General features: G+C 44.4%; 2 protein-coding genes across 4 annotated transcripts in view; one reads left to right on the top strand and one right to left on the bottom strand.

Moving 5' to 3' along the window:
• The first annotated feature begins 13,834 nt into the window (after positions 1-13,834).
• Positions 13,835-63,505, top strand: pdgfd (platelet derived growth factor d). Its single transcript, XM_056611551.1, has 7 exons — positions 13,835-14,416; positions 41,627-41,816; positions 42,831-43,008; positions 48,148-48,207; positions 50,960-51,167; positions 55,499-55,716; positions 61,599-63,505. The coding sequence occupies exons 1-7, from the start codon at positions 14,296-14,298 to the stop codon at positions 61,731-61,733; spliced, it is 1,110 nt and encodes a 369-aa protein (XP_056467526.1). The 5' UTR covers positions 13,835-14,295; the 3' UTR covers positions 61,734-63,505.
• A 23,251-nt stretch (positions 63,506-86,756) lies between these two features.
• Positions 86,757-127,500, bottom strand: part of LOC130406305 (cytoplasmic dynein 2 heavy chain 1) — a 136,089-nt gene continuing 95,345 nt past the window's right edge. For all 3 annotated transcript variants that reach the window (XM_056611802.1, XM_056611801.1, XM_056611803.1), the window contains 16 exons: positions 127,267-127,427; positions 125,745-125,870; positions 121,495-121,605; positions 118,597-118,666; positions 117,883-117,968; positions 115,806-115,881; positions 115,276-115,499; positions 111,898-112,002; positions 104,023-104,139; positions 100,944-101,051; positions 100,161-100,262; positions 97,307-97,396; positions 93,089-93,198; positions 90,724-90,805; positions 88,784-88,900; positions 86,757-87,550 (listed from right to left, as the gene is read on the bottom strand). In XM_056611802.1, the coding sequence (XP_056467777.1) occupies positions 87,389-87,550; positions 88,784-88,900; positions 90,724-90,805; positions 93,089-93,198; positions 97,307-97,396; positions 100,161-100,262; positions 100,944-101,051; positions 104,023-104,139; positions 111,898-112,002; positions 115,276-115,499; positions 115,806-115,881; positions 117,883-117,968; positions 118,597-118,666; positions 121,495-121,605; positions 125,745-125,870; positions 127,267-127,427 (1,847 nt within the window). In that variant the 3' untranslated portion in view covers positions 86,757-87,388. The remainder of the gene's footprint in view (positions 87,551-88,783; positions 88,901-90,723; positions 90,806-93,088; positions 93,199-97,306; positions 97,397-100,160; positions 100,263-100,943; positions 101,052-104,022; positions 104,140-111,897; positions 112,003-115,275; positions 115,500-115,805; positions 115,882-117,882; positions 117,969-118,596; positions 118,667-121,494; positions 121,606-125,744; positions 125,871-127,266; positions 127,428-127,500) is intronic.

Raw genomic sequence — 127,500 nt, 5'->3', positions numbered from 1 at the left:
AGGTAGCTGGGCCTACCCTCCTAGGATAAGGAGTTCACTGATCTGGGAGGTCCTCAAAGTCCAACCTCTGCTCCCTTGCACCGAAAGGAGTGTTCTGAGAGGGTCTGTGCATCTGTTAATCATGCCCCCTGAGTACCTCCCTTTCAGAGTGTACAATGCATGGCAAACTGGAGAAGACACCTGGCCAGAGCCAAGATGTGCTGGAGGGATTGTAGCTCCCAGTGGGCCTAGGAAAGCCATGGGACCCCAGAGGGAACATCTGAAAGTGGACATCTGGACAACTCCCATTACCCTGTTGCCACCAAGACCATGATAGGCCAACCGGAAAAGAAGACGGATGGATGGATGGATACTGTAGCTGAAAATGTTTACCTTAGGAAATGGTACACAGCATGCCTCCTCAGGCAAATCAGAGGCAAAGTGGGTCTGCATGCCTGAATTCAAGAAGCAATCATATTATGAGCTGATTGTGTTTTAGTTCTTCAACACCTGTGTAATTATGAGCATATGTGTGCATTCATACACCTATTCAGATTTAAAAAAAACGGAAAAAAAGATGCATGCTTCTGCATCGACGTGTATGTGGACGCATGTGTGTTTGCGTGTGCGTGAACACCATAAGAAGACTAGAGAGTGGCCTTTCTAATCTGCTTTCTCTTAATTAAAAGGCTGCAACTAAATGGACCAGCACCGAAACTGTCTGCCGGGCAAATTAAAAGAGAGAGAGAAAGAGCGAGAGATCAATGGAGGACAAAAGGAAGATGGGTTTGAGGTAGACTGTTATGTGTGAAGGTAATGAAAAGAATGAGCAACTTGCCATGATGAAGAGCAAGATAGGTGAGGTATAGAGAAATATGAGGGATGAGAAAGGAAGTTATGGACAGAGATGGATAAAGGGACGGTGAGAGGGCACATCAGAGGGGAGGAGTTAAATGTATTACTTGCAGTCATGCAGGAGAAGGCCTTGACATGCAGTCATGTTATAGAGACATATCTCAGAGTCTATATGGCTTTTATCCTTAACTGCAGGTCTGTGTGGAATGGATAGATATTATATGGATAGATAAGGGGATAATGAAAGACAGAACTGACTGAACAATAGGGAAGAGCTGCAGTCAATAAAAGCGGTGCATGGCGAAGGATGGGGAATGGCAAGTGAACACAACTGTTTAATCATCTCTCCTGAGTCAGCAGTACTCTCTGAAAATATACTTTCGATACCCCCCACACACCCCCACACCCACAGACACACACACACCCACAGACACACACACACACACACACACACACACACACACACACACACACACACACACACACACACACACACACACACACACACACACACACACACACACACACACACACACACACACACAAAAACACAAAAAAAAAAATCATTATTCATTTATATAGATCTGTCTCCCTCCTTCTCTCTCTCCCTCTCCCCCACTCTTTCTCCCTCCCTCTCTCTTTCTCTTGAAGACACATCCAATAACAAACTCATGACTACTCCATCATTCATTTTAAGCATGCCAAACCTCTGCATTTCACTTTCAGATAATGAGTCCTAACCACGACAAATATTAAATTACCTCATGCCTGGAAGTGGGAAGAACTGCCAACTGCTTTTTTGTAGTAGTACTGTAAGACTGTGAAAGTGGGTCATTTCAATCCCAATGCCTCTGGGCATGGTAAAGGTGAAATAGCTATGGCACTATGAGTACAGATTTGGGATTAAATAGGGTATGCTTATTTCATATCTTGGCACCACAAGGAGGAGGTAGAGTAGGGAGGAGTGTTTGGTGGGTGAGTGGTTGGGTGGAGATAAAGGCTGGTGAGCATGTGAGGGGGCTCTCCAGTAGAATATTATTTGAGCATTATATAAGCTCTCCGCTGCCCCAGAGGGAAAATTATCATTTGGCTGAGCCCACTCCGACATCTTCAAGTACATTTCTAACCTATACATCACCATATAAGGGCTCCCGGTTTAAAGAGTCGTTTTGATGAATAGAGACTGCTGATAGTTGTTTTTACACTTTTATTCTGTTTAGGCAGTACCTTGCAGTGTTCCAATTAGTAGTAAAGTTACACAACCTTGTTTTATCATGTTTTCTCCAGGCTCAGTTAGCTTGCAGGGACTTTGTATTTTCTTCCACCAAAATGGTAATGTGGTTGTTAGATCGGAAGTTTTGAACTGACTCACTAGAATTTGAAATGCATCTTATCAGAATTCTCGAGACATCCTGTTTCCTGTTTGGATGGTTTCAAAGTAAACATTATGCTGTATCTATATTTGATTAAATGTAATGCATTTTTTCATATTTAATATTCAAGAATGACTTAAAATAGCATATTGTGCCTTCATATTTATGCACATTGGTGTCTCCACCACCAGAGAAATACATTTTGACGGGCTTATTGAAGAAGCAGCTAATGGATGCTTGCTCAAATCCTCGTGAACTTATTTAGATCCTTATAACCAAATAAATATAAAACAATTATTTACCTCGGGCTTCATAGTGGGGAATAGCCCCCTGAACCTTCGTTCTCGGGGGCTATCCCCCACTATTCACTTCGCCTTCAGCGAATAATTGTTAATTATATTAAAGGGTATAATAGGTAATATATGCCACTAGGGGTACTCTATCAAAACAATAACAAAAGACGTTGTCCCTTAACAATATTCTATCTCAATTGTAAAATCAACCTGTATTTTGATTGCAAAAATAATACTTTTCAGCTAGGTGTGAAATACCAACTTGCCAATGAGCTGTTTAAGAACGGTAAAACTTAAACTTTTTTTTTGTAGGCTACAGCTGTCAGAAATCCACCATGTTGCATTTCAAATTAATTCCCCTTTTCCCAGTGTAGGTGTACAGTCGCATTGAGCGTGATGATTTTTTAATATTTTATTGATGTGGGTAACATGAATCACATTCCATGTAAAAGGATCTTTACTTGTTAACTATGATCTATGGTTTTACAGAGGAAATATCATATTTTTGCATTGTTATCATTATTACCATTTTGGCGTACCAACTGGCCCCTTACACATCATTCAGGGAGGGGGGGTTAAGTTGATCGCAATCTGCAACCTCACCACTAGATGCCATTAAATTCTACACAGTAGTCCTTTAAGTAATTTCATGTCATAAAGTGTTGATGTTCTGTTTTAGCCCTGTACATTACTTTGAGATTTTGAAATAAAGAGCACTTTATAAATAACACTTAGTATTAATATTATTCTACACAAGACAAACATACAATACTCACTCAACCAGTGGCAATCTGTTGTATCTCTTCTAACGATGTCCTCCACCACCCCATGAGATGTGAAGGAGTTGGCCGGAAACTTTGAACAACAAAAACACATAAAACTGCAGCCGATGAAAAAACACCAGGAAGTTCCAAGTTACCAGTGCGACACTGCGTCAACCAAAGGTTGGAAACTCACATTCGTTCCTCTTGCCACTATCACAAAAATTGTTGTCATGGTTGAACAATTCTTGACATTTTCTGAGTTTTTCTGAGTGTGTGTGTGTGTGTGTGTGTGTGTGTGTGTGTGTGTGTGTGTGTGTGTGTGTGTGTGTGTGTGTGTGTGTGTGTGTGTGTGCGCGCGCACGCGCGCGCGCGTGCGTGCGTGCGTGCGTGCGTGCGTGTGTGTGTGTGTGTGTGTGTGTGTGTGTGTGTGTGTGTGTGTGTGTGTGTGTGTGTGTTTGAGTAGAGATTTGTGTACGTATGAATGTGCAAGTTATGTTTGAGCCTGTAATGTCAGCATGTGGCTCCAGGCACTATTTGCACATGGTGTGCGTGTGTGTGTGTATGTGTATGTATGTGTGTGTGTGTGTGTGTGTGTGTGTGTGTGTGTGTGTGTGTGTGTGTGTGTGTGTGTGTGTGTGTGTGTGTGTGTGCAGGTGTGCGTGTGTGTGTGTGTGTGTGTGAGTCTGTGTGTGTTTGTGTGTGTGCATGTGTGTGTCTGTGTGTGTGTGTGTGTGTGTGTGTGTGTGTGTGTGTGTGTGTGTGTGTGTGTGTGTGTCTGTGTGTGTGTGTGTGTGTGTGTGTGTGTGTGTGTGTGTGTGTGTGTGTGTGTGTGTGTTTGTGTGTATGTTCTATCAGGCTATCCAGTCACGTAGCACAGTGAATATCTCTGCAGACCAACGTGGTCAAAGGGGATTAATGAGGCTTTTGAGGCTCCTTGACATTTATTGTGCTTTTCTGACAAGGAATGAGAGATGTTGCCTTGTATGCCAACACACAAGATTGTTGGCGCGCATACATACACTCCTATGGCAGCATTCAAAAAAACATTACAAACATAATAAAATATGCCATAAAAATACACGGACATAAAGACATAAATAGATAGATAATTAATTGACGTTTATTGAGCCACTTGCTTAAAATACAGACACACACACACACACACACGCACAACAAACGCGTACATACATTTAAGGTATGATGAATTAGCAATACCAACTTTTTTCAATGAGTAAATCTCCAACTGAAGTGCTGTGTGCACCTTATTATTTATGATATAAACACAGTGCGAGCATGTCAAAATATTTACTCCTATTAGAGTACCTTTGACAGTTACGTCATTACATTGCTTCCATTTTGTATGGCAAACAAGATAGCATTGAGAATTTTTTGTAAATCTGAGCACCAAATGAGCACAAAATCATAGTACGGTCCAAGCCAACATGTAACCTTCAAATGTACTTTCCTTTTTTAAAGACTTTGGTGGTAAGCGAAGCCTATCTATAGTTGAAGAGGATGGCAGTTCCATTAATCGTCAAGTGTTGCTGTGGATTTCCAGGCCCTCTGAGGGAACATTTTGAGTTATTCGGTTGTGATGACTTGGCACAAATGGAAAAATTATGTCTGAAAAGCTCCACTTTGTCATGTTCAACATCAGTTCAAAGAAACAAAAGCGGCTTGTGTCTTTTCCCCACTACGTTGAAATCCATTGCAATAATCCTGACAAATATTTTGTCTCAAGATCTAAATATCCTCAGCTATGTGCCATTACTCACATACCGCTAGATGCTATTTTCAGACAAACATTTCATAAAATGAATTTATCAAAATGCATGGATTCATAAACTTGCATTTCATTATATAGCCCACTGAAAAACCACTATGTGCCATTACTCACATAGATGCTATTTTCAGACAAACATTTCATAAAATTAATTTATCAAAATTAATTTATTTAAGCGTCTTTGAGCATTTAGAAAAGCGCTATAAAAAACGGATCAATTATTATTATTATTACAATGCATGGATTCATAAACTTGCATTTCATTATATAGCGCAATGAAAGCATGTTCTAGAATGGTTTGAAATTCGAGGATTTTTGAGGGATTTCGATGTGTTTGCTTCACACCTCCTGTAATCATTTGCCAATACACCGTCTGTTTTACATATTTGTGGAGTGACTGTTGACGATTTAATTTCATGTTTTATGATTGCTGTTTGCTTGATAATAAGGAGCCAAGGTGATTAACTCTCAGCAATGTCGGGGAGCATGTCATTCACATTCTGTCGTTGTGTGTGCATGTTTGTGTGCATTTTGACTTCAAGAAATAAACTGCTTCAAGGACTGCTTGGATCAAGCTATCAAGGATATTTACTTTCTTCAATGGAAATTCTCAGCATGACGGTAGTCTGTCTGCTGATGAGGTTAAAAACATATTTGCCTAATTGGGTACTGCTTTAGTGATGTTAGATATGTTTGATGTGCAACATTTCTGCATTAAAATACCTGAAAAATAACCTGTTATACATATATTGATTTGTGCACTAACACTATGCCACATGTTTCCAAAAAAGTTAAAACCCAGAGAAATACTCATCTTTATTCAAGGTAACGGTCTGTTAAATTTGGTGTGGTCACATATGGTGTCATATCCCCTTCACCCCTAGATTCCGTTGGAAAGTAAATCTATGGGAAATCCCATAGAGACCGAATTTATTAATATGATATTACAATATCGTTCTATCTTACTACGATGTGCTACTATGACAAGAGGCTCATACCACCCACCGATCAAATGCAGTGTTTCCCATACATAGACTTAACTTGGCGTATCATTATTTATTGACGTCCATGAGAACACCATCCGGAATAGATAGTGTTTCCAATATATTGACAATTGTTTTTACTATTAAAAATGAATGTTCTTATTCAATTGAACTGTGCACCACATGTTGATTTGCTCTAGCTCTCTCTCGAACCAACACACTGACGGACCTGAATCGCCCCTCTTTTCCGTGCACACTTAGGATCATGCGGGAGGGAATGTGCTTTTCCCCGCAAAGAAGATTGCTAGCCAAAATAAAATCAATCTGGATTTCACTAATTAGTATTAGGGATGAAAGAAATACCAAAAGACTAAAATCAAATGCAACGTTTGAAAATCAACGAGTACAGGTGTACACATGCAAAAAGTGCCTACAGGTGTAGGCACTTTTTACAGGTTGATTTTACAATTGAGATAGAATATTGTTAAGGGACAACGTCTTTTGTTATTGTTTTGATAGAGTACCCCTATAGTGGCATATATTACCTATTATACCCTTTAATATAATTAACAATTATTCGCTGAAGGCGAAGTGAATAGTGGGGGATAGCCCCCGAGAACAAAGGTTCAGGGGGCTATTCCCCACTATGAATGGAGCCCGAGGTAAATAATTGTTTTATAGACTGTTGTATAGACTACACGTGACTCTGTGATTTCACCGTCCAGACAGGGAAGTGTTAACGTCCCAGCTTTCCTCCATCTTCACTAGATCATCCCACTCAAAAAGCTGGTAAACAACTCCACCTTACATTCGTGAACTGCTCTACCACCGACCTTTGTGTATTTCCTCTTCATGTCTCAGACCACTTCTTATCTTACTCTAGCAAAATGTCACACCTTCCTCTTCTACACACACACAGTCCCCATCCGCCGCACCCTTCGCTCTCAGTCTGCCTCCCCATCTGTGCTATCAGCCTATCGGCAGGCTGGTCCGACCCCTCCAGGTCCGTGGTTGTCTGACTGCGTGCTGACAGAACCACCCTCGGGGCAGCTGAAAGAGCATGGTTCAAATCCAGGCGCCCTGAAGACCATCTTGCCTAACATGCTCTTCTCTTCTGCCTTATCTGCAGTTAAAAGCTCTTTCTTTCAATCTATAATTCCATTTACCTTATCCAACCACCACCAAATGTTTTATCTTCTCTACCTCCCTCTATCCCCCCACGCCCCCACCTCCTGAGCAATTTTGTTTACTACTTTGTGAAAAAACATCAATGACATTGGCTCTTCATTTCCCAGACCCCCTGCTGTCACCACCTGTCCTATAGCCACCTCTTCATCACCTACTTATTTTCTCAAATGTCTTCATGAGATACTATCCCTTGTCACTACTATCGCTGGCCACATCCAACCACCTGCACTCTTGACCATATCCTTTTCCACAAATCTTCAGTCCATTGCTCTCTGCCTCCTTCCTTTCCTCACCCATCTCAACCTCACATCTTGGACAACTGGTTGTTTTCCAAACACTTAAAGTAGAGAGTGAACCCTCTTTTTCTTTTAAACACACTGCCCATCTGATGTAAAGAAATACCGACCTGTCTCTTTTCTACCATTTATTTCCAAACGCTTCAGCGTGCAGTCTTTTCCCAACTCTCTACAACAACCTTCAAACCCTCAGCACTTCTCACCACTTCTAGCACCACATCACTGCTAGAACCTCTCCACCCTCCGAGAACTAGGAATCTCAGGCTCTGCAAAGGCATTTAGAATGATCGCACTTACAGGGTAACCTGAAGATAATCAGCGGCTGAACCTTGTGGTCTCACTACTAGGGTCGCTCAATGTTCTGTTCTGGGTCCCATCCTAAGACACTGTGTTCCGCTTTAGCTCAATTAATTTCCTACCACAGCTATGAAGAAGACACAGAACTAATTCTGTATTTTTCCTGAGCTGAAACCCAGGTGGAAGCACAAGTCTCTGCGTGCCTCACCCACATCTCTCAGCAAACACAGTCGACAAGACTGAGTTGCTCTTCCTTTCAAAGAAGGTATCTATCATCCATGACCTCTCCATCAATACTAAATAACTCTGTGGGGCCTGCAACTCAGATGGCAAGGAACCTGGGTTTGAGACTGGTTTCTTCACTGACAACCCATTCCTGCAAATTTCTCTTTACAACATCAGGAGGACACGTCCGTTCCTTGGGTCTTGCTCTAGAGTATTGCAACTCCCTTCTGGCTGGTCTAAACGCATGTGTCGTTTGTCCTCTCCAGGTCATCCGGAATGCAGCAGCCCATCTGGTCTTCAACCTACTCATCAAGTTCTCCCACACTAAACCATATAAATATATATATACTGTATATATATATACATACCACGGTCTGGGGGAATACTCGATTCTGATTGGTTGCAGGGCGTGCATTAACTCCTGATATATGGACACCTGCTAAGTAGTTCCAGTCAAATTGTCTGTTCAGCCTTCAAAACGAGAGCTGGTAAATTGTGATAAATGCATTAAACTGAAATCAGACAATGTGGTTATATGCTATAGACCCTAGACTAGTATCTGTGGTATAAAGGCTGGGACGTATTTTGAATTATAAATATTTACAATGCATAACGTTAGCTCTCTGGCTCATAGCTGAAGTCGTAGCTGAGGTCCGTCCTAATTACTGGAGGAGTGAACAACGTTTGCGTTGCATAAGAACCTTACGGGAGGGTAATGGTTGTTCCAGGTATTAGTCAAACTCTCAGGCGTTACCAGGGAAGGAAAGTTATGGCTTGTGAAAAACTTTATATTTGGATTGTAAAACGCTTGAAAATATAAATAAATGGTCTTCATTTATTTTCTTTGGCAAGAGACGGTGGTATAAGCTGGATAATATCCTTCGAGGTGTCCATTATGTAAGGGATAATGTATAGAACGCTGGTCATTATCTGGAAAATTAGCCCAGACAGGGCGAACAGGAAACCGACGCGCAGCGGAGTTGTCTTGCTTCGCCCTGAAGGGGCTTATTTTCGATAATGACCGGCAACGTTCTTTACATTATCCCGCTTATTACACGGCTACGTGCCAAAACGAAAAAATAACTTCACATGGTGTGGCTTGTTACAATTTATTTGTTACCAGCATTCGTAGTGCTGATCAGCAGAGAAATAGTCTGCCAAAGATGTTGACGTCGCTTAGCAACCGAAGACGCTGGGGTTGACAAGTTACCGGACTACTTTCGGAGTGATACCAAAGACGTCATAAGAGGCAAAAAGTCCTTTGTTTTCCTTGACAGCGGTCAATTATACTTAGCAACGGTTAATTATCAAATATAATTCACCGCCGGAAGTTGTGAGAGCCCATGCAAGTGAACGGAGCGTTCCACGGCATTGAGAAGACCCGTGTAAAACCCGTGTTCTAAGGCCTCCGCGTCGTCCATTAATTCCGGATAATGGGCACCTCGTCGGGCATTATCCCTTACATATACTGTATATATATCTCATAAACAGCATATACATTTATATGATGGTGGATAATACATTGAAAATCTGTGTTTCACATCACCTTAACAATGGAAAATCATCACTAAACAGCAGATACGCATGCACGCAAGCAAACCTATAATGCATGTAGTGTACGTGCAGTGTATGCAATGTGGTTGCAGAGGTTTTCTCCAATTACTAAAAACCAAGAGTGGAACAAAGAGTAATAGAGCGTGTCAGACCGTGTACAAACACAGGCTCGTGTTGAATACCTACACATACTAGTACTTACTCATTCATATAGGCATGGACCATGCAACCATGAAAGCCTGAGCAAGCACAGCATGCCTGGGTGCACATACTAGCAGACACATGCACCTTCGGGTAGGCCGGCTCTCTCTCTCTCCATCTCTAGCTCCCTCTATCTCTCTGAAAGCGCCGTGGAGCTCATTAAGAGATTCCCAGAGGGGTTCCTAGGAGGGCCTGCTGATAAGGATCTGACACTCTGAACATGTTGAACATATCTGAAGAATAAAGAGAAAGAGAAATGCTACAAATGTATTTTGTAGCTCGTATTACAAGTCAAAGGGAACAATTACTGTTAATATCATACTCACAACTATTGCTTACGTTTTTAAGGTAAAAAGTAAATGTCCCTGGATATTTTATTCATATTATTTCAAGAGCAAAGCACGCGCAAGGAGATTATTGCTTGTACATTAAAGTAGGTACATACAATTTAATAATGAGCATATAGCTCTTTGTGAATTGTTAACAGAAGTGGCGCACAGTTATCAAAGGTTGAAACATCAGCATGAATTGAGCAACTAATTAGGTTTTTAAACGATTAGCCTCCTTTGCTCTCTACGGGAGGGGAGAAGGAGTTTTGAGAAAGTTCTGAAAGATGACTAAATAAACCACTGTTACCAACAGGGAAACATTCAATAATATTGACTCTGTGAGCTTCAAAAATGGTTTTGTGTATCCTCTAGTGCATTCCAAAAGCTTGCACAAACATATAGAAACTCACACAAAAACCAGAGAAGGAGACAGAGCAGGTATGAATGGAGAAGCCGAGAAGAGAGAGAAATCATGCAGCACCTGTTTGGCTCCACTATTTCCATTATTTTCAGCCAGTAACGAGATCATCCTGATCAGAATGGAAGTTTTTTTTTACCTGTTTTACCTCTCTCTCTCTCTCTCTCTCTCTCTCTCTCTCTCTCTCTCTCTCTCTCTCTCTCTCTCTCTCTCTCTCTCTCTCTCTCTCTCTCTCTCTCTCTCTCCCTCTCCATCTCCCTTCCCTCTCTCTCATTATCTGTCTCTATCCAGCTCTCATCATCATTCTCTCTCTCTCCCTCTCGTTTTATTCTGTTTACCCAGAATGCATTGTCTCTCTCCCTCTGATGTCAAGGTTTTTAGCTCCAGCACATGGGGACAGATTTGACAAATGGATGGGCCCCATTTTCCAAAATCACCCATTAATGCACTCTCGCCTGGATATTCATCCATCCTTTTCTCCTTCTGACCCTCCTGAATCGTATTCCCCATGGAAATACACATGGGGATGCACACAAGTGTGCACAAACACACGTGCACACACACATGCATGTGCACACACACACACACACACACACACACACACACACACACACTCACACACACACACACACACACACACACACACACACACACACACACACACACACACACACACACACACACACACACACACACACACACACACACACACACACACACACACACATACGTTCTATCATGGCTAATCCACATCTGACATGATGTCTGATGAATATGGGAGGAAGAGGAGGGGAGAGGGAGGGGAGAAAGGAAGATAAAACCCTCCTTTTTCCTTCTGACGTTTATTCTATGCAGACTCTGGGTTCAGAGGATAACGGGACTGCAACGGCCAACTGAAAGGACGATAAAAAGGTCCAGAATATTTTATTCTGTTGCATTTTGTGCAGTATCAGGAAGAAGGTCAAATAACCACACAAGCAAGCATACATGGACAGAGCATAAAACATCTAGAAAAAACTTCCGGAGGTATAATGGATATCTTAAATACATTGTTAGATTTAGGAGTTCCTATATACATGAGAAATGTTCATTAAAATATAGATATTAAATACAGAAAAACAGTCAGATTGGAATGCAAATGATAGCCATTCCTGACAGAGATTGAATTCATCAAGCGAAATAAAATCGACATGCTAAAGAGTTACAAGTTATCCCAGGAGCACAATTTATGCAAATATACTCACAATTGATGTAGGCAGTAGGCAGTGACATGCGCTGTCTTTTTTCCCTTCATATTTCCGCTCAAGGGGGCTGGGGGCCTGGGCCTACTGAGTAATGTGTAAGAAACTCAGTCTCTTTGTCTGAGTCCTCAGTGCTTCCTCAATAAGACAAAGATTTGGTTTTCAAGTCCCAATACACAATGTTAGCAATTTATAAAGTTCATGGTTAGTGAAATAGTGATAAAAGTACATAAACCGAGGGAGATTGACATAGGAAAAACACGCAAGAAGCGTTTGATAGTCACAACTTTTCTCGGTTTTGGGACCTCAGTGGTGGAACGAGCTCCCTGCCGCTCTCAGGACTGCAGAGTCGCTCACTATCTTCCGAAAAAGACTCAAGACTCACCTGTTCAGAGTCCACCTCGAAACTGCATAGCCATCCTCCCCCTTCTTGCCACCATTGAACACTGTATTGTATTGTATTGTATTGTATTGTATTGTATTGTATTGTATTGTATTATAGTAGCCTACATAACTGTGTAGTAACTGCAGTAGCTGCTATCATGGCTGTAACACGGGGAATTGGTTAGCCTAGCGATTGTTGTACTTGCACTTGGTTCTATGAACATCCTTTCTGTACCGACAGCGATATATTGATGCACTTCTTATGACAAATGTACTAATTGTAAGTCACTTTGGATAAAAGCATCTGCTAAATGCCCTAAATGTCAATGTAAATGTCATGATAGTAGAATCCTGAAGTAGAATCGTTAGAAAGAACATATAAGTGTGTTTGTGTGTATGTGTGTGTTTGTGCGTGCGTGTGCGCGTGTTTTAGGATACTTTCCCCATGTCTAATGCATCAGTGCATTCCCAAGAGCACTTGCCATAGAGTTCTTATATTCAGAAGGCTGTACTTGTAGCTCCATGCCCTGCATGCACATGCCTTTGAAGTTGAGCACGGGCAACTAATAGCTTTTAATTTTAATCAACAGTCTATTAATAACGTATCTTCCCCTAAGTAAAGTTTAATAAGCAGCAATGCTCACGGAGCTCAGGGAGAATGCCTTTCACACCAAGCCCAAAGAGACGAGCTCATCCCTTCTGCAGAAGTCTGAATAATTATCCTCCAACTAGATGTGACGGCATGCATGGACAAGAACCAAGCCCAGGGAGGGGGGGGGGGGGGACCTGGGAATAACACAGGGCAGGGGTGGAGATAGGGCTTTTGGAGCTGACAGAGTGAGAGTGGAACGGACTATCAAGAATAAGACTTAACCCAAAGGGGGAAATGTGGACGACAAATATTTGACACCTTGGGGATTTACTGCCGGACTGTTGCACATTAACTGGTCTCTGACCGTGCCTGGGGAAAATACTCTCTTCATTCAGTTGCCCTGGTCAGCCTGGTATTCTGAATCTAGGTTTCAAGGCCGTACATTATAATTGAGACAGTCCACCATATGGTCAGGAACTAAATAATCGACGCAACACATATTTTTATATGACCACTTGAAGCGGACTACAAATTGAGTTAAATACAACCTATTGATAAATTATTATAAAAAAAAGTAGTACGAAATTAGGATGAAATTCTACTTTAGTCCTTTGCTATTACGATCTAGTCTAGTGGAATCCATACAAACGTCATCATGTTGCAGAGCTGTCATGGTGCTTAATGCCTTAATTGAGCCTTTATCTGAGCTTTAGTTAGACTTTGGTCGTGTCTCCTTTATTGTGTCTCGCTGCTGCCTTCCTCCTGAATGTGCCTGTGTATGATTTCCTAGACAAATGTCCCCTCTGGCGCATTTCCTCGTACCATTTCTAAGGAAGTGGGTGAAGTGTTTCCACCCCTCCTCTCACACATTTACACACACACACACACACACACACACACACACACACACACACACACACACACACACACACACACACACACACACACACACACACACACACGTGTACACGCACACACACATGCACACGCGCGTGCGTACACACAAACACACACACACGCACATAAATACACACACGCCTACTTCGGCATCCGCGTGCGCGCTGCAGCGGTCTGTGTCTATTGCTCAAAGTTTTGAGACCGCGAACCGAACTCCATGGAAGTGTCAGATAGAATGTGCGAAGCATGCGGATTATTTCAGACTGATTGACGAGACAGACGGAATGACGAGACAGAATGCGTTTGCTTCTAGAAGTTAAGAAGGTCGGCGCCCAATAAGCTCATGTCTGGCCGTGAACGTAGCTATATTACCAACCACCTGCGTTTTGTTTCCTACTTGAGTTCGCCAGTGCTCAAGTTCAGCGGCAGCCAAACATCTCGGGGAGTCGGCGTGAGGGTGGTTTGTTAAGACAGACGAGTTTCTTCCGTCAAGTCGAGCCAGAGGATGTGAGAACTACACGGAATACTTTATACTAAAGTTCATCGCTCGGGCAAAACTTTTCAGCCTGTGACTTACTAACAAGCACAAGTTCAAAGGAAACGGATTTTTAAGACGCACCACTTCAAACGCTCGACGGTTAGGATGGAGACCCAGGTGCGCGTGGCGCTCTTGTTGTTCGTCGTTACGTTGGGGGGATCCGCCGGGCTCGCACGAGCCCAAGGGGGAACCACCAGAGCGATGAGAGGGAACGTCAGACGAGACGGTGAGTAGGCCCCCCGTTACTTTTCTTTCAATCTTCAAGATATTCATAAAAAAAAAAAGTTTCCAATAGCCTATCGTGATCACTGATGCTCATCCGCTCGAATTCGAGATTCGCAAAAAAAATACGATAAAATAATATAGGCTAAGCAACTAAAGAAATACCTAGTAGGCTAACGTCTGGGATATTGTGTAATGTGGAAATGAGAAGTACATTAAGTATGGAATCAAACACAATGGTAATGGTCTATATATACCGCATGCAGAACATAATGTCTCATCGAAATAAGCCAATCCACGTTCATTACACCACCAGCCATCTTGGACCCCTATACATCCAAAACCCCATTAACACATTCCTTACCCACTAGCTATTGCAAGTTGCCAAACTGCTTGACTTACTATCACATTGTAATACTTAGTAGCCCACAGGCCTGTCTACAACTTTGAAGGCTCTTGAAGCCCTGGTAGCCTGTCCATGCAGCAGAGAGAGAGCAGTCTGTCAACCCTACATTCCTGGCTAGAGTCTTCGGATCCTCTCAGCCTCTGGCCTATCTAACTTCCTGCAGGTGTGCCATGGTGACTTTAGTTAGCCCTGGGGCTACGGCCACGCTAATGCTTTGGATCTCTCACTCTCACACCCACCAACACAAACACACACGCACGCACGCAAACACACGCACACACACACGCACGCACGCAAACACACGTAGGAGATTGGTTGTCCGGGGTAGAATCTAATACAGCGGTATTTTCATGTTTCCCTGCCAAAAGCAACCCCACAGCTTTGTGTGTGTGTGTGTGTGTGTGTGTGTGGTTGTGAGTTTTTTAATAGAGTAAAGTCAAGGTCAACACTTTGTAGTGTAGGACTGACTGGTACAAGTAAACAGGCCCCACATCCAGAGAAACACACAAGCCATGTATATAAATCTCAGTGCTGTTTGACATTTGGAAAGAAAAATTTCATTTGGTCTTAGTCAGCACATTTGTTTCTTGCCATACACACGAGAGCAGTGGAATTAATTGTTATGTCTAGCCATCTACCTCTCTTAAAGTACTGAAAAGTATCATTTGGAGAATTCCCCCCTAAATTCTTAATTGTTTGTTTTGTTTATTGTAATCCAAACAGAACATTGGAGAAAATGTATGTGTTTGTGTGTGTGTGTGTTTGATGTTCGTTAGCATCTAGTTAAGGGCTAGTTAACAGTTAGTTAATGTTATTAATGAAATATATCCCCTAGATCGGTTTCTGAGTCATGCTTTATTTACTTTGAAAATATAATCTGGAGAGTTCAACCCTAAATCATTTGGGTTTTGTTTTGTTTAGCGATGTATGTGTCGATGTGTTTAATTATTGGCAAGCAGCTATTTAACTCAAATTACTTCTTTCACCTAGATTGGTATCTGAGACCATGATCTGTCAAATAACACTGATACATTAAGGTGCCATTAAGATATACTGACAGCTAAGGTCTACACTGTTAGGGTTATCGATATAAAGCTGGAACGCTGGTAAGCTGGAGGATTCACAATTGGTAACAGCCGGGGACATATAAAAGTCACAGGCGTTAAGAGTAGTACACTTTGATCACATGGTCATAGAGTACAACTAGCGGATTGCATGTTATCATCAATTAAACGAGCTTGAGGAGGCAGTCTAGCAGGATTTAATTGACATGTTTACAAAATCAAGGCTGTCAAATCTCTGTCAATTGGACGTCTCCTTCTCATCAAGCCATTTGTACCCAGACATCAAGGACCGGTGTAGTAATCAAAACTCCCTCAAACTGCATGCTTTTTAACCATCACTACATCATAGCCGCACTTGAAATCTGTCATGAAATGCTTTATCTTCAGCCTCCATTGGAGTCGTTTGGGGTCAAGGACTCAGACAGAGGTCTCTAGTGAAGTAGTTTTTTTAGATCATTCTATCAGACTAGAATGGATTGATCTCAGCCGGTTTAATCAAATATAAATCAGGCTCTTCTACAGCGACGGCTTGGCAGAAACTAAAGATACAACAGTGGCAGTTGGTACAAGCGTAGGTCCTCATGTGCAGCATGTTCAAGGACTGGCCACATAGCCCCTCTTTTTGTGATTACACGAGCATGCGCACTGGCAGACACATGCATTGAAAGCCTCCCAGAGACATGCAAACAGAAGACATAGCCTAGTTAGATAAGTAAACTGTTTAACCTGGCACACAACCACACAGTTTAGTGTGTGTCTGAGTGAGAAGGTTGGCCGTCAGACACCAACACACCCACACACGGGTCGACTGAGGTTGTTGCACAACTGTATTGGTGCAAAATGTTTTGAATACTTTGGTGATTTTAATGCATTCTTATCTCTTTACTGTGTTGACATAAGATTAAGTTTAGGTATGCATCAGATACACATGCACACATGCACACACACACACACGCACACGCACACACACACACACACACACACACACACACACACACACACACACACACACACACACACACACACACGCACACGCAAACGCACACACACACAGAGCCTGTTTCATGCTTGTGCACTCACATAATGGCACTGAGTCCAACATAAACGACCTGGAAGACACAGTGGTTAGTTTGTTAAACAGTTCACACAGACTAGTGTGACCTTAAATATGGATGCCATTGTTTTGTTTCTATAAATAATTGTGGCAGTATTTGATAATAATCTGCAGCATAAATGTATGCTGCTTATTTTAGAAGGAAAGCTAAAAGCAGAAAGTCATGTAGCAAGCTTGGGTAAAACAATATAGGAAAAAATACCAAAAACATGTATAGAGCATTGATGACTTTCAGTTTGACTTTTGACTTTGAGTAATTGCCAGGACTAGTTAAACTGAGACAATTTCCACATGCTATAATTCTAAATCATGAAATACATATCCCCCATTGGGATTAATAAAAGTATAAAAAGAGAACAACAATAAAAACATATCCGTCAATGTAATATTGCCTGATATAAACTATAAAGATTGACACAAAGCCGTTAGGCAAAGTATTTACCCTAATAAATCCCACTCCTCCTTTCATACCTCCTTCCAAAGGTATTCCCCCATAAGACATGACTAGCTCTCAAGCACAACATAAAGAGGAAATGATGAGAAGTAATTGGTATCTTTCTTCTAGGACCGCAGAGATCGCTGCACTGGCCAACTAATTTGCTCTTAAGAAACCCTGGCATCCTTTCACAAAGGTTATATCGGGTTGCAGATGCAGCATCTTCCAGAAAGGAGGCTTAACCCTGGAGATCATACAGAACTGCGATGAAGGTCCCTGTGTTTACCTATTTCCAGACTTTTCATTCATAGCCTCTCTCTGTCTGTTTTAATCAAAACCTATTTAGCCTTGCCCTCTGAGCAAATATTATGTAGCGGTGTGCTGCAGGGACACCAAGGCGGGCAACACACAGACATCCAATGGGATGGCGGTTTGGACTTTGTGTCACAGAAAGAAAGATGTCAAAGTGTTGAGTGTGTCAGGGACTTCGGGCTGGCCCTGCGTCTTACAATGCACATACATGCATACATGCATACACTTATAGTGCACGTTTACATTTACAAAATCATACATCTTGTGTCAATGGAGAAAAATGCTTGAATTGTGCTGCAGGTAACGTTAGAGAGTTGTAAAGAGGGAGCATTTCCCTCCCTGTTCCATTTCACATACCTCAGATTGACCGGCAAATGGCTTCCCCAAGCCAGTCAAACAAAAGATTACAAGGTACATTATTATTATATTATTATCCCGAAAGTGGTATATCATCTTAATTGGTTCATACAGAGGCAGGTGCATGCTTGAAACAGAATTTCTCACAGAGCATTTCACTCACTAAGAGCTAATGGATGGCTATGCCATTTACACTCAAACAACAGCTTTTAAATCTCACCTTCAGCCGAATCTGGCTGATCCAGAATCTCGTTCTGTTGGATTCTAACAGGGACAGCATTTAAATGGGTTACATATGTTTCCTTGTCATGAAATAACACATAGAGGAAAGGGAGGGAAGGACGATGATTAATGTGTCTCAAACACAGAGAGAACTCCCTGCAATTACCACCTCAACCGCCCACTATTAACCATGCATTCACACCGAAACAACAGCCTGGGAAATACTGGCCTTCCTTCGGTGGGAAGAGGTCAACATTCTGTGTTTACCGAACCATGCTGATGAGCCGCCCCCTGTCTTCACCCTACCTGCCGGGTATTAATATGTAGGAGACGTAGATCTTTGAGCAGATTGGGCTCAAACCTTAGGCTGCAGAGGCGCAGTAAAGATGAGTAATGTAATAAAAGCAGGCATTGCCACATACAAAACAATATATTCCAGACTGCTGCTAAGACCAGTACACCCACCCATGCAGACACAAACACTCACACACACATTATAACAGGATCTCCCCTCCCAGGGAATTCCCAAATACACATGTTCCAGATTCACTTTCTTCCCCTTGTCCACCCCTTCCACATGCACACACGCACACACCACACACTCCCACTCGTAGACATTTGGCAGCCAGTCCTTTCCTCCCTTCAGAGAAACAATAGGGTGGGGACCACTCAGACAGCCTCACACTAAGGAAGCATGTGTGCATGTGTTTGTGTGTAGCCATGTGTGTGTATGGGCATGTGCGTGCCTGCATGTGTGCGTGTTTGCAACTTTGCATGCATTGTGTGTGTGTGTGTGTGTGTGTGTATGTGGGCATGTGTGTTTTATCGTGCATGTGTGTATGTGTGTGTGTGTGCATGTGTGTGTGTTTCATGCCTGTATGTGTTGGCATGAAGGATTGAGTGCATGTGTGTGTGCACACGTGCGTGTCTGTGCATATTTGTGTGTGCATGTGTGTGCCTACCTGTTTGTGGGCATGAATGTATGTGTGTGTGCATGCGTGCATGTGTGTTTGTGTGTAGCCATGTGTGTGTGTGTGTGTGTCTGTGCACGTGCGTGCGTGCGTGTGGCTGTGTGCATGCATGGCCTCTGTAATGTCGAGTCATGGAGCAGTGGAAGGAGAGCACTTATGAAATGATGGCCCATTTGAGGCTAATGGAGAGGAGGTGATGGGAGGACGGTGGGGCGAAGCGGAGAAGATGTCAAGAGAGTTTAAGCTGCTCTCAGGACTTAAGGGGGAAGAGGCAGGGCCTCCGAGGGGAGAGGTGTTTAAGTCGGGAGATATGGGAGGTTAAAAGAGCAGTCCCCCCCGGCCCGTTTTCCGCCCTGTCAGCCCAGACTAAAGAGAAGAGAGAGGACGGACAGACGGACTGGGAAGACAGGACAGGATGGAAAGATATGAGCAGACTGAGGGCCAGGCGGACCGAGAATAGAGCTAGGAATTGTTGGTTGAGCTTGGGGGGAATGTGTTGACGGGCAGGAGAGCGAGGGCACAGGAAAGAGGGGTGAGTGAGATGGCAAAAAAAGGGAAAAGTAGCGCAAAGAGAGAGGAGGCAGCAGAGAGAGGGAGAACATGATAGAGACAAGTCCTTTAAAGAGCTGAGACAGCTGGACATGGTGGGAGCAGATAACGCAGGGAAAAAACAGGAGGAATGGGGGATGAAAGAGACTGGTTTAACAGAATAAGGGTTGGGCGGAGAAATAAAAACTGCAGGGCGATGGGGATCTTCGAGTTGAGGTTGAGATGGGACAGTGAATGCAATGAGCTATAAGCTCAGACGAAGGGACTGGTTCAAAGATGAGAAAAACAGACGGACAAACAGTTGAGCAGTTGGGAAAAAAAGAGAGAGACAAGAGGTGAGAGGGGGTGAAAGGTCATGAAGATGAGGAGAACATAGTGTGAGGAAATGGGAAACTTAGGTCTCCATTTAAGTGATTGACAGTTTCAGGGTTCGAGAATGTTTTTCAGTCACATTAATACAACCAGCAGTGTTCACGTGGATCATAGCTGCTTGTGCTAATGAGCAAAATCCCATTGAATAAAGATGCATTTTTCTTTCCATAGCTTGCAAGTCCCTCGCCCGAATGTTAAAGTATGCAGATATACTGCTGACTAACCGCTTCTGCCAGAATGAGAGAGAGCGTGTGTGAGGGAGAGACCTAGAGAGTCAGTCAGAGACAGTCAACAGAGCAGATATGTTTAACTACAAAGGCTGGAACCAAAATACTGGAAACAGTTGAAGTGGTGAAAAGCCGACGCCAGAAGATACAGAAACAAGAGAGAAAATGAGGCCGGGCGTTAAAAAAAAAAAAGCATGACACGAGAAGTATAGCAAGAAGCATGCTAATGTGAGGTTCGGGGGAGGGGTTGCTGAATTGGCATTAATAGACAGAAAAAGAAGACCAAAGTAGGAGGTTGTATGATCTGGAGATACAAGTTTGGACAGGGTATACTGGAAGCAAAGGGAAACAGAGAGAAATCCAGCAAAAGACGAGAGACACTTTGATGAATGGGATGGGGTAAGAGCGTAGGGAGCAGAGGACTGTCAAGGAGGGTAGGCGGGAGAGCGTGAATTGTTGGTGAGCCCGTTGGTGATGCTCCCCTCTGTCCTGGCGCTCCCTCTTTGACTCGACGCTTGACACAAATAAGGCTGACGTGTCTTGGCACTCACTGCAGCAGGGAAAATGCTGATCAGTGTGGGCAAGAATCAGAGTAAGAGAGAGAAGACACAGAAAGGGAGGGACTCTTAAGTGATTTGGTGACTGTGGTACAAAAGTTAATAGTTGTCCTTCTTGTCTGTTTGTGTGTGTTTCTGTGTTAGCCTTTGTGTGTGTGTGTGTGTGTGTGTGTGTGTGTGTGTGTGTGTGTGTGTGTGTGTGTGTGTGTGTGTGTGTGTGTGTGTGTGTGTGTGTGTGTGTGTGTGTGTGTGTGTGTGTGAGATTAGCCTCTGTGTGTATAGGTGTGTGTGTTCCTAGCCTGTGTGTGTGTGTGCGTTGTTAGCCTCTGTGTGGTTCTGGGTCTGTGAGTGTGTGTCAAAGTACTGGCAAGGTACTTTTCTGTATCTGCAGTTATTGGCACTGTCCACTATATCTGCAGGAAGCACTGCTTTCGGTACACTTAAAGGGCGAACAGGTACATGGTAATATGTCTTCTTGATCGTAAACATAATCGTAAACACAGACGTTCACATAAGTCAGGTATGTGAATGTTCCTCTCTACTCCAAGCATAGCAGGCCTGTTTTCCGTGACTTCAAAGCGCCTTTTCCGAGGTGGTCTACTCTACGACCAATCTTTTGGATGATGAGGGGGGAGGGAGGGAAATACAATTAAAACATGCGCGTTAACTCTAGATTCGGCCTCAGTGCACTCTACTCTAGCTGCTAGCCTGAAAATCAAATCACCTAAGTGCTGTTTGGAGAAGGCAGTGGGCTTCAGATCCACTCTGGGTTCGAGTCCAGCTCTGTTGAAGCAGAGCTTCAATCATGTAAAGCGATGACGAGCCATTGAGCGCCACGGTGGGCAGCATCGCAAGGTAGATAGACAACACAGAACGGACAATTTTAAGTTTTGTGTTTAATCTAAAGTTTTGACCTCCTATTTTTTTAATTCTTAAAGTCTATTGAGCCATACGATTATTAAAGCAGAAATTACGGAGCCATGAATATTATATTATAAATGTGGCGAATTTCATTCGAATTTCATTTCGGTACTAACAGCCATTCACAACTAAGGTGTTGATTGAAGCCATGGGGATAACATGCCTCCTAACACGCCCTCCCCAAAACACCCAGCCTGAAACCCTTTTCCTTTTTTTCCCTTAGTATTCGAATTCGAGCTTAAAAAGGGGGCTCACCTGAACATGACAGAACACAGTAGCCTACTGAGTTTGGCATCTTGTTGTGGTTCAGGAATGATGGTGGGTGTGTCTGAAACTTTCTCTGTTGAAAGTTACTGATTCCAGTAAGAAACATTTGTGGAAGTTGCTGACCCAGATTAATAACTCAAAAACGACAGAAGTAATTAAGAGCCCGGGAATCCAAGAGGAATTTTGTTTATTTTTAAATAAGGCGATGAACCAGTAAGGTAATAAGCATAGTGAAGACTAAAATGTAAATGCTCAGCTTTTCTCTGCATATTTAAATCTCTGCCGTCATTTCTTGCTGCTGCTTTTTTGTGCTATCTTCATGGATATCTCTACTCCTTTCTTCTTTCATCCCAGAGCCTTTGAGTTGTGACTGGGGAATAGTCAAAGGAAGATGGGTGTGGTCAGAGAGATTCAGAGATCATAGTCGGAGATGGAGAGAGGCAGTGAGGGGAGCTGAGGATGGGAGCCGAACACAGAAAGTCATTGTGAGAGAGAGAGAGAGAGAGAGAGAGAGAGAGAGAGAGAGAGAGAGAGAGAGAGAGAGAGAGAGAGAGAGAGAGAGAGAGAGAGAGAGAGAGAGACGTACAGGCAGCATATAGGGAAAGAGAGCAGAAGTAATAAAAGCGAAGCCATAGAAATAATAAGGAAAGCTTAAATAGAGAAAGTTCCTGGGCAGAGGTAACAGAAAAAAAGAGTGAGAGAAGAAAAAGATAGTGGTGGGGTGGCTCTTTGGAGGCTGCAGGGAGATAAGTGATCCGTTTGGTGAGATGAGGTCAGAACCACCCTGCTAGTATGACCCCAGTCTAACTCTGACGACCACACACACACACACACACACACACACACACACACACACACACACACACACACACACACACACACACACACACACACACACACAAACACACACAAGTGAACAGACTCAAGCCAGCAATACTCTTCTATATGCATGAACGTATGCAAACAAATACACAGTCACACACACACACACACACACACACACACACTCTGAGCTCCAGATTGCTGTCATAACATCAGAGTATGCTCAACATCACACATCACGAAGAGGAAACACACACACACACACCCACACACACACACACACACTAACATCTACACATCAACTTGGAGCTGCCGTCCAACAACTCCCCAAAGGATCAAGGCTAATATTCAATCAACTCAGGCTGCCACAGCTGGGGTTTGACTGGCAGACATGCAGACACACACACACACACACACACACACACACACACACACACACACACACACACACACACACACACACACACACACACACACACACACACACACACACACACACACACACACACACACACACACACACACACACACACAAAGAAGGAAGTAAAAGAATCAATGAGCAAAGATTCAGCTGCAGCTGTTGGCTCTCTTCTCAGATTAATGTTAATGTATTTTTATCCGGGCACCTATCAACAATGTGACTTTCAATACACTATCAAGTGTTTTAATTTGTAGACGATTGAATATCTCCAGCAAATATCTCAACATGCGTCTCCAAATAGGCCAAAATTTGATTTTGTTTTGGTTTCTGGATTCTTCTCGTATAAATGGATGCGTGTGTCAATATTTGACAATCAATTCTCTGGTTGTTTTATAGGCTGGGTTTGAAATGTCATAGAATACCAATAGATGTACCACTGGATGTCAATACGAATGAGCGTAGAGTTAGATGTCAATACAAATAGATTGGACGTTTAATTGGAAATGATCGTTGGGAGAAATAGGTAGAGGCTTCAATACAATCCCCCTGATAGAAAAAATAAGTTGTGGATCGCACAGACAAAATGGCGGGCTATCAATACAAACTCAGTGGCACGTGACCTACGATCTGCATCGTGCACCCTGGTGTTGGCTGACTAGGTGTGTTGGGCGGGTGGCCCCTGCCCTCCCGATTCACTGCATGCGTTCTGCTCTTGGTGCTCTAGCTCGTCACACGCTTTTGTGTTTTACATCTACTTTAGGCCTGCATGCTTTTTGCTACTTCAGCATGGTCAGTTGTGGTCAGAAAATGATTGAATCATGTTCAATAATATGATTGATTAAATAATATGATCGGATATTAGATTATACGTGAATCCATCACTGATAGCTTATCAGACCCTGACTGCTAACCACTTTCTATCATTGGAGAATGAAAGAAAAAGGGAAACAGATCCATCTAATTTGTTTATAGAAAGTGAACATACCCTGCATACAGAAAGGCAAGCATCCAGTTAACTTCAGATACCGCCTTTAGTTGTGTGTGCCTGTTTTGAATATCTGATGATTCATATGCCGTGTCCCATGCATATATTGTTCAAGAATTATGGAGTTATAAGTCAGAACTGGAAAAAAACTGAAAAAATGGTGATCCTATTCTTCACTTTTCTAGTGATTTTTTTAGTATCAGAAGGCATGTTTTTTGTACCTTTTTGTTCCTAGTTTTATACAGTCCTGTGTATTAAATATATTATAAACTCTCAAGAAGTACAATTAATTGTGTCACTACTAGGGGTGGGAAAAATAATAGATTCTTCGATGCATCGCGATTCTCTCTAGAACGATTCCATCTCGATGAGTTAAATTAATAATCGGAATTTGTTTGCCTGCTGCAACATTCTGTTCACCAGAGAGAGATGATTTTTGTGATTTTAGAATTATTTAATTTATCTTCAGTGTGTATTGGCCAATCGGATTTGTCTTGACACGATTGCGATGATCATAGAAAATAAAGATTAGAAAGAAAAGAAAACTGAACACTATTTATTCCACACTTCCATATTGTTTTGTAATGCAAGCTGCATTGATTATTGCATTGTTGATAGAAAGTTATATACAAAAGCTTTTTCTCTAATAAAATATTAGATAAGTTAATTTATCTGTTGATGTCTTTAATGATCATCACAAAAGTAGGAAGTGATTAGCAAACTCTTGAGTAGCAAACTCAGATGTATATATATTTTTTTGGAAAAGACGCATATACTTTTTTTTGTTGCATCGAGATGCATCGATAATCGTTTTAGAATCGAATCGCTGACCTCGTAAATAGGGATGCACCGAAAATACGGCCACCGAAAATGTTTGGCCAAAATTGGCCCAAAACATAACTTTCGGTTTCGGCCGAAGGAGTAAAAGAGCAGAAAAAAATAGCCCGAACATTTTTATTTTTGTAAAAAGCAACCAGCGTGGAATGAGCCGGGTGCACTTCTAAAAAAGAGGGATTAAAAAAGAGCTGCACGTAAATTTGTTTACAACTAATTGAAAAAACTACCGCAGGAAGGATTTTACTTAGCGCTCTCGAAAACAGGTTCGGGGGATAACATTTGAACGGTGGGGCGTCATTGATTTATTTCATTAAATGGAGACAAAAGAGTTTATAAAGGACATTAAATTGTTTGATTTATGCATTGGTGAAAAAATAAAGCAAAATGAATGAGAAACAACAAAAGCCACATTCGGTATTCGCTTTCGGCTTTCGGCCAACTGTTTCAGTATATTCGGTTTCGGTTTTGGCCAAGAATTTTCATTTCGGTGCATCCCTACTCATAATCGGAAAACAAATCGAATCATGAGGTGCCAAGAGATTCCCACCCCTAGTCACTACAGTATTGGCTGGGATGATTACGGGAGGGAAACATACACACTCAAATCAAATCGAGTATGCTCTCTGATCTTTGAAAGTCATGTAATCTCTCCTTAACAGAGGTACTTAATTAGGTGAGTGCTGCATGCAGTGCTCAACTATTGTTCTTCTTAGGTTTTATTCTTTATTTCTTTATATTCTCTACAAACTTTGGGACCATATACCTTCCACAATTTTTCACCTAAAGAATCCATTCCAATTTTTAAATGTTCAGATTAGCTTTGAATTGTGCACTTCCATTCAGATTTCAGATGTCATCTTATTGAATGTCAGTGATCTTTAGGTGGTTTGTGTGTGTGAGATAAATGAGAGGTTCCTTGTATATAGGGCTGGGCGATATGGACAAAATCTTATATCAGGATATGAGTAATTTTGTATCACGATATGGATATATAACACAATATGGTATTTTTGAAGTAAATTAAAATAATAAATGGCTTAAAATTGCAGAAGTATATGATTAATTCGTTTTCTGGCAATGTACGTTTTGGGTGGGTTTTTGGTTGATTTGGCGGTTTTAAGTCGATAGTTGGCCTGGAAATTGCCAATCCGATCTGGCATAACATGCTATCTACGTAATGTGCCATATGAAAGCTGAGACTCAAAGGAGTCCAAATCTAGTAAGATCAATAACATTCCTTTCCAAGTAACTACCACCACTTCCACCCACACCCACACCCACACCCACACCCACACCCACACCCACACACACACACACACACACACAAACAAACAACTGCTCAGCTATTCTATATTTGATATCAAATGCATTCAAACTCGATAACATTAGCTCTTTGTTTAACTTTTACATTTATTTGTTTCCCATAATTTTACATATTTTAAACGGTATGCGTGTTTACATTATTTACTCCATTTCGCTCTGTTCAAATCCCTTCACTTTATTTAAGCCATTTAACATTTCTTTACGTCTTAAGCCATGTGGCTTTTCTAGAAAGTATTTTCAACCTCACTACAGCACTCTGCACTACATGCATTTTGTAGTTTACATTTGATATCCAAAACATAAATAATGTCTCAATGATTTTTCATGAAACTATATTGTTTGTGTTCTATGTATCAGCCATCAGTTTTTATATTCACAAAATATAACACAAATCGAACGCTGAATTTCCGTAAGCGAATCTCGCCCTTCTCTCCGTGGCCTACCCTCATGTGAAAACAAAATGCTTTTCTCACGTCACGCCTGATGAAGTTTTCATGCTCGTTTACATCATCAACAACTATTTACATCATCAGCCAGACTACTATCGAGATTAATGATCAATCAGCGATAATTATAGGTCTATGATTGTAGTTTACCACTGTGAATGCAGTAAGAGAACACGTTGACTGGAGAAAGGTAAATAGACTTTCACCTCCGCCATGTCCTTACACTTGTTCGGTGTCCATGGGGACAATTACAACGAAACACGAATGTGATTGGTTAAAAGGATTTGCTGCTATAGCCGTGGAAAAAATACGACATTGGTGCGAATTAATTAATGTTGCATTCTCGCAAAACGACAATTCCGTGTATGTGCAGGTACAGGCCCATTCATCTCAATAATTTGTGATTATTTATTGTCGTGTGAAAAAATCATATTGTACATTTGTGATCAATGTATAAAGATCTTACAATGTGAATCATGAGTCAGTGCTGTCCATCACCAAGGAAAACGCGGCTAATTATATTTACGCCGTCAAGAGGCGGCACACAATGAAGGTTGGGGTTGATTGTGTATTTGTTCAATTAATTTTCCCATGTGAGAATCACTATTCGGATTTGAACGGCCATCCTTCAAGTTCACAAATCAGAAGTACAACCACAAATACAATTTATCAGTTGAAAAAATTCAGGTTACACTTACTTTACACAATACTTTAGAGTGAAATAATATCCATAAAGCATTACAGTAACTTATTATTCGCACTGTGTGCCAGTGTGTGTGTGTATGCCCGTGTGTATGTGTTAGCCAGTGTGTGAACGTGTGCGTTTGTGGGTTTGCCTGTGTGTGTGTGTGTGTGCGTTTGTGGGTTTGCCTGTGCGTTTGTGGGTTTGCCTGTGTGTGTGTGTGTGCGTGTGCGCGTGCACGTGTGTGTGTGCTAATGTGCCTGCATGTGTGTCTTTGGTGCAGGGCTAATTGATTGTCCTTGTCAGGCTTGCTGTGCGGGCTGCAGTTGCTGTCAGCAGGAGCCAAGTGCTACTCTAACAAGCCTTAAACACAGTGCTTGGAAAAACACATACACACACACACACAGTTCAGTGCTATAACATAAAAGACAGAAAGGCATTAATAGTAGCAGTAGAATCTAACTATCACAGCATTTCCCTCTTTATGTTGTGTATGATTTATGACCCAAACGTTTTTGTTTGCGTACATACAAAAGTTTGTACTTTGATTTTGTTTAAAGATGTGTTTGATAATTTTAGTAGCAGCCAGTACTGAAATAAAACCATGAATACGTCTCTATGGTTATGCAGCTCATGGAGAAAGGCAGAAAACCGATTTGAGTAGATTGTTGTGATAAATAACATTTTCCTACATCCAAAGGAAACTGAACCATTACAGTTACGAGTGATTTCAGTGAAACTTTAGGATTCCAAAGTTATCCAAATTAACCCATTGTCATTTTGCATTAAACCCGTTTTAAAGAGGACTCAAATTCTGAATTCCCCAGTAAGTGTGTCGCAGTCCACTTTTGTAACAAGTTCCATCTTTATATGGCCCTACTTCATGGGGTATGAAGCATTAATGGGAATCGATTATGTAGTCTGTTCTCATCTTTGTCTTGGAGCTTGATGTCATCTCTGTGCAACGCTGGCTTCTAATGAGTCCCATAGCCTCGAACCAGCTCCATATTCATGGAAGACTGTGTGTGTGTGTGTGTGTGTGTGTGTGTGTGTGTGACGCGTTGGTAGTTATTTGTGTGTGTGCTTGTTTTTTGTGTCGCGTGTAATTTACTTGCATTTCTGAATATAAATACGGTGGTTTGTATGCATGGTGCCTTTAATTCTTTGTTTGTGCGTGCGTCTGCGTGTGTCTTGCCCGCAAGAGCCAGTCAAGCAGCGAGTGTATAATACACACTGACCTGTCCGCTGTGCTGACTCAGCCAAGGTTAGGTGCCTCTGCATTATTCAGTAAACCCAGCCAGGGTGCTAAATGCAAGGAGGTCACACAGAGGAGGTTAGCATGCTAAGTAGACAACCAGGAGGCTTAAGGAATGAGAATAATGGACAGTAACCATGCAAAAAAAAAAAGGTTGTTACGAAGTCTGCAGGTCAAAACACTAAAGTGATTAGCTCTTTTAAGTTAACGATACAATGACACTCGAGGAATGGAGGTCATTGAACTGCAATTGAACTGCAATGGAACTGCAATGATGCATGTCATAACGACAATTATTATTTTATATGCCAAATATCGCTAAATGTCTCGGAGCCTGATGGTGCTTAATTCAGACGGGTAAAACCGTTGTTGGCAGTTGGAGAGAGAGATTCAACTCTTTGAGATATTATTCTAACTAACAGACAGAGTGGTGGTGGGCAATGCATAGTCAGCTGATAGAGAGAGACTAGAGAGACACACCTGGCCAATATAATTCCTCTGTATTGATTTAAATCCTCACAAATATTACATTTTCCAAAAAAATAAAGTGTTTCAACCATGATGTAAGCATTTTGTTGCCGACCAAAATGAAAAGAAAATAGAAGATAAGGTGTTTCTTAGCAGTCGGCCGCGATACACCATTCCAATATCGTCCTTCATGAACATTCACAATCTATGCATTAATCAAGCGGCGCCTGCCAAACCCCAAATATCAACTGTCAATCATCCAGCTCTGTTGATTGGTGTGCAACGGGCCATCGTGCATCCAAATACCCCAAACTCTGCATCCAAACTGAGCAAATACTAGTCAACTGGTAAAGGTTGAATAACGAAAAATGTTCAGCCTTAAGCAGAGCTGTTTCATTCCACTATGCCTAATCTGATTGTCCTTAGTCTAACCGTTCAGCAGAGTGCGGTTCATCATTCACTTCTTTGCAGCCATTAGGGTAATTTATCTCCATCAATAGGCGTGGAATCATCCATACCTGAGAGGTACTCATGAAAGCTAAGTGGATGCTAAGGCTAATCAAAGACCTGAGAGGGCCATGGAGACATGCTCTAGGAGATGTTTTGGAACAGCTAAAAAGGCTTGCCTACACCAGACAGAAATTGGACAGTGTGAGAAGTCTGAGCAATTTGAAGATGTCTGCAAAGTTTTCCCTTTGAAATATATGATAAACAGCAGATAATGATCCAATCGAACATTTGGATATATTTCACGGACTGGCGAAAGCGAAACTGCCTCTTTGTATGCAGACTCCACCGCTCTCTCGCCCTCTCTCCAACGCAAATTTAAATCTTGTTTATTTATGAATCTTAATCAGGCATGCTCTTTGGTGGATGCTGTGTTTGATGTATTGAGCTCACAGATGTTAGAATATATATTGTTGACTGTTCTTTTTACACTCTTACAGCCTTGGCTTCTCTTCACTCTTTCTCTCCAGTATCTCTCCCATTCTTCCTCTTTTTTGTCATTTCTCCCGCTCCCTCCTTCTCTCATTTGGGTCTCCTGTACGTGGGTGACCAGCTGGGTCTCTGTATGAGAGACTTTGAGGACAGAGAATAAGCCCTCTGAACACGTTGACCCAGGCTGTCTATCTAACCTCTCTCTCTGTCAGGTAGACTCAAGATAATGCGATGAGGAATATCAAAATTGTGTGTTTTTGTATGTTCTGTAAAATGTACGCATTGCACCCAACTGATCGCCCAAAATGCTTTAATTCGAATTATTGTCACCTCATTACACAGCAGTTGGGTAAGGACATTGCATCGCAGCCTCACAAACACACAATCATGCACACACACACATGCTCTGTTATGGAGCCCATGCATGCAATAATAAATCCCTAATTTAAATAGCGTCCAATGACTTTTTTTGCTGTCCTCTCTCCCGCACACACAGACGTATTAATAGACAGCAAACACAATGTCCTAAGCCCCGAGGAGCCAGGATTAGAGAAATGAGCCGGCCACACACACTCACACACACACACACGCAGACAACCACTCAAACACACACACACTCAAACACACACACACACACACACACACATAGACAAACACAAACACACACACACACACACACACACATAGACAAACACAAACACACACACACACGCAGGCAACCATTCAAACACACACACACTCAAACACACACACACACACACACACACACACATAGACCAACACGCACGCACACTCACACACGTAGAAAAACACACACAAACCAACAAGCTGACAAACACACACACCTCCTGCCTGGTACTCACCTGACCACCAGGCAGGAGGTCCCAGGGGCCCAGTCATGACTTTGGCTCATCAGCCCGCTAATTAGCTTGTGGAGGTGCGTGAGCACGTGTTCCTGCGCTTGTTTTCCTCCCGTGTTCACGTGGGTGCCCTGGTTTACTCCCACACCACGCAAACATGCAAGGTTAACATGCCTGGTTGCCCATAAGCAAGGCAAGGTCCCTGCACCTGGAGTTAGTTCCTGGGCGCCCCCCCGCTCCTAGCTCGCATAGGATGGGTTAAAGGCAGAGGATGAATTTCCCCATTGGGGATTAATAGCAAGCAATGTTTCAGTGTGAAACTAAATTGTGTGTGTGTGACGTGTGTGTGTGTGTGTGTGTGTGTGTGTGTGTGTGTGTGTGTGTGTGTGTGTGTGTGTGTGTGTGTGTGTGTGTGTGTGTGTGTGTGTGTGTGTGTGTGTGTGTGTGTGTGTGTGTGAGAGCCTTGGCTGATAGAACAAGGCATAGTTGATGGCAGGCTGATATAAGGCTCAGACTGGGTTTTTCAGAGAGATATTGTGATTCAATTGCTTCCATGGGGTCTTTTACAAATTAGTTACAGTGCAGTTATTCTGTTTTCTTATCATCCTATTGATCTCTAGCACAGTTAACGATTATTCCATCTAAGTGGCTGTTATTACTTAGCATGTGTCATCCCTGCAATTGTAAAGATATTTTCTCAAAACAAAAAATAAAAGTAGTGTCATGTTATGTATGCAACGGGGTTGGCTGAAAATAGTGGTATTGGATTTTATTTCTCTTTAGTATTGACTTCCTTCCACCAGAGCAGAAGCAGATTTTTAAATTGCCTTATTTTTGAATTTCAGTAAAGCAACACATTTGAACTGCAACGCTTTGAGACTTTTTAGACACTATGCTCATCTCAATTCATATTCACATCACCCCCGCAAAGTTTGCTCAATCGTGTCGAGCTACATGGCCGTAATGCATGAACTGTGCTTTTTTCTATAATTACATATAGGCTAGCTGTCTTCTATAATTCATGCGACATGTGCGCCCAAGCAGCCATAGCGACTGTATGGGAATATATGTAGCGCTCACATGAGTGCCTCTATGGACAGACTAATGCACTGGACTCTGTTCTTTTTATTCCTACCACTCCTTTTTCAACGTGATCACCAACCGCAATGACAGAATAGGTTGTTTTCTCAATGCCACCAAAAAAGACCCTGTGCCAGTGTTCGCTGGTACAGGGCCCCCTATTGACTGGACCAAGAAACAGCATGTCATCACGTATACATGGGCTGGGGGCGATAGTCTCTTTTGCTTAGGAAGGCTCCTTACTGAGTGACATGACCCGGAAGTATCTAAGTGGCATCCATGAGATGAGCTGTTCCAGCTCTCTAAATGCTAAGGAGAGGTTCTTCAATGCTTCCTTCTGTGTGTGTCTCCTTTAGAACAGGGTAAACTGGAGCATCCTATCTGAAAGGAAAGGAGATAATGTGTCTGTCTGTCTGTCTGTCTGTCTGTCTGTCTGTCTGTCTGTCTGTCTGTCTGTCTGTCTGTCTGTCTGTCTGTCTGTCTGTCTGTCTGTCTGTCTGTCTGTCTGTCTGTCTGTCTGTCTGTCCGTCTGTCCGTCTGTCTGTCCGTCTGTCCGTCTGTCTGTCTGTCTGTCTGTCTGTCTGTCTGTCTGTCTGTCTGTCTCTCTCTCTCATCATTTTATTAGGTAAAAGTGAAATGCGTGAGCGAGACATTTAAAAAGGAAACAATTAATGAAATGTATCTTAGGCCTACATCCAGCATTTGGATGCCAACCTGCAAAGTAATGCAAGTATATTTAGTTTACCTCCTACCTCCTACTCACTGATAAGGTGAGCACTCGCCAATCTTGTCGACAAGTTAAAGATCATGAAGCAGCTGGATATCCTCATCTAGGATCTAACCAATACAAATGTATGGATTAATTAAACACTTCCTCACAAAACCAGGTCGTTAAGAGTGCTCCCGTTGATTGGCAGAGGATAGGCTAACAAAAAACAAATCAAAACTTATTCTACACATTTCCAAGGAGACTTGGCAAACAGCTACAGCTCCCAGGATCACAGATGAAAACAGGGCCTTCGTTTTTATTCTTGGTTTTAAAGTGTGCGCTCATCGGGAGTAAAGGACACACGGTTTCTGGTCATGCGTACGCACAGCAAGCAGAAGTGTAAATATGGGAAATTACAAAGTACAAAACCAAAACTGGCTTTTGACAAGCCTACCTCCATTGTGGAGACATTTGCATGATCAACCCCTCTTACTTAATCAGCCTCAGTCTTTCTTTGCTCTCCCTCTTTCTCTCTCTCTATCTTCTCAAATACATCGTCCCCCCAGGGAGTAAGGTGATTTTTAATGTCACCTTCCTTTTAATTGATTAGGTCATATGCCTAAAGTATGCCTATACGATAATTGAATGAAGCAGCCTAAGATTTATAATTGCCCATTAAACTGATAATTTGACAATGCTGTGTATGTCTAAATTAAGCCATGTCCTGACATTTGTAAATGGACTGCAGCTGTAGTTGGTGCGTGCGTTGAAGATCCAATGTTTCTTGAGGATGTGGTCGGGGTATAACGGTTTTCATTTCCTGCCTTAAAAATAGGATATGATATCCAACATGATTCCAATGAATCCAGTACTCACTGAATTACGATTGTCCAATCCCATGGCAGAACGTGCGCTGAACCCCTCGCTCATTTGCATGAAGTTAACCGACAGTCAACTTCAGCCGTGATATCGTTTCCAATGCAAAGTGTACGGGAGTGGTTGCCAATCACCAGACTGTGCGTCTGGTGGGGCTGCGTCGTGTTTACCGGCTGCAGTCCTTGACATGCCTTCCGGCCCTATCAAACCATGGCACAAACAGTACATTCATTTATTTTCCCGTACACCGCTGCACAATGATAAGCGTCCCCTATCGACTTTGTCAGGCTCACTCCTTCCCCCGACAGATCGGCCAGTGTCACATTAATAAGCGAACACTCTTCTGAAGCGATTGTCCAAATCCTTTTGACCTGTGATAGGCTCCTATGAGGGGCAGAGTGACACTGTTCACCGCAAAGGGAGTTCACTCCCATGCACAATTCTTTGAAGGGGAGCACGGCGGACACTGTATCTAGAGTGGCCTCTATCTTCTTCTCTATCACTTCCTGAAAAAACTTGCATTTTACCGTTCCACTCTTCCATTCCATCAACATTTAATCGTGTATTTCCATTTTGTCCTAAACATTCACATATTTCTCCTCAGCTAAAGGTGAGGAGAAACCCTAACCGTAACCCATAGATATAGATATAGATAAAGGTATAGTAAAAGATATAGATATAGATATACAATATACATTGGGATGTATGGTAATAAACCTAAGCCGGTGCGTCAGACAAGAATAAGAAAGCTTGATCATCCCAGTTTTCCGGCCTTACAACATTATAAATGTCATGCTTACCAACAGGATTAAGTGCTTTTTATACAAGCTCTTGATAAATTAGTGCCATGGTTACAGTTCACTGTTAAAACAAATAGCCAAACTAACATCCAGCAGACGGTTGTCACATTTGCTAATACAGAAGAATTTAATGTTTCGTATATCGGCCCATAAACAAACACCTATAGCGCAAGGAAAGGCAGCAGCTAGCCATTAAATTAGATGGTGCAGGATGGAGAGAATAGAGGGAGGGAGTAGATAGAGTAGGAGGGGAAGAAGGAGCAGGAGTGGGGGGCGAGAGCCAATGCTGACCAAAGCTGACACCCCACGGCATGTAGCATTCTCCTTCAGGCGTGTGCGTTACTGTGTGTCTGTGTTTGTGTGTGTGTGTGTTTACGACGTGAGTTTTCTTTTCTTTTCCAGCCTCCTTGCAGGCAGGAGCGTGACTGAGAATCAGCAGAGGATATTTAAAGTTGATATGACATGAGATGGCAGAATCGCGGTCCCAGCACAGACTTCCACAAGCGAGACAAATATGCACATAATGTATAATCAATAGTGGAGATACTCGGAGGGAGAGACACCCAACACATGGGCATTGTGATAACAAGTCGTCGCAAGGGTGCTGTGGTTGTTATCCCTTGGTGGGGGCTGGAAGAAAATAGGTATAGCAGTCTAACCATGCTTCACATACATAGAAACAACCTATGTACACATAATGAATGCCCCCCACACACACGAACACGGAATCCCACATGCACAAACAGTGCTCAGCAGCAGTTGCCCGACTAATGGGTAGTGTTCTACATTCGGTCTCCAAACACAGATGAGTAAACAGCTCGGCCGGCCAGTGGAAACCATGGAGGCATGGCTCTGCATCTGTTGCAGATAGAGATGTATGATTACACGAACACACACACACTGACAGAGCTTACAATCTCCTACATCTTTACAATGGAAAAGAGGCAAATTATTTCCAAATTAGCCCTTGGAAGACTCCTCACTTGATCGATGCCCACGGATTTAAATAGTTCACTTCCTCAGTGAATCATACTAACGTATGAGCGGATTTATCAAACCAGCACACTGTTGTGACGCTAATTGAGAATTACCCCGTTTCCTGCGTGAAAAGGCTGAAAAAAATGTGTGTGTCACCATGAAGGAGACAAGCAAACACAGGGGTGATTGTTTTTGCTCTGGTAAGCACTTTGGAAGTGAAAGCATCTCCTGTGCCACACTGATTGGCCGAGACGAAAGCCAGTTGGGAACGACGTTGTCAGAAGTGGAAAACACAATGGTTGAAAGGGAAATCAGGTTCCTCTTGTTGCCAGTAAACTCCCGTGGGATCGTGACTGTACCGCTGATGATTAAGGGATGGTTTGCTTTTGCAAGATTCTTTGTCAATGCGCAGAATGGAGAGATGGATTTGTGACTTACCGCTGTTCACCTTCTCCAAAGCGATGTTTGCAGAGTTCTGTACAGCAGGGGGTTTGGTTAACAAGGCATAATGAGGGAACATGATTTAAAGAAACACCAGCACACACACAGATGCTAGTGTCTTTACTTCCTCCATCTTATTGGGTTATTTTGTGTATGTGTGTGCGTGTGCGTGTGCGTGTGTGTGTGTGTGAGTGCACTGCTGATGTGGTGTGAGGGCGCGATCGGAGCTGGGATCAGAAATAGAACAGAGCCGTTAAGAACACAACACCCCCTGTACAAAAGGTGGAAGAGAGAGAAGAGAGGTTTAATTAAATTGTAAATCTGGTGATCACTTAATTTAGATGTGACATGCAAGTGCACTGCACACACATACACACAAACGCACACTTAGATTGTGAGACTACATTTTGTTCAACACAGAGCTGCTCGTGTCAGACTAAGCGTTGGCATTAAGGTGTGTGTGGTTGTTTGTGTATAGCTGTCTCTGCATGAGTCAGCCTGCGATTGAGGTTGACAACATCACACCATCAAGGCAGCAAAAGTTTCTATGTGTAAGGTTAACATTTTGACAGTCTGCTGCGGGAGTCTTTTCTTTGTGCTTTCCATAGTCAGAGTTTAATGGTGCCTTGGCTCCTGAAGGTTCCAGGCGGTCATGTTTCAAAAGTCGTGCTATTAAAGGTCAAATGTTTTGTTTGTACTCTCAACTTTCACCGCTATCCATATTTGTTTTACCTCAAAAAGATTCAACAGATCATTCGCTCCAAACAGAAATTGGTATCAAAATGTTAACCCTCCCACACACTCCGACATTCAAATTCTGCATGCTCAATCTTTCTTCGGACTGTATTTAACTCCTTATGAAAAACACATGGCTCAATGCAGAATGGTTTGTGTTCATCTGCAGCAGAGCCTCGATGTCACTGCATGATTTATGGCAGGTCGGAGCTACGGCCGGGGACTCAACCCTGGGAATCTGAGGTGGGGGAGGTCACTGCGGAGACATCTGCATAATCACCCCCTCTCTCTTTATCAGACTCTTTCTTGCTCTTCTCTGTCTTGATGTCTCTCTCTCTCACAAATGCACACACACACACATAAAAGCCACATAATTATGATTACATTTTTCTCTTGGTTGATTTTAAACTCCTTCTTCTGACATCCATCATTCTAATCACCAACAGTTTTCATCACCAACAAAAATATATAGTCTCAAAGTTTTAAATAACCAAACTTCATTTCACTTGCTGTTCTTCACTGCAGAAGAATGGACCTGATGGATTCACCATAATTGATAGAAGAATGCATTTGAATCTATGATTATCTAATTGATTTACACTCTTGGTGCGCAACAGTGACTTAGCCATTATAAAAATGAAAATAACAACAACGCTATCAGCACTGTGTCGGGATAAGTTAACATCGGGTTTACAGAAATCACTTTGTTTCTATACTTAATGTAAAAACGTCAAAGGCTTTCATGTTTTTAACGCTGTTAGTGAGTTTAGTTGATTTACAGTTTAAATTTGTTTTTCTGTTCATAGAAATACTTCATATAGTTATGGAATTGAACCAACACATTAATGTGTTTTCGATGCAGCGTAACACACATTCAGTCTCATTATGTTTATAACTCTTGTTTTCTGCCTATTATGACCGCATGCACACGTAAACAAACACACTGCCATTGTGTAGAGCGGTCCATCTCCCCCTAGTGATCTTAGTTGGGGAGCGTTTCTGGGCCATAAGAACTTTTACAACCCAGTAGATCCACAATGTCAGGCTTAAGAATTTAAGACAGACACACAGAGATACACACACACAGACACACACACACACACACACAGACAGACACACACACAGACAGACACACACACTCGCACCAGTTGGCAAATGTTACTGCCTGAAATGTAGTCCTTTATCATAATTATTTCTGAATGCTAATGCTGAGTGCTGGTGGTGCTCCTCTGTGGCTGCCGTTTGCTGAGGAATTGATTCAATAGATTCATCTTCTCACACCGGGAGCGGCCTCGGGGCTCAGGCGTTGTCAGCAAAAACACATTCTTTATAGATGGGGGTGGACTGTGGACATAGATTAAAATACCTGCCCAGCATAAAGAGACAGTGTACATGACAGTATATGTATGTATATGTATATTTAATGATCATACGTATATAAATATATATAGAGATATACATATATCTCTACATATATATTCAATAATAATTATAACAATTTATGCTAGATTTGTGTACTTGATATTTTTTTCTTTGGCCCATGTCACACTACTCTTCTGAGTCTTCTGAGACCCATCTACATCAACATGGCAACAGAAGCCATGTGAATACGCAGGACTCTGGTTTTCTGCGCATGATTTCCTCCATAAAGGCATGCTGCAGGCTACAGGGCTGTACGCAATGTCCTTGTTGTTTGTCTCGTAAGCACTTGCTGCGAGGCTGTTTCACTGTCACCAACGACCTGGGGGGGAGGGGGGGATTAGTATTGGTGGGATGAGGCTTGCAACGCCGGGCCATAGGAGATATCGCCGCCAACTAGCCTGGCTATTGACGGACGAAGCTCAATCGTAGATTGCACGTTGTTCTGGGGAGGCTGCTGTCATTTTCTCTAGACCCGTGATCGACGGGCCTAGTTCAAATTACTCTGCCTGCCGCTGCTTCCCTGTCGTCATTGTGTTAAAACAGCCAATAGCGTGCCAGGGGGAAAAGCCAGCCTGGTGATTGGCTCCCGCAAAAGCGAATCGGAAGCAGAAAAAGGAAAACAGAGGATCCGAGAAATGTTACCTTACATGATTCCTTCAATGCAAACGTCAACCAATGTTTTTAGGAGTGTTATTCGGCTGAGCCATCCTATGATGCGTGTGTCGCTGGCATGAAAGTTTAACAAGCACATACGACATCTGAAGGCGACGCCCCAACATGAAGGGCCGCACTGCACACTTTCGATTGGTTCTGCAAGGCAGGTTTTCCTTTTACTGTAATTGATTCAACCCAGTTTTTGCAATGTTACCTGGGAGGTTTTCCTCAGTATCTAGTTGCGCCAAGCATTTAGAGAGCCGAAAGTGTCGGCTCTCTAAGAGCTGAGCCGTAAAGTGTCATTAATTAACACTTAGTATAAAGTATTTTATTTAACAACTGAATATTAGTGTCTGAATAGTCACTGAAGAGCCTTATCCAATGGGCTTCTAGGAGGGGGGGCATCATTAATAATCAATCAAGCCTCAAATGCTCAAATGTGATTATCTGTAGACAATAAACCTGGCCATCCATGAAGCGTCTTTATGAGCTCATCTCTCTTCACGAGGCTGTGCAGGCGTGTGCCACTGTCAGGGGACACCGCTTGTCGTCCATTTGTGTCTGATCATTTTCCATTGTTCTACCTTTTCATTTGTTTGGGGTAAAAAAATACACGCTATCTCTTTCTTTCTTCTTTTATTATGACCTCCCGCCTACTGCCAATACTGCCTCTTACCCCAGTGCTCAATATAGCACGCTCAGGGGCCAGACACCCAGCATTAGCAGTGTTTACAGCCGCTAACGTTACTCCTGGTAATATATGGCTGGTGTCACAGCCTAGCTGCACATCACTACTCCAAAGGGCCTGGAGGAGATGGAGTAGGAGGAGGAGGAGGAGGAGGAGGAGGAGGAGGAGGAGGAGGAGGAGATGGAGGAGGAGGAGGTGGAGGAGGAGATGGAGGAGGAGGAGGAGACAGAGGTCTGAGGGAGTGAGAGAGAGAGAGAGATAGGGGAGATGAAGTGATAAAGTGGGAGGAGGGGGGGAAGCTTAATCATTTTTTGTTTTCAGGGTATCATGGTGCTATAACTTTAATATGCATGTAGCTCTCTCGCCCCAAAAACACACACACTTCAGAAAATACAGCCCTGTACCGCAAGATGAAAAGGGGCTGTGTGTGTGTGTGTGTGTGTGTGTGTGTGTGTGTGTGTGTGTGTGTGTGTGTGTGTGTGTGTGTGTGTGTGTGTGTGTGTGTGTGTGTGTGTGTGTGTGTGTGTGTGTGTGTGTGTGTGTGTAGGTGTGTGTGTGTGTGTGAGTAACTGTTTTTAGTTGCAATTTGCAGTGTTTCCAAAAGTATATAAGGGTTAGAATCTAATAAGGACAATATGTGTGTTTTTCCTCATAAAAAGGTGATCTTGAGTTAGCATCATAAAAATGGGATATGTACAAGGATGATGGCAATAATACACACAAACCCGTAGCTATCTTCCTGTGTCCTCTGCTCCCATTCTGTTCTTCAGTTCATTCAGCAACCCTATTCTATCCTTTCTATAACTCCAATTATTTCCGGTAATTACTAAAAAAGCAATTACTGAAGCACTCTTATCTCCTATAATACCACATCTTACACTAAGCAAATAGTAATGGCTTTAACCGTTGCATTTCCTATTTACGGAATCAAACAGCCCTTAACTGACATCAGTATTGTTTCTGTTGACCTCACTCTTGGTTGTCTGATATAATCTTAACATTGACCTTCTGCTGGGCATAAATGGCTGACCTATAAACACCAAAGCGTAGAAAACAAAGGATCCAGCTTTGCAATATCCTTTCTGAGCAATCCAAGTATTTGTTGGCCAGCAGCATAATGACGCTTGTAAAGTATATCTCTACCATCTGAAAGCATTTTTAATGAATAACTTAATTAGTTTTATCCATGGTTCTAAAGTCTGTTATCATGGCCATTAAAGGCTGTTCATTCGCTTTAGATCACATTCGTCACAGGTGGGGAGTCAAAGTTTCAGCATGTTGACGCTTGTGAGGATGGGATGTGGTTTGGACTTTTCTCCACCATCTTCCATTTGACATTTTATGTTTGTAACATGGTTGCATTATTTATTATTGGATGCCAGAAGAGTCTCAAAAGCCTCATAAAATATCAAGACACTTAAGACCAGAAATATTATCAATAGTGTTTATGTGTGTGCAGCATGGTAGAGAATTACAAACAAGACACAATCAACATCCATTCTTTGAATCAATTATGTAATTTGTCATGATTAGCATACATTATTGTCGCTAGAGAAGTGAGATTTGAGCACAATTTGCAGGTGAGTGGAGAAAGTTCCAACCCTTATTAAAATTAACCTCAGGAGATTAGGTTTTAATAATTACAGATGACAATATTTGCCTTTCTCCATCACAGAAACATCAGCCTTGACTATAAGATTTTAAACTCAACGGTGAAATATTATATATTGTATACCATAGAACAAAAAATGAATTAACAGAAATCTGTCCATGCATCAGTTACTAGGGATCTCAGGTTTTATCTCCAACAAAACCTTAACCGTCAGATGATGTTTCCAAAGATATGATTGCGATTGAACCAATACTTTTAATCCTGTACAGACAAAAGCCCTGCCGTTGCATTAGGAAACTCCTGCAACTGTCTCCTCCTCTCATCCAGTTTAAACACATTAGCATTTTCGGTCCACGTTACAGTATATGATCTCCGTATCCGACCTAACAGACATCCATCCCAACAGACATATACCGCAAGGAGGAGGTGGTGGAGGTCACCGCCGAAGGGGGCTCCGTCTCAAGCCCCCGCTACCCCAACTCATACCCCCGCAACCTGCTGTTGTCATGGAAACTGGTGGCGCCGCCCGGCTGCCGCTTGCACCTGGAGTTTGACACTCGCTTTGGCCTGGAGGAGTCCGAGAACGGAGTGTGTAGGTGAGAAAGACCGGAGGGTGGTGGATTAGCATGTATATCTACCTTGGCCGATGGCGGTTGAGATGGGTCAGCTCTATAACGGTGCACACAGTTGTTAGGCCTGTGTGACACAATGGCCGACATAAACTAAAGGTGGCGCTGCATGCACTTTATATTTTTAAATGCAAAAAGAACTGCTATTGAACGGAAACAATAAATATTCATATCGGTATCAACCTAAAATAGCGCTTAAATATCCAGTATCATCCTTGGAGCGCTATTGCAAATGGTTGCTCCGTCTCCTTTGTTTCCGCGCCAGATTGGGAGGTGGCAGCTTTGGGGAACCAGAGAAAGAGAGGAATTAGAACAGGAGTGAAACTAATGGAGATAATGAAGGGAGGGGTTAATAAAGTGCAGGCTCCGACAACGCATCGCTATCAAGAGATGTGGAAGGAGACAAGAGGCTTAGCCATGTGATGTAAAGCCTTGTTAAATGACAGATGGAGAAAGTTTTCTTTTTGTTCGGCGAGTGGTGCTCGGAGTTCGTCCTTGAGGTTTAGGAATGAGGCGGGGGTGAGAGATTTTAAAATCTCTGTTTGCGATTCAGCTGTCTTTGTAAGCACTTTGCCGTGAAGTCAGAGAGAGGAGGAGGGGGGTGCAGGGGGGAGGGAGGGTGAGAACAGAGCGAGAAAAAGAGGTGTGAGACAAGAAGGTAAGGTGAGTTAGGAATGTGTTTTGTGTATTTGCGGGTATGTACATGTGCGTACGCGACGTGTGTGTGTGTCTAAGTGTTTGTGTGTGCTTGTGTGCAGGTGAATACCCGTGCGTGTGTGTGTGTGTTTGTGTGTAGGCCTCATCAGGTTCACTGAGCAGGTCTGCCATAGCAGGCTGCTGTTAAAAGCAGCATTTTAAAACAGGAGACCATCTTTTAATGTCTCGCTCATCTCTATCGCACGGCCGTCCCCCGCTGCTTCCTCCCCGGCCCCCCTCTGATCCGCCACCGCCTTCTCCCCGGCGGTCCCCCTCTTTCCCCAGGTATGACTTTGTGGAAGCGGAGGACCAATCGGAGACCAGCACCATAAGTTGGGGTCGGTGGTGTGGCCAGAGGGCTCCGCCCAGTCTTAACTCCAAAACCAACACGCTGAGGGTCACCTTGAAGTCTGACGACTACTTTGTGGCCAAGCCGGGCTTCCGAGCGTACTACAGCTTGCTGGTGAGAGAACCGCCGCGCACTGAACACACGCTGAGTCCCGTGACCACACGCAGACAGAGAATACCTCATGCTTGCGTACGCAGGTGTATTGACGCAGTATACACACATGCTAAAGCACAGGATATGTCGTCGTCTCTGTGTGTGGTCCAACAGTGAATGTTTACGAGAGAGAAAAAAAAAAGGGACTCACCCGGCCTCACAGATGCAAAATAGTTTGTGTGTTTGTGTGTGTTTGTGTGTGTGCGTGTGCGTGCGTGTGCGTGTGCGTGTGCGTGTGCGTGTGCGTGTGCAGTGTTTCCCATACATAGACCAATGTGTGGCGCAGCGCCACAGAATCAACACCGAGCGCCACAAATTGTTTTTTTTTTTTGAGATTTTGAAATATAAATATCGTTCAGTTCATTCATCTCCGCATAGCACTCTTTCTCCCTGTCATTCTCATTCACACACGCACACACACAGAGACAAGCGCGCATACATGGCAATGGTGCGCGGGTACACTACCACTTATTGGATAAACCCGTGGCGTATCACTGATACATGCACACGCACTGACAGTGGAGTCGCCCGCTCTCCTCTCAATGCGCCTACAAAGACAAACCCAAGCGGGATATCTGCGATTAATGTGAAATGCGGTTATAGTTTATATATATTATGGTGTTAGACCCCCAGGCCGTTCTGCCGGCGATTTTAATTCGCTCTGCAGCAGAGGCTGGAGATCGGGAAGCTCGGGAGGTCTCCCGGTGGGCCGGTCCACTTTGAAATGTTTTTTGTGCGAGATTGCTCGATTACGCGAATGAGCAATCGCGAAATGCCCCCTCCCTGGCTGGACTCCGAGAATGGAGGAACTCAGGAGAAAAACCCTGAGTCCTAGATTGGCAGAGGACACACTCTCGGTTGGGATCAGTTTCAAACGACTCCCAGAGATGGAAAGTGTGCCTTTTGCCTCCAGAGTATCCGTGGGGCTCCGGGTGGAGGTTGATGAATGGTGATGGATCGGAGCTGGTGATGAGGGGGGCCGCATAGCAGATGAAGAGGTTGGCCTACCTTGTTCTCCTCTCACTCTCCCACCTGACAAAAGGGGTCGAGATGGGTGGACAGGCTACAGAAGGAAGGGAGGGAGGGAGAGAAAGTGTTCTTTAAAAGGCTGTCAAGTAGGGGGATAAGGAGATTATCTTTGTCATGCTGTCAGTTGGAGGGAGGAGGAAGACAGACCTGTTGGACGTTGAAGGTGATATTTTGCAGCTTTATAATCATGGAGGGAGGGTAGGTTAGAAAATGGATGTGCAGAAGAGGGTGTGTGTGTGTGTGTGTTTAAAGAAAAAGTGCGATAAAACCGTGAGATGTTTCGGTAACTTCCACTGGGAGGACGGCTGCTGGTTAGTGCAGATCAAGGACACAGGAAGCCCAGAGAGAGAGAGATGGAATAATCGGTGCTTCCCATTAGCAACACTCTGTTACTGAGGAAATGGAGAGAGAACATAGAGAGAGCCGGAGAGCGAGAGACCGCCACACAGACAGACTGACATAGATATGGTTGGGATAAAAACCTAAGGTACTGTAAACAGTGCAACATTGTGAGACGTTGAGATATTCAGTCGATCTGGCCATCTCGACTAGCGTCGCATGCCGTTCACACTGCCCGGGGCCGGTTCTCATTTCCCACCGGGCCCCAATGCTCAGAATGTGTGCGCAAAAAACGGTATACATTCATTCATGTCTCTGTAAAATAAATCGACCACTCGCTTTCAGCCAGAGATTATGAGAGCTCATTACACTGACGAATACTGTGTGTGTCATTATTCAAATTTGCGCTCCCTATCTCTCTTCATATTTGTCCCTTTCTATCTTTTCCTCTTTGCCTTCCCAATCGGGCATTCCTTCTCATGTGCCTCTAACCAGTTCAGGACAGGCATGAGTGTACAGAGGGAGAGAGCTAGAATCAGAGAGAGAGAGAGAGAGAGAGAGAGAGAGAGAGAGAGAGAGAGAGAGAGAGAGAGAGAGAGAGAGAGAGAGAGAGAGAGAGAGAGAGAGAGAGAGAGAGAGAGAGAGAGAGAGAGAGAGAGAGAGAGAGAGAGAGAGAGAGAGAGAGAGAGAGAGAGAGAGAGAGAGAGACAGAGCGAGAGAGACGTACTGCCTATACAGGCAGTAGCACCATTAGCAAGATGTCCACCTCTCTCCACATTATTCTTCTCATCAAATCTTCTGCACCTGCTCTTTTTCGCTCTCCCAATTCCTTTAACACACACACGCTTTCCCCCCTGCTGCACTGAAGCGGTGTATGTGGTCCATTTACACTGTTTAATTTGTTCTCTCCAGAGCCGTCGAGCCAATAGACGAAACGAGATGTAGGGGAAGAGCGAGACACAGAGAGAGACACAGAGAGAGAGAGAGAGAGAGAGAGAGAGAGAGAGAGAGAGAGAGAGAGAGAGAGAGAGAGAGAGAGAGAGAGAGAGAGAGAGAGCCACACAGAGTGAGAGACACAGAGTGAGAGACACAGAGTGAGAGACACACAGAGAGAGAGAGAGAGAGAGAGAGAGAGAGAGAGAGAGAGAGAGAGAGAGCCACACACGCAGAGACAGAGAAACACAGAGAGACTGACAGACATGGAGAGAGAGCGACAGACACAGAGATAGAGAGGTAGACAGACATGGAGAGAGAGAGCGACAGACACAGAGATAGAGAGGTAGACAGACATGGAGAGAGAGCGACAGACACAGAGATAGAGAGGTAGACAGACATGGAGAGAGAGCGACAGACACAGAGATAGAGAGGTAGACAGACATATTAGGTTGGAGAGACGGATAGAGAGAAGAGATAAATAAAGTTCATAACATTTAGAGCAAGAGAGAGCGAGACGGAGGGATAGAAAGAGACAAGACAGAGAAAGGGAGAGATAGAGAGAAAGGGCTATTAGTGAGTTCATTTGATAATGTGTTGAATGCAAAGTAGATCAAGAAGCCAAGACAGAAAAAGGAAAATGATATGGGTTAGGGTTTAAATGGAAAATACTAATCCAATTTAATCAAATGTTATTTGGTCTTTAAGACGCCACGCTATCTTAACAAGGGACCTTTCTTTGGATCACATAATAATGAAGGCAACTGATTAACACACACACACACAGAATACCACCTGCATCATTGTAGCCTAAGCACCGGATGTGAGGAAGTAAGTGGCATAACTCTGGATCTATGGAAGCACTGAACTTCCAATGACTCACTTGATTATACAAATACAAAGCAGGGCCATGATATTCTCAGAGCCTTTTCTCCTCAGAGCTGTAATCTGCTACTACTCATATAGCACTCTGCTGGAGTAATCCCTAGTATAGAGTATCCATTGTATATTTCATATTTGTTTTACTGATATTGATTTGAGTCATCTACGGCAAGGATCCTGTGGGGTTCCCTAGATATTCCGCTCTCCTCCTGTATGCGGAAACCTTATCTGGGACTGGCTCAGGTCCTGGAGTAACATACTCCCCAGATTCCCAAAATACCATTACGTTTCGAATGAAAGACAATGACAATGTTCTCTGGAAGAGAGAGCATCTAAAGAGGTATTTCCTGTCCCGTGAAATACCGTCCCACACGGGGAACTACTCACCTGTGACTATATCTGTACGGTATGATTTCATATTTTATGTGTATGTATGAGTATGTGCAGAATTTTTTTATTTGGTTCGCAATAAAAATCACGATCCAATCCATTGATTCAAAATAGCATTAGCAAGGAATAGTATATACTCATCAATATCAACTTCAAAATGCACATTTAGAACGTAAAAGAAAAGTAATATTATGCAGTTTGGAAGAAGCACTGTAGGGATTCATATCAGTTTGTTCCGTGGCTCTATGGCGGAACAGTTGTGGGGCCATCGTTTTAGGTGGACTAGGGCTTCAATGGCCGTACAACCAGGGCCTACCTAGACACATTAAGAGGGCCGTGGGAACTGGATCTTCAGTGTCCTCTGTAGGATCCCAGATGTTTTGGAGACGTGCGATGCGACCATACAAGGAAGGAAGGGCAGGCATCTGTAAACAAGCACACATGAATAAGCTTTCTCTCCCGCCCTCTTCTCTCAGAAACCCTCTTTTATTCTCTCACTTACAGGAACCTTTCTGACCTCATTCCCATCCGGCCTGGGGCCTTACCCACTTCAAAGGCACTGTTACAACTGTATGCGTGTGTGTGTATGGAGCTGTCAATGTACTCAATTTAATACCCTTAAATTTAGATGCGCACGCACGCACGCACGCACGAGTGTTGCTAGTGTCTTGAAGTGGGTAAGGCCCGATCTACTGCTCACTGCTGAATGATGGTATTTAACATTGTGAGTGTATGAGTGTGTTAGTATAAAGGTGCGTTTTTATAATATCCACATTTGTTTCTGTTCTTCATTGCATCACATCAAACTGCACTCCTCCATTCCAAGTCTTACACAGACACACACTTGCGTAAAAAGGAAGAATTTCATTGTATGACTAAGAACATGTTTCTTATTGGGCATATGACAATAAACAATTGAATTGAAACATCAGAGACACACACACACACACACACACACACACACACACACACACACACACACACACACACACACACACACACACACACACACACACACACACACACACACACACACACACACACACACACACACACACACACACACACATATTGGCATGCTGCAACCAGCTTTCCCGTCCGCACCTGAAATTGAAAATTCTTGGGGGGATTTTGCCGTTGTTCAGAGTCCAGGGGGCAGGCACACACCTGTAGGATCAAGACACAGACACACACAAGTACATACAGAGACGCACCAAAGAGGTGTGTTTGTAAGAACATGGTGAGTTATCTGCTTCATCACTACAATTTCAGTAGAGTAAGCCTGCGCTGTCACCCACTGAGAACACGCTTTTTGGAAGATGCAATGTTGTCTGATGACCCATGGCAGCTGGTGGCTAGATCAGGAAATAAGTGTATACGAAGAATATACATCCATAGACAAATATTGTTAATAACAACTTGGTTATGGTCATTTCATTTTGATGTCGTTGTCAGTATATTTGTATTATTAGACTTGTTTGTTTCTACATTGTTGTTATTTATTTTAACTTGTTTTTCCCCGACCAGCACGACACCCCCCCCCCTGAATCCATAACCAACTGGGAGGCCGTGACCCTGCCAGGGTCGGTGAGTCACACACAGACACACGCACACACACACACACACACACACACACACAGATGTAGTTCATAGTAATCATTGCAGGTTGAGTAACCATTCTTCAGGCAGTTTAGATTTGCTATTCGCGAGAGTGTTTCACTAATAAGGCCCACTGCCCACTAATCCTGGATATTTGACATTCTCTCTGGTTGAACACATTGGGTCTCCATCCATAAAGGATATGAGGAATGGCCCTTCATAACCCTTTCCACTACAAGCCATTGGTTTTCATTCACAAACGACAATCCTAACACAAATAATAGGGGATGCTACCTAATGATTTGCTTTCAGCACCGAGCACATTTCTCCAATGCTACATTTCCTTCAATACACATATGGCCACGTACACACCGACACACCAGTAATAATGATAACATATGGTGTTTTTATACGGAAGCACACACATTTGCATACCCCGTTCTGTGTGTGCGTGTCGATGATATGTTTCCGTGACATATGTAATCATTATAATGTGTGTGTGCCTGCATGGATGGATGGTAATGGTGCATGTGTGTGACAAGGAGGGGATTTTGTTTAGCGTTAGCTAAGGATGTATTCCAGTGCTTCCTTTGCCTCGCGTTCAAACACCAACCGCTACCTAAGAGTGAAACATGTGTTTGCACACGCATTCAGGAAGATGGCTCATCCAAACACAAGAAGAAGCATTAACTGAGGCGAGGATTTACTCCGCTATAGTGCTATATATGATTCGATATTTTTTAAGAGCCATGAGCGCATTTGAACCAGACGAGTTTATATTTTGACAGCGCATTCGCAGTCTCCGATGAGAGGATGCATGACCACATGAATTTCAAACTTCAAATGGCTCAGTTTATGGCCAAATAATATGGCCTAATCCAAGCATGGAATCGCGTTTTCTTCTACAACTTCAGAAATACTGAATCCTCATGTAAATTTCAGCAAAGAAAACTTAACACACATATGATATTCCGTCATGTGGCCGCAACTGTGGGTCTATTAATGATATGCGGCAATACATTGAACAAACATCGTTTCTTACCATTATTGTATAAATTATCGTTATCGAGTTGTGTTCCTAATATGCATGTGTCCCCCCGTTAATATACATTGCCATGGACTGTTTTATGCGTTACGTGTTTAGTTTGCGTGTCTTTAAACAGATGGATGCAAACACGAGCGCCCTCATTTATTCATTCTTTTACACATACACACACGTGTGCCTGCAGCCATTCACAATTTTAACACTAACTCGCGGTAAAACTATGTTTTCTCACGTTCAAATACTCATCAATCCTCAAAGTTATGGGCTTGTACACGATGTCTGTGTCAAGAAAATATGTGTTTGCTGTACGGTGTTTGCAGATGCATTGATTTAAAAGTACAAATTATTACCGCTGTATCAGCTGTTCTTTCCCAAATAATTTAACCAACGTTATCAATTACCCTACAACGAGATTTAGTTTTGGAAGGCTGGGATATTTGCTCTAGTTCATTATTGATATTATTATTATTTTAATGCATCGCATAGCCTACGACAGTGTTCATTCATGCAGCCTCTATGGATGTCTTTTTCTCCACAATCTACATCATCATATTTAAATTAGGCAAATAATTTGCATGTCTGTGCTATGCATAGCCTACTAGTGTGTAAGCTTATGTTGCAGTTCCGACCTGCCATGGTACGTCAAAATAGCAACAGCAACTGTGCTATCCGCTAGTGCACTTAGACCAGGTATTTTGCAGTAAGATAGCACCATGTATCATTTGCGCCGGAACACGCCCCTGCTTTTCGCCGACACGCCTCTCAGGGGGCAGGTTAAGTGGCGCGAGTTTGTTGCGGGGGGAAATCAGCTTTGCGCCGGGTGCAGTCTAGCAACGATACATGCGTCAGTGTAGAAAGTCAATTGCGCTTGATGCAAGATAGGGCCCAATGATCCTAAGTGCTTTATTTTCTGAGGTTACCTCCTGCGATGACGCCTAGAAGAGCCAAATGCTTCATCTTAGGGACGGCCTAATGTAGAGGTTACCTGATTGGTAATGTGTCGAAGAAGACGTTTTTAGAGACGTTGCATCTTTGACAAGCTTTAAATGAATGCAATACCTTGAAGATTCTGATTCTGATGCAGGCAGACAAGTAAGCAGTCAGGCCTGTAGATGGTTAGATGGTAAGCAGGCAACAGGTGCTTTGCAGGCCAACAAAGGAGTTTAAATCTCCCCAAAAGGGTTAAGGTTCAAAGAGTTGAACATTAACCCTATAAACTACAGCCTTTTCCAAGTATTAAAGCGGAAAGGTGCGGTTAAATTAATTCAACGTAAGTATTCAAGGGCAAATAGTACAACAGTAAATCCTTCCAACATCTTCCAATGTGTTCCTTTGTCAAACAAACTAGCTGACCGAGGCCTATGCTTTGAACCCACTTTATTGTTTCTTTTTGCCTGTCAAAATAAGTGTCTCTGGACCTCCCTTCGTCACTTTACTTCGTCCAGATTCACTTCGTCCCATCGTATATGGACTACATTTTTTCCAAAATACAGTCTGATTATCCAATAGCATTGTCTAATATTAAATCAATCCATCAATCGATCAAAGTTGATCCTAGAAGGTTAAAAGACAATTTCTGAAATGTTTGCATAGTGCACATCGTAAGTGCTTATTGGAGACAGTGGTAACTACGGCCACTTTGATCTGATGTGGACCGCATGGTGACTGAAGCTCCTCAACCTGGGCCCTCTGCAGGAGCTGGCCGCCGACCAGACGGCCGGCACCCTGCAGCCCTTCTCCATAGAGGACCTGGACCGCACCATCGCCGTGTTCGAGACGGTGGAGCAGCTCCTGCAGAACCTGAACCCAGACACCTGGAGACAGGACCTGGACAGCATCTACACCCAGACACACCTGCACTACAGGTCCAGGGCCTACCACCTGGCCAGCAGGCACAATAAAGGTACCGTCGATACAGGACAACGACGCAGCTGCTGCTGGCTATGGTACAGCTTCAGCGAGGCGGAAATCAAAGTCAAGGATTCATCTTTTACAAGGGAGCCACTGGGAGATAAACTGCAAGCTTGTTTGATAAATTATAACAAGAATCACACAAAGGGCTCTGTGTGTGTGTGTGTGTGTGTGTGTGTGTGTGTGTGTGTGTGTGTGTGTGTGTGTGTGTGTGTGTGTGTGTGTGTGTGTGTGTGTGTGTGTGTGTGTGTGTGTGTGTGTGTGTGTGTGTGTGTGTCTGTGTGTGTATAAGTGTGTGTGTGTGTGTGGGTGTCTATGTTTGTCTGTAAGTGTGTGTGTGTGTTGAAAGGGCCAACTTAATGTGACTTTGAGGCTGCACCATTTTGTACTAGTCAGTTCTTAAGTCTGACAAAGCACATCCCTATTTGCCCAGGTACAACAGTTGATAGTGATTCTGCTTCAAAACCAAAACTGTCTATAGCCTTGTCTTTAATGAGTACATTTCCTCTCCTTCTCGTCGTCTCATCTCAAACTCTCAGCTGAACGCTCTCTGTTCCTAAGTAAATATTTGAGCTTGGCAATTCATCTGTCTCTGTTTGTTTGTGTGTGTTTGTGTGTCTATGTGTGCGGAAGGCATTTTCTTCTGTGTGTGTGTGCATTCAGGTGTTTTTGCATGTGTGTGTGTGTGTGTGTCGGTGTGTGTTTGTGTGTGTTTATGTGCTTCTGTGTGTTTTTTGTGTGTGTGTGTATTTGTGAGTGTGTGTGTGTTCATGTGCTACTGCGTGTGTGTGTGTTTGTGTGTGTGTGTTTGTGTGTGTGTGTGTGTGTGTCTCCATATGTGGTGTGCACACAAGGTGTGAGGCAGCCTGCTGTAGCATTGCTGTGTGTGATGCGGTAGCGCTAGGTGCTAGCTGCTGCAGCTCTTCCAGTGTAGTGCTCCCTAATTGGAAATTCAACCTGTGCAGCAGAGCAGCAATATACCACAGTCAGCAAGCTTGCTTTGTTTTCATTAACACACACACACACACACACACACACACACACACACACACACACACACACACACACACACACACACACACACACACACACACACACACACACACACACACACACACACACACACACACACACCCAGCTAGCTGGCCCTTTTGTTTACATCAAATACAGTCAATTGGGAATGCAAGCTACACTGTTTGAAACACACACACACGTACATCACCATGATGCAGTATAAACACATCATACACACACTGTGACACACACCAGCCCAATAACAAAATGGATAGCAGGAGAGAGAGATTGATTATCCATCCAATGTCTGTCTCACAACAAAAAGAAGGAGAAGAGAGAGAGATGATAGAGGGGGACAAAGGTGTGGATGGATGACTGAAAAGAAAGCGAGAGGTAGAGACAGATTGACTATCCATCCACTATGTCTCTTTCTCTCACAGTTCCACACCACTGCATCCTGGAGATTGCACTTATTCACAGACACACTGCAAAAAACACACACACTGTCAGACATCGCCTTAAGCACTACCCATGGATGCACACGCGCACACACACATTTGTGCACGTGGACGTGTACAGTGTTATGGGAGATTGGGACGAGCCCCCCAGTCAGAGTGCATGGAGGAGGAACAAAATGTTGGCGTAAAGCACCGGTCCAATGACTTTTGTATGAAACCCAGATGTTTGAGTCACAGGGAGGGAGGGACGTTCACACTGAGGAAATACTCAGGATGTGTTCAGCCTCCAGGCGATGGCCAGGCCGGTCTGCGGCTCTGATCCCTTAGGTGTAATAACCTGGAACCACTGGAGGTATTTAAAATTTAAATTGTGTGTCTTTGAAATAGGCTAAACTATGTCAAAGCAGAAGGTAAGTACCGCTCTAGCCTTTACAGAGTAAATTGGAAGGGCGGCAGGAGATAGGTTTCCTCTCTATTGGGGAGGGTTATAATTCATGTTTCAGACATGTGGGTGTGATGTATGGGACTCCATGTGGTAAAATGGACAAACACACTCACACCCACACACAGACTGGTGATCCACACACAAAAACCTTGTTTTTATCTTTCACCCAGCACGGGCTGCAGCATAACACATGCTTGAAAACATACTGCCCTGTATCCCACTGTGAAACCAGAAGAACACACCTCCAAGTCAGCAAACACAGTCAATAAATATGCCCCAGCAGAAAGTCAATTGAACCACTTAAATGAAACCATAATCAAGTAGAGTCAATATGGATAAAGCCAGCACTCTGACCTACAGCCCCACCTCACACACACACACACACACACACACACACACACACACACACACACACACACTCTACACACTCTACACACTCTACACACTCTACACACTCCTCTCTCTCTCTCTCTCTCTCTCAAAAAAAATATATGCATAGACAATATTACTTCCAGAAAAATGTATTGATTATCAATGCTGTTTGGTTTCACCTGGACACTCTTTATGTTCAGCGCAATCAGCCCTCGGCTATTTTTCTATTTAGCACCATAAACTACACTGGATCTCATACGATCCTGAATCCTTTGCTGCTGGACGATGAAAACGTATAGCCATTGAGTTTCAGAAGGGGCCTCAAATGTGTCTTGTGTTTAGTGGTGTTTTTATATTCGGGTTAGTTCCACTAAAAGTGAGACTGACTTATCGACGGATTACCAAAGGCTGTTGGTTACACAGAGAAGCAACACTTTTTACCGTGGAAATCTATGTTTAAGACAGTGTGGAATGGAGCCTTGGACTGATCCTGAGCTGATAATGACTAGCATGGGGTAATGATAGAAGAGATGATTTGCTATCTAAAATCAATAAGTGGACGCCCATTCTGTTTGCCTCTCTCTCTCTCTCTCCACAGCTATTGAATTATCAATTACGGTGCTCGGAATGATTGCACGATCTGTTCTACCATAATTTAGTAAGAAGCCAATCTAACTATTGCCTTGAACATGATTTTTCACTCAGGCAATATTGCAGTCTTCTATTTATAATCATACAGACGCTGCTCTCTTCAGGCAATTCCAGTTGCATGATAATGGCGTGTCTCTATCTGAAATAGATATTGTGTTCCAGCTCCATTACATCTCTGTTGTGTGTACTACTTAGCACATTTGCATTCAAAATTATTTAGTACATCTGTATCACATTTGAATACGAGGATATGCGAACACAAAGTGAATACATGGACATCAATGAGGACAGGTTTTGTGCCAGCCTATACATCTAGACATTGGGGAAATGAACCCAGAACCTTTCAGCTGGGACTCAAACACCCAAGCCATGACAACACCATGCCCCCTCTCTCCCTCTGGGATTTGTATTAATATGCGATGCACCGCATCAGTTGACAGACCATTGACACTGTCAGGATGTGCATATGTCTTATTCATCATCCGTGTGACCCTTAAATCATTTGCAAATCGGTTACGATTGCGCAGCAAATAAAAGCAGGCTACTCGTGTGGGTCATTATGTGCAGCATGATGGCAAGAGGGAACACTCCTGACAATACAATCAATCTCACATCCATTGATTGTCTCTCTCTCTCACTCCTGGCTCCCTATCTGTACATCTCCAAGCCGTGCCTCCATTTCTCTCATCCGCAAACACATGCTGCAGCTGCTTTGTAGACTACACACCGACTCACACATTGACACACAGACACGTACACACTGACACACACACACAAACACACCCGCACTTGTACACACACACACAGACACATATACAAGGACACAGCCTCCCCGACACTTATCCAGCACCATCAGATGACATTCATGTCATTTGGCGGACAGCATTCTATTATCAATCATCAAGCCATAAAACGTTTGAAGTACGAAAACAAACATTCAGCAAAAGCAGCCCAAGTGGGAATCAAACCCCTTACCGCAGCACTGGTGAAGCCATGCTCCTCCCCCATTTACACTACCCTTGATACAATGTGAAGCTTTGAGATCTGCACCATTAAGAGTCAGACATCAGGCCTATAGCCTGATTACTCTTCTACTCTTCGACTCCTTCTACCCTTGTGGCTTTGTGTCACTGTCTTTCTTTGACCGTATATCTGTAAATCCCAGCCACTGCACCACTCCTTGGACTCTCCCTCGTGCCACCTCCATGGTTTCTCAGGTCTCCCCCCAATCGTCCCCCCCCCCCCCCTCCCCCCCGCTGGTCCTCAACAGATCCACACAGACACCCACCACCACCAGCAGTGCTAAGGTCCGGTCTTCGGTGATTGCACTCGTCCTCCCTCACTTCCCTCTCTTCCATGTCTCCCCCCCCCCCCCCCCTCCAGTGGACCTGGACCGTCTCTACGACGACGTCCGGCGCTACAGCTGCACGCCGCGCAACCTGACGGTGAACCTGCGCGAGGAGCTGCGCGCCACCAACGCCGTCTTCTTCCCCCGCTGCCTGCTGGTCAAGCGCTGTGGCGGGAACTGCGCCTGCGGGACGGCCGACTGGAACAACGGCTGCACCTGCCAGGCGGCCAAGACCGCCGTCAAACTGCACGAGGTGAGGGGGGCGCACGCGCGGATACACACAAAGATACATGCTTAAACACAAACAGAGAGATACACACTCACTCAGTTACACACAGACACAGATGTACACTCACACACAGATACACACTCTCACAGATACACGTACACAGACATAGATACACACTCACACACACACACAGATACACACACACACAGATACACAGATACATACACAGATATACACTCTCACAGATGCAACTCACACACACAGATATGTACTCACACACACAGATATGTACTCACACACACAGGTACACACTCCCTCAGACACATCTGTTCATTCTTAGTGTGCACATGATAACAACAACATACACACACACACGGACTAACACACACACACACACACACATACAGATGCACAAGACCAAGGATTTAGCTGAATGAACTAGACGGTAAGAAACAGAAACTATAGAATGACTGAGATAAAAGCTAAACATGGAAGAGGATGGACGAGGAGGAACCAAGAGGTGTACCTGGAGGAGGAAAGGAGGGGAGTTGATCTTAGCATGAGGCGGACCGAGGTAAAGAACAGGAGAGAGGAAGGAACGGGGGAGAGGAGGGAACAGGGGAGAGGAAGGAGCGGGGGAGAGAGGAAGGAATGGGAAAGAGGAAGGGAGAGAGGGAGGAACGGTTGAGAAGAAGGGAGAGAGGAAGGGAGGAAGGAAGGAATGGTAGAGAGGGAGGAACGGTTGAGAAGAAGGGAGAGAGGAAGGGAGATAGGAAAAAACGGGAGGGATGAAGGAACGGGAGAGAGGAGGGGAGGCAGGAGGGGACGGGAGAGAGGGAGGAACGGTGGGGAAGAAGGGAGAGAGGAAGGGGGGTTCGACCGAACGAGGGGAACGTTTGAGGGAAGGTGAGGTTGGTGAGCCGAGCAGTGCATCGGCGATGGAGCAACAATGCACCACCGACCTCTCTCCCTAATTATCTCTCCCTCTCTCTACCCCCGCAGCCCTCCCTCTCGTCTCCCATGACCCTCTTCCCCGTCTCTCCGTCTTCTCTTCCCGCCTCCGTCTCTTGTTTTGCATTCAAATCCCCTCCGCTCTGTTCTCAGAGTATTACTTTGTAAGCGCCTCCACATCAGTCTCCTCCTCATACTCTGTTTTCCATCCCTTACTCTCCCCTGCACTGGCGCCCATTGTTGTTTATCTCCCCCTCCTCCCTCCGCATTTGTCTTTGTTCTGTCATGGCTTCATTATAGAGACGGTGCAAAGGGGGCTCATCTGGGGCCCTATCTGGGCTCCTTGTTCTTCCTCTGCGTCTTCCCTAGTACTTTGAACATTACAGCTCGGAGAATCAAAGAGAACCAGGATTGAGGTCAACGTGATGAAGGAATGTGGTGACCGTTGTGAGTGGGAGGAGAGAGAGGGAGAGAGAGAGAGAGAGAGAGAGAGAGAGAGAAAAGGGTGTGTGTGTGTGTGTGTTTGTGTGAGAGAGGTTGGGCTCAGAGAATCCGCAGCTATTTCCCCGGCAGTAGGGCACACCGGGTTAAGCATCCACTTCCCCGACTGACCAAACCCCTTTACAAACACATCATTATTCACACCAATGTTTCGCTTCTCCAATGCACCAACATAAATCACCAGGAGGTGGGCTGCCATTTACCGGATGATTACATTGCATCAGTTGTGTTCGAATTAGTCTGTTTTGTTGTTGCTCGGTTTTCAGTTTTTTTTGTTACCAACTACCTTGAAAGTACTCTGACAGAGGACACTGGGGCGGTGGGATTAGTCACTCCAGATGATTAAACATCCTTTTTGATTTATGCTATTACATTTTCTTCTTGCACTGCCTTGGCGTTGGACGGAATCATTAGAATGAGTCAATAGTGTCCCCTCTATTAGCTTTTCCTTGGGTATTCTTGTTAAAATCCCATTTTTTAAGATAGTTATGGATTCTGCCGCCTTGCTGCATCGTCAAGGTATAATGGGCCAGAACGCCTGGCCGTCGCACACATCAGATAATCTTAACGGTATCTGGCATGATAATCTTTAATATATGCACATTGATATCGCAGTGATACACTCCCAGACCGTGGCCGGTGTTGCTCAGCTTATGGCGGTGTATTTCAAAGACGCGGCCCTGATAAACATGGCAGAATGCAAGACTAAAGGAATGGAAGGAATTGCAGCCCAAGCACTTTAAGCTGTTGGTTCAGGGGTATATTGAGTAATGGGTCACAAGCAAGGAATAAGGTCCTTGGTCGTAACCATGGACACCAAGTCCAATGCATCATCCTCTCTCTCTCTCCTTACCTTACCCCTTACTCTGATAGGTCTACATCCCTTGTGTATACTTTTTAGCCTTGCACCTGAAAACCGTCAATGCAGATAGCATTGATATCTATCTTCACTTCCCTCTCTGCCCATTATATCTATCATCCATCCATCCGTCTATCAGTTATCTATCCATCTATCTCCCTCCATCCATCCGTCTGTCCGTCCTGCCGTATATCTACCTATCTATCTACCTATCTATCTATCTATCCATCTAGCTATTCCTCCATCTCTCTATTTAACCCTCGCCTAGTATCTCTCTGGGTAGAGGCCTACTTAGCATACATATATTACTTTTTCCACATCTCTTTAGAAGAAAGCCAACTCCCATGTTTGCCTGTGAGCTATTGTGTCTGCGCAGTGCACCATGGCTCTCCCGGGCGGTTCCGAAGCCTTTGATATTTGCAACAGGCGTGGTCCATATACACCATACAGCACATGCCTGCATCCCCCAACCCCCACCATGAAGAGGGGACTCAGCTTCCATACGAGGCCGGGTCGGCTTAGCTCAGGAGGTAGAGCAGTTGCCTCGTAACCGAAAGGTTGCTAGTTCGATCCCCAGCTCCTTTTAGCTGAGTGTTGATGTGTCCCTGAGCAATACACGTAACCCTAACTGCTCCTGACGAGCTGGCTGTTGTCTTGCATGGTTGACTCTGCCGTCGGTGTCTCAAAAGCGCGTATTAACCGATGTACGTCGCTTTGGATTAAAGCGTCTGCTCAATGCCCTAATTGTAATTGCATGCACAGCAGCCCTGGCGCCGGAGAGCTGCGCTAGGGATGGTGATGATTAAGATTGGGTGATGGTGGAGGCGTCAGTGGTGGTGGGGCAGGGTAATGAGGATGATCTTTGAGGAGCCAGTGTTGGTGGATGTATTAAATCTCCTGGTGAATATGGTGGGGGGTAGGATGAGGATGGTAGTAGGGGGTGGACGGGGTTTTGAAGCGATGGCCCTGATGCAGATTTAGGGTTACTGCTGCACCAGGGGATGGGGTTAGTGATTGACTGTAGAGGAGATTGAGCTGTAACTGGGGCGGCATGTAGCTCAGGAGGGAGAGCGCCTTGGCTGGGAGCTGGAAGGCTGCTAGTTGGTCTATCGAGATGTCCCTGACGTGCTGGCCGTCGCCTTGCATGGTTGACACCGCTGTCGTGTGTGAATGTGTGCATGAATGGGTGGATGTTAGGCAATATTGTAAAGCACTTTGAGTGGCCACTGGTTAGAGACAGCTAAATATATAAATATAGTCCATTTACCATTTACCATTTGACTGCATGACATTGAAGTCAGAAAGGCTCTGGACGTGGCCTTGGTAGGGGACCAGAAGAGAGAATCTCACAAAGGCGGGAAGAGGAAAAATAAGTTGGACTAACATGACACAACATGCAGTCAGGAGAAGGTTGTTGCAGGCCAGGTGTGGACATTTCAGTGTGTTCGAGAGATCAGGGAGTCCCTCCACTAGTGTCTGAGCTTTTGAGCGTACTGTTGATTAGCGTCCCTAATCAGCTTCCCTTCACCTGAGACAGCAAAATGTGGACCTCAGGGGCCTGCACTTAATGTAGTGGTAATTACTTTTTTGAAAAGGCACCTTAAGGGCGACGTCTAGGTTTGCGTCTGACTGGAACAGTCCATTTTGGAACCAGGCTGGGCCGCTGGCCCCTGCATTGGTACTACCCTTCATAATTACTGGTCAGGGGTTGGCAAGGTGGACTTGGATCAGATTCAAGCAATAACCTGTTGACCTGTGAAATTAGATGTTCTTCTTATGGGCCAATTATTCCTATGCTGGTCGCCATCCATCCACACACACACACACACACGCGTACACACACACACACACACACACAGTCTGGACATGTGCAGTCCAATCGCATGCCCCAGATCAGATGGCTTTCCATTGGATTCATTTGTTTCAATTTCTTTCTGGTGTGCATGACTGTGATTGCTGGGCGTTGGAAGCGAGACAGAGGGTTATCCAGTCTCTGATTTCCCCAAAGCCCCGACGTCAGCACCCTGTTGGCTAGGTCCCTCAATCACACCGCCTGGAGCTGTCCTGGGGAGAGGGTTCCTGGGGGTACCTGCAGCTGGTTTAAGGAAGGCGGTTACCCTCAAATGTAGAGGGTTCAATAATGCCTCATTCCTGAGATAATGGCCCTGATATTGCAGCTTGCGGGGTGACACATGCATGCACACACACGCGCACACACACACACACACAGACAGCTGAGATATTACACCTAATAAGTCTCATCAGTGCACGAGTCATGTATAACGGACAAGATTGAAGATCAGATCATAAGTAATATGCAGGAATGTAACTTATCATTATTGCAAGAGTGGTTCAGTATATTCACAAAGCATGTGATGTGTAACCGTTTTTTGTGTTGCGGTGAGGACGGGGAGTGAGAGTGGTACAGAGACTCCCGTTCCCCATTAGATATTTGACTCTTCTGGCTGCCTTTCGTTCAGCACCGGCTCTATTGAGCCACAGTTCAAACACTTTTCTTCTTAGGTTGAGTACACCCTCTTTATCCGTTGACACGAGGCATTCACCACCGACTAATGACCTACAGGTCGAGCGGCATGGTACGCACATCACAGTACTGGAGTTACTTCGATTTTCATATTCGCTAACGTTATTCGGGTTTTGTACGCTTTTTGGGGGCTAGTTCCCCATTTGAAATTCACAAAGGTATCTTGTTAAAAGATAACACGTCTTTCCACTGGGCCGGGATGATTATAAAAAAATCGCAAATGGATCAATGGCGACGGTTGGTTAATTACCGCCTCAGCTGAATTTCTAACGCGTTTTGAAACAAAAAATCATTACGCCCAATCAAATGGCTTCAGGGGGCATGGGGGATGGACCTGCCCAGCGCGTTACAGTGAGTCAAGAGGCTTGTGTCTCTCATCAGCACTGAGCAGAGTGTGGCGCTGGCTGTACCGTCTACCGTCTATGAGACCGGCACCGACACTCTGGCTTCTGCTACGCTCTGATCCCCATGCTGCGGGATCACATTTGCGCCATGCTCAAAGTTAATTCATGTTCAACTCTGACCCCCACTGGCGCTGACCTCCCAAAGTGTGTACCAATCACAGACCAGGTTTATGGTTTACCCAGGGCGTGGGTTTTCAATGGCTCCTTGGGCCGAGATTTAACCCGTTTTTCTTAGATTTGCCCTGGTTGGCTGAGGGCGTGATCCCATCACATGCTGCAGTGTGTGTGTTTGTCAAGAGTTTCTGTCGAGGATCTGAAACGAGAGCTGTTTCCCTGGAAGTCAGGTATTCATTCCACAGCTCTATCCTCCACATGAGACATTATTCTTGTGAATTATTATATCTAAACTGTGGAAGCTAATCTCTCAAAAAGGAATAGTAACAATATCAATAATTCACTGCATCTAGACCAAAGATGGACCCAGTTATCCCTGCTTAGCTTCCAAAGAGATCTCTGTGAGGTGGATGGCCACAGTGCTGGCTAAGGGGATTCTGTGTGTGGGACTGTATGACTGTATGACCTGACTTATCTCTCTGGCCCCGCCCTTCTGTCTGCCTGTCTCCTCGTCTGGCTGTCTGTGCTCCAGGTGTTGAAGTACGCTCCGGAGATGAGGTCGTCGGGGAGCCAGCGGAGGCCCCGGGTCCGTTGGGTCATCGACGAGATCTTCCTCACACACCACGAAAAGTGTCACTGCGTGTGTCCCTCCAGACCCCCTCGCTGAGACCCTCCGACCCACGCCGGCCGATCACCGCACACACACATGCACACACACACACACACACACCCCACACATACCTTGGACTTCTAACTGGCTAGGTTTTGTTTTGTCCGTTTTTTTCTGTCGCTACAGCTACAGCATGTGCTTGTTACAACTTGACTCCCACGTACAGGGGAGTGAATACATCTATGCAACCTGACTGACATACTAGAGTATACACCATTCAAACGACAGGCAACCCAACTAAATGTACATGTAACGGCGTTGTCATCTGTTCGCTCACCGCACCTTAGGTTCAAACGTTGTGAAAGACCAAGCCAAAAACAACAACAGCCCAATACACTGTAGGGCTGTTCGTCCCAAATACAGCCGACAAACTGGCCTTTTAGTACCACTTCAACTGTACATTTTGTTCCAAGTGTAAAACTTGAACAACTCGAACACTTGAACTTGGCTGTTGACATGAGTTAAGTGAAACTTTTCCATTAGCATGTGTGTTTCCCTAAGCCATGTGTTGGAGGACCCTGTGTTCCTCGTGGTGTTGTGCGTGTGTGTACGGCTGCGGGAGGGTTGGAGGCAGTGAGAACCCAAATAACACTTCATGCGAGTCGGGAATCAGGCTAAACCAAACCCTACGCCCCCTCGCTCACGCAGCCACACAGGAACACGCCCGCACACCCCCACACACACACACACACACACAATGAGCAGCCCCTAAGGCCTTCCTGCTCCCTAAAGACAACAAGCGTATATTTATATTGAACTCTTTCCTGCGCCGCTTTCTCTGAAGTCCTCTTTGTGTTTTCCTCTGTTTTTACTGATAAAGGGGTGTTGAAACGCAGAGCCCCCAGCACACTACTCCCTGCCTCCCCGCCCTATCCCCTTTCCCCCTCCCTCTCTACCTCTCTCTCCCTCACTCTCTCTCTCCCCCCTTCCTCGTCCCCCTCTTTTCCCGTTTCCTTTGCCGTCTCCTTCCACTTGACACCCTTCCTTCCTACGTTTCCTTCAGCGACTGTGACGGCAGAGCGCTGTAGAGAGCGGTGCCCACCACCTGTTCAGACCCCCGCCCTCCGACACACCCGATTGGGACCCTGGAATGGGGCTCCAGGGTCCCAATCACAGCTTCGTCCTCCCAGCCAGGGACACACCGGCAGAGTGTCCCGGGCCAGGCTGAACTCAAGCAGAATGTGAAGCCAGGTCATCTGAGGGCCAGACTACCAAACGTCATGCTTTGTTTTCTCCTGAACAACACTTTAAAAAACAGCCAGAGGTGGTGATGTTGTTGTTGTTGTTGTTTTCCCGACACCCAACATTCTTCTTAAATATGCCGTTCCACAGAGAACATGCCGCACATTCTGAGGCACCGATGTGATTAATACTTTAGAGTCTGTGTGTGTGAATGTGCCAGCACCTTTACATCCTGTGTAGTTTGATCAGCACATTCCATGGTGGCATGCGCCAAAGGGACATTCCTCTGTGTTTATTATTGTCCTGTGTGTTTCCATGCCTCTGAACCCCATTGTGTGACTGTCAAGTCATTTGTTTTTTGACGTGCGCTATAACATTCATTTTCAATAACACCACAGAATTCTATGCACAACATTGCAAACATTTTCATTCCGTGAAAGCATGAAAGAAATGTCCAACCTGCTTTCACTGTATTCCGTTAGTTAACCACGTCAAAACTGCCCTCTTTACCATCATTATTTATTGTTTCTTTCTTTGTTATTTTCATATTGGCTGTTTGTTGTTTTATAAATAAAGCATTTCCAGCAGCACCGTTTCCATTGTTTTTAGTGTTGTTTACTTTGACAAACGACCATTGGCAGGTGTTAACTTCTGTTGTCCTGCATCCCACAGCAGATGTGGACTGTTTGCAGTAGAGCAGGGTACTGATATTGAACTAATGAGCAGGAGGGGCGACTGACGGAGAGAAGGTTAGAGTGGAAAGATGAAGAGGAGAGGAGTGGGAGATAAGATAAGAGTAGGCAGAAGGAGAAGAGAGGAGTGGGAGTTAAGGTGGAGTAGGCAGAGGATGGAGGGCATGCTAATGATCAGTACACTGAAGGTCTTTCAATCTTCTTGTGTCCCTCTTTAACTCGTCAAAACACACGCCACATACTGAGCACACAAGTCACCATAGAAACTAGAGATCCGCTTTTGACAAGTGTTCTCATCGCAAAAGTCAACACGACTCACCACCAAGTCGTGTTGTCAAAGTCCACTAAAAATAGTTCCTTGTGCCCACCCGATCAGAACACTGCACCGCATCGCCCGGGAGAAACACGTAGGCATCGAAGAAAGATCAGAACATTAGGTCTTCTTTTTGTTCAGTTTATCTTTTTCTACGTGAATATTTTGGTTTTACTTTAGTCAAGCAATAAAATGTAAATGTTCTGCAGAGAAAAAGGAACCAGACAGATGTTTGTTTTTAATCACTTCTTCGTTTGGATCAACAACGATTATGACTAAGCTGGTTACATATATATATAAAACCAAAAAGAATAAATATGTCACTCCCCCACTTTTGTTTTCTAAATATCAGATCTAAGATGTATGTAAAAAATTCTGTTGCTGCCCACTTTGTGAAAGCTTCCCTATCAGCATCATGTACATCAATTGTCTCTCTGAGGATGCTTAGTAAATGCTGTTTGTTTTCCAATGGTCATGTTCCATTAAACCTATTATGTTACTGTCAGGACAAGAAATTAATTATTTGCCAACAAAGTTCATCCTGGTCATTAGAAGTATTGATACAAATCACAACACACAAGCATCAGTATAACGATTACATTGATTGAATCAATGTAGTGTTTTAGTATAAATTATAATATATATTATGATATTGTCTTCAACTGCATAGCCATTTCCTGTACCAGTGGTTATCGCGGCTGCACTTCCTGTGTCTTTATATTAAGACGCCAGTCTTTGCATTACAGTCCAGTGTGTCACCACTTCAAGTGGCCATCCCACCAGCCTGACAACACAAGGGTCAGATTTGGAGGTAGGAAGTCAACAAACCAATCATCCTCAAGGCTTAAAAAAACCCACATATGTCTATTTCTGTGCCTTAAAGGGCGATGGACAAACTAATTATGAAATAAACGATAATGAAAGAACCAGAAGCACATTAACCGCAAAGTGAATGATGAGAAGGACAATAAAAAGAGTAGTAAAAGTGTCAAACAGAGGAGGGAGGGAGAGAGAGGACTGGGATGCACTTCTCTGGATTGTTTTTTTTCCGTAGTCTGTTCGCAGCGCCTTGTAGCTCACTTGTCTCGAAGGCGAACACATGAACAGGGCAGCAGATACTAGGTCAGCATGCTTGGTCCCGTACACATGGGTTTTCTAGGAGATTCATTTTAAAGCTTTTCCCTCTTACAACGATGCACTTACAACATATGTCGTTAAATATTGAGTATTTTGTTTTGTTTCTCTGCCCACACTCTCTTTACTTTCCCATATCTCTTGTTTATACCCCCGTTTGGTCTTGTTTTTTCCACAATGTTTTCATTTATTTTCCCTTCTCTCTGACCCCAAGTTTTTCCTATTCATCACATAGCCACTGCGGTGTCGCCATGGGAACCAGGAAGTTAAACCAGGAAGGATTCGAAAGGTGAGAAAGTGTGTGATGAGCAGAAGGTCAGACAATCTCCTTTATACCTGATTCAATGTCCTTACCCTTCGATCCCAGATGGTTATATTCTATGTTCTCTCAGCACTCTAGCTCGAAGCTTTACTGGAATAATGTGTGTGTTTTCATCATGAGTAATGAAGTGCTTGTCCTTTCTGTGAAACTATCATCTCAATTAAAATTATGTTTTCTATTAAATTTGGTTCAGTTTCAGCATTGTATAGGATTCAGAAGGTCAATAAGAGCCAGATGCATCTGAATTTATATCTCGTATTTTAGACTCAAGACTTTTCACTTAATACACACTGGACTACTTGTAGTATAGGGAAGAGCCGAACAACACAGACAGACAGCACAGAGGCTGCAGACAAACCGCAAAGACAGGCTGCAGACAGACAGCAGAGACAGGCGGCAGACAGACAGCAAAGACAGACAGCACAGACGGGCTGCAGACAGACAATACAGACAGACAATACAGACCGACAGCACACAGTCTTCAGACAGACACCACATACATGCTGCAGACAGACAGCACAGACAGGCTGCAGACAGACAGCAGAGACAGGCAGCACAGACAGGCTGCAGACAGATAGCACAGTCATGCTGCTGACAGAGACAGACGGGATGCAGGTACACATGAAAGCAAGACAAACAGAAAGTCCACAAACAGAAAATAAATATCACACACGCACGCGCACACACACACACATGCACACACCCATGTGCGCAAACGGACATTAAAAAACACACACACCCATGAAGGGAGGGAGGTGGAGAAAAGTTCATCTTAAAGTAAAGAAAAACTTGTCACTTTCCTACTGCTGTTGTCCTTAGTGCCATTGAGCGTTACACACAGAGAGGGCCCCAAGGAGGCATGAGCCACACAGGTTTAACCGTGACCCTGTGGATCGACTGTCACTCTACCCCCCTCGTCTTCACCTGTCTCCTGCACACCGGGGGGTCTTAACACCTCACTGGTAGAGAGAGAGTTGGGGAGAGAGAGGGAGAGGGGAGAGCGGGAGAGAGACCGAGGGGGAGAGAGAGGGGGCGAAGGGAGGCAGAAAGAGAGAGAGTTGAGGGAGGGAGAGAGAGGGGGTGGGGGAGAGAGAGAGAGTGGGGGAGAGAGAGAGAGAGAGAGAGAGAGAGAGAGAGAGAGAGAGAGAGAGAGAGAGAGAGAGAGAGAGAGAGAGAGAGAAAGAGAGACAGAGAGAGGTACATCATAATGACTGATAACGTGGTTGATAAAAAGAGGATCAGAACTTAAAGGAACATTTCAGTTTCTAAACATTGGAAGGACATGGCTCGCAGTAACCCACATTCCCGTCTATTCCACCTGGTATTTCCCCTCCTAACCCCTTCTCTGGTCTTGTCTTCTGTTTCGCATTTCCATCTCTGTCACACTACATTATGAAAGAGCTTTCATTTAGGTATGAATATTAGATAATGGTAATGAATAATAGAGAGTGACTGTATGTGAGGATTCTGCAGACATCAGGATAAAATGGACATTTGCACACGAATACCCACATTTAAAATAGTTGATTACAAAAAAAAGGGACATTCTCTGAACTCAAATGTTCCATTAAATAAAATATTATTTTAAAGTGCTACTCAAGGTCTACAGTGTCTTGTCTTTTGTGCGTGTGGGACTGTGGGAATGTGTGCATGTGTATGTGTACGTGTGTGCACTCTGCATGCTTGCTGAATGCGGTTTGCCTGGTGGATTATAGTGCGATAGAAGTGTGATACGTTTAATACCAATTTCATTATTTTGATTGAAAAACCGAAACAGCTCTTGCCTCAGTACATTTCATGACCTCCGGGTGTGAAATAATTAGATAAATTAATGTATGCATGGCACCTAAAAGACCCAAAACAAAACAGTGAGAGCAGACAAAATAATGTGGATCTGCTTAAAAAGTTATTCTTGTTTTTGGTAAGGGAGAGCTCCCATGCAAAGCAGAATTATATAACTGTATAATAATAGAAATGTATAATAGCATACAGACAGCAGGGCAATCAAGGATCAGCAAAGATTAAGTACTGCCCTTGTGTGCATGTGAGGGTGCGTGCACTGTGTGTGTGTGTGTGTGTGTGTGTGTGTGTGTGTGTGTGTGTGTGTGTGTGTGTGTGTGTGTGTGTGTGTGTGTGTGTGTGTGTGAGTGTGTGTGCACTTATGTGTGTGTGTTTTCAATTACATGAATCAGTCAGTGAAGTCTTAAAGAGCTTACCTAGATTGACATGCGCACACGCACGCACACGCTCTGAACAAAAAAATAAAACTATGCCGCGCTAAAAGAATCCGACTTGTGTCACATTTAAATGGGATTAAGGGCTTTGCCACTGAAGTGGAATCTTGTAATCGCATTTGGTTTGTGAAGTTACTAGATCTAAGATTATGAAGGCTGGCTGCACACATTTATCCAAACACACTTTCACACGCACACACACACACACACACACACACACACACACACTACTGATGTTCATTCTGGTTCTTTAGATTCAGCGCTATAGGGAGATGAATGCCAGGCCTGGTTCTCACATCTCTTAATCTGGATACTAAGCCAACATCTCTATAACCTTTGACCTCTTCCACAATCTCACCACCGTTTACGACGCTACACATTGAAAGCAGACAAGGCTTTTCTTCCCTATATCTTAATTTAGGAGTTGGCTTCATATAGAGGGGGTCACAGTGAATACATACACATATAAAAACATTGGATGCGATTCATCCTTTTCACTTTTGTCCTTTTCATTTTAGTTTGGTTTCAATCTATATTCAATCTGTGTTCATTCCTTGTTTTACATCCAAATCTAATCTACAAAAACTTCCCATCCAGCAATGAAAATTAAACAGTGGTTTCAAATGCTCAAACACTTTAACCTGTAATATCATAACATGTCTCTGCTCCCACCAGGCAACCGGCCAACGTTGCTTGACTGTTGTACACGATCCAATCAAATCAAAGCCCTCCTAGAGCACATTTTGTCCTACAAGTTGTACTTGGAAAAGGGCCTCATATTACACATTACGAAAGCGTTCTGTGCTCTGAATGCGATTTAACGTTGTCTTGGAGGAGGAGGAGGAGGAGGAGGAGGAGGAGGAGGAGGAGGAGGAGGAGGAGGAGGGAGATGATACACAGCGAGGCCCTAGGAGGTCCACAGATTGACTGCGGACATCAGCGGAGGCGAGGGGGGTCGAACCCAGAGACGTTTGGCTAAAGAGGCTGAGTCGCCCACACCCACCACGAGCCTGTCCTCCATCCTCCTACCCTGCACCCCTCCCTCATCCTGCAGCCCCCCAATGTCGGGCAAAAACACTTCATCAATGCCTCGACTTTGGCATTAAGCCCCGAAACACTCGGCTGCACCTCACTCTCTCCCCTCCGCCCCCGTCTCCCCAGCCACCTTCACCCTCCTCGTCATGATTCTCCATCGCATTACAGCCTTGCCTCTCACTCCTCTATGACGCCCTAATGATCAACCCTGGACCCCCCTTGTTCCCCCAACCTCTCCCCACCACCAGCAAGGCCCCCCCCTCCAGCATCTCCCCCCCCCCCCCCCCAAAGAGGTCCCTGCCCTCATCATGTTGCCCCCCCTCCGGCCCCTCGTCTCTTGATAAAGATCATCGGACTCCAATGGATCTTTCTGTCCTCCGTCTCTCTGTCGCCGTGTCTCTCTCCTCGCCGCGCGCTGAGCATCCTGCTCGCATCTCGGAGGAGGGTGGCCTCGCTGCCCCGCCGTCGCCGCAGCCTCCTGCAGCACGGCAACACAACAAGGCACAGGGACACGCACACACACACACACAGGCCTCGCACAAACACACACGCAAACAGACACACACAGACACACACACACACACACACACACACACACACACACACACACACACACACACACACACACACACACACACACACACACACACACACACACACACACACACACACACAAGCAGCCGGTCTGTCTCCTTCGCAGAGTATGAAGTGGGAGTGAAACCAAATCAAATATGAAATGGGAAGGAATGCAATAACAGCTTCGGGGAGCAACATAACACATTATAACATTGTCCACATTTTTTCAGTTAGCAAGTGCTCCGAGCAAAAATGTGTGTGATCTCTGTGGGCTTGTGTTTTGTCTTGTCGTGCGTGTGTATGTGTGTATGTTTTTGTATGAGAGAGACAGAGGATTAGACAGAGAGAGAGAGAATGTAGTTGCGTGTGAGTTTAGCCTGAGCAAAATGCTTTTAGGTGAGCGGCCATATGTTTCCTGTTTTTGAACTCCTACGTCTGATCCCCAGCAGAACAACTGGATATCTCTCTCTCCCTCTCTCCCTCTCTCCCTCTCTCTCGTTTTTTCATTGCAAAGTGACTGTGAAACTGTGCTTAAACCACAAGATCAGCCAATAATAAGAAAAATATCTTGAACAATGAATGGTAAGAATGTTACCTCTTAGCACATAATTGTGATTCAGACTTCAAAGGCCATTAGACAGCCACAAAACCTCCACCAATGTCACACCACACAACCTCACCCCCCACACACACAATCACACACACACAAACCTCATGCTGGCCTTAGTTCTGAGCCTGGGCATTTCGATGCCGTTTCCTTGTGTTGGTTGATAAACCCATTAACAGCTTGGCTTACTTGCATATCAACCACACCGGATACCCCGCCACACACACACACACACACACACACACACACACACACACACACACACACACACACACACACACACACACACACACACACACACACACACACACACACACGCACACACACTAAATTACTTTTATCATTTCTCGTTTCCATCAAAGCTAAGTTCCTCCAAGGTATGTGTCAGATCTTTTCTCCTGAAATGAGTAGCTTCCCGGACCCCCCATCATGGACCTCCCCATCATGAGTAATACTGAGTTAAGGAGTGAGAGAGGTCTCAAAGGTGACGGCTGCTTTTCTTCTCTCCTGCCCCTCCATTGTCTCCCTTGTTCCCCATCAAACAAGTATTTGGCAATTTCCCCTTCTTGTGAAGAGCATTTAGACTCCTGGCCATGTACAGTAAATCACATCTGCTGGGAAAACATAACAGAGTTCAGTGGGCGCTAATGGAGTTCTGGAGAGCTATGGACTGATAAGGTAGATGAATGAACTCCGCATTACTTAAGAGTCTCCCCTTTATTTCCAAGTTTCAAGCACCAGGGGTCTAAATGATTTATTTACACTTGCCTACTTGTGGTTGATTGCTGATAAGGTGGTTAGCTTATAAAGTGTTCTCTTATACACACGTGTGTGTGTGTGTGTGTGTGTGTGTGTGTGTGTGTGTGTGTGTGTGTGTGTGTGTGTGTGTGTGTGTGTGTGTGTGTGTGTGTGTGTGTGTGTGTGTGTGTGTGTGTGTGTGTGCGTGTCCTGAGATCTGCATTCGAGAGCTATTAGAAAGATGTTTATCCAAATCCTTTCCATCCAATCCTACGCACACTCACACACAAACTGACATACCGACACAAACACACACACTCACACACTAAAACTCACATAAAGACATACACACATACGATTATATAAAGAAACTGCTAGAGGAAACCCAATGCTGGAACACACAACCTCACATGCACACCTGCATGCTGTAATGAGAGTCAGGCAGAGTGCATGTGAGTGACCTTGGAGTCAGGGTAATTGTTACAGATGTGTTTACCTCTTCAGTCCAGGAAACTGCCCTTGAGTAATGTCCATTACATAACGGCCACAGTCATTTCTGTGTGTGTGTGTGTGTGTGTGTGTGTGTGTGTGTGTGTGTGTGTGTGTGTGTGTGTGTGTGTGTGTGTGTGTGTGTGTGTGTGTGTGTGTGTGTGTGTGTGTGTGTGTGTGTGTGTGTGTATTAACGGCAGTGTGTGTCTTAGTATGTGTGTGTGTGTGTGTGTGTGTCCGTATGTGTATGTATGTGTGTGTCAGTATTTAGGTCAGTGTGTGTGTGTGTGTGTCTGTGGGGCAGGTCAGGGGCATGCGGTGTCAGAGCAGGCTGCTTGTGTCGAGACAGCAGAGGTGATTGTCTCTGCCAGCGCCCAGACAGCCAGCCAGTGCGTGTGATATCGTGTGTGTGTGTTTATCTCCAGTAGGAGGAAGCAGCTCATTGACATCTGTCTCAACCTGCCGTCTACAACCACACGCGCACACGCACGCACACACTGACACACAAGCCGTGAGTGTAAAGGAAAAGGGAGAAGCACTCACACAGTTGGAGGAAAAGCACACACATGCACATACAGGAAATACGATTCCAGGTTTTTTTTGTTTTTGGACCTCAGCTTCTGCTTTTTAGATCCCTGCATTTAAAGGTTTGCTCATTGAAACATGTATCATGATTGGTTCAAATCAAACGACCGATCAGAGTGGAGTGGTAGAGAGCAGGCGGGAAGCAAAGATATTATGCACCTTCTGTTGCGACAGAACAGCTTTGTTTCGTTGTTTGAGGGGTTACACAAGGAAAGGCCTAAACCTTTTAGGAGGAGATAAGGTGAGATGCGAAAAAATAGAAAAAAGGTTAAATTGACATTAACCTTTTTAAGTAGATAGTTATATGAAATAACAAATAATAACCAACCATGCAGGTGAGAAATCCCCTCCCTTATTGTATTTAGCGAAACAATGACATTAAACTTTTTATTTAAATAATTAGATTGAAACAACGAATAACTAATCAATAAAGCAGCTGTAATACGCTAACTCTGCGCATATGAGGATGCGTGCGTGCTGAAACAACACACACAATAAGTTATTTTTATATAAACCGTGACTTGAGGATTTGAGAGCCATATTTGTTTGGGAGAGAGGTGGACACTGGTAGGCCTATTATAATAACATGAAAGAACGAATAATTACGAAAAACGCGGTTGAGAACTCTTCTCTGTGTGTATGGCGTAAGAGACTTAGGTACCCACAGACAAAGTTTGAGTATTGGGAATTCAGCACTGAGACCAAGAGAGACTAAACTGCTCCCAGACAGATTTGGAGACCAGGAGAAACTGGCCTCAAATACAGTTCGACTTGTTTGATGATCTGCACAGTGCTTCAGGGTGGATGGAGAGACAGAGCAGACCTGATGCTTTGCAGGGGCTCTGTCTCTTGAAGATTCTGTTATCGTCTCCTTCCAGGAGGGTGAGAGTCATCGTTCAGATGGGGGAGGGAGAGCCCAGCCCCTGCTGGTGGCGCTGCTGGTGGGCTCGAGCTGGCGGAAGGTTTCACAGGGGATTCTCGGGGCTGTCCTAGTGACATTCAAAGCCATAGTACCAGTCATTTGCTTGTCAGATGCAGGTGGTTGGTAGAGAGGGGGGTGATCGTGGCTGAAGGTGGCTGGGCTAGTCCTGTGGTGGGGGCTCTCAGGACGAGGGATTCTGCTGCCACCCGTAGAGTCTGGAAGGCAACGATTTTTGTAACCGGTGAGACGCTATCGGGTTTGATTTGTGTAGTGTTGGCGGGGGGGGGAGACGACGACTTTACTGTGACAACAGCCAATAATAATTCACAAACAGCCCGATCCTCGAAACGGATGACTCTAATATTCTCTAGGATATTTGGATTAAAATGTTGACAACCAAAACCCATTATTTTCCTCCTTGTGATTTCGAATATCTTGAACGGCTGCTTAACTAACAAGTCCTTTTATCTACCCTGCATAAATACCATCTTGAAACACGGTTTGACTGGTTTGATTCAGTAGAATTGACTGCACAGATGAATCCAGCATCTATACCACGCAAAACTTATTCCCATCCACGTGGAAGGACTTGTTTCCTCGAGATTTAGCAAGATGGGGGATAATCTGACAGTAAAGTCTGTGTGGAACCCTTCTTGTTCGTAGTCGCCTAAAATTGACCATCGACCCGACGGCAAGACTGAAAATCAAGATCAGTCTCTGCTGAAGTCAGCCCCCTTCTTTCAAACCTAGTTACCTAGTGGGCAGGAGCACAAAAGTCATCTCCACACATAGGCAGTATCCTTGGTAGAGAACTGTTGTAGTTGCTCAGAGTACAGTCGTTTAGCTCTCATCACGCCTTGCTAAACCTATACCTAACGCCTTTAAAACTGTCGCTGTTCCCGGCCCAAAATGCCAGTTCCTTTTGCAGCCTTATCTGTCTGAGTTTGGCTGTAAAACATGGTTTGTCATTGTTGTAACTTACCCTGGCGTGTGATGATTTACAGCTCTCCTAAGGGACACCATAGTTTGACATCTTATCCTCCTCATACTCATCCAGGCTGTTCGAAGCAGACTGGAAAGCAACCCAGTCAGTACAATGTTAATAATTTGTAATGCCATCTTTCATACTGAAATAGCTAGAATCTCTAGCTCTCTCCAAAGTTTCCTACACCCCTAGGTCACCTTCTAATTGCATCACTTCCTTGATGATCCTATGAAATTAACTGACTGGAATGGACATCTTGGTGAAGCAATTCACTCTTCGGCCCAAAGAAGAAGAATGAATATGTCATCCTGGAGTCACTTGAAAATTGATGTTTGAATTGAAAGCAGTGGTAAATCCTTCAAAGTAGGCTGAGGTTTGAAAAAAAGACCAGGCAGTTTTGTTCTTGGACGTCACAGGTGTGCATGTGGTCATTCTTCCCCCACACCAGGTGTTACCATGGTAACATAGTTATCCAATACTGCAAAAATAAATCTTGTACGTTTAACAAAGAGCATGCGTTTGAATTTGAAAACGATGATCGGAGGTTGAATGAAAGGTCCACTATATTCATTTAGGGGAGGGTACAGGCAGAGCGGCAGGGACTCAGTGTGCAAATGTCAGAGCGTTGAAATCATTGGGAAAGCCTTTGCACCAGCCTTTCACAAAACTAACACTCCCTGACACCAGCCTCTGTTTCCATGGCTCTTGTTTTGACAAATTGGTAAATGTGTGTGTGTGTGTGTGTGTGTGTGTGTGTGTGTGTGTGTGTGTGTGTGTGTGTGTGTGTGTGTGTGTGTGTGTGTGTGTGTGTGTGTGTGTGTGTGTGTGTGTGTGTGTGTGTGTGCGCGTCAGTGGAAGAGACTAACAGGAACAGTGAAATCATGTTTGAAGATGATTCATCCTCACCCTCCTCCCTTAAAAGATGTCATCTCTCTCTCTCTCTCTCTCTCTCTTAGAAAAGTAAGATATTTCACTTTGTCAAAACAAACTCTCCTTACTTACCAGGCTAGTGTTGCATCATTTGCAGCTGCTCATCATATGTCATGCTTTTGTTTCACTTCAATCGTAACGTAATCTCTCTCTCTCCCTTAAACAGGACCATATATCTACATCAATACGCCGTAACGTATCCTTATCTGTAACCATATCTATACATCTATATCGCGCTAAAACTGAGACACATTAAAGCACCTCATTAAGAACACGTCTGACCTTGCATCACCTTCACTTATATTAATTTCCCACCTCGTCTCCCGGAGCTCCATTACTTTACCGGCCCTATCAAACTTCTCTTTTACCAATCCGTCATCTCCTCTCTGGTCTAACCGACGTAGTTGTCATGTTTATCATGGTTGATGTCCTTCTGCTGGTTTATTTGTGGCCCTCCTTTTAATGGGTCTGCATTTTAATCCCTCCCCCCGTCGAAATTCTCTCTCTCTCTCTCTCTCCTCGTAAACGTCCCGCCGTTTTGTCCTTTAAACCCATCAACCTCCTCCTCTGTTGTGGATGTGCATTCTCCCCCCTTCCTCTCTCCCTTAACCTCTTTGTCTGCCCCCACGGGGCCCGTCGTCTCCTCTCACTCGGCCTCGCCCTTCCCTCTCCATGTGTGCCCACAGCCTCTTCCTCTGGATCTCTCCGGGGCTTCTCCTCTGTGTTTTCTACTCTCTTCTTCATCCTCCATTATTCTCATTGTACAGATTCTTATTATTATTAGGCCAAACTAAATACGACTCACAAGGTTACCGTAGTTACCATAGGTTTTGTTGTGTGTAGCGCAATTAAATGTTAACCGATATGTAACGAGAAACACTAACAACACCAACACGAGAATGATGAGTGGGTCCGACCGCAGCACAACCTCTCTCTACCCCCCCCCCCCTCCCTTCTCCGTTTACCAAACACTCAGATTATTTATCATTCCCCTCTTTTCTTCCCCCAGCCTGCCGTTCACTCTGGTCCAATGAGCTCATCTCTCCTAATGAAGCCTGTTAGTGTCAGGATCACTCTACTAATCCTGTCCTGGCCACGCTCTAGGGAACAGGCACACCCACACAGGGACACACACACACACACACACACACACACACACACACACACACACACACACACACACACACACACACACACACACACACACACACACACACACACACACACACACACACACACACACACAATCAATTAATGACAAAAGAGAAATCGGGCGACGGTGCCAGCGAGAGGGAGTTGAAAGGTAAAATGAACCCCCACGGTGAAACCCTGCAACACTGACTCAGCACTTGTCGAGCGGCGCGCTATAAGCCCGCCGAGAGCCTTGGCGGAGGAATACAAACATTTGGTTTGATTCAATGTCGGAGTTAGACAGTGGGCGTGCCACTGTGTTGTGTCCATGCTGCTGGGTTTAGTTTCATACTCCTTATGTGGAGAGAAAGGCTTAAAGAATACTCAGGGGTGTCATCCTGACGTGATGGTTCAGCAATAAGCCGAGCCCGTTGGTTAAAGTGTAATTCCGGCGAAAATTGAACCCAGGGTCTTTGTTTTGGCATCCAATAAGCCCTCCAGATACTTTTTTCATTGAAAATCGAGTATAGAGTTTGCCCGGCGCAATGTTTGGCTTCCATCTTATTGGTTAGGGGCACCGCAAACGCTTACAAATCGGCATCTTTTAACCACTAATATTGAGTAGGGTCCCTACACATAAAACGAAGCATAGCGTACTGGGAGTTTATTAAAAAAACTGTTTTTTAATAAACCGGGTCACTTTCATCAGAAGGCATACAGTCTGGACATGGCGGCTGCGATGTCCACAGGAGTCACCCGGTGTTGTGAGCTCTCCTCTGGCCTCAGATTGGCGTATGCCTGTCTGTGTTTCCAGCCTGCAAGAGAGTCCAGGCTTTACTGTGCCCAGCGGTGAGCCAGCACACCGTCCATTCTGTTTGTTAATGTGAACATTAGTCCTGCCCAGAGATCCTAATCCATTGTCAAGCATCGGAAGCATTTTGAGGCAAGATTATGTTTACAAAGTCATTTCTGATGTCTCTCAATTAGTGTGTGTATGATGTCAGCCTTATGTTCTGTGTTGTTTCATCTGCTAATAGGGCTCGCTGACCAGGGGTAGGAGGCAGGGTGTGAAGGACGCTAAAGGAGTCCTTCCCTTAACAATCCCTTTTATGTACGCCTTTTCAACATCAGGCATCATTATTTTGGTCTGTGTGGATCGTCAATATTGGAAAGGGCCTCATCGCTGAATTACTACGACCTTGAGTACCAAGATTTGGGCAGGCGCTTTGGAGCAATTCATCTCCGTTTATACAACAGTGTCACGCGCCTGACCTACTCGTTATTTCCCGGGTAGACAGTCCGTAACCCAATGTCTGTCCCTACAAGGAGCGTTGAACTTGAGGTACGTTCCTAAACTTTCCCTGGCTGGGTGCAGTCTTCCCTATCTAGGAGGGCTAGGTGCGAGGAACACAACGCAGGTCCACAGACAGCTCTCCCTGTGACGCGCTGGCACAGGGAGAGCTCGTCTCCAGGTGACCAGCCTGCACTTTGATTCCCGTCGTTCAGTTTCCCCGTGGGAACAAGAGGCATTCCATGCGTTCTGATAGGGTTAGAGTATAACAGTAACGGGACTAATACATGTATCAATCCACTTAACAGCTGTTTATAATGACAGCAAATCACATTAACAATCATACGATATCAACTCATCGGGATTCACTCATGCTGCCAAGCAGCAACGCTACTGTGGCAGCAACAGGCCAATCGCGTAATGCTATTCGTGGTGGAGCCAAATAAATTATTAAACAAACAAATGTGATTCTGTTGTGGCTTATGAGTGTTAACTATAGATGTTGCGAGCAGTACTGCTGTATAAAAGCAATATCACACTTATTGCCTTTGCTATCGGTTATGGTGAATATCAGCAAGGCTGTGAACATCCTCAGCGCTCGGCCTTGTACCTACGACACGGACGGGCTCGTGTTCAGTATTACAGCGCTCCTCCTCCTCTGATAGTGCATGATTATGTATTTATTCATTTATTGATGTTCTTTATTTATTTGGTGGTTGTGTGCTGAGGGGGATGATTGACAGGAGGTACTGTGGGCCAGGTCCCGGTGGCCCTCGCAAGACCTGCTGACGCAAGGCTGATGATGGAGATGAAAGCCTGGGACAACGCTCTCCTCCCCCGACACCGCCCCACTGGTGTGTGCGCGCGTGTGTGTGTGTGCGTGTGTACGCAAACAGTAGTCTCACGTGCACGCCTCCAGACTCTGTAGCAGCGGGTAGGATAATATTAACTCACCACGCTACGTTGTGTTAGTCTTGCAGGTTGTTTATGCTAGTATTTTTTATGTTTTTTATTTGGTGCACTATCAGATTTCGTGGTGGTGCTTGTGTGTGATACAAGATTCTGACGATTGCGATAAACAAAAACACACGCTCTAAATGTGTCTATTCACAGTCTCTGAAATAGCAATGTCATGACCGCAGATGAGACATTTCACACTTGCACACCTTTTTGAATTAATTTACAGCCTAGGGGGGGTATAACTTTTCAACCAACTTTGAAGCTTTTCTTTTTATAAATGTGTCTTTTACATTTTTAACAACGTTTTGTCTGCATATCTTGTATATTCTCACCTCACCTTAAGAAACTTCCCTAAAGCCACTTATGCTGAAAATGGTAAGTAATCTATTGTATGACCCAATTTATTGCATACATTTCTTATTACTTTGCATACCCTAGATGAACCATAACCCACCACATTAAGAACATCGCTTTACAGATCTGCATCCTGTTAGCTTATAAAATAATTATATATAATTCATCTTCATTTCGTGCACACACAAACACTTTGTGTACCATCTTTGTGCGTGTGTGTCTGTCTGTGTGTACATACAGCATGATAAGTGTGAGTTTTTGCATGGGTACAGCGTAATATGTGTGCGTTTGTGTGTGTGTGAGGGTGATCCATCGTTTGTCTAAAGTGTGCAGACAGGGCCGCGGTTGTGAATCTGCCCAGCCGTAACCATGGGGATTTGCAGGTTGGGGGGGGAACCATAAACCCGCTCCGACCGCCCCGCTGCCCCCGTTGCCCGCTGCATTAAGTGGCGAGGATGTGGATGTGTTAGTATGAAGGTGAGTGCGCTGGAGTGTGTGAGTGTGTGTCTCTATGGATGTGAATCTGGGAGTTTATTCAAGTGCGTCCCTCCTTTCGGTGGAGATGGGAGCAGAGTTTGATGACAGTCCCCCCCTGATCGTTAATATGAGGCACTCCATTGGTCGTGACTGCGGCGAGGGGGAGGGGCTTAAGTCAGCCATTGTCTGTTTGCTTTCTTTCAGGGTTTATTCTCCAGAACATTCTTCTTTAATAGATGTAGCGCAAACGCATTCCCCCATCGTTTCTGTGGCTCCAATATATCTCGTTCTATGATATGAATCTAATGTATTTTTGGAAACGTCCTTCTCATATGTTTTTTTCCGCTTGAACAATTCCTCTCCGTTTTTTCACTCTTCAATCGACACCATCCCATCTGTTGGTCCCCTGCAGAGGATGATGGGTGGTCGTGTCTGAAATGCTGTATTATTATTAACTTATTTATTTTTGCAATGCAAGAAATGGGCCTCTACACTGGTATACTGTTTCACTGATCTCTGGGTGCTTTTGGATTTTGTTAAACGTTGTCTTCGTTTCTGTAAGAACGCTGAACGTACGATTCACTGGCAGTTACAAGATCCTCCCCGCAGAAATGTAGACTCCCTTAAACCTTGACATGATAATTCAGTTATTAATAAACGACGTTTATAGCGTGATAGACGTATTGATCCCCACCAGTGGCAGCCGTTGGCCCATTGGACCGCTGGACGAGTTCTTTCTGCACTTGCAACCTAAATTCAAACAGACTTGGCAAAGAAACCTTTCCCTCAAACAGCCTTGCACTTTGTGTCCACCTGGGTGTCATGTTTCCATCCCCGCCGATCGGAGCTGCAGCCGCCACTACCTGTGACCACTGCGGAGTAATCGGTCCCGGGAATGAATGCCGACCGTAACATTTCCCACTAAAGACAAATGCCAGATGTTAGTGGGTGTTAGTGGGCTTTTTTTCCCAGAGGGAAAAGGGGCTTAAAAGTGAGAGAGAGACCTATTCGGGGGGTTTGGGAGGGGGGGGGGGGGGGGGATCAGTGGGAAAGTAGAAAAAAGCGATAATAAGAAATTGGAAAGTACAAGAAAAGAAACAGGGGAGAGTAGGTCAGGAGGCAGGAAAGCGATGAGGAGGGGGAACAGAAAGGCAGCAGAGGAAATAAAGAAAGAAAGACCATAGAGAGCGATGGACACAAGGTGAGGGGAAGATAAGAGAAGAAAGGGAACACAGGGAGGAGCACGCCGTGAAACGGGAACAGAGAGAAAGGGGAGATGGAGGTTCTCTCTCCCTCTGATGTTTATTTCTCTGTCCTTCTGTCTGAGGGGCTCAGTGAGCACACCCTGGCCTCCGGTCAGCCTCACTGATTCCCTTCTGGAACCCTGACATCAATCCTGGGACACACACACACACACACACACACACACACACACACACACACACACACACACACACACACACACACACACACACACACACACACACACACACACACACACACACACACACACACACACACTTTTTCTGCCACCATGAGTCACACGTGTGTGCGCTGCAGTGCGCTGCTACATATATCTCTCTACACACTTTGTGGAGTCGACGGATTGTTTTACAGTACACGTCTGTTCACATCTTACGACTTGTAGAAACATATGTATATCTGCAACACTTAGAGTGAACAGGCACAGTATTACGATCCGCAAGGTCTCTCTCTCTCGCACTCACACACACACTCTCTCACACACACACAGACACAAAGTGTGATTATGAATCATGCAGACTTTCTTCTCCCTCATCCACCTTTCGATTTACATTCACATCCCGGAGTAAAACCCCTGAGTCTGGAGAGCGACTACACAACACACCTAATGAAACATCTGCACACATTAGCAAGTTGAAAAGGGTTCTGCTCATGTATGTAGCTCCCCCGTCTCTAGACTTCCTGTTGCAGGCTGCTGAGGGGCACACCTCACAGATAGCACTGTGAAGGGCTGATAAGCAGTTAGCGAATGCACTGGGACACCATGAGCATATCAATCACTGGGATTCATTTTTTTTTACGTCTGCTTGGTTTGTCTTGCTTTCGCTTCTGGATCAAAGGAACGGAACAACTTATGGACCAAAGTCATTTTAGTTCCCAAAAGTCGACGAATGAACAGCTGATTAATGGTGAACGAATGACGAATGGATACATAGCGCTTGAATGTGAATGTGATCTTTTGCAACGTGGCTCCAGTACATGATCATGTCCCCCTAGCAGGGGCACCACCTCACGACCGGACATTAGGAGTCACGAGGCTCACCTCGACAGAGAGGACCGAGTGGACTGGCTGGTGCTCACTTCTCCCACTGCTCTCTCCCAGTTTCCCCCCCCTCCCTCCCTCCCCTCCTCACCTCCCTGCAGAGCGGGATGGGGTGTTGGGATGTAATTGAAATGAATTCTGTGGTCCGTTGAAGTAGCGTTTTGTTTAAACAGACATTAGCGTGGTGCTGAGAGGGCTCATGAGCAGCGGTCAAGGGAGGCTGGCGGTGTTACACTGCGTGGTCCACCAACACAGGAGAGCTTCTCCATCCTGTACCTCCTTCGGTCATATATTGATGATATTAGTATGCACTCTGGCAGCTTATTTCCATTTATTCATATTAGTAGTTATTGGTCATTAGTATCGAGTAGAAGCAGGATGCTTATCCTATACAACTTATCCTTAAACGTTTATTGCTATGCTAAAGTACCAGACTAGAGGAAAACTGTTAAAATGTATTTATGTTTTATTGGAATATACAATTTTCTTTACCACACACACGCACGCATGCACGTACACACGCACACACCAAGTGGTGCATTTTGTTATATCAACAATATATTATTTTCAAATAGGTGTTTACAACAATAGGAACGGTGTTTTGCATTTTCTACCAACACCGGGGGCTTAAGCCTCGAACCCCCAGGACTGACGACGCTGGGGGGGGGGCGGGGACCAGCGTTGTTTACTTTAACACAAACAGGGCACAGCTACAAACTAAAAAATATAACTATCAATTTAAGAAATGTACATTGTGGTTATGGATGTTTAAAATGTACCCGACGTGGCACACGGTTCGTTACACAGAACCATCTGGTCATCTTTGAAAACGGTTTGAATAGGGGCAGGCACCAACAAAAAGGACTCGATAAGTGATTGGCAGAAACATCTGTCCATCACATTGATACCTTGTGTAGATCCTCACAGGAGGCTGATTGGTTCGGACACAAAACACACAACTTGAAGCCTAGCTAAATGGATTCTGGGATAATTTTCTGGCGAGTCCAGCTGCCTCGCAAGTCCAGTTCAGAGGCAATCTATTTTATACTCGTGGGCGGCCCCTATAAGCTGCTACTCACTCAAATGAGCTGGAGATGGAGTCTGTTGTGGCGTCCCAGCAGTACCTTCTCTGGCAGAACAACCACTCATGGGTGATGAGAAATGAATCACTAAGCACGGCGCATGTGATTTTCCATGGCTTTCATCAGTGGGCCATTGGCTTAATCACTATTATCATGCCCCATCCGGCGAGCTGGTGACTTGACTGACATTTAATTAAATTCTTCTTTGAAGGTCGTGGAGAATGCCACTTTAGATAAGATCCCTGATTAGTTAATGAAACTTGTCCATGCAAGAATAGAGCGTCCGTTTGATTATGCATTGATGAACCTATGCAGTCTCTGTTGGTTATGACCAAAACAATCTCCCAAACAGAGTGTGGGAGAATGTTCTGATTAAGTGCGCCGCACCTTTTGTGAGAACATTTCCCATAAGCATTGTGTTGAGGTGAAACAATAAAGGAGGCCTCCCAACATCCTGCATGGGGTCAGAATGGTGAGAAAAAGGGAAAGGGGTGTACCATGTCCCAGGATCGGGTCGTAATGAAGAATGTCATTTCTGTCCATTCATGCTACCTACCGAGATGATAGGATTACGTAACAAAGGTGGAAGAAGAAATACAAACAGGCCAAGATACAATAGAAAGCCGGCAGCAACCGAAAGCGGGCCCTTCAAACTATATTGAATTCAGAACACATTTCTGTGCTGCTCTTTGGCTCAACTCTCCCTGGAGCTGAAGGGCAGGGTTCAGGTGCGATCAAGCTCAACCACCAGCACCGCCACAAACACATTAATCTGATTTACAGAAACCATATATACAACACAACATACATAAGTACTACCACAAACAAGAATGGCCAAAAAGAATATTGCCCTTGTATAATAAATTAATAAACCTGTTATTTTCAGTATTTGAGACGTTATTTAAAATATTTAAAATGCAACCCTTACCTTACGCGATAGCTTCTAGATGTCCATACAGCATGTTCTTGTTGGGTTGGTATTGAGAATCCGTACAGGTATCAGTTATAACGAATAGAGGTTGGGGCTATCACTGAAAGAGTTTGTGATTGGCTAATCCCTCAAGAAAGATTTGACAATGCTATCACCAAACTTCTCAATGGGACACTGCCTGAACCAGAAACTGAAAGTTTGATGGATGAAGTGTTTTGTTAGGTAATATTCTTCCGAAGATGAATTAATTTGCGATTGCAAGATGGAGGTTTCAGAAGACGAGTTCAACAGATGTATTTCTACAGGTCATCGAAAAAGTTTTAGTGCTGACCAAGATATTGTTTGCTGTCGGCCATGGAGGGCCACAGTCTACGGTGAGACGATGCAATCGTTCAACTTATTGGTCCTATTCCGTATCCATGATTTACGGTCAGCCATATCCGGTTTATTGTGGTTCTGCTGCTGAGGTATTTTCCAGGAGACCCATTTCATGTAACGTGGGTCTACGGATGCTCACAGACAGCAACTTAATTGATTGAAATCAATTTGAAGCAAAAGAAAATGAAAAGGCCCGTTTACCAAGATTTCAGCTCCAGACCATCAGACTTCAGGTGTTAATCTAAGGACTGATTAGTGACACGATTGATAACCATGATAACTTAATGTGACAAATGTTGGTTCAAAATAGATGGTTATATTTAAGCAAGCGATACATGCTCTCCAATACCAATAGACATGTGCCAATTGTGGTAGAGATGGGTCCTAAAGTTATAGGGTTGCAAACACAATGGCTGACCATGGCAATTGACGTTATTCCATGAGATCGTACCCCTCCTCTCCACAACACACACGTCTGCCCTCCAGGGTCCAGCAACTGTTATGAAATTTCAAACACTCCCATCTAACAAGTCAGATCACGACAGTAGAGTGAAATCTGTTTTGTGTTTGATGTGTGTGTGTCTATGTCTGGCGCGTGTGTGACTATGTCTGTGTGCTGGGTGTGTGTGTGTGTGTGTGTGTGTCTATGTCTTTGTGTTGGATGTGTGTGTGTATCTATTTCTGTGTCTGGCTCGCGTGTGTGTGTGTTTGAGAGACTGTGTGTGCGTGGTATGAGTAGCTAATTAATAGCTTGTAGTTAACATGCCATGTTTCACTTAGCAGACAAGGAGCAGTGAACAGAAATTTGGGGAGGAATTGCAAAAGTATCATGTCCTTTATGCAAAACAAATAAAATACCACTCGTTACCTTGGAAACAAGTCTGGTTTGACACTTATAGTTGAATGCTTATTGTTAGAAGTTAACTTTTTCTGTTAATCATGAGTCTAAATGTAGTCTGAACTTTAGTTGTTAGGAATTGGCTGTTATTGTTCTTTGCCGTCATTGAGAGTGGCTAATGTTGATGAGTCATTAGTCGAACGGCGACACCAAGCCAAAACTAACTTCCCGTGCCCACACGCAACGTTGTCGTGACATTGTATTTATGGACAGAAGTAAAATCCCCAGAACACAAGAGGAGTAGCGAGAAGTAGAAGTGGAAAACGATCTTCTGTTCGCTGTCATTATATACAACTCCAGTGTTTCTCAGTACCAAACAAGTGGCAAAACCATGCCACCGGAACCCTGTAGCCCCCCAGTGAGACAGACACGCACACACACACACACACACACAGTTGTGTAACACTGAACACTTTAACTCAACCTCTTGCTTTTCTCTTCCAGAACTATCTCACCGGAATCTTCTCTGTAATTTCGTCATGGAAGATTGATGGCCTTTTCTTCCTTTGACTCGCTCACAGCGGCTGGTATATGGGGAGGAAGGACTGCATGCTTGGTTGCCATTGGCCTGCTTGCACTGTTAGTGGCGTATGGTGGCATAAATATGTGAGACTCAAGTTGTTTCAGGGTGTTTTGGTGGGTGGGATAATTATGTGAATTGATACAAATCCACCAGTGGCAGCATTGTACTTTGAAAGCTGGTGGGTAGCATGTCTTGGACTACAAGGGCAGAAAGGATGCAAAGCCAATTAGTCAAATCTACTCTTAATTTGTAAAACTAAATAGAAAGATCATCATTGGGCCTATTTTTGCCCTCAATGACTGAAGCTATTGATTGAAATTCGGCTATGTTTATTTTCAGCTACAGCCACTGTTTTGAGAAAAATGAAGACACATGACCAAAAGTGATGCCATTTAAAATGCATCATGCTCTGAATCATTCACTAACATCCTTTCCACAATATCAAACAGATTGGTCAGAGTAACAAACAATTAAAAGAACAAGAACATTATTTCACAACTATTTACATGGGCTGGAAGCCTAACATTGGTTGAGGCGAATGTGGACGTTAATGGATGTTCAGAATGTTGGTCATGGTGTTAAGCCAATTAAGATTGAGGGACTTCGTTCATAGATCAAGTCAATCCTCCTGCTCTGCAGCTTGGCTGCGGGCTCTGCAGACCGGCCGCGGGCTACGGAAACGTCTTATAAAGGGCTTTTTATGGTTCAACGTTCCCGCAACGCAATGATATCGCAGACGCTTCGGCGCAGTCGTGAACATCTATGGTTCTGAGTCGGGTTTTAGTAAGCAGACCAATCGCAGCCCTTGCTGCTGCGTCGCCTCGATGGAAGATTATGATTTTTGGGAGGCGCACGTCCGGCCCTTGCGGTGGACACAAGGAGGGTATGCAAGGATGTAGGGGGTTCGTTACCCCCTTGCGTTGCGGGAACGTTGAAGCATAAAAAGCCCTTAAAGCGAACAGAGGGTTCGCAATGAAGGCATAAAACTGAGAGGGTTCGTTGGTTCCCGTCAATAGGTCCATGCTTCTCGTAGGATAGACTTGAGGGGATAACCCCTCCCTCCGGCCTGCTCCACAGCCAGGACTCCTGCTTATTGGTTCATAGCGCAGCGAGGGCTCCAGCCTATTTGTGAATAGACGTAGGCGGGATCCATATCCCTTAGCTAGTCACACCCACTCAGAGGGGGACTTTCCTCCTCTCTCCCATTGAACCCCATGTTATTCACCGGCCGCCAACACTTTCTGAGTAATGAATGGGAGTCAATGGAGGCTGAGGGAGGAACGTCCTCCCTGAAGTAATTGTCAATAGGCGATAGGGTGTGCTAATATCCCTTTACCCAGGGAAACAAACATTCCAATACAAAGGCATTAAAGCAGTCATATTTAGGAGCATTAATTCATTACAGTAGTCTGGGCAATCTAAATTTTTTATTCTCAACAATGTTAAGGAGGATCTTCCTCCCTCTCCTCACTGGAGAAGCCTCCACTGATATATATATATATATATTTGTGTGTGTGTGTGTATTGTGTATTTTCCCCGTCTTTCACAACCTGACCCAAAGGGTTGTGTTTTTGCTGAAATCCAATCGTCTTTTTAAACCCGCTGTTCCATTTCTCTCCCGTTTTGTCACAGTGCAGTACACACACAATACACGCTCCTCTTCATTTCAGAGCCAGGCACACACACGCACGCACAGACTGGTTAACACAACTGCATGCATATCCAACGACATAATTAGACAATCAATCAGATTTCACCCTCTTTGTTTGTCTTTTAGTCCGCGACACATTAACAAACACATCACAAATGCTGACCTCTGTAAAAGAAAGACACACACACACACACACACACACACACACACACACACACACACACACACACACACACACACACACACACACACACACACACACACACACACACACACACACACACACACACACACCTCCTCCTCATGTAGCCCTGTAGCCATCCATCACAGATTCAGCCACTCCACTCTGCCTCAACTCACAACCAATCACACAGGGGTTATCCACTAACCCATGTGTGTGCGTGTGTGTATGTGGTACAAGGGAATGATAGCTTTGCTCTGCAAGATTAAAAAATGGAATGAAAGAGAAGGCACACAGCGGCTATCATTTCCACCCTCCTCCATGGTAATTTATCCAACAATAAATACAGTACAAAAGTTAGCTGGAGCTTTGGTCTGTGTTCCTATGTTCTCAAAAGAGCAAACAAGAAAACATGATATGAAAATAACGATGAAGACTAATGAAGTAGTGTACTGTCCCATTTTAGCAGGCAACTCAGTTCAAAACACAACATTAAATACGGGCTACAAGCATACAAAAACACATCCAATCCTAAATAATGACCAAGACAAATTAAGTAGTGTTTCCTTCCACTTTCAGCAGCAGACTCAGTCCAGACTTTCTTTCCCCAGAGCTGATAGCGGTTATATTACCTGCCTTCAAAGCATAAGGGACAAGCTTTCAAATCCCAAAAAAAACTAATCTTGGCTCCCATTCGTCCCCCAGTACCATGTGACTGCCATAAGCCCACCAACGGGAAGGCGGGATCACAGCTGTTTGAGGAAGAGGGCTGCTCCGGTCTGGATCCACTGGCTGGGGTTGGCTCCGCTGGGCAGGGCCACCTGGGCCACCACCTTCACCCTCTCTGAGCTGCTGTACACCGGCAGCCAGATGCACTCCTGCAGCCCCGCAGAGCTGGAGCTAGAGCTCTGTGGTGGACGGACAAACACACACACACACACACACACAGTCACACACACACACGCACATACACAGTCACACAACAACACACAAACACAGCTGAATGAATATACACAGACATTACCATAAATTGCATCTACAATCACAATGTGTTAAACTGTCATTGTTGATATTGTGGCTCTTCCTGTTGATAGCCCAGGAATGGCTCCGTTGTCAAACCCAGCGGCAACAATTGTAAACATCACCCCCCCCCCCCCTCCCGTAGGGATGGCTGCAAGGGTAGGGGGGTGCAGGGACATGGAAGGGGGAATTGAATGCATCGTGGTGAGGGGAACAGCTCAATTGCAGGCTGTGTAAAAACAAAGCACGGGCAGAATGAACAAATAGAAACGTGCTGTAACAAACTAACGAACTAAAGATCCAATTGAATCAACGTCCCGTGTTGTTTGCACCGCGGTGTCACCATCAAGCTAACGTTACCGTCGCTTTGTCTGAACTGCCTCGAGGCAAAACAATGAAGGCCCGATGCCCGGTCCTTTCGCGTTTGGTTCATACCAAGGTTTATTCAGTGCAACGTGCATCCACAGGAATGTAACGGGGTGAGGTTGGGCCGCAGGCCGCAGCTGGGCCTCACCAACGTGCAGCACGCCGACTCTAAGTTCTAATTAGAAAATGAATAAATGCTTTGCTACTGCAAGTTGACGAGGCGACTGACAGCAACATGATTCTCTTTTAATAGCTTATGTGCGCTGCAGTGAGGAAAGTATTTGTCCAAGGACTTGCTGTTCCACGGTGGACATGCTACTTTTCTCCAGAATTCACCACTCTGCTGAGCTAGGGGATCATTCATTCAATTTGGAGTTACGCCTGTTTGCACATCCTGCAAACAAATACAATGACTCTAACGATCTAAGGTCTGGGAGAGGGTGTTGTTGAGGACAACACTGAGCCAACGCATTAGGAAGGGTTATTTAGTCTTCTTACAGATTTAGTATATTTGAAGTCCAGACTGCAGTGTTTTACATCACATGTATACAGCTAATATATGCACCTCATCCTCATCTCTGTGTTCAGGTAGGACTAAAGTGGTGGGAGGCAGCAGGGCCTTATAAGGTCGTAGGTTCGTTTGGATGCATTAACCCCCTAATTGTTCTTGTTGAATGGTTGGCGCGGGGCTCTGTGTGTGTTACCATGCGGGGTCTGTGATGAACAACAGAGGCAGACAGACGGGGGCTACGTACGTGTGTGACCCAGGCCATGTAGCAGGGCGGGACGGCCGACACACTGGGGGAATCGTGCTGGTTCTCAGACAGACGCGTGCCGTCGAAGGAACAGCCCTCCAACTGGAGCCCACCCACCTGCCAGAGAGAGAGAGAGAGCACTGGGGGTCAATTTTAGAAACAGAGGGTGCACAACAGGCGAAATGGCGAGAAGATGGAAGAAGAAAAGAAAGAAAGAAAAAAGAAAGGCAAGTCAAGAAAAGAAGAAAAAAATAGAATGAAGGAATGCGGCTGCGAAGAGGCCACCCTGTGTGTGTCCGTGTGTGTGCGTGCGTTCGGTGTGTGTGCGTATGAGTTTGTGTGTGTGTCTGTGTGCTTTCGGTGTGTGTGTGCACGTTCGGTGTGTTTGTGTGTGTGTGTGTGTGTCTGTGAGAGATTAACAATGGACAGAGAACGAGAGAGAGACAGAGCCACACAGAGAGCGAGAGTGGGAGAGAGTGGGGGGAGCGAGCGGGGGGGAGATGTGTATCAGCAGGAACTACATGGCCCTGGTAGTCTGGACGTCTGGGCTGAATTAATAGCCGGGTGACCTACCCCGCAGTCCGGGTGGGACCCTCAACACCACTTCCACACAAGAACACGTCCAACAGGGAGAGGGGAAACCCAGAGGACACGTGACACTGTGTGTGTGTGTGCTTGTGTCTGTGTCTGTGTGTGTGCGTGTGCGCGCATGTCGGTGTGTGTGTGTGTGACATCAGCGCGATGAGTCAGGGGTTTTCCACGAGTGGCTAGACGCTCCGGGGTCCGGCGGCGGGGTCCGGTGCTACAGAGGCGACCGGCCCTCCTTCATCATCCCCCCGTGACCGAGGAGGAGGAGAGGAAGGAGCAGGGAGGGGCCGAGCGACACCGAGACAAACCCAGAGAGGGAGGCTGGACAGTGTGTGTGTGTGTGTGTGTGTGTGTGTGTGTGTGTGTGTGTGTGTGTGTGTGTGTGTGTGTGTGTGTGTGTGTGTGTGTGTGTGTGTTGCGGGAGGTGGAGGGAGTCATCAATAACTCCCTCCCTCCCCAGATGTCTAAGACTTTCCTCTCTGCTACATCTACTGCCTCCCCCCTAATCACCAACAGACATCCCCTTACCGCTCTCTCTCTCTCTTTCTTCATCCCTCTCTTTCTCTGTATCCTTGTCTCTATCCTTCTGTCTCTACTCTCCCTCTATTCTGGGCTTTATCCTTCTTTGTCTCTCACTTTCTCCATTTGTATCCATGTCTATTTCCTTCTCTCTCTCTGTATCCTTGTCTCTAATCCTTCTGTCTCTCTCCCTCTCTCTCTCTCTGTATCCTTGTCTCTATCCTTCTCTCTCTCTCTCTCTGTGTATCCTTCTCTCTCTCTCTCTCTCTCTCTCTCTCTCTGTGTATCCTTCTCTCTCTCTCTCTCTCTCTGTATCCCTCTCTCTCTCTCTCTCTCTCTCTCTCTCTCTCTCTCTCTCTCTCTCTCTCTCTCTCTCTCTCCTCTCTCTCTCTCTCTCTCTCTCTCTCTCTCTCTCTCTCTCTCTCTCTCTCTCTCTCTCTCTCTCTCTCTCTCTCTATATATATATATCCCCCTCCCCCCCTCTCTCTCTCTATATATATATATATCCCCCTCCCCCCCTCTCTCTCTCTATATATATATATATCCCCCTCCCCCCCTCTCTCTCTCTCTCTCTCTCTCTCTCTATCCTTGGCTATAATCCTTTTCTCTCTCTCTCTCGTAAGCGACCACCAAGTTAGTCCAACAGTAGAGAGACATTAACCCCCTGACCAATATCTGAAGTAATTAAAGACGATGGATTTGTGTGACTGAGGTTCAAAGCCATTGCCGACTCCTTCCCCACCCCTTCCCCCTAATCTGCTCTCCGGTTCAACAAGAGATGCACACAGCCCTTTGTCATTGATCCACAAACACTAGAGGAAGAGGAAGAATACCTTGACTTGCAGCTTGGCTTCCTGGATTGGACGCATCCACGATGTCACAAACTTCAGACTATCCATGGAACAGTTCATGGACCTGAGGGAAATGAGTCACCAGGTTGGAAAATTGCCGTTCACAAGCCTACCAACACCCACACCATCACTCCCACACCCTCACACTCACACCGTCACACACAGAAACATGTGAAACACAGACGCAGATGCGCGTGCACACATTTTATGTACACTGGTGTTCCTCAAGCATGAAGAACGACGGAGTACCTCTGGATAACTGGTGGTGGCACCTGGCACCTGGAACTACATCGTATATTTCCATTATTTTGACTTTCATTTATCCCATATCCTTAACATTGTTTCCGCATTTTGTATATTTTGTATTTCTGCACCAATACCCATTTCTGGTGTACTATTGAATCAGCCTGTGGAGTCTCCAGTTACGAATGAAACATTCAATCCTTACAGCAGCGCGTTTAACTAAAACACAGCTTTATTTTCTACTACCGTTGTGAATGAAGAAAAGATTTGTTTCCTATGACCATTAGTACACAGCCCAATTTATTGGCGTTTTTATCCGTAAACACGATCAAATCACTCACGACCTTCAGATGATTAGACTGACTTGTGTCTACTGCGCCAACCAGGTCTGTGAAGCTACAGGGAGCTTTATATAGATGGGCAGGGGGAAGGGGTCTGGGGCTGCTGCAGGGACAGCACATACTCCCTCAGCGAAAGCTCTGATAGCTGTGATTACCGTTTAGCTTCAGAGTGCACACATAACATCCAGACACCCTGGAATGGGCCAAGAACACACACAGAAGCGCTTGAGCACGCAGATGCATACAAAGAGCCTGATATAGATCTTTGCTGCTTCGGAATGATTGATTGGGACATTTGAGCATTCTCATAGTATATTTTGGATTGTGCTTTTGGACTGGCCAGAGTATGCAAATAGACAAACATAGACAGACTCACACAAGCACGCACACACACAAGCACACACACACACACACACACACACACACACACACACACACACACACACACACACACACACACACACACACACACACACACACACACACACAAAGGGCTGAACATCTAACCACAAAACAAATGTGAGAGAACTTTTAAATCAAAATGACATTTGAGGACTATAGCTTAATCAAGTCTAAGTGGTCTGAAGTGAAGCATTTTTAATTTCGCACAGGCATACATTAAAAATGTTTATTACACGGGTCTTCTCAATGCCGTGGAACGCTCCATTCACTTGCATGGGCTCTTCACAACTTCCGGCGGTGAATTATATTTGATAATTCACCGTTGCTAAGTATAATTGACCGCCATCGAGGAAAACAAAGGGCTTATCTCCTCTAATGACCTCTTTGGTATCACACCGCAAGTAGTCCGGTAACTTGTCAACCCCAGCGTCTTCGTTTGCTAAGCGACGTCAACGTCTTTGGCAGACTATTTCTCTGCTGATCAACACTACGAATACTGGTAACAAATAAATTGTACAAAGACACACCATGTGAAGTTATTTCTTCGTTTTGGTAAGTAGCCGTGTAATAAGCGGGATAATGTATAGAACGTCGCCGGTCATTATCGAAAATAAGCCCCTTCAGGGCGAAGTAAGACACCTCTGCTGCGCGTCGGTTTCCTGTTCGCCCTGTCGGGGCTTATTTTCCCGAAATTGACCGGGGTTCTATACATTATCCCTTACACATTTTTCCTATTTTCATACGATCATAGTCTGTTATCATATTCAAACTTGTAAAACGATTTTTATTCAGAAGCTCTACCTTTCCTCAAACCAAATGTCTGCAAACCCTGTCTCAGCAGGTTTTTGAAATGAAGAGATTTCAAAAGCATGAGTTTTGTGCCGAGAGTTCTATGAAGGACCAGGGACATGCTAGCTGTGCTGGAACCGCAGTTGAGTGGGAGCGTTATAATGATCTATGTTGTATATGAAATGCACCACACAACACGCCATTATACTATTCGGGAAATCCAGACCCACATCTAGAAAGCTTTAGCATCTGGCAACGAGTTATTAAAATGGCCCTACTCGAGGGGCGGCACCAAGCAGGCATTTGAAAATATCACTGCACGCAATTGGATAACACCACGACCAATCGGAAGAATACAAGGGGTGACGTATCCAGACCAGCGAAGCTAACTAATAGATAAGACTCTTGTCGTATCCAGTTGGCAAAACGACAATGCTTTTGGGCCGCTTTTCAGATACAGAGTTGTGACACACACCCACACACACGCATAGACACACAAACACACACACACACACACACACACACAGTCGCACACACACAGGGCAAACATGAGGCCGGCATGCATGGGTCACCTGGCTGTCTCCTGTCTCAGGGCGTTGAGGAAGGTGTCTGGGTGGAAGAGGTCGGAGAGGTCCAGGGTGTCAGCAAGCAGGGCCTGTCTGCCTGCACGCTCCACCCAGCCCTGAGGGAACACAGACACACACACACACACACACACACACACACACACACACACACACACACATAATAAATACAGAGAGAAAAAATGACTTCATTTTCCTAAAAACAACCACTATGATATTCAGTTTTCCTACATGAGCTGAGCTGAAAATTTAGAGATGGAAGGAGAAGAGAATGGGAACATGATGAATATATTGACACAGTGAAAATAGAAGAAAAACATTTAACCATATAAAAAAAACTGTGTCGTGTTGCGGACCAAAGTTTGATAAAATCAATAAATTGTACTCACTGCTTCCATTTTTTTTTATCAAACACAAACCAAAAAATTGACCTCAAGAGGAAAATGTGCCTGGATTTGATGTTGCCAAAGTGTGTGCATTTAAGACAGTGGGACAGGGCGGGGGCGGGTGGGAACCGCTCAGAGAGCTTTGGGGTCAATAAAAGAGTGTGCGTTGCCATTTGAGTGTTTGATGTCCTCTTGTCCTTTTATCACCACCACCCATCACACACATCCAAAGATAACACCGGGACCCAATTATACTGCCATAGAGACACACACACACACACACACACACACACACACACACACACACACACACACACACACACACACACACACACACACACACACACACACACACACACACACACACACACACACCTTAATGCATATACATAAACAAACAAACAAGCACAAAAGAGAAGGAACCAAATAAAAATACCAAAACATTTTTATATCATATAACCTTATTATGACCTTTACCTTATTTTTTTTATAATTATTTCTACTCTCCTGTGTGGTACAGAAACAAAAAAAGATACAGCAGGTCCCCACAGTTGGGATGTGTGTGTGTGTGGTCTGGTGGTCAGAGGGTCAGCTAATGATTATGCACCAGTCAAAACGGGCCTACAGCCCAACTTCAACCAGGTCAGGATATTGCCTGGCCTTCAGCCCTGGAGACGACAATATTACAGCCAGCTCACGCTAACGCAGTATTAACACCAGGACAAGGATAACATGAAGCTTTTTCACAGAGACAAAGAAAGAGGAGAGAGAGGAGAGGGCAGTGAGCAGAGACAGGAGATAGCAGAGAGGCAGAGGAGAGAGAGAGAGAGAGGCAGAGGAGAGAGAGAGAGAGAGGCAGAGGAGAGAGAGGCAGAGAGAGAGAGAGGCAGAGAGAGGCAGAGACAGAGACAGAGACAGAGACAGAGACAGAGACAGAGACAGAGAGAGAGAGGAGACGGTGAGAGGAGAGACAGAGGAGAGAGAGAGCGAGAGAAAGGATTGTGGTCCAGTCCTCATCATCCAATTTAAACTAAGTAAGCGTTTTTAGCGTTTTCTCAGTAGATTCTACACAGAAGCAGGCGGCTTTGAAGGTCAGTAGGACACTGCTGACAAATACAGGCGCGACAGCAAGCAAACTTCTGATGTAATCTCTATTATATATGGTTCATTCTCAGCCCAGCGTCTATCTCCACTGCCCTGACAGATAGACTGGGATGAGGCTTTATGCTCAAGACTAAATATGCACATACATAGGAAACACACGGCCCCGCAACACTTATCTCGCACACAAACACACACACAAAAGAAAGAGAATTTGCTCATTAATAATGCATTGTGTGTGTGTGTGTGTGTGTGTGTGTGTGTGTGTGTGTGTGTGTGTGTGTGTGTGTGTGTGTGTGTGTGTGTGTGTGTGTGTGTGTGTGCAAGGTCATTTTATTCGGCTTGGATCCCAAGCAGGCAGTTTGCAGTCCCCACTAAGCAGCAGCTCTGGTCTGCTCAGCCTGCATCAGTCTGATTGGCTAACAGCACGTTCATGCATGCATACACCGGCACCCACACACACATTCACAAAGTATTAATGATACAAAGATGAATGGCCCCACATTAGGATGAATACACAAGGCGGGAAGGAAGGAAGAAGACACACCAAAGCAATAACACGGACAGATGGCCAGAGAGAGAGAGAGAGAGAGAGAGAGAGAGAGAGAGAGAGAGAGAGAGAGAGAGAGAGAGAGAGAGAGAGAGAGAGAGAGAGAGAGAGAGAGAGAGAGAGAGAGAGAGAGAGAGAGAGAGAGAGAGAGAGAGAGAGAGAGAGAGAGAGAGAGAGAGAGAGGCAGGCGGACAGACAGAAAGAACGGACAGGCAGCCATGGTAGAAGGACAGCAAATGTAAGTGGTACCGCCTACACGATATGTGGGGAAGCATCCCATTTGAATGGCAATAGTCTCCAGAGTGGAGTGTGCGTACAGTAGTCTGTCTGAACATATCAACGTAGGCGTTTAGTGAGACAGCCCTCGTAGGCTGGCAACGGACGCAGGCCCCAAGGCTCTCAGATGTCAACTCTTTCTATCCTCTTGAAAAAATGTGAAAACACACTAGAAATGATTACATTTTGTATCCCGTCATGGCTCTGCATTACCGATCCGGCTTGATTGATACTCAAGAGTTTACACTTCAGAGTTGATCTATTCATAGGAAGGCCTGGGAGGCATGAACAAAATGTACGTTAAATGATGACTTGCCGCCCCCCCGAAAACAAAAGATCTGCAATCATCGCCAGCAACGCAAAAGATGGGACGTTGTTGGCCATGCCTAAACCACCGGTGTCTCTTTAGGTTGCTTAGGCACGTTACCAAGCATGGCATTAAAAGAGATCAAAACGAGGCAGCGGAACCTCAACCTCATTCAGAACAGTCCACACGTCCTCTCTCAGACCTCCCTTCCCACGGAGACCCAGAGATGGGTCATTGTGGTGCCCTGGTTGTTCCCCGTAGAGGGTGGTTAGTGATTCTGACACCACCATCCGCCCACTTATTACGACGACGTGTGTCTTTGTGTCCCACAGGGTCTGCCCGATGATACCGCCATTAACCTTTTGGGACTATTGAATCCCTTCAGGGGTAATTAAGAAATAAGCTAAGCCCCCCCTGCCCCCATACCCCCCCAATCACCATCAGTGCATGAGTAACGAGCGCTAGGTGTCCCTCATGAGTGCTCATGGTGGGTTCAGTTGTGTTTGTTGACCAGTGTTGGGGGTAACGCGTTAGAGTACTCTTATTCGTTTTTTTCAGTAACGAGTAACCTAACGCGTTAGTTTTGCGAATTCAGTAATCAGTAACTCGTTAATTTCCAAAATAACCACTCGTTACTCCGTTACTTTAAGATTTTCTCCCGATAAGGAAAGTAAAGTCCCGGGTTTTCTGCATTTAGTCAGATGCTGCTGCCCTGCTCCTTGCATCTCTCTCTCTCGCTCTCTGTGTGTGTGTGCGCGCGCACCTGTGTGTGTAAGCTACGTGTGTTACGGCGGCAAGATGGACGAGAAGATAGCCTTAGATTCCTGGAGGTACGCTCATTATTTTGAGTTACAGAGCGAAAAGGACAAGAAGAACATAGTGGTCGTTTTGAGCACCTTCTTCTCCTACGTTTCAACCATTACTTTGGTGATAAATAGGCTAAAGGTAGCCTACGTGATTGTTATGAATGTAGGGCTATAGGGTCACACGAACATTTTCAGTTCTTCAATGTTTTTTTAGTGCCATGCACTGTTCTTTTGTGCAACGCATACGGTTAAATTGAGTTAAATTTCCAATTCTAAAAGGTTGCGTGCCTACCTGTTAAGCACTTTGTTAGGCGCCTGCACTTGTAAAGTGGATAAGCTATGTGTGACGCACTGTTCTTTTGTGCGCAGCCAATACGGTAAGCTACATTCTGTTAAAATAACTGCCTGTTACCGGAGTATGTTATTCATGGAAGCTGTTCAAATGATCAAAGGATGAATGCCTGTTAAATAAAACGTGCAATATGATGACTGTCTTTCCTGTCATTATGCTATAGGTTCATGATTGATTCATAAACAGTCAGCACTGTTGGTGCATCTAAAGGAGGATGTGTGTTGTTGTTGCGCTAGGCGGACACGCACGCACCCCAAACGCATTTTAATTGTTGGTAACGCACGAGTACTCTAACGCGTTTCTTTTATTTATAGGTAACGTAGTAACGTAACGGATTACTTTTAATTGATAGTAACAAAGTAACCTAACGGATTACTTTCAAAAGTAGAGATACCCAACACTGTTGTTGACAGGAATCACAAGTTTACCTGAATGGCGAGGGCCCTGGTCACCACGGCTCTGAGGTACTGCATGGGCTCCTCGGGCCCCTCCCACTTATTGAGCCACGTCTGGGGACACTGGTGCAGGGGTGGGGAGGAGGGGGAGAGGGACGGCAGGGGAATGAGAGAGATTGTTATTTCGGCCTCGGATAACTGAATATAATCATCGATAATGAGCAGTGAGAAAAATGGTAAATGAAAAGAAAAGTGGATGAAAGGGAGTCGTTAACTCCTCCAGCACAGGTTAGCGGTCCAATTCCCTGAACGGTAGAAAGGAGATCAAAGACACACACACACACACACACACACACGCACAATCCATCATGTGTAGCCTCCCCCCATCAACACGCACAGCATGGGGTTGCTGTTGTTCAGGCTTAGGTGCCTTAACCAAGCATAAAGGATTGCTCGCTCTTCACTCCACTGCTGTGTGTGTGTCTCATACCTACACAAGATATACATGGCAATGTGTATTGGGCTTGCACCAAGCTCAGTTATGAAGCCTGAACCGGGAAACAGAACATTGAGGGTATCTTATTTACGGCCTCCGGTAAAGAGTTCTTATGCTGACGATACCAAGTAAGTTAGAACTCAGGGTGAACTTTTCAGAGAGCAGCACTTCATAAGGGATCACATAAAAAATGTAAATGATAAGCGCAAAGGCACTAAGGGCTTTACTGTTTCTATGACAACTAGCCATGTTAGCTCCTTAGCTCCTTGCTCAGCAAAGCGATAACTTATGCTATCACTCATCCATGATTGATAAATAGCGTCTGCCGACACAAACATCACAGGTTTCATTCCTGAAAGCAACTGACTGTATTGTCTATTATGCAAACTAGAGTTTTCGCACACGGGTTGCGCGCGCTCAACCTCTAGTTGTAATTAAACCCATAGCAATAATTTGGAAACCCCAGTCGATAATGTAACAAATTTCTGAGCGCATAATATAGCAACATTTTGCCTATCATTTTACAACGTATAACATTCGTTCACCACAAATGACTCTTAAAAGCTGTGCCAACATTTACATATTTTTTAACCATTCAGCGAATAAAAGGCAACAGGCTGATTATCATTTAGGGGGCCACTCAATGACATACAAAAGCCTCAACAACATGCCCACTGAAGTGGTGTGAGAAATACAGACTTTCTACTCCTCAATCACATAGAAGGTAGTTTACATTTCCTACAGAGAAAATACAACCTCAGGGGTGGTACTATTCAGGAGATTTTCAGGGTACAGATGTCAGGATATGTTGTTCACATATACTGCCCATCAGGAGAATGTCAGGACTAACACGTGTGTCTGAAAGCAGCTAGTGTGTGAGCATTTGATTACATTATAAAATTAATCAATTTATGGTAACAGGGGTAATTGTTCAATGGAAAGTGTAGTATACTATGCATGCAAATCAATTACTAAATAGCTTTTTTCTGTTATTCAGGGCTGAAAAGTGGTAGGTTGAAAATAATAATCATCATTGTGATTAAACATCTCTTCCAGTGTCCTGGCCAAGACAGACAGCAGTAGCCTACAGTAACACATAGCATACACACAAAATATAAGAAAAATAAAACAACTAAAACAGACCGCAGGGGGGAGGAGAGGATTTCAATATCGCAAGAGGATTGGGGAAGGCTCAAGGAGGAGGGGAATATTAAGTTTATGCAACAAAGTGTCAAAACATTTCGGGAGGCTCAAGGAGGAAAAAATAATATTAAGATTGCACAACAAAATGTAAAGACATTTCGGGAGGCTCAAGGAGGAAGGTAATATTACATTTTGAGCAACAAAGTGTAGTCTTGTGGTGGACTCTAGACATAATTCACCATACTGTGTCATTGACATGTTTTCATTCTGTGTTATAGGGACACTGTCTCTTAAAGATCACGTGACTTATGTGTTGATATGCCGGTCGGAGCGATGTTTTTTATATGACAAAATGAACGACCCGCCGTTGCTTGTCAAGGTGAGAAATTGTCTCTTCCCTTCTTTTATCGCAATTTCTACACTCTATAGATAGAACGTGTTACCTGGGAGAGTTTGTCGACAGCGGAGCCGTTATGTTTTAAAACATATTGTCTTACCTGGGTAAGTGTGTCGCTGCGGTGTGTGCGTTTGTGTTCTTACCTGGGCACGTATGTCGATGGCAGAGCAGTTATGTTTAAAAACATAACGTCGTACCTGGGCGAGTGTCACTGCGGTGTGTGCAGGTGCCTGTGTGTTCTAACCTGTGTGTGTGTCGTTGGCGGAGCCCTTATGTTTAAGGGCGAGTGTCGCTCGCCCTTAAATTTCAACACGGGGAAACCTGAGCGGTAGGGCAAAATCTGTGTGCGTTCATGTGCGCGGCAACCGCTTCCTGGTCCAACAGCCGCTTTCTGCCGCGCTTCCCTCATTGAAATGAATGGAGGCGGCGAGTTGCCGCGCTGCGGTGTGAAACCAGCTTTAGAAGAAAGCTTGCTAAATAAAGTAAAAAGGGTGAGACTCCTTGGGTTCTTCCTTACGTACTTCTGGTCACCTAGTGCCTTGGTGGTGGCCGTGTGAAGATCAGACCCACTTTCCTCTCTCATTCCAACCTTTTCCCTTTCTCCTCCGCATGTCAAACTGCAGTAAAGGTCAATCTAAATCTGTTCATGAGTGATGCATCGTGTCTAAGACGTGTGGGCCTTTGTCTGTCTCTCATGGGGGCCTCCTGAACGACTCTATTCTGGACCGAGTATGTCCTTCATCCCTCCAAGAACACACGCCTGGGCCCCTGAGCTCTGCAGGTCGGACCCCTTCCCCCCTTCCCCCCGGGCCCCTCACCTCTTGGCCCCTTCCCCCCCCCGGGCCCCTCACCTCTTGGTTTAGCAGGGCGGTGGCCAGCTTCTGGACCTCTGCTGTGAGCAGCTGAGTTCCTCTGATCACCTTGCTGAGCGCAGCCAGGGAGTGGTGGATGCTCTGAAATGGAAACCCAGGAGTGGTGGGGGCGGTTCAGTACACGATCTGTTGGTGTACTGAAATGTACACCAACATTTCAGAACATGTGTATTCGTTGTATGTGTATCCGATAATGATGTCACAGATAACGTTAAGTAGTTTGAATCATTTGAAATGATGAATCCTCATGTTGAAAAAAAGATGAGCAGATGCAAGTGAAACGCTAGAATGACTTCTGGCCTGGTCTTTAATCCGTTGCTTTGCTCGCAGCACTCGGGCGGTATAGTCACAGGAATAATCTTTCCTGTGGTTGTCCTCACCTTGCTATGCATAGTTTGATGTTGCCTGAGTCAGCATTGTCCCGCCTACGAGTAGCCTGAAGTACATGGTTCAGCACGGTACGCACATAACGCTGGTTTGAGTCAATAGTGTAAAACACCCTATGGGAGACTATTAACTGCAGAAGGTGTACTGTAGATATTCAAGTAGTACTTCCACGGCAAACCAAAATACCATCCCATCAAATGGTATGATAAACATTGAATGTGTAGATGGCTATATACCCTACTTCACCATTAGCTCTCTAATTCTTACACTACAGCGATCTTAACTGTACCGTGGGCCTTTTCAGAACTACTCTTGTGGACAATGCGCCGGCATTCCTATGGTGGGAAGGTGTTTTTGTGGGTAGCTGGTCTGTACCTGCACTAGGCGGACTGCGTTGAACTGCTCCAGGACGATGAAGGATTGGACCGGCGAACCCTGGCCCTCCGTTGGCAGGACCACCTTCTGGTGGATCAGAGTGGAGCCCTGAACACAGCAAGGGGGCCATAGCAGACATGCCAGAGTGAGAGTGAGTGCGAGTGAGAGAGAAAGAGACAGAGACAGATTAAGTACATCTCAATGTTCAGGGGTGCAAACTCATCAGGTATGAAAAAGGTGACAAGGACCCAAACCCCCTCGCGGAATATATATATATATATATATATATATATATATATATATATATATACACACACACACACACAGTGTTGTGATAGTTCACTTTCTACGTGAACTAGTTCAAAGTTCAGTTCACAAATTTTAAAATGAACTAGTTCAGTTCAGCGTTCATAATTCAAAGATTTGAACTAAGTTCACAGTTCCAAAAAATGAACTAGTTCATAGTTTTTTTTTTTCAAAATGTTGCTGTGAGCTATTATTTTTTTTCGGTATTTTGAACATCGAGCCCACTTCGTGATTTGTCTAGGATGAAATAGAGTGGTTGAATCAAGCATCGTAGCGAAATACAGTTTCTATCGTGTTTTATTGTACATTTAGCGCATTTTGTAAATCCCATTGATTTCTGTTGGAAGACTCATTGCTCGTTGGCCGGAAGCGGAAAGGGAACTAGTTTCGTTGTAGTTCAAATTTGGTTGTAGTCTTTTCGCTCGGTTCTAGCCCTACTGTTGAGTCGGAGAACCGAGCGAAAAGACTACAACCAAACGTAAACAGCCCCCATTTCCGTTTCCGGCCTACAGGCAATGGTTCTATGAGGTATTCTAGTCCGCTGAGCTATGAGCCAGAGAGCTAACGTTATGGATTGTACATATTTATAATTCGAAATTCGTCTCAGCCTTTATACCACAGATACTCTAGGGTCTATAGCATATAACCGTGTTGTCTGATTACAGTTTGATTTATTTTTCACAATTTAACAGATCTCGTTTTGAAGAATAATCACCGCGCCATTCGTTTCAATGGGAATCGGGACGGTCTATAGTTTCAACATAAAGTGTATTTATATTTTTTAATTCGTCCCAGCCTTTACACCACAGACACTATAGGGTCTATAGCATATAACCGCATTTTCTGATTGCTGTTTAATGTAACAGTAAGCTGACAACACCGCAACTGCAAATTAACCACACGGATATAACCGGCAGCCGGTCAAACAAATGTTCTCATTAGCACGTTAGCCTACGTTAGAAAGCCTGACGTTTTTGAAGCGTACCAACGTCACTCCTGTCTAGTACGGAATCAAGGCAGCTACAGACCCGAAGATGACATGTTTACACGGGTTGGCCAAACGAACAAGCTTGGAATAAATATTTATGACAGCTTGCGTTCGCCGATTACTTGGACGACGCGCCCCCCCCCCCGAAATATTTTTATTGCAGATCTCCATGAATCACACAAATGACCTTTTTCGGAACAAAAACGGCGAATTTCGCCGAAAGGTGACAAGTTTGCATCCCTGATGTTAATTGTAACTTGGAGGGTAATTTCTTCTCTATACAATCAAAACTGTGTTGACAATTCTCATAATTGTATCACATATTTGTACCAAGACTCCTCTGTGCAACTGTTGCCCTACTATCATAGAAGCGACTGCATCTGCTTGCCTTAGCCCATAGACTATCAGCATCAGGTATTTCCTATTCAAACCACATCACTCTTTTGATCCGCTTTAACTAAAGTTCCAGCATATAAGTGAAGCACAAGGGATACAAAACTAAACGCAACGTCTTTCATGAATATTGAGGATCGGTTCTGGTCGGAATTAGAATGCCTGTCAAGCTTTCTCTGATCGAAAACCTCTTCTGCATGTTGACAATCGCTGTATTTTTCGGGGGGAAACATCATCACTCAAGCGCAAAATATCCATATTTTACAAACAAATACAGCCATTGCCATGTGAGTGAGGCATCGGAGCAGAGTGGACCCATCCACAGTCCCACTTGTCCTCTGCCTGAAAGCACTTGTTTACTTTGAATAAGTCACAGAGACATTGAGGCTAGAAATAACAGACAGCCTCTCACTTCTCAAGTAAGAAGGCCCTCTGCCCGGGCACGAGAGACAGTGGGAGAGAGAGGGATAGACAAGAGACACTGTGAGAGGGAGAGAGGGAGTGAGGGAGGCGAGAGAGAGACTGTGAGAGGGAGAGAGGGAGCGAGGGAGGCGAGAGAGAGACTGTGAGAGGGAGAGGGAGCGGGTGAAGGAAAGGTGAGAGAATGACAGATTGAAAGTACGGCACCTAATGCGGAAGAACAAAAGAGAAGCGGGCAAGAAGGTGGCACAGCTATTGGGTCTGAACGCGGGCCTCCTTCTGTGCAGACAGATGACTATTTTAATCAGAGCAACCATGCATTCTGAACGGCGAGACACTCAAGCACACACACACACACACACACACACACACACACACACACACACACACACACACACACACACACACACACACACACACACACACACACACACACACACACACACACACACACACACACACACAGGTCTGGCTGCTGGCCGTCACACAGCGCAGGCTCGATTGGCCACACTTATTTCAATCAGCTCCCGCCAGCTTTTTAATTTTGCCGTGTTATTGTTGCATGGATGATTTTTTTAATGAAAATAAAAAGTAAAAAACCTGCTACCATTAAATGAAAACCACCATGTTCAATGAAGTTCGGTACTTCACTGAAAGTAGTGAAGTATAGAAGAAAAATAAGTGTCATGCCTAAATGGTAAAAATTTGACTTTAATTTAATTTGTGCATGGAGGTTGAGTGTATAACAATTTTTGCATATGATTCATTCAGAAGAATCGTTTAAGTGACGTGGTAGGTTCGTTCGCCTAAATAATATTCAGCCAGAGTGGGGCGTGAATCTCAGTCTTCTCTATGGTGGTTACAAAATAAGAGGAGAGTAAATAGGGAGTAGGGAGCAGGGAGGAGGGAATAGGAGGATTCGCTAAAAGGAAACAAAACAGACGGGAGAATAGAGGCAGTATGTGTGCCCACCTGGTTGAGTTTCTTCCAAAGGTTGAGGACAGGTGACAGCCCATTGGACCAGAGCTCCCGGTCGAACTTTGACCCCGTTGCCACTGATCGACTCAAGATGCGCAGCTGGGAGATCACCTGTTGAGTATAGAATGTGTTGATCAGTACCTGCGGTGATGGGGGATGATCACAACAATAAATCTATCAATAATATTGAAGTATTGACTGATCATTGATGATGATGATGATGATGATGATGATGATGAGGGGTTGGTACATATCCTTGTTATAGTGAAACAATTTGAAATTATATGCACTCATGATCTAACTTGATGTACAAAAAATAAGGAGGCAAAACCCCCTTCACATTGTATGGTCTAGTCTTTCAATGACAACAGTGAAGTGAGAATCAAACTCTGTCGTCCTAATTGCATCTCAACTGACACAATACAGAAAGTCATCTGTAGAGTTATGGGTTCTCGACTGGAAGCAACACATTCCGTATGCAGAACAGGCTTATTCTGATGTGTAACATGTACTTTCAGTAGTTCAAAACATCCTCTCTCTCCATCTCTTTCTCTGCTTTAATTTCTGTTAATTGTCCCTTGAGTTGTCATCTCTCGGCTGCTGTTATCACACCCTACCACTTTTATATGAGATGGCGGAGGAAGCTAATAAAACTATCTTTCCCTGTCTTACATACGCAATGATCCCTGCACACACGCCACTACCTCCAGATCAGTCCTGATTGGTGGACTGATTAGTTATAGATCTGCTCTCTGATTGGTGTTGCACAAATAGGGAGGGACTCAATACTGTGATGCAGCAGAAAAGACTGATTGGATGACTATAGCCTCACAAATCAGACTCAAGGTTCAAATCTAAAGTCTGAGCTCAAATGTGAGGGAACAGGGCATTTCAGTCTCTTCGCTTTGTATGTGTTTCGACCAATCATGTTGCTGGAGGCAGGGATCTGTAAGTGCATCATAACTTACTCGGCCAGCAGTCTTGAACAAGTGTAAAGGCTTCAAATCAACACTGTGTGGAGTGTTGACTGGAAATACAAATAATGAACCCTTCTGAGAGCTTCATCCACTGAATCAAATGTGTTTTCTTCTGTAGAATAACTCGGAAAGAAACAGGATACAGGGCGTAACCTTGCAGCTTGCATTTCCTGCCCAGGCTCCTTGCCTAATCAAAGATTAGGATGACTAAAACCCTAATCTCCATCGACCTAACTTTACTACGGCTCTGTCGTCCACTGCTTCCCCCCTGCTGTAATATTCCCAATATCCGGTCTCGGCGACTGTATTTGCTATAAGAAATATAGCTAACACAGCCTAATGGTCATCTATTAACCCGGCACTGTACATGGCTTGTTTCAAAGACCCTCTGTAAAGGGTTGATAATATATAACATGCAGTGTTTTTCAAATAGGAATATTAGGCGTATTATACGCAAGAAACGTCTTCTCTCACAGATTCTCATGTACCTAATCACAAATAGAACTTCAAGCATAGGCCCTGATAAATATCCTTTATCTGGTTTGTATGTGTGTGTGTGTGTGTGTGTGTATGTTTGTGTGTGTAGGTCTTTCACTGTGTGAGCAGTGGGAGGATGGACGTGGATGGGAGCATGTATGATAAATGGTTTTCATTTGGTCCAGGAAAATTATCATTTGCTCCAGGAAACTCTTTACTTACACCTGCTTTATCTCCTTTGCTCAGGAGGACAGTATGTGGTGTGTGTGTGTGTGTGTGTGTGTGTGTGTCTGTGTGTGTGTATGCGTATGTGTGTGTGTTTTGAGTGCGTGTGTTTTGTGTGCATGTGTTTTTTGTGTGTGTGTGTGTGTGTGTGTGTGTGTGTGTGTGTGTGTGTGTGTGTGTGTGTGTGTGTGTGTGTGTGTGTGTGTGTGTGTGTGTGTGTGTGTGTGTGTGTGTGTGTGTGTGTGTTTTGTGTGCGTGCGTGAGAGAGAGAGAGCTTGAAACTCCTCATCAACGGCAAGAAAAGATAAGTCGGAGGTGCATGAAGATTATAAGCATATCGGGGTAAAATATAGTGAATTCGATTATTTTAAGATTAGTCTTATTTCCCATGACAAAGCTTGGGTATTAATGCATGAATGTAGCCTCATCAAATTAAGAGTATAAATTCCCATTAAGACACAGTTAACAAAAAGCTTATCAGGACATTCCATCCGATAGTTTCATGGAAATAGTTCAACAATTTACCTCATATGTGGTTTGGGTAGACCAACCTAGCCCAGCAACCAGGCTGGCAGGCACGCCCACATGAACGTATATGGCTGGCCAAAGGGGTCACCCAACTACGCCTCATTGTAGACATCTATTGATTCATTAAACATATTTCTCATTATGCTCTCAAAACGTTTTGATAGCGTTTTCACGCTGTTGTATTTGATTACCCCGTAAAATGAGTTGTCCTACTCGCTAAAAACCCCAACTTTCTTTCCTCAAATCTGAAACAGCGTTTTTAGTGCCAACAAAATGCTTTGAGGTTTTTCCCACATTCAAATGAGCTCCTGCTCATGACTTTATCAGCCAGGAATAATGAACCTTCTTCCCCTTGTCAGCGATAACCAAAGTCAGACCACAACAGTCCCTTTCTCATCTTTCCATTGTTCACTGCTCTGGGTGGTGAATCCATGTTCATTACAGTAACAAACTGTAGCCTAAACATTATTTTCACGTAGATGACCATGTTTCTTTAGTATGGATCCATACAGTTAAAGTGTGTTATTGAGAGTCGACAGCTCTTCATATTGGTGTTCAGTGTGGCTGTTTTATCAATAGGCAACATTCATTTATGTTGTGTTTATTCGAAAATGGCAGTGTGCAGAATCATGCACACAGCTAACATCCAACTATGTCAGGCAGTGTGTGTATGTGTGTGTGTGTATGTGGTTGAGTGATTGAGTGAGTGTGTGGTGTGGTGTGTTGTTAAGTGCTAGAACCCTCAGGTGGTGACAGGAGATCTTTAGGGAGAGTAGAGGGCAGGAATTAAGGGAACAAGGAGGCAGAGAGAGGCGGAGAGGCAGAGAGAGACAGTGACAAATGGCATTCGGCAGTGAGAAATAGAAGAAATGTGTGGCTTTTCACACACACACACACACACACACACACACACACACACACACACACACACACACACACACACACACACACACACACACACACACACACACACACACACACACACACACACACACACACACACGCGCAAATGTCATGGCCTTGTTGGGGCGGTGTGAATTAAATAAGGTTTGTGGTTCCAGTGATCAGCCTGCCATACTGCGATGAATGCATGAGATGAATCCACTTAAATAAATGAACACCCACAAGGACGTACAAATACTGGACCAGATCTAGAGAGACAGCTCAGCATGGATGACTCACACAAACACGCACACTTTCGTAGCGTCTACATTGGGGAATAGCCATCACATTAAGCACAATAAAATGTTTCGTTCACATACAACACAGATTAGCCCACAGAACCAATGTGCACTGTGACTCTATCCCTTCTCTGTTGTTCCCCCTCTCGCTGTCAGAGAGGCTCTGATAGTGATGAATATCCCTGATCGGTTTTCACTGCCGCACATGTGCACACAAAAGTAGAACAAACAAATGCATACATAAACAAACACACACAAACAAACAAAGACTATACTCAATTTACTGTTCTCTCTCTCTCTCTCTCTCTCTCTCTCTCTCCTACAGATACAGACACTCACTTATGAATGCACATATTACACACTCATTACCCATTTACAGCCATAGGCAAAAACATATCCACATAAATGGGAGTGTGATACTTTTTCCAACTTCTCCATTGTGTCCATGTCCATTGTCTTATCTGTTCTGTAAATTCTCTCTTTTTCCAGTCCAATCCCATCTCATTACACCCCTCTCCCTTCACCTCGCTGTCCTTACGCTCTCACATGCACACAATAACACAAACCAGGGCACGCATCTGTAAACCCTGACACAGAGTGTACCACACTGATCGTTGCTAGAGAGTTACATCAGTACCGCCACAAACACACGCATATGCACACACACACACAAACAGGCACAAACAGGAAAGAAGTACAGATCATTCAACAACAAATCTGCCAGTTGCACATTTCCTTTCAGGACGGTCACACAAACACAGCGGGTCACATTTCAAAAAGCGAACGTGTACACACACAAACACACACACACACACACACACACACACACACACACACACACACACACACACACACACACACACACACACACACACACACACACACACACAGCCAGAGCGTCAGTGTGATGTAATATAAATGAGCAGTATGTCATACAGCATCTCCAGACAATTTCAGCTCGCAATCTGGGGCAGCAATCAGCTCTGTAATTGGACCCATAAGTAAGACTCCAATTGCCCGTTTCAGATGAGGGAGGACATCAATGACAAGGCTCAAAATGGCTGCACTCTGCATGGACCTGGAGATACTTTTTGGGTTTATCTCTAAGCCTCCGATGGAACAATGCTATACTAACACTCATCTCGGCTCCAGCAGTCCTACTATTGAAACCAGGAATGCAAAGGGTGAAGTCAAGTCTGGTTTTCTGTTTTGTTGCGAAGATGCACTACCAACGAAAACTCATTTTCGACAGTGGATGAAGCTTTAAGGGGTGGAATTGAATGTGACACTGACCTGCCAAGCCCACAATACTGTCGGTTGTCTGTGCGTGGATCAGGATAGCTTGGTTATTTTGGCCATAGGACCTTTGACAAACCTGACTGATTGGAGAACGTCATAGTATAATTGAAAAAAATAAGAAACATGTAACACTGTAACATGCAACTATGCTTGTGTCCTGCCTTCCATTTGTTTTTCTTTCAATTGGCAAACAAATGCTCATGCTTCCAATCCTATTGTCTTATTAAACCCTAAACAAGTTTCAATACCGACCAGACACAGTGAGCCAATGCAATGAAACAAAGTGAAATACGCAATGTCAGAAATGATTAAACTAAATTGAATATTCTGCGACTGCGAAACTAAAGGAACATTTGGGGATTTTTTTCGACATGGAAAAAAATCAATAACACAATACTAAACAGGCCTTGATCAGGCGAGAAGTAGAGAAACAAGTTTTATATCTCTGTAGCGATCCTTTCCATCATTTAAGAATGTAATCTGAGGCCGTCAGTGGCAAAAACAAGCAATTTTTCAAATATAATCTGCATTTGGCCCTTTGACGCAAAAAGTATAAGAAAAACAGGTTAAAAACAGGTAAAAAACTTTAACCTCTAAAACCAGTTTAAAAACCAGGTTAAAAAACTAAAAAAAGTTTGCTTGGGTAGTTGTAGGTTTTTGTAGTTGTGACTTGTATGCTGATTTTATGAACCAAAATTTACACAACAGATATTTTATGGATCGGTTTATTTGTAGATTTTCAAAACACAAAGACTTCAAAGAAAAAATCTGCACCGTTTTCAGTGATTTGCATTTATGTGATAAAACATACAATTCCTGAGGCCATCACGATGTAAATCCCTTAAGCTCACATACATAAGAAGGTTTGCCAGTAAAAGATAACCGTGTGAAGATATAAACATTGGCATCACTTCATAACTGACGAAAAATCTAGGAAGACTGTTTTCCACAATGTGCTCCCAGTCCTTGAACGATAATTCAAAAGACATATTCTACAATCCTCTGCGTCTAAATTAATTGGTTGCAAAATAAAAGATGCCTTGTTTTCTAAGTATGTCAGAAAGTTCAGGGTTTTACTAAAGCTTGAATCTGCATTATCTCCAATTAGTCACAGACGCTGACTTAACCATCAGTTGATCGAGAACGCAGCGCAGTCAGGGCCCCAAGGAACATTGTACTAGTTCAAAGAATTTCATTTTGTCTTGTCTAAAACTTTACACTCTGTCAAGTTGGAGCGGCTCTGAATTCAGCTGGATTTCAAACACTATTTTATGCATTTTGGGTTGAGAGTTGTAGAGGGGGGGGGGTTGGGCTTGTTATCACCATGTTTACTTACGACCCACGCCAATTTTGTTAAACTATTTTAGTACCGTTGTTGTGTATGAGCATTATAATGAGCGATGTTGTAAATGAAATGGGCCACACACCCTAGTGATTTACTATAGTGGTGTCTGAGAATCCTAACCCTCTCTCGGCCGAGGACATTAAATACATCGCTGCTCAGACTGAGCTTCACCATACATATGGATGTATAGGGTTGTTGTGGGCAAAGAAAATGTAAGAACTAATTATAGTGCAATGTGGAAGTGCAAATTCAAAGGCCCATTATGCATACAGTTTTTATATAGTTTAGTGTCAGCCAAACTTCCACATCTGTCCACCTCAAGGAAAATGTATTACTTACAAGCACAGCTCCATAGAGTACAATTTTAATATAAAGAGTCGTCTATCAGGCCCAACCTGTCTTGGGAGTGTCTTGCCTGGAGAGCTCTTGGGCTATTGCTTGCATTTGGAACCGGCCGTTCAGAAACATTATGGATTATTCAAAAACAAAAAGAATGGACGAAGATTCTGCCGATCTCAGCTTGCCTCTTCTCAAAGACATTTCTAGCCTTACAATTACAATTCAACGAAAAGTCTAAAGGAAAAGTTGATGATTTTGCTTCTTCTTTTGAGAAATATATATAGATATATTCTTTTTTTTTACCAGCTTTGTTAATTGGGTTTTATTTACTCAAGCACATTATGTACTTTTCTTAATCTAATGGTTATTATAACAGAAAAATGCTAGAATTCTGTCAAACAAGGCAACACAGGACCATTGCCTTTACTGCATGTGATCATGCCTACTATTGTGTGTAGTCACCCCCCAAAGGCCCGTTCTCAGCTGGGATAATCCCTGGTTTGTGTGTGTGGTAGGAGCATGGCTACTGTGTGTATGTGTCCCAGTGTCACTTTGTGGTCGGCTGGTCTTAATGGGGGGCTCTCGGTTGTGAAGAATGTCCTAACATCAGCAAGTTGTCAAACAACACCTTCGACCCTGGTTGAACAGAGAATGTTCAAAGAGTTTCAGAAAAACGGGATCAATGATTAGTGGTATGGAGGTTAAGCCAAACCATTGAAAACAAAACAGGTTGATTTACTATTACCGTAGCTTACACAACTTGTATCATCATTTGTCCCATTATGTGTCCTATGTTTTGACCACTGATACTGATGGACACGTCTCAATTTCATTCCAGCAGACAAATTACTGGGATATTACAACTGTGTGCTCAGGGCTACATCAATTATGGAGGTAATTTGGACAGTTCAAGAAACTTTTCATGGTTGTAATTGACTTTGTTGAGGAGTTGAGGTCAGAAACCTCATCCTGCCGCATAATTAACTCACAATTGGTCACGCAAGGACCATAGCGAACAACCTGTTGTCATCCCTGCTGTTACGTAGCAAGAAAATGAGCTTATGTAGCTGGTGGTACATAGAAACAAGATGAAGTAATGTAGCTGGGGTTACATGGCAAGAAGATGTCATGCACAAAAATGTTCCATAGCAACAAGATGGTGTAATGTATTGGTGATACATAGCAATAATAATGTCATGTAGCTGGGGAAACTTGCAACGAGACATGCAATGTGCAAGGTTCATAGATAATGGGCATGTGCGTGATGCTAGGAAACAACAAGATAATGCAATTTAGCGCAAGCTAAATTGCATTATCTTGTTGTTATCGTAACATAGCATACTGTAACATAGCAAAAACACAGACATATGCATATTCAAACAGTTAAAAGGGTTTAAAGATAGAGGTTTGAGGTTGTCCATGTAAAAGCATTGTTTGCAGCTATATGTGAGCACATATGTGTGCGTGTGCGTGTGTGCGTGTGTGTGCAGGAGTTAACCTGAGAGCTGGTTATTCTCTGGGATGATCTCTCGATGTTGGCTGGCAGGCCGAAGAAAGCTGGCCGGTCGTCCTCTGGCAGATTCTCTATAACGCTGCGGTAATCCTAGGAGAACACACACACATACATACACACACACACACACAGTGGAATGATGTAGACATCTTACCGCCAAGACACAAATATTTTTTTTTGCGTGAATGTGTACAGTTTTGTGTGGATATTAGATTATGTTCTCTCTTATTGCCTCTTATTCACCCCGGGTGGAAAAATAACACTTGAATCACTGAGCCAGTACAACAAGCACACAGCATGTAAAAACGCATGGAGGAAGTAAAGAGAGTAGGTAAATAGAACACCAACAGATGGTCGGTTTCTGTCGACTGTAAAGAGATGCTACAGAGTTCTCAGATAGATATACACGTCAGCAATAACCCAGTCCTCATTCAAAACTCTCTGTCAAGTCGGACAGGCTCTTCTGTTACCCTTACTGTGCGTTCACACCAAAAGCTGTAAAGCGTTTTGAGCGATAAACGCCCATTCACTTTCTATTAGACATGAGCGATAAAGCGATAGGAGCGATAAAACGCTTGAGCGATAGCTTTAAAGCTGTAAAGCTGTAAATGAGAGTTGAAAACAGTTCAACTCTATGCAAATGAGCTAGTAGCGTTTCGTCTGTAAATGACCACTGGCCAATCGGAATGTAGATGTCTCTCGCCGGCGTGGGTCCCAGTAAACATACGCGAGAACTTTAGTTCCTAGTTCCTACCACACATTTGTTCCTTGATCATGGTGCGTAAGAGAATAATTGCGGCTATTGAAGGGCATCGTATCTGTTCGCGATTGCATAGCCAACGTGGTCTTATTATAACCCGATCTTTAACTAAAAAACACATCGAAAGAATAAAGCATCCAGCATATGATTTCAACAATGTATGAGGGCTTATGCAATCCGCATTACGCAACAGGGATGTTCGCACAGTGGAATACTGATGGAAACCAGCGGACAAGCGTTGGGTGGAGATGTGCGCGCATTTCAGAAGCTGGAAGATACCGCACAAAAATCGATTACTAAATTGCCGTGTGTCTGCCTGGCACAAATGCTCCCGTTGAGCGGACCTTTTCCATAATAAACAATAACACACACACACACACGATAGCGATGAACTAAGCTATAATCTAGCATATAAGCAATCGCTCCATTAATTAGTTATTCAGTGTTTCATGTATTTATGCTTATTATTATTTTTCTATTGACCAAACTTATGACCATCTGGTGTTTTTGTGGCTCGGCATCAGCAGCAGCACTTGCCTCAACTACGAGCGTGCAGGCAAAAAGCGCGGCTCCTTTAAATGGAAAAGCAAAATCGCAAGAGCGATATGAGCTGTAAATATTTTTGACAGCGTTGCGTTTTGAGCTATTCAGCGATTTTGCATCGTTTACAGCTTTTGGTGTGAACGTACAGTTAGGCATGTACATCTACGCCCCTATGGCATAGCATTCAAATCAGTGTCATTTTTGTGTGGATGTATATCTGCTGGACATACTATAACTACCTTTATTTTATTATTGCATCTTTTTATATTCCAGAGGCTGCTGTAACAAGTGAATTTCTCATGTATGGGATGAAATAAAGTTATCATCTTATCTCTGTTATTAATGAGCCAGTGAACCCACTGTTTCAGCTTGAATTTGAACACTGTAGTGTTATACTGTGTATATGTGTCAAGGAAGCCTAACCCTCGTGCCCAGACATTGGATACATCCCTGCATGTCCAGAAGCTCCAGCCTCTTTTGGACGCTGCGGTCAACCACTCCCCAGACAGAGCTCCACACAAACCGCAACCACCACCGGTGCCCCTTGGTCTTGACATCCGAGTGCCTCGGAAAAGGCCCTCAGACGCCACGAACAGAACTGCACCTTTGTTTGCAGCAGAGTGGAACGCGTGGAACACAGTGTTTCTGGGAGAACGCCAAAAAATTTAATTTTTAGCAACGTTATTTATCGGTTGTTTATTTCAGCAACAGTGATAAAATAGCATTACTATTTTGACAATTATACAAGACAAATTACCAAACCATTAACAAAACTGGTATGGGATCACTGGCTCTTTAATGTATTGGGGACCTACTAATGGCGGAAGCAGGCTTCTGCAAATGTACTTCAGAGCACTGCAGAATGGGGCCCTGAAGGTAAGTCAGATTGGGCGATGTGCACAGTCCTCAAAACATCGTTAGAAAGTGCACATCAGCAGTATATGTGTGTGCCAATGCTGATTTGATGAATGGCATGCTGTCCCTTTTTGTGATTTTATCATGTATTTTAGCATGTGTTCATATATCATTCAGGACACTTCCTGAGTGAATGATACTTGACGTGGGGATATTGCCTCCCTCGCCCATGGTCTGAATGCAAATGGAGTCAAGCTTACCCCCTGTGTACCTTTGTGCATTAGCACGACAAGAATAGAGTCTCTTGTGATACCTGAGCGACTCACCCAGCTGATAGAATTGCAGCGTTATAATGCTAATTTCAAGGTGCCAGATGCCTAATTTTAATGACTATGCCCAATCTCGTTGGGGTTTCATTGCTAACTATTTAACAAGAGGTGATCATTTGAGGTGCTTGCTCGTAATAATCAATTTAACAGCCTCTCACATCTGCTAGGGCTGCTTCTCACAGGCCTCTCAAAAGGTCATTGGCTAATAGGCCAATTGAGATAATGGGAAATAAAGTACAGACGCAGAAGAAGTAGTTATTTTTTTTCCGTTTCGCACTAACTAACTGGATGCAATTGGATAAGCCTACAACCAATCATAGCAAAGAAACGTGTGACGCACCATTGAGCGATGAAAAACATCTTTCTTCTAAAACCAAAGCTTAACGTGCAGTCGTTTGGTCTTCTTTTAGTGAAAATATACCGTCCAGTTTATTTAATACAGTCTCGATACCGTCAACAGATTGTCCTACATCCGCGGCAACTATTTTTGTCGTTGTTGAAAACGCCTCTACAGCACTGCTCTGTACTGTTATCGTATTTAATCCGCCTCATATATTAGATAAACGGCTGTGATTGGTCAGTCTAGCTCGTACCGGGCACAAAACATTTTGTAGGGAGGGGGGCCAGATTTATTTGCAGATCAAATGAAACACGAGCTTGCGAGATACTTCTTGTTACCAGGCTATATTCTGTGTACCACATACACATTGTACTTTTTCGTGTTGATTGCAAATTTTTCCCAAGAGTTTAAACATTACTCGTCATTATATACGTAACATTTTTTAAAGTGACCTACACATTCAACTCTGGCACTGCAATAAGCAGGTGGTCAGAACATCATGCCACCTACAGGCAGTAATCATGTATTACACCTACCAGGATGGAGCAGGAGGTTGGCAGGCTGATCTGAGCCGGGAAGACTTTTTCCCCTCCCCTCCTCGTTCCTGCTGAGGAGGAGGAGGAGGAAAGGAGGCGCGCCGAGAAGAACTGCTCCAGGTAGGAGCGCAGGATGCGGAGGTCTGAGGGATTATCGATCCGTCCCCCGTAGATGGCGCTCTCCAGAAGACCGTGGACAAACTCCCACTGGAAGGTCTTACCGCCTAGCGCACACACACACACACACACACACACACACACACACACACACACACACACACACACACACACACACACACACACACACACACACACACACACACACACACACACACACACACACACACACACACAAGCATGTAAGAACTAATCTATAACTCCGTCAGTGGTACACATGGCGAAGGCCAGATCAAGGCCCACGTGTGATCACGGACAGGGAGATTAGAAAGCAATAGCTGATCAAAGCCCAGGGCGTGTTTAAGGATGGCTGAGCAGAGCGCTCCATAGGGGCCACCCCACTGTCTCCATACCGTCAAAGAGCCTGTCGATGATCTCATAAGCAGCCCGCAGGTCCGACAGGGAGAACTCGTAGAATTTGGTCCAGCCCTGGAAGGAGGAGGAGCAGGGAGGGAGTCAGTGCACGTAGTATGAAACAATCAAACAACATGCCACAATCCCTTGTCAACTACAAATGAAATCATTATTAAAAAAAACAACCCAAATAAAAATGGATTTGTACTATAAAACATAATCAATCCTCAAACATGCACATAGAGTGCCATGTTTTGTCCCAATATAAGCTTGATGAAATAGTAATTGCAAGGATACTCTGCCCGTATTTCTTAAGAGATGCAATTTACCAACCTGACAGAGAACAGATGGAACCGATCAGTGCAATGAACTCGGCCCTTGTGTGTTTGTGTGTGTGCGTGTGTAATACCTTAAACTCTGCCTTTCATTTAACATGCTAATCTACTGAGACTTATCCATGTCAATGAATGGTCTCAAGGCCTAATTGGACTGGATATAAGAAGCATTTCTTGATGTACAATTTTAATAATGCGGTCGTTAGACTGGTGCTTGCAGATTTGTCTTTGTGTGTTTTCTTGTGTGTTTGTGCCTCGCACAAGAGGGAATTGGTATTTGTTCCTTTGGACATTTTAATCAAACAGACACTAAACATAAAGAAAACATACAATCTCTTTGTTGTGCCTAATAGCGATATTTATACATGCTACCTGATCTAATGAATCGGGGAATACAGGTTGATGTTGTGTGATCATTATAGGTGTGGTGTGTAAACTACAACTTTAATATTTACTCTACATGGACTTGGCAGAGATTAAATATAATATTCATTTTTTTTATTACATTTTTAATTGTTTTTTTAATTAGTGTATAATCCAATGAATATCAATTGCTGGGTTTTCGTTACCTTAGAAAGAGCCCTTCATATGTACATAGGGAGGGAGGGCAATGTCCTTACAGTAGCCGAGAAACTACAAGTGGCTCTTGGGAGGCCGCAGTACAAGTACAAATTGGCTCGTAGCAATGCCGGCTAAATAGATGAATGATCAATACATATAACAGATAGTGATGATATAGGTCTAGGAGTCTGCCTAGTGTTTGAAAAGCGCTATATAAATAAAGTTGCCTTGCCTTGAATGCCGTTTATTGTTTCGGATGCAAAAAGAGAACTGTATGTTGAAAAACGTAATAGGCCATTAAGAAGACCTACCTTGTAGGTCTTCTTAATGGCCTATGTGAGGTCTACATGGTGTCCGTCTTTAACGGAGAACGTGCTATTTGTATGCCGGCTGGCCGGGGGTGAGGCAATACTTTGGTGCTGTAATTAAAGGCACCCTTTGCAGGGGGTCCATTTCGGTACAGATGGTATCAAATATCAGCCCAGACTCGCCAAGGCACATGCCTATGCCTATCGGCTCCGAACGGCAGGCTTCTGCCCTAATGGGCCCCTATGAGGTTCCCCCACTTTGATATTGGATAAGAAGTGAGAGCAGCATGATTAACCACCATTCAGGGGGGCACATGATTGACAGAAGCAAGATTCAAGCAACTGACTCGGGTGTTGTCCAGCCCGGCCAGTATGCACACAATGAAATAAAACACCTACTGCTCGACTTGGAATAAATCTGTATTAGCCGGAGATGAACCCGTTCAAGAGCAGGGATGTGATGGATTTATGAATATTCTGTAATGGTCCTGGATGATGATCAATGTGAACAGTTAATATAAGCACACCACGCTTGTGTGTTTGTTTCTCCGTATGTGTGTGTTTGGGTGTGTGTGTGTTTGGGTGTGTGTGTTTGGGTGTGTGTGTTTTGGGTGTGTGTGTTTTGGGTGTGTGTGTGTGTGTGTGTGTGTGTGTGTGTGTGTGTGTGTGTGTGTGTGTGTGTGTGTGTGTGTGTGTGTGTGTGTGTGTGTGTGTGTGTGTGTGTCACTGTGTGTGTGTGTGTGTGTGTGTCAATTTATGTGTGAGTGAGTGAGTGAGTGAGTGAGTGAGTGAGTGAGTGAGTGAGTGAGTGAGTGAGTGAGTGAGTGAGTGAGTGAGTGAGTGAGTGAGTGTGCGTGTGAGTGGTACTGCACCTGGGGTATGTAGTTCCTTCGCTCCTGGCAGACAGCGTGGAACCACGCCAAGCAGAAGAGAGACTGGGCCCGCGACAGGACGCCACCTTTAATATGCAAGTTCAGCCCCATTCACATCATTAGTCTCAGCCGAGGCAGACAAACGAGACTTGCCATCATCATTATCAAAACAGTTTTCTTCAAACATCACCAAAGCTATCCTTATTCCCCATCATTATCAACACAACGTTTAGTAATTTTGTCACAGGAGACAATTTTGCCAAAAGCGTCTTACAAGTGAGGATGAGAACAATCAAAACATACAATTAAAAATTGGAGCTACGACAAAGATATCAAGTTGGAATAATAACCGTTTCAATTATTTTTTCAAAGCAATCAAAGCAGATTATTTTTCACGGATAAATCCGATTTCAACTGAAACATTCATTACAAACAAAGAGATTGAAACGAGATGATGGGAGTCAGGCGAGAGTAAGAAAGGGAAGACGAATAGTGAAGACAGCAGGGCAGAGAGCAGGAGAGAAGAGGAGGGAGAAGGGGAGAGGTGATAAACTGTAGAAGAGAGGAAGGTGCAAGAAGTGTAGAAGTGAACGCAATAAGGATGAATACAACAGAAGAGGTGTGAACCGTGAGCGTGGTTAAGAGAAGGTAATGAAATAGAGAAGCAAGATAATAGCAAAGAAGAGACTTTTATAGGAGAGAGGAGCGGATGACCTTTACTGATCTGCTCCGGACTCCAGGACTCGTAGGTCCTGGTCAGGTTCTTCTTCAGCCCGGGTGGGGACTGCACACACACACACACACACACACACACACACACACACACACACACACACACACACACACACACACACACACACACACACACACACACACACACACACACACACACACACACACACACACACACAATAAGGATTGATAAGTGACTTGACAACAAAATTGACAGGCCAAAGGAAACAGATGGAGAGAGTTGTTGTTCATTGGAAAGATGAAGAAAGGCACAAAGATATAATATGAACAATAGGATACACTAATAAACATAACACAGACAGAAAAAAGGATGAACTTTAACTGTGGTGGCTCTGTGATTTCTTCGGCCACTCTATACATATATATTTAATTGTTATTGTAAATGCACTTTTTTTTTTATTGATACATATTTAGTTCAAGTGCAAATTTTAGTTAGCATATTTTTGTGTTTTTTAAAATTTTCTATTTTTAAATGATGCTGTACTATCAATTGTAACTGAAATAGTCTAGCACATTCATGTTTTAGTTAATTAGTTACCTACTGAATATGAAAAAAGATTGGTGGTTATTTAAATTGGTAGACAGTCCACTTTTACAGTCAATTAAAAGAGCATGCTTTGTTAGTAAACTAGGTTCAGCGAAGATCGTGTCTCTCAGTCCCGACATATTGACACTTCCACGGCATCACACGTACAGAAGAGGACAGTACAAATGCAAGGGTATGCAAAAAAGCTGCTGTGTCTCAAGTAGGAAATTAGTTAAGTGAAAATAACGTCAAGGCCTAAAGGCTAATGTATACTGTCATCTTGAAGATGAACTCGGAACATCATTCTTTATTCTCGCTTCCTGCACTCCAAATGCTGGCATTTATCAAATGCTTGAAAACAAGTCTAAACTATTTGCCCTAGCTTCTAAGCATAGAAATTAAGTGGCAAGCAGAGAATTGCCTTACGGAAAAATATAAACAAAGTTCTTCATATTCATATTTTTATATATACTCTAGATATATTTTCTTTTTGATAACATTTGGTTGAATGTTGTTTCTTTGATGAACTGTGTGGCTGCAAACATCCTCTCTATTTGCATTCAGCAAACGGACATCTTTCAAGCCCCTTCCCTCTTTGCCTATCCGAGGCCTTGATACAGGCTTTCCCACCATCCTTCTTCCTAAATCGAATGATGCACATTGCTATGCATACTCAATGGTGTCACGTCAGGCAGGGATGGGCTGTTTCAGGTACACAGGCCCCTATATAAAAGAGAAGTTTATATCTGACTGCCTGTTGTTCAGACGGGCACTGGAAAAACAAGCTTCACTCCACTTGATGAGCGGCTGGAACCCATCTGAGCACGGACATCCTAAACACACACTGTTGTTTAAACGAAGGGAAACCACTTAAAAGTCGTGCCCTGTGTGAGCCTCAAGCTCGCAACCTTCAGATGAGGAGATTGACGGGCTGTCTACTGCGCCGACAGCGCTCCGGCGAAGGTAACCGTTTGCATCTCCCATGTGGACAGGTTGTTGTTTACAGGCGAATGGTCAAGGTAATTGAATTTGATCTGATGTTTAAACATGAATAAATGTGCATTGTGCATAGCTTTAGAAAGTCAGAACCACATCACAAGGATGATGGGATCTGCATTCTAAGAACCTAAAGACGCTTTAGGTGATGGTGTGAACACATGATGGTCTCGATTTGGCTTGGACTACATTCAATGTGGGTTGGATATGTGGAGAGAGAGAGAGAGACACTGGTTTGTAACTATTATACCATTGCATCTCACAAGGACCCACCACTGTAGCCTCAAGGACAGAAAGAACAGGACTAGGTTTGCCGATAGTGATTGTGTGCGTGTACGCTTGTTTGAGTGTGTGTGTGTTTGTGTGTGTGTGTGCGCGTGCGCGTGCGTGCGAGCATGATTAAGTGATTCCTTATTTTAAAGTGCTCAAATAATAATGTTTTTTCATACATACATATTAGGTTGATTCATTGCTGAACATTATTCATATTATTTGCATCCTTGGGTTCGCATGTATTTGCACAAATTATAATTAGGTGTCAAAGCAGATACAACACTCATTAAAAATGACCCTGATTCAATGATCATCAATACATCTATTGTTATATGAATGTGGGTTTTTGTCTATCTGTGTCTATCTGTGTGTGTGTGTGTGTGTGTGTGTGTGTGTGTGTGTGTGTGTGTGTGTGTGTGTGTGTGTGTGTGTGTGTGTGTGTGTGTGTGTGTGTGTGTGTGTGTGTGTGTGTGGCCATGGGTGTTTGTATTAGGGTCACCATTTATATGATTTTGAATGTTTATGTAGGCCTGCACTATACTGATGGATGCTCTTGTGTGCATGAAAAGAATGATGAGTGTGTGTGTGTGTTCGTGTGTGTTTGTGTGTGTTCGTGTGTGTTCGCTTGTGTGTGTGTGTTCGTGTGTGTTCGTGTGTGTTCGTGTGTGTTTGTGTGTGTGTGTGCGCTTGAGAGGGTTAGGCTTAGCTTGCAGCATGCTTGGCTAGTGAAGCAGCTAACCCCAGAGCACAACTCCCTTAGGAAACACAGACATAGCACACTTCAATAACACGCTAGAGGCTACATGCTTTAGCATGTCTGTCAGGCCCAGAAATAACTACTGAATCACACAGTAGACACAAGAAGATGCATGATAAAAACACATGGAACTGTATGTGTTTTAATGTGAGGATGCACACACGCACAGGTCCCATGAGTTGATGAATAATAGAATCTGGAGCAGATGCAGGCATACGCTTTAAAACAGCGCTGCCATTGCATTTGTTGAGATGTGTATAATAACGTGCGTGTGTCACATCAGTGTGTCGTGGCTGTGAGTGCGTACCTCGTATGTGATTTTCAGGCTGGACTGCAGGAGTATGAGGGGGAATCTGGGGTGCACCTCGGAGGTCAGCCACAGACGGAAGCTTTCTTTGGGTTGCAGTGCGTTCAGCTCCTTAGGAGAGAGTAGAGGGTGAGCATTTGCATGGGGATGAGTCAAGAAAAACACACAAACACTTTATTTTAACAGTGTAACGTGTGTTCAATTACAGAGGGACCAGGTACTTAAGATAACATAATCTCTCTCCCTCTTTTACTCTCACTTTGTAAAAGCAGGGAACGTGAACTCCAAGTGTCAGGGTTAAAAATAACATGCCAGCGCTCCAGGCCTTTGTGCCGTCTGATTGGCTGCTCATTGAAACGCTGCTACGCAAATCAACCTACGTCGACTCACGGCTCGCGGACAAATAAGACACTGACACAAACATATGCACACACACACAGACATACACACCCCTGCACATGCACGTACACGTGCACACACACACACACACACACACACAGAGAGGGTGGAAGAAAAGCGGCATGATCAATGTGTTTCTGCATCAGTTGGAGCCTAACGCGGCCTCGTGGAGGAGCACCGGATCAGAGGGAATGTGAGGAGACAGGAATGGACAGAGTGCTAATGTAATGGTGCGGTGTGCGTGTGTGTGTGTGGACGCGTCTGTCAGGCGCACACAGGCCCCTCCGTGTACACGAGCACAGCAGACGTCAGGCCTGATCACCTCCCCCTCCAACCGCACAGCGGGAGGGAGGGAGGGAGGGAGGGAGGGAGGGAGGGGGCGACACAGAAAGAAAGATGGGGGAAAAAGTGAGCGGGAGAGAGAAAGAGCGATAAGAGACAGCACAGAGATAGAGAGAGCAAGAGAACGAGAGAACAAGAGCAAGAGTGCAACAGAGAGAGATGGAGAGATATAGAGAGGGTACACCGAGAGAGAGAAAGAGATGTATTAAGTGCAAAATAGGGCGATGGAGCAAGAGAAAGAGTGATAGCGAGTGCAAGAGTAAACAGAGAAAGAGCTCTCCGTTCCACTGCCGATTTCTGTCGACCACCTTGAAAACCGAGTGGTTTTATCCATGTCTCCCTATCCCCCAATCGTGTTATCTTTCCGAGGCCCGTGTGTCGCATCATGCACCTAAGCACAACTTGCCCGTCCATAACACAGACATTAGAGCCGGTTCCTGCTGCCTTACAGTGCAGTGGTGTGTGTGGGGGAACGTATCCTGCACCCCCAACAACACAAACATGTGTATCTCCCATGGAGACAGACTGACCCTGGCAGGGTCAGCGGCCCAATGCAGGTTGGTTATATATAGGGTTACAGAGGTCTACAAAACAATCACACCCCTGGGAACTGTGGAGCGTCATCAACTTATCCTTACTGCATTTCGTTGTATATGGTGTACTTGATGTGAGCTAAAGAAGCAGCACATATTATTCATATATATATGCCAGCTATGCAAGGAATAAACCACGAAAGGCTGTTAGAAATAATGTCACATTCAACATTGTATTTTCCGACAGGACTTTGAGCCTGGGGTCCTTCACTCTGCTCAGGTAACAGTCACAAACAATGACTAGAAATGTTACGTTCTTCTATGGTGTTATTGTTTTTTTTATCAAATTTATCCGCAAAATCAAATAAACCTTCCATGGCGCTTCCATGGCGCAGATCGTTTCTACGTTGTCATGGAAACATCTGGTCGGAAGTTGTATTTGACAATCGCTGTTACGGTTGGACTAGTAGCACAGTGATGTGGTGCAGAGTGACCTCTACACACCGCAGAGGTGTGCTGTTATTGAAGAAGAATGCACAACTGTATTTGAGAACATCCATACATTTTAATTAACCCCCTTATATTAAGGGTTTCCCAATTGGCCATGGATGCATGATAAACCACTCGGGATTATATCTTATATAATGTGAATCTTCTTCAAGCTGAAAGCTAGGATAGGCAATTTAGATTGCCCAGCCAGAGAAAGCCTGATTTTGGAAGCATCCAACTGAAAAAGTGCCGCTCCGGCCTTATGGCCGCGGCCGCCCTCCCAAGGCACGGCCACAACACATGAATAGCTAGCTGGCTTTAGCTACAGGTCTGCCTGGCCTTATAAAGACTCCAGTCATGCACAATGAGAGCACCGACAGAGTCTGCGGGCAGAGTGAACAACAGCAGGCAGGTAGGCCATCCAATTGTTGCATTCAGTCTGAATGCAATGATTGGATTGGATAATTACAGGCCTTCTTTGTTTTGTCTGAGCATTTGATTAATTGATTGCTGTCGGGATGTGAAGACGAGATAAAAGAAGTACCTCAAATAAATTGCAGACACTAATTGCAATGTATTAGCAGACACGAAGGAACGCATCTAAACACACTCATCTGTTGTTTGAATGGGCATGAACCGTTTAAAAACACGTCCCGATTGTGAGGCTTGAACTCACAACCTTCAGATAAGGAGAATGACGTGCTGCCCTTGTGCCGATGAGACTCTAACACTGTATCTGGATGCAATGAGTGGACTGTGCCTTGAGAAACATAAAGCCACTTAATGGCAAATTCAATTAATGTTGCCCTTCGCAAAAAGGCAATGGCATCTTATGTGTAAAGTCTAATTTTGCTTGATGATTTGTAATAATCTACTAAACATGGGAAGAAATTGCAACAAAACATGTAGAAGGACCGTGAGGCTTCCTTGGGTGCGGCGCTGGTGCAACTCTATCATCATCTGCTCCTGGCCGGGCTGTCTACCGGGAGGAGACCTGTCAGCGGACCAGCACAGGCATCCTTACAACAGAGGGCCAGAGAAACAGGAGGCGAGGAGGTGTAAAGAGGAGGTGGCACCGAGGAGGTAGAGGGGAGGAGGCAGAGAACAGAGGAGGGGAGGAGAGGAGGTGTAAAAAGGAGGAGGCACCGAGGAGGTGGTGGAGAGGAGGCGGGGAGCAGAGACACAGAAGAGGAGGTGGAGGAGAGATGAGGCGGGACGGGGAGGTGGAGCAGCAGCAGATTAAATCAAGTGCAGGGAAGACTAGCTTTGTCCCCTAGCTTCATCCCTGGATGACTCTTCAACTGTTCGCTACGCCTCACCGCATGCACCTCACCCCTCGCTCTCCCACTACCACTCCCCCTTCTTTCTCCTTCTATTTCTTTATTTCCACCATTCTCTACCCTCTACCCCCCCCACTTCTTGCGTCACTTTCTCATTTCAAGCTTGGCTGCAGAGACCCTAGCCTCATCACGTCCCCCAACGTCTGTACACTGGAGTGGTAGAGGCTGGGCCGAGAGACACTCAGTGTGTGCATGGGGGGAGAGAGAGAGAGAGAGAGAGAGAGAGAGAGAGAGAGAGAGAGAGAGAGAGATAGTTTGAAGGAACAGTAAGTTTAGTAAGATTAAAGCAAATTAAATGAACTACATAAATGGATTGGTATTGAGGGAAAATGTAGATTCAGTGGAAAATAAATTAAAACACGGACTGAGGAGAGGCACAATCAATGAAAGTCAAAGAAGGGGAGTGGGAGGAACCAAGGGAGGAGAGGAGTGCAGTTGGGGTTTAATTTACACTAGGACACACACACACACACACACAGTCCAATCACAGCCAACACCTGTGCCTCCCAGTGAGATATGGCCTGCTACAGTGTCACAGCACTTAACACTGCCCAAGGAAAAGCTTGCACATACAGCACACACACACACACACACACACACACACACACACACACACACACACACACACACACACACACACACACACACACACACACACACACACACACACACACACACACACACACACACGTGTAAGAAGGAGCGGCCATGAGGCCGTTTTAAGATGAAAACATGTAAAGCCAGCATGTCCAACAGGTCAGCACCCTTTCTTGTTTCTGTGTCTGAGCATGTTTACGCTTGTGAGTAAGTGTATGTATGTCGGACATAACTTATACGATTGTTATTAGGAAAAATACATGACATGGAATCAAATCAAAACAAGGATTGGGGCAATGGTAAGTCGCAAAAAACACAGCAAACAACAACAAAGTCTTAATGGGGAGGGGACGGATTACTTATTATTCATTTTATGCCGAAAAGCAGTGCAAGTTAAAAATTCAGAGTGTGTATTAAACTTGCATAATGCTTTCATCAAGTCATTATTGTTTTTCTTGCATTGGAGAGAGAGAGAGAGAGAGAGAGAGGGACAAGAGAGAGGCGAGAGAGAGACGAGAGAAAGATTTAGTATTTAGTTGCCATTTCCTACTTTCTCCAGCTGTGGTAGCCATGCGGTGACTAGGTGAAGGTTTTTAAGACAAAGCCAGTCTCCGTTTCGAGAAGACTCTCTGAGCGCAGCCAACGCCACATCCGCCTGGCCCTGGCCCATTGAAATCTGCACAGAGAAGGAGAAACAGAGAGAGCGATAGAGTGAGAGGGAGAGAGACAGGTAGACATACCAATAAATAGACAGAGAGAGGGAGGGAGAGATCAGGAGCGTTAGAGCGAGACAGAGAGAGAGAACAAGAAAGAGAGAGATAGAAAGAGACAATTATTGGCAGAGCGTAAGGATGTGGCCGTCAACATTGTTTTCAATAGTCTGCAAAATCGCAGACGTTGGAAGATGCATTTTTATTGTAGTTCAGAGTCACAATAATATATGAAGGAATCCATCAACGGAGGTTTGCAAAACCGCGGATTGATGAGCAAATCGAAAGCGAATGACTCGTAACAAACGCAGCCTCTGAGTCCAAAATAAAGGAACAATGGTGCAGGATCATCGCTCATCCATTAAATGGAATAGACTTAGAAACGCTTTCTCCATGATGGTTCTGAAGTTGAACATACTGGACTGTAATCATTTAGACACAGAATGACTGAGGTCTATTCCACTGGGAGGGCGTAGCACCTCAGGGCCATGCCTGTCCCCACCTCTCATCCCAGCAGCTGAGCATCACGACTGAGCGTGACTCATAACAAGCTTGAACCCACCTACTAGCAGGTTGACTTTTTCCATCACTTTCTCGTGGGCGGTCATCTCCATATTTTAATTTGAAGAAGCATCGAACGGCACGAGCTGTATTCCTGTCGTTTCACCCGGAGCTGTGCTCAGGCGAGGAATCATTTTCTTATTCTCTCCCCCTCGAAACGGTGGCGACAGCCGCATGCATCGCTGAGCGGGGAGCGGCTGGCTCTGCTTAAGTAGTATGGGGTCATGACCCTGTGGGGGGCTGACTGGCATCTGCTGATTCAGATTTTTTTCAAAGTAAAAGTTCTAAACAAACCCGTAAGTATCTAAAGCGGGGGATAAAGTGAGTACGTTTTTATACAAAGTCAATGCGTATAATTCAGATACCAATAGTTAAGGAGCAGGTAGGGTCTCTCAAAGGTTGGTTTCCGTCTGCGAATCGACCACCTTAACGACTGCTAAACTTTGCTACCCAACTGTACTGTCTTGCAGTAATTCTACAGCTTAATATATATTAATTATTCAGCCATATATAAATATATAAAATGCTGCTGGTACACCGCAAGAGAACAACAAATTTGTCCTCTTGCCCTCAGTGGATGGTAAACATTAATCTGCCAAACTATTACCTAGTAAATGTTTGTATTAGTTAAATCAGCTTCACAACGTCACGACACGCGTTGATCCGTGTTCCACGAGGTTTCCTGATGATCGCAAAATGAAGACCTCGCGTTTCTCCCTTTTGCCACCATCAACTTAACAAATCTATTTTGTTCATTCATTCAAAACAACCGAGGGATGGCGCCCGGCCCCCCCCCCACACCTCGTGGAAGTTCTCCCGCCCGACAGAGTCCGCTGCAAGCTCGCTGAGCTCCTGGGAGGGGTCTGCGCCGGGGGAGATGATGATCAGCACGGGCTCCCACGCCAGCGTCTCACAGTGCAGGCGCCTCAGGTTCAGCGGCGGCGGCGACAGCTCCTTCATCCCTGTGTAAGAGGAAGAGGAGGAGGACGAACAGGAAGGGGAGACAAGCAGGTAGACGGTGAGACGGGAGGAAGC

This window comes from Gadus chalcogrammus, chromosome 16 (genome assembly GCF_026213295.1).
Source record: "Gadus chalcogrammus isolate NIFS_2021 chromosome 16, NIFS_Gcha_1.0, whole genome shotgun sequence".
Lineage (NCBI taxonomy): Eukaryota > Metazoa > Chordata > Actinopteri > Gadiformes > Gadidae > Gadus > Gadus chalcogrammus.
The sequence above is the reverse complement of the archived record's forward strand: the minus strand, read 5'-3'. Positions and strand labels throughout refer to the sequence as shown.

Excerpts from the sequence above, each read along its gene's own strand:
- pdgfd (XM_056611551.1), top strand. The coding sequence starts at position 14,296 with ATGGAGACCCAGGTGCGCGTGGCGCTCTTGTTGTTCGTCGTTACGTTG. Across the intron at positions 14,417-41,626 it reads AGGGAACGTCAGACGAGACG|ACATATACCGCAAGGAGGAG; the intron begins GTGAGTAGGCCC and ends CCATCCCAACAG. Across the intron at positions 41,817-42,830 it reads TCCGAGAACGGAGTGTGTAG|GTATGACTTTGTGGAAGCGG; the intron begins GTGAGAAAGACC and ends CTCTTTCCCCAG.